This window comes from Pelecanus crispus, chromosome 13 (assembly GCF_030463565.1).
Source record: "Pelecanus crispus isolate bPelCri1 chromosome 13, bPelCri1.pri, whole genome shotgun sequence".
NCBI classification, from domain to species: domain Eukaryota; kingdom Metazoa; phylum Chordata; class Aves; order Pelecaniformes; family Pelecanidae; genus Pelecanus; species Pelecanus crispus.
Window position 1 is genome coordinate 12960264 of NC_134655.1, and position 121896 is coordinate 13082159.

A 121896-nucleotide genomic window follows, 5' to 3' on the forward strand; every position below is an offset into this window, starting at 1 on the left:
GTGGGGCACGAAACAGCAGCAGTTTTGTATTAAGCGTGCTACATTATAGTAGTTATTAAGTAGCAAGCTTCTGTGTGGGTCTCGGAGTCTGTTGGCTGCACTGCTTGTCTCTTTATTTTGCTGAGCTTGGGAACACGTTAGTACAAGCAGTGGCTATGAGCTCCACCCTGGAACTGATGGCCTTGCTGTGCTGGGGGAGCTACCTTGTGGGGAGAATGAGGGAACACATCTCCCTCTTCCTACCCAGGACTGATGTCGGTGGCTTTTTTATGCAGGCTCCTGAAGTCCTTGCTCAGTCCTTACGTGAGCTGTTTAATACTACTAATTAACACTGTTGGCATACTATGGGGTTTGTGGAATCTGGTCTCATCCTGGTGTAAGGGAAGACAACTTTTGGGTGAGGTGATACTGAAATGTGCCCTAAGGCACCTGGTCCCTGGGTAGCAGGGTGTGTGGAAGAATTTGGGCAGGTGCCTAGGGTGGTAATCTCCTCCCATAGCTTGGGACTTTACACCTGAACAGGCAAGCAACCCTGGCAAACTGACATCCCACTTGACAGAAGGGTGCCTTGCCTACCTCAATGAAAACCAACAGCTTCTAGCACTGTACTGGGGCCTGTGCCTACCGAGCCACAGTTCGGTACTCTCACAGGACTGTGGTTAAGGCAGGGACCCAAACCACCTCTGAGAATACCTTGACTGAGACCGGGGTGCAGACTACATCTGAGGACGTGATAGTAGAGATAATGACCCAAACTGCATCTGAGGACACCATGGTTCAGCTAAGGACCCAAACAACAACAACTACAGTAATTGTCCCAGTAGTGAAAAAGAAACAGGGGGTCAATGGGTCCGTATCATTAATTAGTAAGGGAGGAAGAAGAGAAAGGGTTTGATCAAGAAGCTGGTCCTTCAGCAAAGAAACTGGAGGAAGGAGTGAAGGAATTCAGATAAGAAGCAGAAATTACACCATCTCTGACCTCATCAGAACTTCAAGACATGCAGAAAGACTACAGGTGCCACCTAGATGAGTGGATTGCTGCCTGCCTGCTCTGATGCTGGGATAATGGGGCCAACAGTCAGCAGCTGGAAGGTAGGGAAGTCCAACAGCTGGGATCCCTTGCTAGGAACCCAGGAACTGAGAGAGGAATTGGAAAAGAGGCAGCAATTTGCAGTCTCTGGAGACGGCTCCTCTCAAGTGTGAGGGCAAGATATCCATTCAGGGAAGATCTTGTGAACTCCCCGGGAAAGTGGACTACTGCAGACAAAGGCATCCAGTACCTGAGAGAATTAGCAGTGCTGGAAGTCATCTTCAGTGATCTAGACAATGATGAGGTCTCCAAAGATCCAGAGGATATCCTGCGCACATGAGCCATGTGGAGGAAGGTGATTCAAAGTACCCCAGCATCGTATTCTAACAGCTTGGCAGCAAGGTATTCCCTGGATACAGATACACCAACTGTGGAGAGAGCGTCTTCTTGGCTTCAAAACTTTGAAGAAAATCTCTGTCCCTCATCCCTATGCGCCAGCGCCTTGGCTGTCAGGGGCACCCCAAGAAGTCAATCCCCTCCTGCCTGGTCAGAGGGAAAGGGAGCCTCAGGCACACGCCACGTGACGCACTCTGGTTCTTCCTGCATGACCGGGGGAAGACATGAGGAAGTGGGATGGTGGACCCACCTTTAAGCTGGAAGCCTGTGTATGTGAACTGAGAGGGAAGACAGCTGTTAAGAAGGGGCCACCCAAGAAGGCTGTCAGCTTAGTTGTTGCAGAGACACAAGAAGGCAATCAGCAATCTCCCAGACATAGAATGACTGAGATCACCTCCCTTGATCCTGGTGAGGGGACTTCTGGTCTGGCAATGAAAGGGTCAGACAGTGAATACTCTGACTAGGAACAGGAATAGAGGGTCCCTGCCTTCAGCCAGGAGGAGGAAAGGGATGACCACATATACTGGACTGCATGGATTTGATGGCCTGGCATATCAGACCCGTAGAAGTGTAAGACTTTGGTAGACACTGGTGCACAGTGTACACTGGTGCCATCAAGGTATAGGAGCATTGAACTCATCTGGATCTCTGGAGTGACAGGGGGATGCCATGAATTGTCTGTATTGGAGGCTGAGGTGAGCTTAACAGGGGACAAGTGGCAAAAGCACCCCACTGTGACCAGCCCAGAGGCCCCTTGTATACTTCGCATAGACTACATCAGGAGAAGGTACTTCAAGGACCCAAAAGGGTACTGATGGGCTTTTGGTGTAGCCACTGTGAACACAGGGAAGATCAAACAGCTGTCTACCCTGCCTGGCCTCTTGGAAGGGCCCTTTGTTGTGGGATTGCTGAGAGCTGAAGAACAACAGGTGCCAATTGCTACCAGGATGGTGCACTGGCAACAATATTGCATGAACCAAGACTCCCTGGCTCCCATCCATGAGGTGATTCAACAATTGGAAAGCCAAGAAGCGATCAGCAAGACTCACTCACCTTTTAATAGTCCCATATGGCCAGTGCAAAAGTCTGACAGAGGGTGGAGGTTAACAGTAGATTACTGTGGCCTGAACAAGTCATGCCACCACTGAGTGCTGCTGTACTGGACATGTCAGAGCTCCAATGTGTACAGGAGTCAAAGGCAGCCAAGCGGTATGCTACAATTGCCAATGCAGTTTTTTCAATTCCTTTGGCAGCAGAATGCAGGCCACAGTTTGCTTTCATATGGAGAGGTGTCCAATACACCTGGAACCAACTTGCCCAGGGGTGGAAGCACAGACCTACCACTTGTCATGGACTAATCCAAACTGCACTGGAAAAGGGTGATGCCCCTGAACATCTACAACACATCAATGACATCATCATGTGGGGCAACAAGGCAGAAGAAGTGTTTGAGAAGGGAAAAAGAGTAAGTCAGATTCTTCTGAAAGCTGGTTTTGCCATAAAAAGAAACAAGGCCAAGGGACTGCACAGGAGATTCAGTTCTTGGGAATAAAATGGCAGGATGGATGCCATCATGTCCCTATGGATGTGATCAACAAGATAGCAACTATGTCTCCACCAGCTAAGAAGGAAACACAAGCTTTCCTAGGCCTTGTGGGATTCTGAAGAATGCATATTCCAGGTTATAGTCAGTTTGTGAGCCCTCTATCAAGTAACCTGAAAGAAGAACTATTTTGAGTGGGGCCCTGAGTAACAACAATCATTTGAGCATATCAAACAGGAGATAGCTCATGCAGTAGCTCTTGGGCCTGTCTGGACAGAACCAGGTGTGCAAAATGTACTGTACATTGCAGCTGGGGAGCATGGTCTTCCCTGGAGCCTCTGGCAGAAAACATCAGGAGAAACCCAAGGTTGACCATTAGGGTTTTGGAGCCAGGGGTATCGAGGATCAGAAGCCCACTACACCCCGACTGAAAAAGAGATACTAGAAGCATATGAAGGGGTTTGAGCCACTTCAGAAGTTGTTGGTACAGAAGCATATCTCCTTTTGGCACCATGATTTTCCATGCTACACTGGATGTTCAAAGGAAACATCCCCTCTACTCATCACACAACCAGCGCTACATGGCGTAAGTCGGTAATGTTGATCATGCAACAAGCTCAACTGGGTAAACCCAACCACCCAGGAATCCTGGAAGAGATCATGGACTGGCCAGAGGGCAGAGATTTTGGAGCACTGTCTGAGGAGGTGGCTCGTGCCCAAAGCACCACCATATAATGAGTTATCAGAAGATGAAAGGCATTACGCTTTGTTTACTGGTGGGTCCTGTCATGCTGTAGGAAACCATTGGAAGTGGAAAGCTGCTGTGTGGAGTCCCACACAACAAGTCATTGAAGCCACTGAAGGAGAAGGTGAGTCAAATCAGTTTGCAGAAGTGAAAGCCATCCAACTAGCCCTAGAGATTGCTGAACAAGAAAAGTGGCCAGTACTCTATCTTGATACTGGATGGTTTATATACCTATATCTATACTGTACTATATCTCTATACTGGATGGTGGCTAAGGCCCTATGGGGATGGCTACAGCAGTGGAAGAAGACCAGTTGGCAGCGCAGGGGTAAACCTATCTGGGCTGCTGCATTGTGGCAGGACATCACTTCTGAGGTAGAAAACATCTCTCTAAAGGTACGTCATGTAGATGCTCACATGCCCAAAGCCTGTGCCACTGAAGAACGTCAAAATAATGTAGAGAAGGCTGTCAAAATTGAAGTAGCTGAGGTGGACCTGGACTGGGAACATAAGGGTGAACTATTTGTAGTTCAATGGGCCCACGGAACATCGGGACATCTAGGGAGAGATGCAACATACAGATGGGCTCATGACCGAGGGGTGGACCTGACCATGGAGGCCATCACACAGTCACTCACGAATGTGAAACAGGTGCTGCAATCAAGCAAGCCACACAAGTAAAGTCTCCCTGGAACAGAGGGCAGAGGCTGGGTTTTTGATATGGCGAGGTCTGGCAAATTGACTATATTGGACCACTGCCGTGAACACGCCAAGACAAGCGCTACATACTCACCATGGTGGAAGCAACTACCAATTGGCTGGAAACATACCCTGTAAACCACACCACTGCCAAAAACACCATCTTAGGGCTTGAAAGGCAAATTTTGTGGCGACATGGTACCCCAGAAATAATTGAATCAGGCAATGGGACTCATTTCCGAAATAACCTCATAAACTCCTGGGCCAAGAAACATGGCATTGAGCGGGTGCAACCCATCCCCTGTCTCCTGCAAGCCTCTGGAAAGATTGAGAGATAGAATGGACTGTTAAAGACTATGTTGAGAGTGTTAGGCAATGGGGCATGGAAGCACTGGGATACAAATTTAGCAGAAGCCACTTGACTGGTTAACACCAGAGGATCTGTTAATTGTCCTGGTCCTGCCCAAACAAAACCCCTACATACTGTGGGAGGAGATAAGGTCCCTGTAGTGCACATAGGGAAGTGGCTGGGAAAGGCGGTGTGGATTGCTCCTCCCATGGGAAAAGGCAAACCCATTTGTGGGATTGTTTTCACTTAAGGAGCTGGGTGTACTTGGTAGGTAATGTGGAAAGATGGGGAGACCTGGCGTGTGCCTCAAGGAGATTTAACCTTGGGGGAAAAATAATCCGTGATGTGAGTTGTATGTTGTAGGAAGTGATGTAGCAGGAATGACCTGAACCAACAAAGAGTGAGTTTTGCAAGGAACCAGACAAGTGCAACGATGACCCAAACTAAGCCAGTGTTGTCGCCCAACAAGCAAACATACTGCTTCTCCTGTCCTGAGCATCCGTGTTGACAGATGGAGCCCAAGTCATAGCCTGTTCTTATGAACATTTGGAGGAGTGGAGGAAGCCCATGGAATGGGAGAATATCTATCTGTTAAAGGACAGAGGGTAGTAGTTAATGAGAATGTGTAAATCTGTATGTTTGGTATAAAGATGGCTTAAGTATGTAGTTTAAGTTGTAAGTGTTGGTAAAAAGGGATATCAGTAATGAGAGTTAAACACAATAGGATGGTTAGAAGATATATATATGTATTAAATTATGTGGAACTTGAGCATGACGCAAATGGTATGGAATAAGGGGTGGAGGTTGTATTGGGTCTGGCTGAGATGGAGTTAATTTTCCCCCTAGCAGCCCTCACAGTGCTGTGCTTTGTATTGGTAGCTAGAAAGGTGTTGGTAACACACCAGTGTTTTGGCCACTGCTGAGCACTGCTCCCACAGCATCAAGGCTCTCTCCAGCATTCCCCCACCTCATCCCCAAAGGCCAGTAGGCTGGGGGTGGGCAAGATCTTGGGAGGGGACACAGCCAGGACAGCTGACCCAAACTGACCAAAGGGAGATGCCATACCATATGACGTCTGCTCAGCAATAAAAGCTAAGAGAGAGGAGGAGGAGGAGGGGGCATTTGTTATTATGATGTTTGTCTTCCAGAGCAACCGCTACACCTACTGAAGCCCTACGTCCCGGGAAGTGGCCGGACATCACCTGCTGATGGGAAGTACAGAATAAATCTTTTGTTTTCCTTTGCTTCCACGTGCGGCCTTTGCTTTTGCTTTATTAAATTACCTTTATCTTTACCCATGAGTTCTTTTCCGTATTATTTTCTCCCCCCTGCCCCGTCCTGCTGAGGACGGGGAATAATAGAGCAGCTTGGTGGGCACCTGGCATCCAGCCAAGGTCAACCCACTGCAGATGCCAAACAGGTTGTCGCCCTCAGCCAGGCAGCCAAGCTGCACAGCTGCACAGCCGCTGGGAGCCAAACCTGCCCAGGCACATCCCTGCTCAGACGGGCAGGTGACTCTCCAATGGCTCCTGGCGCCCGCGGCTCAGCTCAGGGGAACATGGGGGACCCCTGAGCACCGGCAGAGTCAGCTGGGGCCACTGGCCCTGTGGTGTTCTTGGCCGCACTGTGGGGACGTGCTGCCCTGCAAGCAGCATTCCCTGGAGCTTTGGTGTTTGCCAGCCCTGCCTGGGGTGGTCCAGGGCGTCAGGGCACAGCACAGTGCTGCTGCAGAGCACCATGCCCCTCTTGCCTTAGCAGGATCTGTCTTGCTCAGGAGGTGTCTCGCCGCTCCTGGCCTCAGTATTCTTACACGCTAAATTAGATCCCTAATAAATAAGTAATGATGAATAATGGGATTAAACGGCTGCCAGGCAAAGGGAGCTGGCGGGGGGGGGGGGTGTCTGCTGTGCTCAGAGGCTCGCCCCAGCGGTGCATGGCCCTGGCAAGGCTGATGCAGGGACCCAGACAGGTTTGGCGCAAGCCCCAGCTGGTGGTGCGGGCTGGGTCTGCCACCTGTACCAGCAGCATCCTGCGCTTCTGGCCCTGGCATTGGCACATACATTGGTGCCCCAAATACATATCTGAGGAGCACCATCGTATTCCCGGGCTTCCCTGGTCCCAGACTGCCCATAACCTACGCCCTCAGGCCCTCGCCCTGCCACGCCCTCCTCACCCCCTATGCATCTCTTGTTCTTCATCTCCTGCAGCAGATCACCAAGGCTGGTATTACTATAATCCCTGGCTTAATTTAAATCCTCCTCCCATCTCATGCTTTTCCAGGCAGGAGGAGGGAATCAATGCACTTTCGTGGCACCCACTCATCCCTGGGGCTGGTGCTGGGTTCGGACGGTTAAAAAGCCCTGGGTGTCCACGTGAGGGGTCCCCGCTCTTACCCACCCGGGGAAGGTGCCCGGGGTGTCTTGCAGTGACAGGTGTCCCCAAGTTTTGGAGTTGTCTTTGGATGGGCACCAGGCACTGGCAGGAAGAAGAGCCGACAACGCCCAGGGGCGGCAGGTGGCTCCTGCTCCCCAAACCCCCCCTGCAGCCACCCGGGGGTCTGGTTTCCCCCTCCCTCTTCCCTCTCCGTCTGCCCCAGGCTGGGGTGACCTTGCCGCTATTTTTCCTTTCAGCCACCTGAAATGTTTGTATTTGCTGCTCTTCCCCAGAAACCTCCTTAAGACCTTCTCCCTCCTGGTCCCGCGGGTGATGGTGAGGGCGGGGGGAGTCGCACTCCTTTCGGCAGCTGCTAGCCGTTTGCCTCCCTCAGCGCGAAACGGGGAACCAGGGAGAAGCCATTTGGGGTATTTGTTAATTTATTTCCGTACATCCCCCTTCACGCAGCAGCTGGGCTCCCGCGGGCAGGGCGAGGGACAGCGCCCGGAGCGCGGGAACCGGCGCCGGGGAGCGCTCGGGGCTGGGTCCTGCCGCCGCCGCCGGCCCGCAGCGACACTGGGCACGGGGCTGTGCGGGGCAGGCGGGGGGCTTCTTGCGGCGAGGGTGCCGCGGCCTCACGCAGGCTCCATGGAGGCCCCACCACTGAGTCGGGGCACCCCCCGGTGCTGCTCGCCAGAGCCGGGGCAGGGGTGTCACCGCGCCTGCCCTCCCGGCAGCGGGGCGGCAGCAGGGAGCTGCTGTGGGGAGGGCAGGGTGGCAGGGGCGGGGAATGGAGTGGCAAAAGGGGGAGAGGAGGGACCGTGAGGAGGGCAGCGGGGCGGCAGGAGGGGACAGGAGGGCAGTGACAGGAGCGGGCAGCGAGGGGCCAGGCGGGGCCAGGAGGGGAGTGACAGGAGCGGGCAGCGAGGGGACAGGAGGGGAGTGACAGGAGCGGGCAGCGAGGGGCCAGGAGGGGAGTGACAGGAGCGGGCAGCAGAATGGCAGGAGGGGCAGGAGGGGAGTGACAGGAGCGGGCAGCAGAATGGCAGGAGGGGCAGGAGGGGAGTGACAGGAGCGGGCAGCGAGGGGACAGGAGGGGAGTGACAGGAGCGGGCAGCGAGGGGCCAGGCGGGGCCCAGCGGGCTGACGGCGGGGGGACCCTGCGGGCTCCCTGCTGACGGCGCGGGCGGGGCGCGGGGCGGGGTGAGGCGCGGCCTGGCCCGGCCCCGCCCCGCTGCCTCGCGCGGCCGCCGTCGGCAGGGCGCGTGCGCCGCGCAGGCGCGGTGCGAGCCGGCACCTGCGCCCGGTGGGCGGCGGCGGCGGCGCGGAGGGAGGTAAGGGCGGGCGGGCCCGGCGCCATTTCCCCCGGTCCCCGGGCGCCCCTTGGGGCTGGCGGGCTGCGCCTCTCCCCCGGCCCATTCCGAGGGGCCCCGGCACCCCTCGCGGGGCGCAGCTCTTCGGTCGCGTCTCCCCGCCCCGCGCCCCTCCTGGGCCGCTCCGGCCTGGGGGTCCGGCTGTGGGTCGGGCGAGGGCCGGTCAGCCAGGCGGGGGCCCGCCGGAGGGTCTCGCCTCCTGCCGAGGTGGGAGCCAGGGCCTGGCGTGCAGGGTGGGGCCCGGCCCGGCCCAGCGTGCAGCTCCCACGCACGCACCCCGCTGTTTTTGTCTGCGGACAGGTGCTGGCGTCCTGCGTGAGGGGTGTCCGTCCTGCTGCAAGTCGAGGTTAGCCTCCGAAATAGCTCGCAAGGGGCTACTCGGTGAACGCAGCTTGCAAACACCGTTGCTAACATCGGTGTCATCTGTGTCATGTCTGTCAGTAGTCTGCTGACCTGCCGGGCTCTGGAGTAGCCTAGCATAAGCCATTAGTCATTTTTAAAACGTCTGCTGGTCACTTGCTAGCAAACCATTTCTAAACGGAAACTCTTGTCAGGGCTGATGGCGTGTGTCAGGAAGGGCTTTGGTGACAGGGGGCAGGGACCATCTTAAACTCCCCTCAGCAGGGGTTTGGAAGAGGAAGAGCAAGGCTTTTGAACAGCTCGCCTGCTCAGGGGAGAGTTTCCCAAAGCCATCAACCACAGGGATCTATGCTGCAATTCCTGTTTGTCTCTTGTGACATTTGCATTTTGTTCTTTGCTTTAGAACCACTGGGTTGCACAAATGCTTCTCAAGTATTCCGTGGCCCATCAAGTTAGTTCAGCCACGCTTGATTTGAGGTGTTTCTGTGCAGGGGAAGTGAAATTTGTGAGCCTTTAGTTAGCTTCTGCATTTTCCGCAGAAACAAATGTGAAGCAGAAGTTTCTGATTTTGGCTTTGTGGTACGCACTGAAAGAACTGCAAAAAGAGCAGAAAGTTGAACAGGGCCCCCTATGATTAATGCAGGAAGCGGTTTTTTGGCCTGGAAGTAATAGGAGTGCTGATCTGAGCAGTTTCGAATGCTCCTGTTTCAGTTGGTTGGAGATTGGTCTGGTGGTGTCATCATTAAGCAGGACTACCTGTCCACACCCTTCTCAGGAATGCTGGTAGCAGGTGTAAGCAAGCCAGATCCCATCTCCTTTCATGCCAGGCTCTTGCCAGCTGGCTTACTCTTCTGGTTAGCAGATTCAGGTACATGTTCAATCCTCATATCAGATTCCAGAGTGTGTGGGGAGGCAGGCCAAGCAGGTCAAAGCTGTCGACGTCCCCTGGATTGAGCAGAAACACAGGTTACACAGCCTGTGCACTCATGCCAGAGCTCCTTCAATTTATTCTTTCTTATTTTGGGTCTAGCATCCATAATGTACTAGCTCTGCCCTGGTCAGAAATGGGCTGTGTTCCATTTTACTTAGGGCAAGGGAAACTCTGTCCTCAGCACCTTATAGAATCATAGAATTGTTTAGGTTGGAAAAGACCTTTAAGATCATCCAGTCCAACCATTAACCTACACTACCAAGTCCACACTAAACCAATCAAGGGTAGACTAGACTAAACCATGTCCCGAAGTGCCACATCTAACCATTTTTTGAACACTTCCAGGGATGGTGACTCCACCATGTCTCTGGGCAGCCTGTTCCAATGCTTGACCATTGGAACCTTCTTCTTGCCTGGTTTACTCCAGCCATCAGTACTGCACTTTCAGGTTCCTAGAGCTCTGCTGTTGTTCTTCTGGCCTGGGTCAACATTACACATTGAAAGGCAGCGCACCAAGCACAGGTCTGGCAACCTCACTGACTGACGTTTTTTTTTTTTTTTTTTTAGTGACTGTTATGCTGGAGGAAGGTGTTTCTGGACAGTCCTGGAGACAGACGCGCTGTATTTCTAGAGCAGGTACAGTACAGACAGCAGCCAAACAAACCTCTTATTCCATGCCAGGCCTTTACCTTCGCTTGCAGAATGTCCCTAGAAGGGGGAGGACTGGTTGGCACTTGGCCTTTCTCTTGCGACTGCTGACTAAGGAACCTGTGGTGTTGGGATTGTTGCAATGTGAACTTGCACCCATGCCCTAGCAAACTGGCCTGCAAAGAGCATTGCCAAAAGAGAGCAGCAGAGAAGCTGGGTCTCTGTGCCTGGAAAACCCCTTCTGAGCTGTAGAGATCACAGACAGAAAACAAGCACAGCTCCACGTGTAAGGTGAGTCAGCGTTCTTGGGGTCATTAAGAACTGGTTTGCCAGATGACTTGTATTGGTGTTAGGCCTGTACATCTTTTACATCCTTCCAGTAGAGCAAGTCACATAGGACAAATTATTTAGCTAGTGATTGTACAGTGGAAAGGAAGGCCTGGTGATGGTGATCCCTGGTGATTTTGCTGTTTCTGTGATAGCCTGAGGACACAGGCCAGAAGAGGTGTTTAACTAGTGATGGTATGTTTGGAAAAACTAGACAAGCTTTCACATACAGAGTTTTCACCAAAAGTGGTATAATTGATACTAAACTCTCAATAGTTGTTCTCACCTTGCACTTACAGTGGGTGACCTGCTGCTTCCATTTTGGACCTGGTGGAGGACTTGTGTGCCTGAAAGCTTGTCGCCTCTAATCTCTCTAATAAGAGAGATTACCTCCTATATACAAAACTTGTTCAGGAATGGGGATGGAAGTACCATATTTTGTTCTTCCGTGTGTGTCTTTCTGCAGAATCCACGAGTCAAATAGCTATTTTGTACTATTTCTGAACCCTGCAGATTGCCTTGGTACTGCGCCCCTCCGTCCTGCTGCAATGAGTGGCAAGTCCTTGCTCTTAAAGGTCATTCTCCTTGGGGATGGTGGAGTTGGGAAAAGTTCCCTCATGAACCGGTATGTCACCAACAAGTTTGACTCACAGGCTTTCCACACGATTGGTGTGGAGTTCTTAAACCGGGACCTGGAGGTGGATGGACGTTTTGTGACCCTCCAGATTTGGGACACTGCAGGACAGGAGAGATTCAAGAGCCTGCGAACCCCCTTTTACAGGGGAGCAGACTGCTGCCTGCTGACCTTCAGTGTGGACGACCGACAGAGCTTTGAGAACCTCAGTAACTGGCAGAAGGAGTTTGTCTATTATGCTGATGTGAAGGACCCTGAACACTTCCCGTTTGTAGTCCTGGGCAACAAGATAGACAAACTTGAGAGACAAGTGAGCACAGAGGAGGCCCAGGCCTGGTGCATGGAAAACGGTAACTACCCATACCTGGAGACTAGCGCCAAGGATGACACCAATGTGGCAGTGGCCTTTGAGGAGGCTGTGCGGCAGGTGCTGGCGGTGGAGGAGCAGCTAGAGCACTGCATGCTGGGCCACACCATTGACCTGCACTCCAGCTCCAAATCAGGGTCTTCCTGTTGTTAAAAGTGGCCGTTGCTTCAGGAATGTCGCTCGAGCTGGCGGCTGGATCAGAGTAAGTGCAGGCAGCTCTGGGGCACTCTGAGGAGAGTAGCCACAAGGACAATAGGTGGCTTGCTCGCTGGGGAGTTGCAGCCTCACCATCTGAATTCTGGCTGGAGTTTTCAGGCACAGAGGATGTATCTGCAGGAGGGAGCTGTCAAAAGAGCATGTGAACGTAGTCCTGCTTCCATCTCTGCCTGTTTTAGCAGGTCTGAAGCACTGGGTTAAAGTCCTTTAAATTCACTAAAGACAGCAAATTCTGATCTGTACCAAGAACTGCCTGCGGAACAAAGCTGAGAGCGCTCTAGACACTCTTTGAAGTATTTTAGTCCTGAACTCAAAAAAAATACTACACCCACTAAACTCATGACCTTTTGCCAAAGGAAAGTCTGCTCAGCATACCGAATGAAACCTGTTGTAGAGACTGTAGCCCATGTGACTGTGAGAATGCCAAATACTAGAGTGGCCGAGATGTGCGTATCTGTTGTTTGGAATAAGTGCATTGTGTCCTGAGACCGAATTGTGCTGAGAATTGTTAGAGCTCTGAAGGAACATACAAAGGAGAGATGGACCTATGTTTGAATGTGGCAGCATTGCTTCTTCATAGCAGCCTATTTCTGGTCTGTTTCTCCTCACCTAACTTGTCTTGTGTGAGTGTTATTTTGTGGAGACACTGTCTGCTTCTTATTTAATATATGTTCCCTTGTCTCTTCTGGAGGCTCAACACCAGATCTCTCTTCTCATATCTGGAAGGCCTGGATGAAAAATACTAATGTGGACACTCACCAGGTCATGTCAGAGGGTTTAGAGTTACTCAGGAGTTCAGGAGATTTGGAGTATGACACTTCAGTTGGTTTTTGTCACAAGTAATTGCTGTGTCCAGACGATATGCTCTAGCAGACCAGATGGTAGGTGGGTGGGATGTCTCCTAGGTATGCAGGTGGCTGCGGGGGTCGTGCGTGGTCAGCTGTTAAATCCACTCGCTGTGTGTGGGGCCAGGGACCACTGTGCTTTGTTAACTGGCAGATCAGCATCTTCAGTTGTTTTAGCACAGATGTTCCCATCTGGATGCTGCAACATAGAACCATTCACTTTATTACCTGTTGTGTCAGGTGCAGTGCTGCTGAGCACAGTTAACTCATGCCGTTGTCCTGGCCCTCACTCCTTAGCAGGGAATCCAGTACGTTTTATCTGTAACTCATCTGACAGACTTTACTGGTAGAGGGTGCCCACTCAGTTAACTGGCCTTTGTTATTGGCTGCTGTGTTCAGTCCATTGGGGAGAGAGCTGCACTGGTTCCACCTCTGCTTAAGGTGGCTGAAAAATGGTATGGTGGGGGGCAGAGAACCTTCTAGAAAAGGACGCCAGGCTTTGCTGATCCCAGCTCCTGCCCCCTGCTAGGTGTTAGTCCCAAGCTATCTGTGTAGCAGAGATGAGTGCTTGCTGACTGCTGTCTTTACCATTATAACCTCATGTCTTGCAACTTCCCGTGCAAGTGTTTGTCCAAAACTATGACTTTGCCCATAAGCACATAGGAGCCTGCCACGGGGAGAGCTTCCCCAAGTATGTATCTGCTAGCCATTGAATGTGATTCCCACTGTGATGAGCTACCGGATGGTAAATTTTGTAGCTCAAATCGAGCAGCCTCACTTATGCTGTGCTTTAGAGCAGGGCAAACTCTGCCCTTGTGCTGGCTGGTGGCAGCTAATCCCCATCGCCAAGCAGTCTCTGAGCATGCAGGGAGTCTTCTCTGGGGGAACTCAGGGTGATCCTGCCCTTCTCTCCAGGGCAGCCACATGTGGAAGGGACTGAAGCTTTACTGCAAAGTGCTTTAGAGGGATCTGATTTCTAAACAGAGCTGAACACTCATATTCATGGGGATAGATATGGAGTGCTTGTAGTCTCTAGAAAACCAGGTCCCTTGAGGTATAAGAGAAGGCTCTGCCTCCGTAGGTGCAACAGATTTTTACAGGATATTAAAGTTATTGTTACTGTTTATTTACCAATGTCTGACCTCCCCAGGCCTCTAGATTTTTCTTCAGTTTAACACTGCTTGATATTTCCTTCATGATCCCAGACTCTGTGACCTGTGGTTCTGATTTGCATCTCTGAACAGACACGTTCCCCTGGAGCTGGTTTGCACAGGGGCCCTGGGGTTGGAACACGCTCAGACCCTTGTGCGCTGCCTGGCCCTGCCAGAGGGCTGCTGGGGAAACTCCCTGCAGGTGAAACTGCTGCTTCCCTGGGGTGTTCTGGGGTGTGTTCTGGGGTGTTCATGGGTTCTGTGTGAGGACCGGCACCTCCTGTGGGAGAGGACGGAGACTGACCAAGCCATGGTGTAGGAGGCACGGGTGCAGCATGCTGTTTGCAATACCCTGGGTGTATGTTGGTGCTGGTAGCTTAAGCTCAAGAGCCTCATTGTGCCCAGGCTGTGCAGACGGTATGTATTGCCGGAGCGTGTTACACAGCATCTTTCATTCCTAACAGACGCTGGATCACTGACTTTTAAAAAAAAAAAAAAAACAAAAAAAAACACAACCAAAAAAACCCAACAAAAACACAACAAAAAAACCCACCACTATTTTATTAGGCTTATGTGTTTTTAAAATCCATTAAAAAAGTATAGTATAATATATTTGTTTAATTTATTTTAAATGACATGCACAATTTCCAAAGGAGTTAGGATTTTGAACTCTTTGTTGCAAAGTTCAGTGCCAACAGCCATTCCCTCCCTGTGTCCACTCATGCTGCTGTGGTTGTTGCTATTGCTACAGAACTGGAATTGTAAAACTGAGATTCTACCTTTAAGCAAATAAAACATGGATGTATTCAAGTGAATTCAGGAAGTGGCTGCCTTCTTGGTTTATCAAAGTTGAAGTTGGCTCCTGTTCTCCTGAGGGATGTGGAACTGGGTTGGTTATAGCGTCTGGCAGAGAGAAGTCACTAAGGGATCAAAGGGGTTCGTTATTCCTGAATGTACCTAGCTAGACCGGCAGTTTCATATTTACCAGCCAGTAACTTATTTACCAGCTGAATCCAGTGACCAGTTTTGTCTTTTCAAGAGTGTATCAGAAAACACTTTCATAACAGAAATATTCCGCATTGCTTCCCTCTGTCACTACATTTTAATTTTCAGCCTGGGCTCTCAGCAGCAAGCTGGGTACTTCCCTTTGATTTCTTCCTGCAATCTTGGAACTGGTCCCTTGGGCTCCAGGGGGTTGTAACCAGGCATGATTTCCATAGGATGCTATGACAGAAGTCAGCATATGGGGACTGTTCTGCTGTCCTGCCAGGATGGTCGCTTATTTTGGGAGGCTTTCTCTATGTTTGCAGAGTCTGTGCCTGCTGTTTCTGTTGGCGGAACCTTTTAGGGTTTTTTTTGTCCCATGTCTGCTTGCCTGTCCACGCTTCCAGAGGCAGCATAAGGTTTCAAGTCCTTGGAAATAATTCTGCTTTTTAAATGTGGGCTGGGGTATCGGGGGGGCCTCCAGCATCTTAATTCAGCTGTTTCAAAACACAGCTGAAAACAGGCAGCCAGTGTGACCTGGGGGGAGGTGGTCCCAGCCTTGGAAGAGTCATGGGGGTTGGGTGAGGCTGTCTCACATCAGTGAGGGTCTGTCTAAAACCACCAGAACCACTGACTTCTCTGATGTGAGATGTTTATAAGAAAATGAGGGGCAGAGGCAGGAGTGATAGTGAGGCTGTTCCCTCATTCCCCACTTTGCCACCACAAGCAATAACAGAGGGTTTAGTGCATTTTGTCATAGGCTGGGGAGAGGATGGATCCCTGGAGGGCAAAGGAGTGTCTCCAAAGGAAAGCGGTGAGCTGCTTCTGTGTGGAACAGGTGCTGCAGCGTATCCCTGTGTGCTTGCAAAAGAGGAGTGGTGGGAGTCTCCCGGTGCCATCCTCCCACAGCCTTGAGGATTTTGCTGCTCTGGGCCAGGTAGCACAGCTGTAAGGCTGTGCAGCTGCTTGGTGGGCTGAGGAAACTGAAAGCTCCTCTAGAACTGCTAGCAGAGGAGCCCCAAATGTCTGCAGATGCCCCGGAGTTGCTGTGCTCTCTGGGTGACCCAGGCTGCTCATACACTGTGCATTTCCCGAGTGCAGCTCTGCCCTAGCTCCGGAGGCTGGCTCCTCACAGCAGTACAGCTGTAAGGTTGTTTGCGGGAACATGATCTCTCTGGGGACTGCATTTTCTTAAATGCGTCTGTGGACGAGCAAAAAGATATGATGAGTCTAAAAATGACCTTTCAGGAGCCTCTGAACCCCACTCCAGGCTCCAGTTCTTAGCAGGGAGCTTGCTGCAGCTCTGGCACCAGGGGCATTGGCATGGTCTGCCCTGAAGGAAGGAGCGCTTCCCGCTCTGCTGAGGAGGGATGCGGTGGGAGGCAATGGCAGCTCTGACAGCAGTTGCCCAAAGGCCTCAGGTGAGTCAGAGTCCCCTCGACCGGGAGGCTGGGGACAATCCGTGAAGTCAGTGAAATGTTGGTTTACCTCTCGAGGCGATTGCTTGGGCAAAAGCTATCCGGGATGGACAGAGATACCCCTTGACCCCAGTGCTTGCATGGCTGGTGGAGCAGCTCTTTCCTGGTGCCTTCAAGGGGTCCTTCAGGGCCTGGTGCATGTGGCCACGTGCAGATGCAGGACTCCTGTCTTCATGAGCAGCCAAGTACAGCATCTACCTGTGCTACTGTCAGTCTTAGTCCTTTCTGTGAGGACTTCCCACTTGCTATTCCCTCCACGTCCCTGGGCATCTCCTTAGCAGAGCTGAACTGTGCACAGAAATGGAGAAAAACCAGCTGGGTGCCTGAGAGGTGGCAGGTGAGACCTTCCTCTAGGGCAGATGGGCAGCAGGACCATGCCGTGGCCCTGGCAGATAGGGCTGCTCGCCAGGTCACTGCTCCCCGCTCGCAGCCCTTTCCCTGCCCTAGCTGGATCCAGGACAGGGCTGGGGGGAGCTGCCAGAGGGGAGCGGCATGAGCGTGCCCTGCCATGGCCGGCGTGCCCGCCGTTTGCTCTGCTGAGCGTTAGTGCAGGCAGAGGGATGGAGGGCTGAGCCGAGGCAGCGGGCAGCCCTTGGTTTGCCTCTAGCGCTGCCTCCTTGCCCTGAGCCTTCCTGCTCACCCCACGCAGCCGTACCCCAGGGCTGATCCCGAGCCCTTGCTAAGAGAGCAAGGTGGAGGACTGTGCCTGCCTGTGTGGCTTCAGAGGAATTTGGTGTGTAGTTGGGGGCTCGCAGATGGGCTTTGAATGGCAGCATCTGAACGTTTCGTGTACTTTTTATTTGCTATTCCCTTGACTGGACTGTGCAGGACTGAGCCCAGTGTAAACGAAGGCGCTAGAGGCAGGCGGCAGTTCCTTGTTCCGATGCGTGGCCGGTGGGCTGGCTCTGGTTTGGAGGCTGGCAGGGCACCCTTAGCAGGGGACGTGCCTTTGCAGCGAGGGCTTCCCCGGGGAAGCAGGGGCACGGCGCCCGCCTGGCCCCGCTGCGCCCCGGCAGCGCCAGCCCGGGCAGCGGCCTCTGCGGGCGGCGGCCGCCGGGAGGAGACGGAGGACGGGGGATGCGGGAGCCGGTCCCGCCCCGGCCGAGGGAGGGGGCCGGCAGGAGCATCAGCCCGGCGGAGCTTCGCCCTTGGGGGCCGCCGCGGCGGAGCGCTGGGGACCCGTGGCTGCCCCTACACGAACACCCTTGGGTGCCGCCATCCCCTCCCCTCTCCTCTCCCTGCGCAGGGGAGGTTTCTGTCCTCACTGTCCCAAGGGCTTGCTTGCCCAGTGTCCCTTGCTAGCAGCGGCACGGGGCCGTCTCCTGGAGTGGTTTGGCATGGGATGAAGGGGTGGGAGTCACCTTGCGTGCTCGCCAGCAAGGCAGCCCATGGGACCTGCTCCAGGGTTCTTTTCTCTGGTCCAGCCTTTGTGGGAGCAAAATGCAGTCACGTTTCAGCCACTAGACAGGGGGAAAGTGTTTGATTGCACTGGCTCCCCTCCTTGGAGCTCTCATGATGGGCCAGTTTGCCTCGTACCAAACCACATCTCTGTAGGGTTTATTCCCTACCTTTTCTCAGCCAGTTCCTGGAGGGCACTGGGTGCCCAGGGAAGGAGCTGTGAGGGCAGATCCCATGTCCCAGGTGGGGTGGCAGCAGGACACAGCCAAGGGCACACCTGGCAAGAGGCTACCTGTGTCCTTTGGCCCTCAGACTTGCCAAGCGTCCTGGCCGTGCTGGCCACTTTCACTCGCTACCTTGCGCTGTTGTCCCCAGCCTTCACCCTGGCCGGGGGGCACCAGTCTCTGCCAGGGGAAAGAGATGGTGTTTTGTTCCCCAGCTCGCTCCTGCCCAGTGGCTGATTGCGCACACACAGGGCCCTTTCAGCATGGAGAGAGGAGGGTGATGGCATCTGGGAACACAGGGAACAAAGGGCCCCTTTGATGCTGGCTGCAGCCCCACGGGTTTCTGTGAGCCAGGGCAAGGCTGGGGGTGCAGGCACAGCTGTGCACTGAGCTGGGGCAGCAGTAATGCATGAGCTAAACCTCCCCCAGCCAGGCTGCGTGGGAAGCCTTGCTGCCTGTCTGGAGGAGGCTGAAGCCGGGGGAGAGAGGGGAGAGTGGGATTTGGGCTAGAGTCCCATTTAGGAAGAGCAGCGAGGGTCCTGGCTGTGGGTAGGTAATAGGCTGCTGGCTCTCAGCCCACCCTGCTGCTCCTGCGCACCTAGCCATGCCTGAAAACTGCCTCTCAGGCAGATCTGCTGTGAACGGGAGCGGTGTTGGGTTTGAGGATGGGGCTGGGAGCATCCCTCTGTGGCCTTGCTCCCCAGATGCTCCTGAGCACAGCTCCTGGGGGGAATTTCCAAGGGAAGCAACATTTGAATTGATAATTTTTGAGTAGCTGCTATGGAAACATGCATCTAAGGGCAGTGTTCATCTGATCAGGGGCAGAAAGACACCAGCTATGACCTCCCCACGCACCAGCACTGTGCAAACTGTTAATGACCCTGTGGCAAATGGCACACAGCCACCCACAGAGCACGTGACAGGACATGTAGGGCCCTGCGATAGTCGAGTCCACCCTCGTGCCTAAACAAGACCATCCTATTTCACACAGAGTGCTCTGCAAGTGAGAGAATTGCACATCCTGTGTGGCTCTGGATGTACTCATACCACGTGCATTGCCTGATGCAAGCCGGTGAGCTTTGCTCGAGCTGTGCTGATTAGTTTTGCTGTGGTCATGCTGTAGGTGCTACATTAGGAGACAAGGTAGAGGCTGTCACCATGTGGGCTGAGTATTAAATGGCAGCAGCACATCACCAAACATGAGCAAGTGGCTCCTACAAGACCCCAGCTTTCCTCTGGGTGGCTGGAAGAGAAATAGACGTTTTAAGGGCTTCCCAGATGGGAACAAAGATTTTGAAGTCAGGGTTATGAACTTCATGGTTGGGGTGGGAAGGAGGAGTGGGCAGAGTCCTTCAGGGGCTGCTGGCCCACATGTGAGGCTGGTGAGCGCAGCCCCTCTGGGACCTTCTCCTCTGCGGCCTCCCCTTCCCTGCTTTTTTTGGCTGGGGTGAGGGGTGTGTGTGGGAAAGCCAGCACAACAAATGGACAGTCAGACGTATATCTTGTTCAGAATGTTCTTAATTTTAATTTATTTTCTTTAATTTTTATAAAATACATCTTGTAAGATAAGTCTCTAAAAACTTGCTCCTTTTTATTGCTTGTTAACAAGTTGAAATTCTAGATCAGAAATGAAGGAAACACTTTCAGTTGATTAACTCTCTTTTTGCATGTGTTTGTGTGTGCACGTGTGTGCATGTGTGTGTGTGTGTTTGGGGTCTGGGAACAAAGGTGGGAAGGAGGATCTGGTTATTTTTTGTTAAATGAATACCAAAAAACCCCCAGCAAACCCCCAAGAGATATAGTGTCGATGTGAATTTCCAGATCTTGACTGGTTTCTCCCCACCCTGCTGTCCCTCCTGGCATCTCCCCCCTCCCCAGCCCGTGTGCGTTGGTAGCCTGGCCAACCTATTTCAGCATTCTCAGCAGCAAGGATCCTTCAAACGCTCTGCTCAGCAGATCTGCTCCTTTATCCTTGCCCCTGCTGAAATCGGCACTTTAAAAAAATATAATAATAATACAGACAAAAAAAAAAAATCCATACAAGATGGAGCTACAGTCTGCCACTGAAAGTAGTTTCTCCAATAAATAAACACTAAGATTAGCATTAAGGAGAGGCAAGGAAGAGCAAAACAAAATGCCAGTTGGCGGGGGGGACTGGAAGCAGCATTTTTGTGGGTCTGGCTGGACCTATGCTACCCAGCCAGAGGGCTTTCTTCCAGCTACCGTGGAGAGCGATCATGGGGGAGAGGACGTCTCCACCAAACCCCTTGCCCTGCTGCCCCCCTCCATGCAAAAAGACTGAACTGGCACCAGAAAGGATCTTGTTTGCAGAGATGAGCCATGTTTCTGCCCTGTGACCCCCAAACCGCCGCCTTTCCTTCCCTCCTAAACTCCTTTGTGGGTTTCAGCTGGCGGCGAGATGCTGCCAGTCCCTCCCGCCCTGACAGACACAAGACAGTTGTCCTGACTTGCAGGAAATGTGGGGAAAAAAGTGAGGGGAAGAGGGGGACAGAACAAGGAAAAGTTACGTTTGGTACAGGTGAGAAACAAATCAAGCTCTCCGACGCAGTGGAGGTTAGAGAAGCAGACGTCACCCCAGAGAAGAGCACCATTGTGAAGGGATGAGAGCGTGCAGCGAGCGCGGCGCTTGCAGGGTGGGCGAAGGTGCGCAGTCCAGAGGATCATCCCCTGCCTACAGAGGGATGGCTCTGGCTTTACGCTCCCGGGGCTCGGTGCGGAGATGTCCCCTCTCAGTCAAACCTATCTGCCACCTCTCTGCTGCTTGGAGGGTAAAGCCAAGAGCCCCCCTTGTCTACAGAGACACCAAACTCCTTTAGGCTTTAATAGGGGCAGCTGGGTTAGGGCTTTATCAGCATTGGGGTCAGCACTCTCTTCTCCGCAATGGGAAGATCCTTGCCCTGAACTCCCTTTGCCTTGGCTGCAGCAGGCAATTTGGGTAAATTCATCTTTCTTTGCTAAGGGGAAAAAAAAAATCCTTCTCTTATTCTCCATCCGTGGGTGGTGACAGCAGACAGCTCCAGGAGAGTCTAACAATGGTACCAGGACTGGGCCAACTTCCTTTTCTCTCTAGGTAGCCTCTTGCTACTCATGGAGCAACCTACACAGATTTCCTCCTCCCAGGAGCATGAAGGCCTTTGCTCATCCCTAGGCAACATCAGGACACTGGAGTAAGTCCCTCCTCTTCTCTGGATGGTTTTGATGGGCTTGGCCCTAGAGCAAACCGATTACGGACGAGCAGAGAGAGAAAAGTGCATGAATAGGTGTCCATTGGTGGGAAGCTCTCCTTCCTGGTCATGCTCAGCATGATGGATGCGAGGGTGGAAGAGGAGGGGAGTCAGCGGCGAAGGCAGAGTTAACGCAGGAGATCTGGTGTCGGGTGGCTGCAGTGTTAAAGTCTCGGGGTTAGAGAAAAGAAGGGTGTTTGGTCTGTCTGGGCTCCACCGCAAGGGCTAGAACTTGGTGCCTCGGCCCATCAGCTTGAGGACGGCAAAGTTGTAGGTGGCGGCGATCATGAAGGTGAGCTGTGGGTTGGAAGAGAGTGAGCGAGGCGGGAGGAGGAGAAATGAAGCTCCCTCGGGCAAGGAGGGTAAGCAGGGTGGGACTCCTCACTGGGGTACACCCAAAGTGGCATCCCCCAGCCCAGCACCCCAACAGGGCAGTTGCCCTGCAGAGCCCCATGGCCCCGCTGCACCGGCAGGACACTGTAGTGTCTCACCACTGGTGTAAAGCAAGACGAGATTCGGGGAAAGGCAGGGGACTCAGTGCACGGGCAGCAGGACTCCTAAAGCCTCTCCAGATCCCCTCCAGCAGCCACCTCTACCTTCTTATGGCCTGAATTTGCCATCTGCACTTATGTGCCAGAAAATGACACGAGCATGGTCTCTGTCACATCTATGCCCACCACCTCTGTTGTCCTCTGCCCCCACATCCTCGCTGGGCAGAGGAGAACGGGTGGGCAGGGGGAGCACCGACTCACCAGTGAGACCAGTGTGGCAGCTGCCCCCACAAAGGCTGCGATGAAGAGGTGGAATGTCATCTGGAACTGCAAGGGAAGAGTGGGGTGAGCTCCCAGGGTCCCACATGCTGTCTGGGGAGGCCACTGCCAAGGCCATCCACAGAGGGGAGTGCACGTGGGGTGATGGGAGGTGCTCACCTCACTGGTCTTGCAGATGGAGAGCAGGTTGGAGCCGCACACCTTGCCAGGGAAAGCATTCCAGGGCAGGACACCTGATGAGACACGGGGAGCCGGGTGAGCCAGGTACGGCCACCAACCAGCTGCCTTGCTCAGCCTCCTGCAGCCATGTGTGTCACACATGCCCTCGCATTTCGCAGCTCTTCAGCACTTGCCCCTGCTTTATCCCAGCCTTATCTGCCTGGACCCTCTCCTCCATCCCCTCTCCTCCACCCTGAGACCTGGCTCCTGGGTGGCAAACCTGGCACTCACCGTACATCCTGGCATCCGCACACAGGGTGCCAATGCTGGCTGAGGTCTTGCTGGGGTTGGCAATGGACTGGCAGGTGGTCCAAGTGTTAAAGTAGATGTAGACGGGCACCGCAGAGCAGGCAAAGACCAGGAGCCAGATGATGGTCAGGACGTAGGTAATGCCCACAAACTGCAAGGGGCAGGACAAGCCAGGGCAGAGCCATGGTTACCGAGTGGCCAGGGACATAGACAGGGGAGCGCGAGGGTCCCCAGGCAGGAGAGGGCATGGGGCAGGCAGGGGGCTGAGATGCTACCTGCATCCAGCTGCGTACCACCCACCAAACCCGGCGTTTCCCCAAGCAGCCAGCACAGAGCAGCAGCCCAAGCCGGGCGCCCCTGCGGCTCATGGGGCCAGCATCTGCCCCAGGCTCACGGCCAGCTACACGTGCATGGGGGTGACCAGCGGCAGCAGCAGGATGGCTGCCACATTCCATGTGGGGGGAAAAAAGGTGGCTGTGGCCATGGCCAAGCAGGGTTTGGCCTCTGTGGGAGGGCAGCTGCAAAACCCACCTTGGCATGGAAATGTGGCTTTCTTGCCCTCCCTCCACGGTGCCACCCCGACCGGTGCCCAAGGGAACCGCAGCCGTCCCCACTCCGCTGCCCCAGGCCATGGGCTCCCCTTGCCAGCGCTTTGTCGTGGTCCCCAAGCACAGCAGAGAGGACAATTCCAGGGGGCACTGGGTGCCAGAGAGCCTCAGGCTGCCAGCACCATGGGAATGCTCATGGGTCTCCCCACTGATGCTTAAACATGAAGCAGTTCCATTAAATGTGACCATTTGGGCTGCTTTGGTCCCCAGGGACCACAGCAGGCCTGGGGGAGGGTGGCCAGGCTGCGCTTCCCTTTGGGATACCCCGAAACCCGGACGGCCGCAGTCTCTTGCCCTTTGGCCACGCCAAGCGTGGCGAACCCGCTGCAGGCGCGCGAAGGGGTGCCAAACCCCAGTTAAGATCACCTTGTCAGGATGTCCTAGCCACTTTCCCAAACACTGACACACCCGCTGCAATGAGTGAGCTCGCTGGGGGCCTCGCGCTCCCCTCCCTTTCGGGCCCCCGGTTACCGTTGCGCTGAGGCCCTTGCCGCAGATGGTGGTCTTGTAGTCCCCGAAGATTTGCCGGACGGCACCGGTGGTGTAGAAGCCTTCAGCCAGCAGCAGGGCTCCGTAGAGGAAGAAGAAGGAGGCCGTGCCATAGATGACGTACTGAAAAGCGTGGATGCTGCCAGGGAGAGGAGTGGGCAGGGATGCTCAGGCACCGGGGCACTGCCAGGGAGCTCAGCCCTGCATGCGGCATGGCCGGGGCAGCCTGGCTGTGGCAGCCTGGCCACAGCAACTTGCCCTCCCCGTGCCACCCTGGGGGGACTGAAATGGAGGGTGAAGCTGCAAGAGGAGCGAGCTGGGGCAAAGCTGTGGCGAGCAAGGCTGTCAGCTGCTGCTGGCTCCCCCGCACCCTCCATACCTACCCTGTGCAGAGGTCCAGCACTAGCCAGGCAACCTAGCGAGGGTCATATAAAAACAGTCGTGAAACAGAAACAAGTGGCCACTGGACCCTACCATGCAGCCGTGGCACCGGCACATGGCAAACACAGCCTCGGGTCTCCATGGTGCCCGGGTGACAGCATCACCCCAGCCAGCCCAGCCGGACACCTCCTGGCACAGAGCAAGACAGACACGAGGGGCCCCAGCATGAGGGCGATGCACTGCAGCAGGGTACTTACACGTCAATGAGATATTCATAGTCCTGGTAGTTTTTGGAGAAGTAGGTCTCAATGAGCTGCTCAGTGCCTGTGAGGGCTTCATGCCCACAGCCACAAAACAGTGCTACCCCAAAGAAGCACAAGCCAGTGGCAACCAGCGAAGCGAAGGGTGCCCCGATGAGACATCTGGCACAGCACTCGAGCAAACCTAGGGAGAAGAGAGGTGAGGTGGGATGGGACCGCCGGGACAGGCAGTGCTCAGAGCCTGCAGCTCAGTAGCAGGCAAGCGTGGCAGGGAGGAAGGTGCCTGGCAGGAGGAGGGAAGCAGACTGAAGGAAAAACCCAGAAATGATGTGTCGCGGTGCTGGAAAGCCAAACCCAGCAGCTTCTCTGAGAGCTCTCTAAACAGCCAGGCAGGACAGGGGACAGGGGGTGACAGCAGCATGGAGCACTGGGGCCACAAGGCAGCCCCTGGGTGTGAGGTGGATGGGGAGCGGAGGTGAGCCAGCCATGCCAACCCATGTGAAACAAGATGGAAATACAAGCGATGTAAAGTAATGCCAGCGGGACCTGGCAAACAAGCTGCTAATGGGCTGCAGCAGCCCTGTTACACAGGCAGATATGCTTATGGAGAGGAGCTGTGTTAGTTCCCCAAACATCAGCACTTTTGTAATAGATTTAGTCCTCCAGGACAGATATGTGGCAAGAAGGCACGTGTACCTATGTGTGGGTTGGGAAAGTGAAGGCACGTGCCAGTGTGCTGCTTGGATTGCCTAAATGCTGGATATTTTTCAGCAGTGAGGCCACGGGCACCTGCTCCTTCTGCATGTCAGGGCTCTAAGGTGCAGGATCGTTAACTCAGGCTGGGTTTGGAGGCACTCAGCCAGCTGCCCGCCTGCCTGGTTTGAGGGCAGGCAGCTAGGTGGGTTTGCACCAGATCATCAGTTTAGCTCCAGCTAAGCTGCAGTAACCTGCTACCCTGGCTGTGCAACACCTCTGCGCAGGAAAGCTGCTCCCCTTCCCCAAGATGTGGACTCCAGCACCCCACTGTCCCAGGCACGGCGGCTGCCTGGGCACATCCTGTCTGGGCATATCATTTGTGCCTTGAGTGCCAAAAAGGCACCCGTGGGAAGCGTTCCCAAACCCACGGTCCCTCCACAGATCCCACAGTGCTTATCTCCTCCCTCAAAGGACAAGAAAGCCATGGGGTCCTGGCCAGCAGTGCCCTCCCCTCTGCACTGGGAGCAAGGTCGTGCGGTGGCACCAAGGACAATGGGGGATTGTCCCTGGCACAGCCCTGCGGCTGCCCGTGCCGAGAGCAAACAGGGAACAAAGGCAGTGCTATGGGGGAGAGCTGGGACCCCTCCCGCTTGTTTGCCTTGGACGTGTCAGGTCCAGGGTGGGTCCCGCTCCTCCTGGCCAGTGCTGCTCCCCAAACCTTGCTGGGACCCACAGGGATGGCCCGGCACACCCAGGAGGGTGCTGGGCCAAACCCGCCTTTTTTATTTTTAGTTTTGGTCCCCTGGGCAGTGGTGTGGCAGGTACCCAGGGCTGGGGCATGGTCAGTGGAACAGGGGTTCCCGGTGGGCTGGGGGTCCCGGGATGTGGCAGGGCCTGGCAGGCTCCCTGCCACAGCTCCAGCCCCTCAGGCTTTGGGAAGCTGCGCTGGGGAAGCCTGGGGAGGGGAAGGGAGGAGAGAAAGAGCCCTTGTGCCGCACAATCCCGGGCCTTGTACCCGGGCTCAGCTGCTGCTGGAGCCAAACAATACGCTGCAGACAGGAGGAGGAGGAGGCAGGGTGCCGGCAGCCCATGGCACCCCTGGGAACAAAGCACCCCTGATGCCCTGTGGGGTATGCCGGTAAGTATTAGCTCTGGCGTAGCGATAGGGAAACTGAGGCACAAGGAGCACCTCCGTTCTCCCCAGGCTGCTGGCACACAAGTGGCATGAGCTGTGGCAGGTTTCAGTGCCCTGCCTGGACCGCCCAGCTCCCGCCAGCCCCAGGCAGGAGCTCTCATCTCTGCAGCCTGTGTGGCAAGGGCGCGGGTGGGACCAGCTGTGGAGGTGGCATCTGTCCCCGCAGATGGTGCATGAGCACACAGGGACAGAAAACCACTTTGGGAAAGGAAATACCATCCCCACCGTGCTGAGGCATCCTCCCCAGCAGCTCCCATGGCCGGTATGGCCACACCAGGGCCATTGGGACCTGACCGATGCCAGGGGCAAGTTTCAGGGGGCTCTGCTCTGGAGCACGGTCCCCAGAGCTGTCAGCGACAGCTCTCTGGGTGTCCACCACCCTCACCCCATACTCACCCATGGCGCTGGACTTGGTCAACTCCCCCGAATGCCCGCTCGGCTGCTTTGGTGCTGTCTGTGAGAGCCCTCGCCTGCCTGGCGGTCCCTTGCCCTGTATTTCCCCCTCTGGGTGCCTGTCCCGCTCTCCAGCAAAGAAAAGGGCTCTCTGAGTGACAGCCACCCCCCTTAAAGGGACAGGACCCCGCCCCTCCCCCCCAGCCCCCCCAGCACCCCTTGGCTGCCAGCTCCTGGGTGCCCGGCGGCTGCGTGGGCAGAGCCGCCCCGTGGCCCCACGCAGGGCTTTTGGGGAAAAAGGCTTCTGCAAAAGAAGGGGGTGGAGGGGGGCGTTCATGGGGTGTCCCCTTGTTGGTGGCTCTGGGGACCCCCTCCAAAGCCCAGTCAGGCTGTGTTTGCCCCGGGCTGCTCGCTGTGGCAGTGTGGGAGACCGGCCCCAGGGGACAGCAGTGATGCCCCTCTGTCACCTCCCGGACCCCCCAGCACCCTCCAGCAGGGAACAGGGTTCCCCTGTCCCAGGGACCTGCTTTCAGCCTTGGGGGCTACAAACTGGCATCTTTCCCCCTTTTGATGGGAATCCTGTGGCTGCTTTCCCTGGCCCCGTGGCCCCTATGGTGGGCACAGCCATGGGGTCCCCCAGTGGCAGTTCATGGCTCCAGGGCTGCAGCAGATGGAGCCGGCTCCCTTGGGTGCTCCCGCTCCCATGGGTACCCCAGCTCCCTTGGGTGCCCCATGGGTGACACAGCTCCCATGGGTGCCCCCAGGGAGCAGAGCCAGCACAGGGCCAGGGAAGCCTGCAGAGGGCAACCGGCCCCTTCCCGGCGGGCACGGGGCGGACAAAGCCCCGCTGTGTCCCTCAATGCCCTGCTTTGTGCCAAGCAGCGAGGTGGCAGGGCCTGGCTGTCCCCGGGGCTGGGGGCGCTGGCAGACTGGGGGGTCCATGGGCTGTGGCAGGCCAGGAGCAGGGTGGGCCACGTTGTGGGGACCCCTGCCCCTTCCTTGCCCACCCAAAGAGGCGGCCTTTCATTGCCCACAGACGGGGGCAGGGGGGGGGGAACACCACTTGGGCAGCTGTAGAAATGCTGCCAGGGCTTCATGGTGGCTGCTGCACCCCACATCAGTGGGAGCCAGCTCCTGGCCCCCCAGCACTACTCCCAGCCTCAGTTCCCCACTGCAAGGCAGGGTGGCAGAGGGCTGCCCGGTGTCCCCAGCCAGCTGTAGGATGGGAAGGGCTGGGGAGGGACAACCAAGCGAGAAGACCCTCTGCCACTGCTGTGGGCAGCATCCTTGAGCACCTCCCTTAGCCCCCCAGGTGGCCTGGCAGAGATGTCACCCAGCCACGGTCACCTCATAATGGCCGTGAAAGGGTGACAACCTTGCAACATCCCTTTGGAAATAACCTGTGACTCCTGCAGCCACTGGAAACCAGCAGGGCCCAGCCTGCACCCCAGGGCAGCGCAGGGGGACCCCTGGCCACCAGAAGGAAAAAATATGACATACCCCCCCCCCAAATATAGCATATAAAATATAATATTAACAAATAAAATATTACATTGGGGAAAAAAATATAAGCCCTTCTTTTTCTTTCCGTAGAAATTCCAGTCTTGCTAACTGTGCAATTTCTGAACACCTTGGGGGGGAGCAGGAGCTTTACACCATCAGAGAGAAGATGGGCAACTCAGAGGCACTGTGATTTCTGCACAAAGTGGCTTAAAATTCTTGGTGATTGGGCACTGTTTGTCAGCAAGCGTTTGCCTCCTGGGATGGAAACCCCTCAGTGCTGCCGCTGGCAGTAGGGACCAGCCCATCTCCCAGCAGTGCTCTCGCAGGTGCTCCAGAGCAGAGCTGCAAAACAGGGAGAAAAGTGGGAAATGCCCTCCCTGGACTTCTGAGGCTAGAGGGAGAAGAAAGTGTTCAGGAAAGTGGTTGGGGTTGCCTTTCTTCCACCATCGTGGGGGGTACCCTGCACTGAGCAGCTGGGTGGGCAGCCCAAAGCGCACCATCTGCCTGCACTCGGGGTGACAGAGCCCCAGGGGTACGTGTGGCCAAGGGGATGCTGAAAAGGCTTTCTTGCATCCCTCTCCCTTTGCATTTCAGTTGGAGAGGTTGTGAGAGCCTCTCCTGCAAATCCTGAGTGCGTAACTGCATGCTTACGCACGCTTGGAGCAATCCTGCAGCTCAGCCCCTTCCCAGATGAGGCCCCGAGAGCAGTGTGCGGCTGCAAGGAGCCTGTCAGCCCACATAAAAGTTTCCTTGTCAGATTGTCCCTGCCAGAGAAAATGCTGCTATTTCTCAGGCAGGGAAGGGGAGATGCATCCCTGTTTGTCAGCCAGGAGAGGTCCTTGCCAGGCTGGTAAAAATAAACATGCTTATAAATCAATCTGGATCACCTAGCAATTTGTTCTGACCCTTGAACAGTGGCCAATTATGTCCAAAACCACCCCCCACAGGACAGTGAAGGGCTTAGCTACCTGCACACATTAATAGAGCCCAGGACGGCCGCGATGCCCCTTGCGAGGTGTGCCAGGGGCTAGACATGGAGACAGCTTTCCTTCCCCAGCCACCCGCAATCTGCACCTAGACACTGGAACAGGCTGCAGCAAAATTAAGTATTTGGAGGAAAATGCATGCGTATGTCTCTAAATATACCCCCCCCCCGCATGGTAAGGCCTCTCTGGGATGTTTGTGGGTTTTTCTCTTCCATCCTTGGTACTTCACAGCTGCGGCTCAGACTCAGGCTTTCCCTGACAGGCAGGTGACAGCAATGGCAAAGGGAGAGCCTCGCGGGCACCACCAATCTGCACCTCTCCACCACGTTAGGGTGAAGAAGTGAGATGGGAAAGCAAGCAGGAGCATATGGGGCAGAGAAACAAAGCAGCCTCCCTGTCCCCATCCCCATATGCAGCCACCTCACCCGTAATCGCTGCAGACAGCCTGTCACACTCGTTGCCATCACGCTGATGGCACGGGACAGCCTCCTGCTTGCCCTGGCCCTCGGCACACAGCGGGCACACGGGCAGCCCTCCCTGGGGTGAGCCGGCAGGCAGCGGGGAGGCCAGTCCCAGTGGGGGCCAGCTGTGAGAAGAAGGTTTCCTGCTCGATCCCTGCTGCCGCAGCCCTGCAATTTCAGGGAGGGTTTTCCCCACCACCACCTTATTTGATTTCTTTGCTTACAACCCCACAGGCTCATTTTCTGCACTGCCCTGGGCACGGGGCCGGATTTTCAAAGACACACAGTGGCCAAAATCACATGCTTTAGTGGGTGCCAACCCTGCAAAACACAGAAAGCTCCTCCACCCTGCAGCCCCAAAATGCAGGCACAGCCCTGGTACACCCAAGAGGAGCCAGCAACAGCACGTGCAGCACCCTTATCCATTATATATGGGGCAGCAGGAGAAATCCCGGTGTATCTTGTCACAGCTGAGAACCTTGCTGCTATTTTTAGGCAGCCGCTTCCCCATCCAGGCTGAATTTCTTGTTATCTGCTGCTGATTTTAACTGTCCTTCTTCACCCACCTCACTGCCTCGGTTCATCCATCAGCAGGGTAAAAATACCCCAGCCAGGGAGCCCGAGACCTGTCCTGCTACTGAGTGCCCCAGGACAGCTCTGCAGCCAGGGCGAGCCAGGCGGCTGCCTGCAGCAACCAGAGATGCCCAGGGATTTTTCTGCCATGCAAAATCTCCTGGTCTCCCAGGCAGCCTGATCTAAGAGGAGAAGAGACGGTGACCGCGGGAAGGTTGCAGCGGCACCGACAGCATCTGTCCAGCTGCCTCCTCCTAGCAGTGCCAAGGACGCCAGCCGGAGCCAGCCCCACTCACTGCTGCCCAGGCCTGGCTGCACTCACTGTCCTATTTGTATTCCTGGGTTGCTGCAAAGCTGCAAAATGTGCTAATAAAAATTAAATTAAAAAGAAAAAAAAGAAGCTGGCAGAGGCCGTCAGAGGACAGGAGAGGCATGCTGAAGGACAGACGGACAGGCCAGTGTTGTGGGATGACAGAGGAAGGGCAGGGGATGTGCGGGAGACGAGTGGGCTAAACCCCTCGCTGGGCTCAGCCAAGGGCTGGGCAGTGGGTACCAGCCTTGGCCATGGGGGTCAGCAGCAGCGGCACCCCGCACCCTGAGCCCCCCAGGGATACTCCAAGGCTCTCGCAACTCCCCAGCAAGCAGGAGTGCAGGCAGTGCAACAAAGCCCAGCCAGATAACCCAAAGGCAGAGCCCTCCTCCCTGGCACCAGTGCCTGTATCCTGCCTGCATCAGCTGCTGGACTTTATCTGGGACCACAGCGGCAGCCACGGCGGTGCAGGTCAGCTGAGATTACACCCGAGCTGAGGTCAGGTCCCCACCTGGTCACCCTTTAGAGAACACGAGAGATGCCCGCGCCTCCTTTTTGGTTGTGCCTGCCTGATGTTTTCCCCTGCAGGAGCCTTATTTTTTTAAAATACCAAGTTTTAAAATTTGGAAGGTCTTCTTGTCTAGCCGTGCCTGGGCTCACTGGTGTAGGAGGAGCCACAAGCCTGGGGGATAGAGGGGGCCGCCAGCCCCCGAGCCGTGCTCAGGGCAGGGTGCCTGGCGTCCCAGAGGTGATGCATGCAGGAACCCCGCTGCCGCCCCGCTGTCCCCACGTTTCGCAGGCTGTGAAGCCCAGGGTGGCGGGGCTGTGTGGCACAGGTGTGCAGGCATGGCTGCCTGTGCCTGGAGGGGAATCGAGGCGCAGGCAGCACAACCCAGGGCCCAGCTGATGTGAGAGGCAGCCCAGGCGCCGGAGGGCTTGCTGGCTGCTTGCTGCTCCGTTTACTCACTGAATAGTATTTACTGCGGAAATTGGGGATAATATGCTGGTCCAAATGGCTTTCTTATTCTAGTTTCTAATTTCCCCTCAAAATTCTCACCAAGAGCCTTGCATGGTGCAGCGAGTCCCCTGGGTTAATTACAGGTTTAGGGAGAAGGTGATTTTTTTTTCCCTCTGGCTGATTTTCCAGCAGATTTGCCTTTCATGTCCATTGCCTTTCTCCTTGATTTTCTTCCTAAAGGAAGGTAAACAGATGCCTTACACTGATGTTCTCCAGGCTGTTCATTACTCTCTTGCTCTGCCATTCGTGGGGTCATATTCTTGAACTGTTCTCATTTACCTTTCAGAAAATCCTGTAAGGGAAAAACAAATGTTGTTCTGCCTCCTTGGAGCTGATGGTGTCTGAGAAGAGCAAATACAGCCCAGGATCACCCTGGTTTTATTTGCCCCTGCAAAGCCAGAGCGGGCTCTGTAAAGGGAGGGTGCAGGCAGCGCCGGGGCCAGGCTCAGCTCTGGGGCACCCCCATCTATTTCTTGCTGTCCATGGGATCCATTTTGAAAGGTTCGGGTGAATTCGTGTGCCACCAAACAGCCAAGGAGGTGCTAACTTGTCCCACACTTTCCCTGAGCCCAGTGGAGGGGGAGTGATGCTGAGGGAGGTCCTGGGTTAGCCAGGACAGTCCATGAGCAGCCGAGGTTGTGCCTGTGGTGTTTTGTCTTGGATTTCTACCTGGAGAGGGAGCTTTTCCCTGTATTTCCCTCCAAAGCCCAGGAATATGTTTCTCCTCCTGCCCACCCCCATGCCAGCCCCAGCCTCAGCTCATCCACGAGTGCCAGGGGTGATGCCCCTCTCAGGAATTAGGGGACAGGGCCTGATCCGGCCACTCTGAGCCCTGTCCCCGAGCTGGCAGGACCTTTCCCACAGCCAGTGGGAACAAGGGACAGCCCCGGACGAGCAAGCGGATGCTGGGGAGGTGACGGCTGGGCCAGGTGGCAAAAGGCCAGCAGTGAGAGCCCCCGGGGTGGCATTATGTCCTGGTTTTGGCTGGGATAGAGTTAATTTTCTTCCTAGTAGCTGGGATAGCGCTGTGTTTTGGATTTAGTAGGAGAAGAATGTTGATAACACACTGATGGTTTAGTTGTTGCTGAGTACTGCTTATGCTAGTCAAGGACTTTTCAGCTTCCCATGCTCTGCCAGGGGCACAAGAAACTGGGAGGGGGCACAGCCAGAATAGTTGATCCAAACTGCCCAAAGGGCTATTCCATACCATATGATGCCATGCTCAGTATAGAAACTGGGGGGAATTGGCCAGGGAGCAGCGATCGCTGCTCAGGAACTGTCTGGGTATCGGTTGGTGGGTGGTGAGCAATTGCATCATGCACCACTTGCTAAGTATATTATTATTATTGTTGTTGTTGTTGCTATATTGTTATTATTATCATTACTATTTTACTTTATTTCAATTATTAAACTGTTCTTATCTCAACCCAGGAGTGTTTCTTTTACTCCTCCGATTCTCTCCCCATCCCACCGGGGCAGGGGGAGTGAGCGAGCGGCTGCGTGGTGCTTAGTTGCTGGCTGGGGCTAAACCACGAGATGTTACTGTCACAGTACCTTGCACCCAAGCCACAGAGAGCACGCTATGGCATTTCCTGGAGAGCAAACTCAATGGTAGGATCGAGAGGTGGGTGTGAGAGGTGCAGACATTTCCTGCCCGGCACCCACTGCCTCTCCCCGGAGTCGCGGACGCAGGCAGCTCTCAGAGAGTGGGCTGGAGAGCAGCAGCCACGCAACTCTCCTGTGTCCCCCACTGCAGCTGAGCCAGGCAGAAACAACCCACAAACGCCACGCAGGCTCCTCTCCCGGAGTGGCTCTGCGGAAGGGGTACTCATTTGCTGCTCCAGTTGCTACATTTACTCAGGTGATGCTGCTGTGAAGCGCCTCTGTGCTGGCAGCTGCACAGGGAGAATCAGCCTCGCTCCCCGGGGATGGCAAGGTGATGAGATATGGGGATGGGTGAGATGCCTTTGCCAGGATGCAACTTGCAGCAGGGACCCCAGGACAGCCACCTCAGAGCCCGTAACAGCGTGGGAGGCAGAGGACAGAGTGGGGAAGCAAACCTGAGGTCACACTAGGCTCCTCACAGCACCATTCTCTGCAGCCACATGACCACCACCACTGGGGTGGCACCCAGCATGCTGCGTCCCCCCCAGCGACAGCTTCATTGGCACCATGACACCCACCAGCTCCGTGGCATGCAGGTGGCATCATGGCGGCCCCACACCTCAACTCCCACAGCCAAGATTCCCCTGAGAAGCAGCCGCAGCCTGAGCCGCTGCTGTTTGCATCTGTGCAGCAGCACAAGGATTTGCCGTCTAATTAAACAAATCCTTCATCTCCACCACAGCAGCTCTGCCAGGGGGGAAGCGGCGGGGGGGGTGTGGGGCTGGGGGGGGCTGGTTTTTTATTCCTTCTCCCCCCTGCTTGCTGCCTGATGCCGCAGATGTGTAATGCTTCGTTTTCCAAACTTGTCCCTCCCGGGGGTCTCTAGTGTAAAAAAAAAAAAAAATCCCATCCAATTAGGCCAAGGTGGGTGGCCTGCGGTTAGTGCCACACAAGACTACCGCACGTTTTTTCTTGCGGTGATCTCCGTCAGCTTTTGTGCTTGGAGACTGCCAGGGCCGAGGGCAGGAGTGCCACAGAGGCAAGAACAGCAAACGGAGCTCTTCAAACCCCGCAAGCGCTCCTGCCGCAGCGAGGGATGCACATCGCCATGGCAACCGTGGCCAAGGATGCACAGAGCTGGGTACCCCAAAGCAAGGAGGAGACTGGGGGACTACACTGACCCTGCCCCACATCCCCCCCCACCTTTGCTGATACAACACCCCTTAGCCCGGCACTGGCCGAGGCATTGATTTTGCACAGCAGCAACTCTCCTTCCCAGGCTCAGGCAGGGCGAGGAGCTGCGGGGAGTGGGGCTAGGGGAGGCAGAGGTTAGGGGCTGGGGTGTCTTCAGTGTCAAAATCCAGTAGATTTTCCCCAGAGTAATTGGAAATGCTGGAGGCAACTGGAGCAGGGGTCAGGCCAGCACTGTCAGCCCCAGCACTGCGCCCCGCAGCCCATCAGCAGATCCCAACAACATCTGATCTCTGTCCTCGCCAAGCAGGGCCGTTTCTGGGAGCAGAGATGGGAGCGTCCTCAGCTGAGAGAGCTCTGCTCCAGTCCAAGCTTCTTCCCTGTAATTCCCCTCCTGCACCCCCAGCATCAGGAGGCAACCAGAGCACACCATGGGGTGATTTGGGGACAATGCAGGCAGCAAAGGGGTGACCCATGGGAAAAGAGAAGGGACGTGAAGATGGGAAAGGGCCAGGTCACCCTAGGGGAGCGAGGCACCCACTGAGGGTTTTGGCATCTGCGCCAGACCTTGCTGCTGGCCGCAAGAGTCTTGCTTGACACTTATCTAAATTAAATCTCCCTGTTCAGCATGCCCAGCTTGCCAAGGTCACAGGATCAGCCGGTACTGTTGCTCTAGCATTCCCTCTGCCTGCAGTTCCCTCTGTGCTTGCTCTATCTGCAAATATGATCCACATAGTTTACCCAAAGCAGAGCAACATCAGTGCCAGGAGGCACAAGGTCCACAGCCCATGGATGGGAAAAGGCAAGTTAGGACCATCTAGGCCATGTCTTCAGGCCAGGGTAGGAGTGCCCTGCTCGTATATGAAATATTTCCTTGAGAACCTGACATAAAATATCAGCAATATGTTAGACACGTGTGGATAAGCACCTGTTAGATGAGGGGTTGGTTTTGAAGAACAAGCATTGGACTCTTTTCTTTGATAGCTTTCAGGAGAGCAACATCCGAAACACCCCCCCAACCTGCATGAAGGAAGCCTAAGGGCTGCAGGATGCTGGGCAGAACTCGGGCAGCCTTTGTGCGATGACCAGCTCAATGGAGCACAGAAGAGGTCCCCAAGGCAGCACTGAGCTGCACGGCCACCAGCGGCATGGCTGCTACAACATGCCCCGGCCCTCCCTCAGCTGCCCGGCCGGCTCCCATCCGGCCCCAATGGCAGCTGCACTCTGCCCATGTGGCCTCTGTCACAGCAGTCCCCAGCATGGCATGGCATACCCTGAGGCTGCACGATGGCACAGGGGACTGAATCCCTATGGATCACCCTGAAAGGTCCTGTCACGGACGCAGACGTGGGCCCAGGGCCAGATCCTGCATTTCTCATTGCCCGGCTCTGAGCGATCTGCTTGCAACTGCAGAGTGGTGCAGGGCTGAGCTGCCCCCATGGCGAGGAGGGTGGTGAAGGCGGATGGGGCTGGCCCAGCTGAATCCTGCCGTGCTGGAACTGACTCCAAGCCTGGGAGAGGCTTGCCAACCCTGTCCCCTCCAGGCACCCACTCATGTGTCCCAAACTCAGCTCCCCAGCAGCTCGGGCACACAGGGACAGGTGAAGTCCCTTGGCCAAATGCCACCCCCCCCCAGCTGTACGGAGGGGCTGGGGGCACATTTCCTTAGTACATGCAGCAACCCCACAGCCACAGTGATGGGCTGAGCTCTTCAGGCCTCGCTGGCCCTCACTGGGGAAATGAGCCCTGCTACAGCATCCTGCCCCCAGGCTGGTCTCCAAATGGACCAAACTCATCCTGAGGAGCACCCAGAGAAACTGGTGTGTCCTAACCGCAGCTCCTGAGGAGAATCCAGATGAGCCAGTGTGACCTCCTGGGATCAGCAAAGGACCCAGTGCTGGGCTGAAACACAGCTCAGAGAGGTCACTGAGGATGCTCTCCCACACACACAGTATTTTGGGGACGGCTAGCTGAGCGGTTGCATCTGGCACAGGCCTGGAGAGAGGTGCCAGGTCACCTCAGAGCAGGAGGAGAGAAGAGGTGACCTCTGCACCCGGCTGCTTGGGGAGTGGGAGGGCCAGCCCCATGGCTGCTGTGGGGCCACCCCAGTCCAGCCCCACTGGCCAGCTGCCCTTGGCCAATCCCGCAGCACGGAGCACCCCTCCGCAGCCACTGCACACAGCGCCCACCCCACGCTGCACCAACAGCAGGGGTATTTTTAGCTTGGAAAAGCGCCACAAAATCATAGAGTGACATTAGCTGGAGTTGGGACCAATGTCTCGGTTCACTTTCCAGTCTCCTCTGGGTCATGCTGCCTGGCTCAGTGAGGCACTGGGTCCCGCTGGCACAGCCACATAAGCACCAAGCACCCACTGGGCTCCCCAGCACCACCGTCATCCTGTTGCCTCCTCCCATGCCACAGTGCCACCTTCCCCTAGGAGAAGCCCCAAATCCCCCCAGCACCCAATGACTTTCCTGGGCCACTGGAGGGGAGGTCCTGCCTTGTCCCACTGGCAGCTACACCTGGACCTAGTGCCCGCTTGCCCTGCTGAGACATGGGGGGGGGGTGTCGGGCTCTCTGCCCGTTCTCTGGTGCCAGCGGGGCCACAGTCTCCCCACCAAAGCACCACCACAGTTATTCATCCCTTAGCCATGCATTTATTGCCCTGAGATTATTTTTGCTCCTGCTGGGAAAGGAAAGCACCCGCAATCCATTATACAGCTTCTCCGGGGAAAGACGGGGACCAGCATGACACTGGGGAACCAGATGAATGTGCCATTAAATGAGAACAAAGCGCCCAATAAGGGCACATGCCAGGCAGCCAGGGAGAGCCACAGGCTGGCAGCAATGCACAGTCACCCTCAAGAATGTGTTTTCCCCAGCATTAATTTCACACCCAATGGGACACCTCAAAATGTTTGCCTTGGAGGAGCCTGCCACCGTGTCCACCCCAGGGCACAGGGGCTGTCCTCTGCCCGAATGCAGGCATGCGGCATTTTCCTATTTGTGTTGCTGCTTTCCTTAGAAACAGCCGTGAGACTGTGTCTGCTTTCCCTTGCTTTCACTGGTTGGAGGATTAAAAAACATAAAGGGGAGCTGGCATAGCCCTAAACTGAAGGCACACAGGCCTTGAATCTTTCACAAGGAGCACTTTGCTCCCCAGTGCTCATTAAGCATTTAAGCAATTGGTACAGAGCAGAAGTGCACAGCCGTGCTTGCATGCTGGCTGGCTGGCAGAGCCCTCTGCACTCAGTGTCTGTTTCACGCCTTCATTTCTGCAAAAAAATCCCAGCCCTAGGGCAAAAGAGAGAGGAGGATGTCCAGGGCCAGCTGGGTTAGCTGGGAGCCTTGGGAGGGGGGAAGAAAGGCAAGAGGGAATTAGGAGACAGGAGATGGAGGTGCCTGCTGTGTGGTGCTCTCTAATTGAAATAAGCAGAGTCTCCTAGAGCATCTGCCTCTGCCCCTGATTAATCGCAGAGTCATTATCCTGTCTTTGGCCTGTGTACTGGCCCTCACTGGGGCCGGGGCTCCAAGTTGCAGAGCACATGACACCCCCCAAAATGGGAGCTGCCTCTAAGCTGCTATCAACCCCACCCTGGAGCCCCCCACCCTCCAAGCCTGCCGTAGGGGAGCTGGAGCAGGTTGCTTAAAGCCCACCACAAACGTGCCCACCTGAAGCTTCTGCCCCTCCTGGTGCTGCAGGTTCTCCTGGCTCCGGGGCAAAAGTGAAGCTCTGAGCTGACTCCAAAGGACTGAGGAGCAGCAGGGGCAGCAGCATCCTGGCCCCTGGCCCCTCGAGCGGGGCTGCTGGTGGGGGAGCCCAGGGGGGCTTCGCGGCCCTACACGAAGAGCAAAGCACAGTCCTTTGCCCGCTGCCTTCCCTTCCACTCCCCCCCAACACAAACAGCACAAAATTGATCTTACAGGCAACTGTTCATCCTGAAATCAAGCTTAAGCACCTCTCAACCTTTCCTCCGGAAAAAAATCCCAAACCTGTTTTCAAGGGGTTGAATCACTCAGCCACTCGGAATTGTGTTGTCTGCAAATGCACTACAGGGTTTATCAGCGGGGATTAAATATATAGATGTGGCAATGAAGGGGCTGAGCAGCAGACAGGGGTCAGGATCCAGGCGGTGTGGATTGGCACAGCCCTCCTCCAGGCTCTGGATCCAGGCAGATTTGCAGCGGGTAAGAGTCCGGCCCCAGGGAACAGTTTCACGCGGGCTCAGAGATAGCAGAGGGAAAAGGAAAAAGGTATCACACTTTCCTCCCTGTCTTAGCAACCCCAGCCTCTACTGCATGCATCTCTGCTATTAGCAGAGCCTGGCAACTTGACAGGCACGGCTTCAGGGCAGGGACAGGGGGATCCCCAGAGAGGGCCATGCCACTGCCAGCCCTGGGGACTGCACCAGGCTGGCAGCCACTGCTAACACCCCAGGTCATAGTGCAGTCCTTGCCCCCCTGGCCTTGCTGCCCCTGCGGAGAGCAGCTGCAAGGCAGCCTGGCAGCGGATGCCTGTCTGCAGGAGCCCATCACCGGCAGCTGCCTGCTGGCTGGCATCTTTGCTGTTTACAGAAAAACCACCTCACACACTGATTTGAGGAACATGGGGAGAAGCCTGTTCTTGTCACTCCCAAAAATCCCCTGGCCGGGGTGCCCCAGGCATGGCTGGGCTCTGCTTTTGCAGCTCCTGCTCCATCCCCCTGACCTGGCTGGCAACAAATCAGCACTGCCTTCACCCTTCCAGTGGGATGCTCGCTGCCTTCATTTTCTCAGAGCTTATTTTCAGCACCGCTTTGCTCCTCACAGCACTGGCTGCCTGCAGAGCTGCAAGGCAGGCAGGAGGGCTGTGGCTGCACCATCCCCTGCAGCCCTGTCCATCAGGGAGCCACGGCGCTACATTGGCTTCGCCAACCTCTCCAAGGGCCTCATTAGCTCGGCCCTGGTGCCCTGCTGACCACAGCATGTGCAGCCGAGGCTTGTAGCTGGTTATCTTGAGAGCCCGTGCTCATGGCTACCTGCAGAACAGGCTCCATGGCCACTCCAACCATCCCCAGCCTCCTTGGCAGATGCAGGCATGGATGCAGGCATGCTGCACGGGTGCCTCATTTTCCCCGGAGGGCAGAGAGGATGCGGCTGGCTCTCCTCCTCCCAACAGTGTCAGGTCCACTTAGCTCGGACAGTCTCTGGAAGAGGAGCTGTTGTGCAGTTTGCGTTTGCTCCACACCCTGGGGCTCCAGATACTGCCTTGTGCCTCCCAGCACCATGGCCCTGTAAATGTTAATGGCAATAGTAATCGGAGGAGACTTCTCCCAGCTCCTGGTGCTGGGAGAGCCAATGAGTGGGGATGAGGACTCCTGAAAGCTGACTTGCAGCTAAGTGCCCACTGCCTACAGCACCCTGTCCTCTCCCCTGTGCTGGACAAGGTGCCCCAGGGTCAGCTTCACACAGCCAGCCCTCACTCACGCTGTGTCCCTACAGCAAACTCAGTGGGGAGCTCTTGAAATCCTGCGCTGGCTTTCCACCGAGGAGAAACCGGCGCAGACCTGAGCCCTTCGCTTGCTCTGGGGAGAGCAGGAGTGGGGGGTACCACACTCTTCTTCTCCGCTGAGATCCTCCTCTGCAGACCCCTGCAGCAATGGCTTCGTACAGCGGCTCCTAGCCATTACCAAACTGTAATTAATACAAATAAACAAGATGAGCCAGCTACAGTAGGGTGAACGGAAACCTGAATGACATATCCGCTGGGAATCATTTATTCTGTGCTTTTCTCTTATTTTAACGCTATTTGCTTCCTCACAAATTAATCACAGATTGCCCAGGACCAGAGGCGTCTCTACGGCTCAGCCGGGTGGCCCCAGGAGACAGGGCAGAGGCAGCCAAGCAGCCAGAGCCCCAGCACTGCCTATGCTACCCCGGTTAACAAGCAGCTCCTCTGCCTCGGTTTCCCTCTCGCTGTCAGCCGCTGCAGTTCCCGGCGTCATGCAGACATGACTGTCCATCTTGCCTTCTCCAAGGAGCTCACCTGCCCCTACCAAGGGACTGGATTGCCCGTCCACTGAGCCCCTGGGAAAGGCACGCACAGGGGTCCCAGCAGCAGTGCTGAGCCCCCCGGGGTCTGTGCCCCAGCCTGCCTGCGGGCCGGCCCTGAGCTGCGGCCCCGGGGCAGGCACCGCCGGGCCGGGCAGAGGGAGGAAGGAGCCCGGCTGTTCCCAGCCGCTCCCTCCCTCTCAGACGGGCAGTACCTCCAGGGCTTCCCTCAGCCCCCGCACATCCCTCGATCCCAGCACCCTTGTCCCCGGCGCATCCCTCAGCCCTGCACATCCTTTGATCCCAGCACAGCCGTCGGCCCTGCCACATCCCCCAGCTCGGGCGCATCCCTCGATCCCAGCGCATCCCCCAGCCCCGGCCCGCCCCCGACCTCGGTGCGCCCCCGGACCCTCGCAAACCCCGCAGGGAGCTGCCGCCCTCCCCAGCACCGGGGCACGGCCCTGCCGCCCCGCGCCGAGGAGCCCCCACGGGGGACGTGGGCTCCAGGACAGCCCCGACGGGGCGGCGAGGTCCCCGGGGCGGCGGGGAGGAGGCGGGCGCGGCGGCGGGGAGCCCCCCGCCGCCGCGCCCGCCTCCTCCCCGCCGCGGCGGGCGAGGCTCCGCCCGGCTCCCGGGGCCCGCAGCCGGCCGGCGCCCACCCCGCGGCGGGCTCCCGCTCGCCCGGACTATGAGGAGCGGGACCGGGCGGGGGGCGGCGGCAGCGGCGGCGGCAGCGGCCCCGGTGCGGCGGGAGCGGGAGCGGAGGCGCCGCCGCCGCCGGCCGGGTCATGCCCGTGCGCCCGGGGCGGCGGTGCTGCGGGCTGCGGCGGGATGGGCGCGCTCCGGGCCGGCGCCCTCGCCTTCCTCCTCCTCCTCCTCCTCCTCGGCTGCCTCCTGCCCCGGCGTGGCCCGCTCAGGTGAGCGCACGGCGCGGGTGCTCGGCGCTGCGCATCCGGCGGGGCGGCCCCCACTCGCGGGCCGTGGGGCTGTGGGGGCCGCTGCCCTCCGCATCAGTCCCCCGGAACCCCCTCCTCCGGCACGCGGACCCCCATCCCCCAGGAGCCACATTTCGCCACTGGCACCCGGGCATCCCCCGCTCTCCTAGATGGATCTCCCAGACCCGGAGGAGCCCCGGGACCCACGCGCCCACCCCCAATCCGGGCCTCTCTCCAGAGGCTGCTCCCCCCAGCCAGAATCCTCCCAGCCCTGATCTGGACCTCCCCGCAGGCTGCCGGAGCTCCCCCAAACCTGGCCTTGCCCCCCCATTCCCCCAGACCCTGACCCAGCACCCCGGGGACCCACCAGACCTTCCCCCTCCAGCCCCAGCTGCACACAGCCGGGCTCTGCCCCAGTGCTGGGTCCCTGATGGTCCCCCTGGCCCCAGGCCAGCTGGGGACCCTTGCCACGATGGGAGAAGGGGCAAGTGGAGCCAGGTGATGATGGCCCGGGCAGCTCCTTCTCCAGTGTTGCAAAGCCCCTGTGATGCCCAGACCCCCTCCTGCCTCAGGGTGTTGGGGGGGGGGGGGGGGGCTCAAGACAGTCCCTGACCCAGCCCCTGGGTCACCCAGGCCAGTGGGCACCCCAGGTCCCATGGGTGCAGGAACAACTCTTGGCCCACTTGGGTGGAAAACCCAAAGCCCCCGGGTCCACTTTTTCCTCTCTGGCCACCTTGGGTGCTATGTGGGACAGGAGGGATGCAGGGGAGAGTGGGCCAGGCACGGAGGGTTTGGGGGGCTGCAATGACCCTTGGGCTGAGCCCGCTCCCTGCCCCCGCTCCCCCTCCCACCACTTGGCCAGTACTGCTGGAGCAGCGCGGGGTGGGGAACCGCAGTATTTGTGGCAGGGAGGGGGGAAATCATGTCAAAATGTCATCGCTTCACATGCGGAAACTGCTTGTCTTGGGGTGGCACTTTTAGGCGGACATGAGCGTTTTCCAGCCCCGCCACCCCCTTGCTCCACAGAGGTGCTGAGCTCCAGGGCCCTGCAGTGCCGGGGCCAGGTTAGTGGCAGAGTCCCCCGGGGCAGGCAGTGCCTGAACTGGGGAGCTGCAGCCAAACCTTGAGAAGAGCCAGGACCCAGGGGCTGTGCCCAGGGGCTGCGCGCCAGCACGGCCCTGCCAGTGATGCTGCTGGAGGTGGCTGCGCCTGGGGCGTTTCTGCACGCCCTGCAGTCCCCAAGGTCGGAGCATCACTGGGGCTGCAGATCTGCTGCTGCTTGGCCAGTTAGCTGAGCGTCTTCGAGGAATTAGCTGCTGTGGTGCCAAGGGAGCCTTCCTCCCACATGCTCCAGGGGAGAACCCTCATCCTCCTCTCCAGTGGAGGAGGACATGGTTCACAACTATGTGGCAGGCAGAGGCCTGACTTAACTCCTTGTTACCCTGGCCTCTCGCAGCCCTCCTCCCAAAGGTGCACCTCTCTAATGCAGCTCCTGGAGGGGGAATTTCCCCCAGCCTTTTGCTCTTGGCCAGGACCAGTCTTGGGTACTCTCTGCTGCCTGTCTCCAATTAAGGGAAAACCTGCCTGGCTGGATCATTTTGGGGTGGCCATTCTGGCCATTTCTAGCTGGCAAGAATGTGCATAAGCCCCTCCAGGATGAATCCCGCTCCCCTGAGAGGAGGTAGGAACAAGGTGTGTTGGTAGGAACAAGGAGGTAGGAACAAAGACCCCAAGGGGGTCCCAGCTCCCAGCGTCATCCTCTGCTTTTGATAACGGGGTTGTAGCTCCAAGCAGGAGTGGGACCCACCTGGGCATGGACCTGGCAGTTATGAAGCAGCGTGCAGCAGCACCAGCAGTGTGCTCAAAGCTCCCTTTGTGTCCAGATGTCTCTGGCTAATTCCTCTCCATCACAGCCACATGCCTGGCAATGTGGTGAGCGAATGTCTCTCGCATTGTTCCTTGAAATGATCATTATAGACTGACAGAAGGAGAGAAACTGGCAGGCTAAGATGCATTCACAAAAATATCCCCTCCAAGGTCAGTTTAAATAAGTCTCCATCATCACTGGGAGCGCTGCATGGGAGAGCTCATGTCAGCTCCGTGCCACGGCCAGTGTGGAGGTGGGCTTTGCTGCTCCTCTCCTGCCACGTTGTCTTGGTCCCTGGCAAGGTGTAACAACCCCAGCTGTGCTCCTGGGCACCTCCTTGCTCACACCGGGCCAGCCCACAGCTCGGAGGGGGGTGTTGTGTCCCCCAAGCCATGAGTCTGTGCCAGGCAGGGTACAGACGTTTGTTCAGCAGCTCAAGCAGGGGCTGGCAATTGAACGCAGCAGGGACCCTCCCCACCTTCCTCCTCCAGCACCGGCACAGAGCCCAGCTGCCATGCACGAGGCCATTGCCTGCTGCACCCCATCCCCACTGCAGCCCTGGAGCCAGGAGGCGCCCAGCCCTGAATGCCATGCCAGGGGACATGATAGGCAGGGGCTTTGCTGGCAGGGGGACAGGAAAAACATGGGCATGCAGCACTCAGGCTGTGGCAGGCGAGGCGGGAAGTCACTGGGATCACAGCAGAAGGAGGAAGGGGTCCCAGGGTCAGCGTGCTGACTCGGTGCTGGAGTGGATGCAGAGCGGGCACAGCCACTTCCCTTGGCAGCTGACAATCGACACGGGGTGCTGAACTGTGCCTGCAGACCCCTGGTACCGGCAGGCAGCTACCCTGCTACGTCTGCCCCACAGGCTGGTCTTAGGGCGGGAGGAGATTAAAGCTGCTTCCCGAAGCTCACCCCAGCCCATGTCACCCTCTGATTTCCTGGACAAGCTTATGGGACGAACGTCAAGGTATGATGCCCGGATCCGACCCAACTTCAAAGGTAAGTGGAGGACATGAGGCTCCCAAACCTGGCAGCGACCCACGCTTATGGCTGCCCAAAACCAGGGAATGGGCAGGTATGGGTTTGGGGGCAGGACCCTGACCCGCATCCCTCTGTCCCAACACCCTCCCCAGAGTCCCGGCTGCTCCTGCAATCACAGCCGCCCTGCGTGTGCCTGCTTCGCCTGACAGCATGGGTGGCTGCAGTCCTTGCAGGGTGTGCTGGGGCTCACCTCAGCACACTACGGGGGTGACCCCAGCGGGCAGGGGGATGCTTGTGTGCATTCATCCGCACAGCGCGTGCAGGAGGCAGTGTCCCCACGTGTGCCTGTGCGGTGCATGTGTCTCTCCGGCCAGCGGCGAGAGGAGGCTTCATGCTGTTTTCCAGGTCCACCTGTCAACGTGACGTGCAACATCTTCATCAACAGCTTCGGCTCCGTCACCGAGACCACCATGGTGAGGGTTTCACCAGCATGATGGGCTCCTTTCCCAGCTCCTCGGGGCTGGCGGTGGCTCTGCTGAGGAGTGTGTGGGTCCCGGTGCCCAAGCCCATGGCCATGCTTACAGGGGTCCTGTGAGCCCTTCTCCAGAGCTGGCCCTGGCACCACAGTGGGGACATGCAGAGCCATAGCAAATGGCTGTGGCTTTTCTGGGGTCAGTTAACCAGAGCTTGGCTGTGTGGGCCACAATCCCCGTGCCTGAGCTGGGAGAAACACCCCAAAGGGTCGGAGCAAGGCAGCTGGCAGTAGCTCCCTGTAGCTGTTCGCAGGCTCGGCAAGCGAGCTCTGTGTCTCCACCATCCCCAGCCTCCTCGGGTGCATAAGGAACTCCTCTAAGGAAGCCTCAGGGCTAAAAATTCCCTATTTGTGCTGCTGCAAAGCCTTAATACCATCAACCATCACATCAACCCCCCACAAGGCCACAGAGCCCTTTGAGGAATGCTGCAGGCAGCAGCTCCTGGTCCTCCTTCTCCTTCTGCTCCACTCAGCTGCTGTGGCTTTGGCTTTTTAATTTCCCCTGGCTGCTGACACCGTGGGAAAGCTCCTAAGCTGCCCCTGCCCTGTGCATGGTTAGTGTCAGGCAGGCAGCACCTGCAGGGCTGAGCTTTGACTGAGACCCCCTTCCACCTCCTCCTCCTCCATCTCTTCTTCCTCCTCCATCTCTTCCTCCTCCTCCTTCTCCTCCCTGGGCACCATGGGGTGCTCCTGGCTGATGTGGTGCCCTCTGCCCTAGGACTACCGGGTGAACGTCTTCCTGCGGCAGCAGTGGAACGACCCCCGCCTGGCTTACCGTGAGTACCCCGATGACTCCCTCGACCTCGACCCCTCCATGCTCGACTCTATCTGGAAGCCAGACTTGTTCTTCGCCAATGAGAAAGGGGCCAATTTCCACGAGGTCACCACTGACAACAAGTTGCTGCGCATCTTCAAGAATGGCAATGTGCTCTACAGCATTAGGTAGAACCCTTCTCCTCTGGTGCAGTGCCCGAGTGGGGAGGTGAAGCTTTCCTCTTGCCTCCCATGGGGCAGATTTTCCAACCCCCTCCTTTCCTCTGCCTCCTCCAGGCTGACACTGATCCTGTCCTGCCCCATGGACCTCAAGAACTTCCCCATGGACATCCAGACTTGCACCATGCAGCTGGAGAGCTGTGAGTACCTAGGGGGGTTCAAGCTGTGCTTTGTCCCCCCCATCCCATCCCATCCCATCCCATCCCATCCCGTCCCATCCGATCCCAAAGGCTGGCATCTCCCTGCTTCTGAGAGAGGTGAGCAGGAAGGAGCAGTCATTCAGGGTGGGGATGAATGGGGCACATGTCCTGCCCTGTCTCATGGTTCCCTCCATCCTCTCCAGTTGGCTACACCATGAATGACCTCATCTTCAAGTGGCTGGAGGAGCAGGAGGCTGTGCAGGTGGCAGAGGGCTTGACGCTCCCACAGTTCATCCTCAGGGATGAGAAGGACCTGGGCTATTGCACCAAGTACTACAACACAGGTGAGCACCCCAGGGACCCGCTGCCAGCCCCCCTCCATGGCCCAGGGGTCCCTCTCACCCATCAGGGCCATCTTTCCCTGCAGGCAAGTTCACCTGTATCGAGGTGAAGTTCCACCTGGAGAGGCAGATGGGTTACTACCTGATCCAGATGTACATCCCCAGCCTGCTCATCGTCATCCTTTCCTGGGTCTCCTTCTGGATCAACATGGATGCGGCGCCAGCCCGGGTGGGCTTGGGCATCACCACCGTGCTCACCATGACCACGCAGAGTGCCGGCTCCCGTGCCTCCCTGCCCAAGGTCAGTGCCAGCCCTGTGCTGAGCTCCCACCCTGCAGCCTGTCTGCGGTACCCTGGGTGCCCGCTGCTGCCCCCCAATGCCCCAGGGGCAGGGGTAGCCTTCCCTTGGGAATGACTGGCTCCATACCCTTGCTGGCTGGGGCACCGCGTGTGCTGAGGGGAGGGCACAGCGCTGTTCGGCTGGGCACACCCTGGCCTGTGTGTCCCACTGAGAGGGCTCCTGTGCCCCTTGGCAGTGGGGCGAAGCTGGCAGTGGGGCGGATGAGGAAGGCAGGGGGCAGTGGGTCCCTGAGCCCCCTCTCGCCCTCACAGGTCTCCTATGTGAAGGCCATCGACATCTGGATGGCCGTGTGCCTGCTCTTTGTCTTTGCCGCCTTGTTGGAGTATGCAGCCGTCAACTTTGTCTCCCGCCAGCACAAGGAGTTCATGCGCCTGCGCCGGCGCCAGCGGCGGCAGAGGATGGTGAGTCCCTCCTGCCACCGCTGCCACGATGTCTGCCCGTCCTTAGCTGCCAAGGGGACACCGCAGGGCTGCAGGGCCAGTTTCTCAGCAGCTGCTGGGGCAGGGCTCGGCGCTGGGCTGTGTCCCGCTGCCCAGAGCTTGTGGCTGGCCCCTCCAGCACGTCAGGGACGCAGGGGCATCATGGCCCTTCTGCCTGCCTGAGCAGCACAGTGCGCAACACCCATGGTTGCCCCAGGCCCTGCCAGCACAAACATGCCCAGGGTGCTGTCCTCCTCCTGCTGGGACATCCCTGCGCTCTGCTTCCTCTAAAAAAGCAGAAAAATAAACGATGAGGGTGGCAGAAATAGCCTTTCCCCTTGCCTGCAGCCCCAAACCTGGGCTCCTCGCTGTGCTGCAGCGGTGACAGTGGCTCGCTGCTGCGTCAGGGCAGTGAAGCACCAAGGGGACCTAGAGCACAGACTTGCAGTGCTCTGTGCAGCCAAATCCCTTTGGCATGTGCTGAAGATGGATCCCGGTGTCTGGGCACTGCTGGGTGGGCTTTTCCCCTCGACATGGAGCCCCTGTCCCGCCACTGTCCCCATCCCAGCACCCAGAGCCACTGTCCCCGGGGCCGGGGCAGAGCCGTCGGTCACCCACTGTCCTGTTTCTGTTTGGTGCACACTGTCGGATGCCAAAAGGGCCTGAGCAGCGGGACAGCCAGCCTGGAGTCCCTGCAGCAGCTGAGTGGCCGGCACAGCGGCGAGCACACCTACGCGACGCTCTCACAGCTCTCCAGCTCCCGGGTAAAGCACGACCCTCTGGCAGCCCCCCATGAAGTGCAGCACACCCCCAGCCAGCCTCCCCCCCCACCCCCCCAAAACAAGCACCCCAGCAGCCGGCCCCAGGGGCCAGCAAGGGACTGTGGAAGAAGCAGGGCAGTGATTTGCACAGAGCATGTGCCCATAGGATGGAGCTGCCACTCCCTGGGCTGAAAAGGGATTTGAGAGAGGGGTGGGAATGGAGCAGATTTCCCTGGAGACAACCCCGCTCCGTGCCTCGGTTTCCCCTTCTGTAAAGCAGGAGCAGCACAGCCCCCTTTGCCAAGGGATGAGTGATGCTGGGGCAGACCGATGTCCACTTCTGGGCTGCTGCCCAGCTTCCCAGGCCATGCCCACACCTCTGGCAGGATGAGGGCTCTGCCTTCCCAGCTTTCCTGGTGCAGGCAGGTTTGAGACACTCGTGGCTGCCTGCAGTAACTCCAGCGCAGCCAGTTGCCTAGGGCACATGGGCACTTTGCAGCTCCAGCTGTAGAGAGGAGCAGTGGGGCAGGGCAGGCTCCCAGGCTGGCGGGGAGATGCTGGGGGACCACAGCTTCAGGGTGGAGATCAGGCCTCGTACATCCTCGCCTGCCTGCCCATCTGAGCTGCCCAGAGCCTCCCCTCTGCCATCATCAGCCCTTGGACACTGGGAGAGGCTTCCCAGCTCCCTACAGCACACTACCTTCCTCCCTGCCTTTCACAGCCCCTGAGCCCTGACCCCTCGAGATGAACACCCACCCAACTGGGGCAGGGAGAGGGAGGCTCTGCTGAACCCAGGAACCATCTGCCAGCTTAAAACAGACCAAAGTGCAGCCACCCTGAGGTGGAGGCTGCAGAGCCACCCTGGGGTGCCGCTGGCAAGGCACTGGGTGCAGCCAGGACCACCCTGGGTTGCTGCTCGGTCAGAGACCAGAGCAGAGCCTTGCTGCTCACAGCTCCTGTGCCGGCACTGCCTGACGCAGCACAGGCTGGGTGCCGCAGCCCAATGGCAAATCCCTCCCACAGACCCTGCAAAGCTGGACCCAGGGAGCTCCCTGCACCCAGCCTCAGTCCCCAGTAAGCACCCCAGGGCTGCCCCAGCCCAGAGGGACCCAGCAGGGAGGACCAGCACTCCCAGTCTGCCATCTCCTCCCCCAAATGCCCTGGCTGGGCCCGCTGGCTCCCTGGGCTGGGGGGAATAGCTGCTGCCCCAGGCCACACAGGGCACTCCAGCTGGGGTGGCTGCAAGCACTCACCCTGGGGCAGAGGAATAAAACTCTGCTGCAAACGAGAACTAATCTCAGCAATTTGAGCCGCTGCTGCTCTTCCCACTGGGAAATCTTGCTTAGCCGGCGGATTGCTGAGTTAAATAAAGATACCAGGGCGCAAGCTCTCCGCATGAGAGCCCCCTTGCCGGCTGAGCGCCTGTGCAGGCTGACCTCAGCGAGGATACTGCTCTCCGTGGTTTGGAGGGCAGTGCCGGTCAGAGATGGCGTTTGGGATCCGGCACCCAGGCTGTGTGTGGGCATGGTGCAAGGTGAGGCGCTGGCCTGCAGCATGCCGTGGGAGAAGAGCCCCACCGCAGCTAGATATGGCACCAGCGGGCAGAAGGCAATGAGCCACAGAGACCAAATGAGCGGCCCAGGGGCTCAGCAAGAAGCCAGATGTGCAGCCTGGGCTTGAACGTGCCGGTTCCTCGCCAAATCTTTGCACACGCTTCCCCCTTGCCCCCTGCCAAGGATAAAAGAGCAGGATGAAGTGAATCGGTGAAGATGTGCAGCTGTCGTTGGGGAGGAGCACAGGCACCACTGGCTGACGTGGCGAGCAGGGCTGTGCCATGAACGACGGCTGTGGGCTGCAACCCGAGGGTGAGGGCAGATGCCTGGCTCTCACCATGGCACTTTTGCAGTCTTGATCATGGACACGCTGCCTTCCCTGCAGCCCCCTGCCAGCATGGTGGGAAATGAGGTGAATAAGGGCAGAGAGACCAGCAAGGAGTCCAGCACTCTCAGCCTCCCTCCTCTGCTGCACGGGGCAGCCCCTGCCAAGCAGCCGTCTGGGCCCTTGGAGGGACTGGGACGCCCTGCAAACCCTGATGGTAGCCAAGCTCCTGCATCCCTGCCCAGTTCTGCTCCAGGAAGCTGCCTACCCTGCTATTCACCGGCACGGGTGCACTTCCACCCTGCAGCAAAAATGGCTGCCACAGCAGTGCCTGCACCCCCAATCTCCCTGCACTCCAATGCACCCTGCATCCCTATATGCTCTGCACCCCAGTGCGCCCCGCACCCCTGTCCCCTGCACCCACATGTGCCCACCTCCCCCTCTCTCAGTTCACCCCCATCCCTGTGGCTGCCAGAGAGCCGGGCTTCCCAAGCCCCCAAGCCAGAGCTGAGAGGAGGTCCGGGGGGATCAGTGTCGGGCTGCCAGGGTCAGGGTTGCCCTTGGATGCACCCTTAAAACACATGCCAGCTGACAAGGCAGTCGGTCAGTGCTCATCCCCACACCACGTGTACACCGCTGCCTGCCTCTGCCCACAGCCTGACAGCCCCATGCTTTTGCCTGCACGCTTCAGGCTTTCTGAAAAAGCACCTAACCTTGCGCCAGGAACGTACATGGCTGTATCGCCCAGCGGCAGGGGTGTATAGGACATGCCGCCACAAGCGCCTGCTCGCCCTGCAGTACCGGTGCCCACAGGGTGCCCTGGCTGACAGCCTTTCCCTTTGCCAGGAGGAAGAGCTCATCCGTGAGAGCCGCTTCTACTTGCGAGGCTACGGGCTGGGCCACTGCCTGCAGCCGAAGGATGGGGCTGGGGAGGGCCCCAGCATCTACAGCCCCCCCGCCGCCGGTATGCTGCTGCAGGAGGGGGAGAGCCTCCGCAGGCACTACATCGACCAGGCCAAGCGCATCGACACCATCTCCCGAGCCGTCTTCCCCTTCACCTTCCTGGTCTTCAATATCTTCTACTGGGTCGTCTACAAAGTGCTGCGCTCAGAGGACATCCACTCGGTGCCCTGAGGCCCGGAAAAGCATGACTGCCTCTCGGTCTGACCCTCCCAGTGCACCCGGGTGCCATGAGCTCAGCCAGAACCACATTTCCCTCTGTCCCGGAGCAGCAGTGCAGCGGGGCTGGGCCTTGGAGCCTGGACATGGTGGCAGCTCCCACGTCCCTTTGGATGCCAGGGCACCAAGGGGATGGTTCAGCAACCCCAGGTCCCCATGGTCAGCTGGAGAGAAGGACCCATCCTGCATGGTATAACCCCCAGGTACCCGGGGATGCTGCACTGCTGTGGCACAGGGGAGCCCCCGCTGCTTTGGGACGCTGCACAGCTGGTGGGTAGGGAACACCACCTTCCAGCCAAACACCCTCCACCTCTCCGCACCTTCCATGTCAGGCTGCTGCTTCTCCAGGCTGCATCACTGAGCCATGGGCCACGAGCAGCCAGGCGAGAGGCTGCAGTCCTCTCTCCTCCCCTGGCCTGGACCTTGGTTGCAGGAAAGAGCAGACGGCACCCCTGCCTGTGCCTGGACTGTGTGGGTGCTGGCTATGGCCCCATAGCCCCCAGCCCAGCAATGGACAGGCCCCCTTCGGCCCCCAGCCAGCTCCAACACACAGCAAAGCAGTGGGTCGGGGATGCTTCCTTCCCCGCAGAGCCCAGACCTGTCCGTGATGCCCATGGCTGCAGGCAAGACTGTCACAGGGACATTGGGCAGGAGGCTCCATTTCCTCCAAGGAAACGCCAGCCCTGGGGCAGGCAGCAGGCGAGCCCTGTCCTGCTGATGGTGAAGGGGCACAGATGGCCATTGCAGCCGCAGACGGGAGCTGCTTGGCACCGGGGAGCCAACACTGCGCTACCTGCAGGGTAGGGCCCACAGCCTGTTTTCCAAGGGAGATTTTTCAGGATGAAAGTAGTGGGGGCAGCTTGGCCAATCCCTTTGGAGGAGTTGAGTGGTGGCTTCCCCAGACTGCTGCATTCCCGCAGCACTACAGTGCCAACAGAGAGCCGGAGGTGAAAACCATCCCGTTCCCCAGCTTTGTCCCCACCCCAGCACCCAGGTGCAGCGTCCCCCAGGTGGGTTCACCCCCACTGCTCCTCCACTGGAGAGGAGAGCATCCTAATCCTGGACAGGACAAGCTCAGCAAGGCTTCCAGCCCTCCAGACCTGGATATCCTCTGTGCTTAGCAGGAAATAAAAGCAGTAGGTGATGTTTATGTAGGTCCTACAGAGAGAAATGTGTTGATGCTCTCCTTTCCCCCTGCTCACAGTCAGCCTGGGGGGGCTCACAGCCCAACGGGGTCCATCCCCCCATGGCCCCGGGTGCAGGAGAGGGCCCAGGGTCTTCCAGGCAGGGCAGGATGGAAATGCGATTCACCCCTTTCCTTGGAGTCTGTGGTGCCACCACGGCACAGCAAGGGCCCCGGTGACCAGCCTGTCATGGCAAAAGGGACCCTGCAGGGCAGGGGGACATGGGCGGGAGGTCAGCACTGCCTGCTGAAACCAGACCTGGCCAGAAACCCCCACCACCAGCCATGGCCCCGCTCCTCGGGCAGGCATCACCCTCTCCCTCATACAACTCACTGGCAGCAAAGCCCTGCACCCGCTGCCCCATGCCCAGCCCCCAAACCCCACAGAGCACTCAGCCGCGCACACACCCATTTCACAGACAGGGCAAGAGGAGGAGAACCTGCCCCAGGCCATGCCTGGGACCCACCAGGACGGGCCAAGCCAGCTCCATCCCACCACCACTGCTATGCATGCCTTCCCCACGGTGGGTGTCCCTGTGGGGCCCCACCATGTGTTCAGGCCCAGCTTTCGAGACTTGTTTTTGGGGAGGGCCTGCTCTGAGGTGGAAGGAGTGCACCTCATCTCCTCGGCTAGCCCAGCACCCGGCCCCCTGAGGCAGCCCCGAACAGGGAGGTGCCAGCATCCAGGCAGCACCTGCAGGCGCTGGGCAGCCAAGCCACCCTCTAGCAGCAGTGGGTTTTTAAACAGCATCAGTCTTCCTATGCAAATAAAGCCTTTCTGGGATTTTCAGCAGTGTGGTGGGGGTTTGTCTCTGCCGAGAAGCCTGCAGCCAACCCCTGCTCCAGCTGCCGGCAGGGCCCCCCGTGTGTGGGAAGAACGTGGGGACAAGGGCACAACAGCCCTGTGCGGACAGGAGCCCAGACCTTCCATTACACCCAGATATCGTTACCTCTATGCATGATTTTTCTGACATAATTGGTGGTGACTGTTGAGTTTTCTCTCCTGCGTGGGAGATGCCAGCAGGGCCAGGCAGGAGCCCCCTGCAAGCTCCCAGCCCCAAATCCCATCACTCCCCTCCCCAGCTCCGTGGGGTGCTCCCTGTGGTCACCCCAGCTACTTTCCATCCCCTCCAGGCTTGGCCAAAGGACTTGACCCAAGATGGGGCAGATGTGGGGCTCCGGCTCTGCAGCAAAGCTCAGACACCCAAACATGGGCGAGCATCCGAACGGGTGAGCCTCCCCGCACGGCCCCTTCGCACCAGCTTGCTGGGCAGGCGCCAGCCTTACAGAGCTGCCAGCTGTCCTGGGGGGCTTACGCCAGCCCTGCCGTGCCATCCGGGGCTGGCGCTTTTGTCCCCAGCTGGCGCGGGGGCAGGCAGAGCCCGCAGCTGAGGGCCAAGCGCCCAAGCAGACATCAATCTCCCTCTGTCCTCCCGGCCAAGTTTCACAGACCAGCTCTGTTGGTACCTCGCAGCCCCGTCGCCTGCCCGGCCCCATCAGGATCTTCTGTGGCAGGGAGAAGAGAAAGCAAGGTGCACCCATGCCGGTTTGGTGCCGGGGTTGTTCTTTAGATGGGACAAACGAAACCCCCCTGAGGTCTCACTCGTGCCCCCACCCCAAACCTAGAGAGGACAGGGCCAAGGGGAGATCTGGGAGCCATTTCACGCCAGCACAGCGCACACGGTTTGTTCACTCCCTGCTCTCCTTTATCTACCTTGCCAAACGTCAGGTCTGGGCACCCAGCACCTGTTTGGAGATAAATGCTGCGGTCAGCCCTAAGCCACCTGGCTCTGGGAACTGGCACGTCCTGGAAAAGTGAAAATGGTAAAAACCCCACATGTCCTTCCTAAGCTAAAGCCCCCAAGTCCCACGTGCTGGTCACGGCAAGGTGGGGGGGGCCTCACTGCTGGCACCGCAATAGCAAAGGCATGCCCCATGGCCCCGCAGACCCTTGTGGTTTCAGTGTCCCCGGCAGCAGTTTTGGGGCCAGGAGCAGCATTCAGCCCCCGCCCCTGCTCCTCCCAGCAGCCCAGTTTGGACTGGAGCTGCTGGGACACCCACACAGCTGCAGGGCTGTCACTGCCCTCCAGCATACAGCTCCAGCAGGTCCCTTACATCTTGGGGACAGTGGCAGCACCCAGGCTGGGGGTGCTAAGTCCTGCGCCCTCCCACAGGTCACAGCATGGCCAGGGGCCAGCCCTGGTGGCTCTGTCCCCCAGCAAAGCCCATGGCCTTTGGACGGAGTCGGTTTTCCATTTCCCACCCAAGGCTGTGCATTGGGGGACGCACCCCAGCCACCACAGGAAGCAGCAGTGGGCATGGGACCACCAGCCATGGCCAAGTTAATTGCTGGTTTAAATGGAAGTTAATGGAGTTACACCAGGTTAACGGGACTCCCAGACAGTAACATGAGCATCACTGGCACTGGCAGCTTCCTGAGAGCCTGCCAACAGCACACCCAGGGCAGGGTGGCCGCAGGCACACGCAAGTTTGGGGCAGCACAGCCCCTCAGCAGCCCCAAGGGCTCCCTGGGACGCCTGCATGGGGCTGAGGAAACGTGCCCTTGGCCGGTCACTGTGATGGCACACCAGCCAGGCCCCCACTCTGCCAACCACAGAGGGCCTGATCCTGCTGGAGCCAAGCTCTGCTGCTGCGCATGGCAGCATCAGAGTGCCAAACCTTCCCTTCCACCCCCCCTCCCTCACCAGGGCCTCCTGCCTGTACCCACAGCCCGGAGTTGCCTTGGGGCAACAACAACTGCCAGAACTTTAGCAAACTACCCTGTCCGGATGGACTGATGCCCGCAGGACAGCATGTCCCACACTGTTCGGGACACTGGGTTCGGAGCCAGGCAAGTTCAATACAGCAAGAACAGGCAACAGCCCTGCTGGGGCTCTAAGCACTCAGTGCCAGTGCCCTTCGCATGTTGCCTGGACGTGGATTTTTTTTTTTTTTTTAAATATCAAGCTCCAAAGTCAGCCAGCCAGTCCTGAGTGGACCAGGGCTGCTCCTTAAAGACAGGGAGACTGAGGCACGAGGAAAGCACGTGGAGCTGGGCTGTCAGCATGCCCTGCTGGGATCCGGCCATGCTATGGTGCACGGGGCCCTCGCAGGACCGCAGACCCACTGTGGCTGGCCCTGTGGAGGCAGGATCCTTCCACCACAGGGAAGGTCCATGTGCAGGGTGCTCAGGCAGCGTTGCTGTGCTGGCACTCCAGCCCTCAGCACAGCTCTGCCAGCGCTGCCCCCGGGACAGAGGAGCCCCAGAAGCCAAGGGGCACTTTGGCCCCCAGCATGCCCCTGCCATTTAAGCTGCAGCATCATACCACAGCCCGCCACCTCCGCCCGCTCACAGGGGCTTCACCAGTGCCCGGCCAAACCCCACACCTGCACGGCCACATCCAGCCACCAGGCATCACTTTGGGACCAGCCTGCACCACTCAAGGGAGACCAGCCAGCGCATGCAGGCCACGGGGCACCCCACATGTTCCCCAGCTCAAGGGGTGTGGGTGTGCCAGGTACTCCCAGGGGCAGGCAGGACACCTGGGAGGGGGCAGCAAGGGAGGGCTGGAGCCTGAAGACAAGCAGGACCAGCCCTGCAGCGCTCCCAAGCCCTGGGAATACGGGATAACTGCCCAGCTCAGGGCTGTGGTTTTACACAAGAAAAAACAAAGCGATGAGGTTTTCCAGCCCCCAAAGTGGCTTGTTTTGTCTGACTTTGAGAAGCCTCTGCGCTTCAGCCCCTCAAGGGGCAGGGGGAGGACCCCTGCACTGAAACAAGGAGCAATTATCAAACCACGGGCTCTGAAGAGCTTTTGTTTCCTGGATGCGCCAGAGCAGGGATCGGAGGACACCTAGCGAGATGCCTCAACGGCCCTGCGCACCAGTGGCACCCAGAGCCCAATGCCATGGCGGCCTCAGCCCTGCAGCAGCCACATCCTGCTCCCCTCCTCCTGCTGTGGCAGGGCCCAGGACAAGAGCTCCAGTGAGGCTGCAGGGACCGGTCCAGCCCTGGGGGAGATACGCAGGCTGAAACAATCAGCTCATTTCCCACTGCCGTCTCTGCTGCCTTGGCAGTGAAAGCCTCCATGCCTCCCACACATGCTGCCAATGCTGACACCTCCAGCAGGATTAGGCCCAGCTGTGCTCACAGCTGTGTGACTCCTGCAAAAACAGGGGTTAAACCTGGGGCTCATCTCAGAGACACTGGCTGGGATGCAGGTGCCCCTTACAGCTGTCTGGATCCTGCTGACACCAGCATTGCCCCTTCGCAGAGGTTCTCATCTCATCCCCCAGTCAAGCTGATTTTACTGGTGCAAACAGGGCAATGCCCATGACTATGACTTACTCTCTTAGCTGAGCTTGTTTGAAGAGAGACCACATTCTTTGAGTGCAAAGATCTGGCACAGGTACCCTAGGCAGAGACACGCTGGATCCAGCCGCCCAGAGATCCCCGCAAGCAAGCAGAGCGGCAGCAAACAGCCTGGCCGTGCCCCACGCTCTGTATCAGCCTCTTGCCAGTGCTCGATCCAGCCCTGGGCTTCTCTCTGATCCTTGGATCCCTGCAAGAGGGGAACCAGGCTCTGCAGAGACCCCGTTCCCCTTCCTTACCCCCCAGCCTACGGTACCATAAAACACCCCGAGCTCATGACAGAGACCCTGCCAGCTCCTCAACACGGCCGAGGCATCCAAGAGCCCTGTGCTCCAAGCACCCCACACAGCCAGGACAGGCAGGCCGCAAGGTGCTGTCTGGAGAAACAGTGTAACACCAAAGCCCTCCTCCTCCGCTGATGTTGGACAAGCTGCCACGGTCAAGGAGCGGGAGTGCTCAAGCAAAAGGCAAAGCAAGGAAGATGAACCAGTGGTGCGTCTCGGAGGGGTGAAGGACCCCAGGCGTGTTAGGAGGGTAGCGGTGGCAGAGGAGGCAAGAGAACGGGGGCGAAGGCGGTGCTCTGAGGAGGAAGGTGCTGTTGGAGGGTTCATTCAGGAGCGGCTTGCAGGACGCTTTAAGGGAGGGCTGAGGACCAGAGCCAAAACCAAGTCCCGGGCCCGTGGGGGACAAACCCCTCCTTCCACAGAGCACCTGTCCTCACACGGTCAGCACTGACACCACGGAACATGCACAAACCCACCGCCGCCATGCTCACAGCAGGCCGTAAGCGCCCCCAGGCCCCCTCGGGCAGCTCCGGTACGCCCGGGCACGCTGCTGCACGACCGGGCCTGCAGGGAGGCGGTGCATGCACAGGCTCCCGCCCCGGGCGCAGCCCCCCGGGCACCTCACGGTGGGCCGGGAGGGGAGGGGAGGGGAGCGGAGGAGGCCCGCCCACGGCGAGCCCCGCACTGAGCGCCGGCCCCGCCCTCATGGGCCCCCTCCGCCGCCCACGTGACCGCCTCCCACGTGACCACTCGGAGAGAGGGCGGGCCGCAGTGCGTACCGCTACCCGGGATTGGCGAAGCGTGGCGAGCGCCGAGAGGCGATTGGTCGGCCGGACCGCCCATTGTCGCGGAGGCTTGTCGGCGAGCATGGCGGCGGCGCGGAGGGCGCTGCGCTGGGCGCTGGCGGCGGCGGCGCTGGCGGCGGCGCTGGCACTGGACAACGGGCTGGCGCGGACGCCGCCGATGGGCTGGCTGCACTGGGAGCGCTTCCTCTGCGGCACCGACTGCACCACCGATCCGCGTCGCTGTGTCAGGTACCGCCGGCGGCGGGCGGGGGTGCTTCGGGGCCCGGCCCCGGGAGCGGGGTGGGGGGTACCGGCCCCGGGGGTCCCGGTGCGATGCTCTGGGGCCCCGTCCCTGGCACCCAGTGTGCGTCCCCGCGCCGGGGCCGAGAGCCAGGCTCGCCCCGGGGCCGGGCCCTTCCCCTGCCGGCTGTGCGCCCGCAGCCCGCCCTGCATCTCGGCGCAAGGGCGGCGCGGTTGCCGTGTCGGGGCTGGAAACCGGGCTGCCACGCTCTCCGCTTTCTTCCCTGGTCGTGCTGCCTCCCCGTGCCCAGCGAGCGACTCTTCGTGGAGATGGCCGACGTGATGGCTGCCGAGGGCTGGAGGGATGCAGGCTACGAGTTCGTCTGCATTGACGACTGCTGGATGGCCCCGACACGGGATGAACACGGCAGGCTCCAGGCTGACCCAAAACGGTTCCCCAGCGGGATCCGCAAGCTAGCTGACTACGTGAGTGCCACCCGCCGCAGCGCAGGGCAGTGACGGCAGTGGGGGACCTGACCTGCAGCCACACTGGGAGCAGGGGAGGAGAGGGAAGGCCGGATGGGGAAGAGCTGCATAGCTGCTGAGCTAAGGCCCTGCCTGACAGAGTGAGGTTTTGCTTCCCTTGCCAGCCCAGCTCCACTCCTTCCTGCCTTGCGGCTGCCCCATCCCCATTCCTCTCTCTGTCTTGCGAGCGCAGGTCCACTCCAAGGGGCTGAAGCTGGGAATCTACAGCGATGTCGGGAACAAGACATGCGCTGGCTTCCCTGGCAGTTACAACCACTATGACCTGGACGCCCAAACGTTTGCTTCCTGGGGCGTGGACCTGTTGAAGTTTGACGGCTGCAACTCTGACACACTGGAGCTGCTGGCAGAAGGTAGGTGTGGGTGGTGCCATGGGGTGGGAATATTCTGCAGGCAGCAGCAATTCTAGGCCCAGGGTAGGCTCCAGGGAGTTGCTTTTCCCCGAGTATACTCATTTAAGGGATTTGCTTACAAAAGCAGGTACGAGACTCTGTTCTCAAGCCCAAGGTAGTGAGTGTTGCTGGCCCAAGTGTTTTTTACCTGTTCAGCCTCCTGGAGCTCTCACTGGTGAGCACAGCTTAAAAAAGCAGCTTTTTCACACCAGAGACTGCATCATGCCGAGCACGGAAACATCGACTGCATACTCTAGGGGCTGTCTGTGCAGACTGCTGCCTCAGCTCTTAAAGCAGCAGAGGCTTTGCACTTCTGCAGTGCCTTTACTGGAGAGCTCAAAGCATTTCACACACTTAATCGCTTTGGTGATGCCATGTCAACACAGATCAGCTTGAAGCTAGAACAGCTTGTGTCAGCTGTAAAAGGGGCAGTTATCAGGGCTTTTAGGAGAAAAAAATTAAGGGAATTCTGGCATGAAAATTCTACTGGGGTCTTCATTTTAAAGCACATCAGCATAAACCCCAGTTCAGAAGTTATTTACATGCAGGCTGGCAAGTCAGCAGCTGAAAGCTCAGTAGCTCACTGCTGAGGTGGCTTGGCTACAGACTCTCTGCAAGCGCAAGCAAATCCCACTGCCACGGGAGCAGATTTGTGGGAAGAAGGAGGGTTTTCTCTTGACTGGGCTCTTGCCGCTGGCACAGTCAGCACCACGGTGTTTGGCAGCAGGAATCCTGCATGCAGTCCTGGCTCTGTCTGGCAGGGAGAACCTGCCCAAGTGACAATCCCATCGAAGCCAGCTGGTGCAGCCAGGAGCACAGGTCACCACTCTAAGTGACAGCTGAGCCAAAAGCTCTTGTTGGATCATATGTGTAACACAGATACAATCCAGTTGTATTGAAGCAGTTCCAGGGGAGAGAACAGAATTTTCGTTCCCTCTCTGCTGATTAAAAGGGGCTTAACAGGGCTGTCAGGGGACAAGGACAGGAAGAAGCTAGTGCTTTTGCATTCCTGCCCAGTCCATATGGCACAAATGCCTCATAAGAACATACTCCTGCAACGTTACTCTGCAAAGCTGTACCCAGCAGCTTGATAGATACCAACTTGTATTTCCTAGGTATCTAGAGGAAAAAATGCCACACAGCAACACCACAGCCTCTTCCCACAGCTGTGTGTACAGAGATCAGCAGTCTCGAAGCAGTTAAGTCTGCCCATGACCTGTAGCAAAGCTGTTAAGCAGCTCAACTGTCCTTGGGAGGCAGGAGACTGGCTACAGACTATAAACTCCCCTGTCTTCCCTGTGGTGTTTCAGCCATGAGCATGTGTTCAGCTTACAAGAGTTGAACTGAAACCTGAACCTCTGACATTGGATTAGTTCCTCTGTTTGACCAAGGAGATTGTGTAACCTCTGTCTGTCCTCTTCCTTTAGGTTACAGGCGCATGTCTCTGGCCCTGAACAAGACTGGAAGGAGCATTGTGTACTCCTGTGAGTGGCCTTTCTACTTGAGGCCTGTGCAGCAGGTGAGGAGTGTTTCTCAAGGCTTATCCTGGGGCTGAAAGTGGGAAGAACAGAAAAGCATTAAGACTGCAAAACAGCCTCCCGAGAAACTTGACGCTCTGGTCTGACAACTGTAAGGTGGAGGAAAACCCACTTTTTCCTCTAGAGCCGTGAAGTATACCTTAGGCGAGTCATTACTCTGCTGAAAAGAATTTAGTAGGATCCTGCAGCATGAAGGCACAGCCCAGCTGGAGCATGCCAAAGAACACAGTAGCATCCATCTGCTTTCTGTCTCCAAGGAACCAAGCAACAAAACATTGGCAATGCAGACACACAGCTAGCGGATAGTTCAGTGTTACTCCTCCTGGATTCAGAGTGCTGCAGACTCAGCCTTACAGTCACCTTTAGGGACCAGGAGAGAGACTTAGGGCAGCCTACTTAATAGGAATTCTCCACATTGCTTACTGACAGATTTCTGCCAGCCAGGTCCATGACCAACATGTTGCTCTCCATTCATAGCTGGCTTCCCCTGTACCATCATGACAGGATGCTGCCATTCCCTCCCACTGGGAATTAAATGCATTAGTCACTGAAGGGTATAAACCCAAGAAATGGCAGTAATTACTGGGATGTCACAGTTTAATCCCACTGGCCCTGTCACACCTTCGGTAAAATAGCACTCAAAAGAATTTTCTAACAGAGCTAGGTGGCCACAACTATTCTCCCAAGGGAAGCAATAGTGGTGTCTGGAGTACAGCAGACTGGAGTTACTGGGCACAAGGTATCCTAGGGAACCAACGTGCTGGTGATGAAAGGCGTTATCATAGTTCTCCCCCAAATTATCCCTGATCCAGTCTAGCCTTGTGTGCGGTCTTGTTCTCATACAGCCAGGCTCTCTGGCTAATCACACTCATTGTTCTGGCAGCCCAATTACACGGAGATCAAACAGTACTGCAATCACTGGAGGAACTTTTTTGATGTCTATGATTCCTGGAGCAGCATCAAGAGTATCTTGGACTGGACAGCACGTCACCAGGACAGCATTGTGAAGATAGCTGGGCCAGGGGGCTGGAATGATCCTGACATGGCAAGTAGAGCAATGCCCACCTCTCTTGCAGCACCAGCAAAAAATCCTTTCCTCGGCTGTAGGCTGAGAAGGATGGGGAGGGAGAGAATCGGGGGAGAAACATTGAGGGGAGGGGCTCTGACAGGGCCCTAGGATCAGGAACTTGATGAGAGGGTCCCTGGCTGGAAAAGGAAAGAGAACTACAGCTATCAAAGCGCTGTCTCTGTAACACAGCTTCTACAAGCAGTGCCAGTTCAGAACACAGGCATGGCAGTGGGAGACAGTCTCCAAAGTGCTGATCTCCCACCAGAGGGAAAACCTTTGGGTGCCAGCATTGTGAGAAAGGAACACCTGCATCCAAAAACAGATTCTTAAATGCTGCCTAGCCAGTTTAGGATCCTTCTTTACCTCCACTAGTGGTCATCCTAAATTGCCACATTAGTCATGCCTTGCCTTTCCCAACCTGCTCCTGGCACTCAGCCTATCTAACTAGTCCCCAAATAGGGGTCACACCCTCAGCATCCTGTCATTTGCCGGTGCTTGGGTTGGTGGCCCAGTTTCTCCTCAGCAGGCAGCATTACCGGGCGTTTTTGTTTTCTTGTTACAGCTGGTGATTGGAAACTTTGGGTTGAGCTGGGACCAGGCAGTGACTCAGATGGCAATGTGGGCTATTATGGCAGCTCCCCTCTTCATGTCCAATGACCTGCGGCACATTAGTCCTGAGGCCAAGTGGCTGCTCCAGAACAAAGAGGTGATCGCCATCAACCAGGATCTGCTGGGCAAGCAGGGATACCAAATCCTCAAGGTACAGCAGGACTGGGCTGGGGGTGTGGTGTGGGGCACAGGCAGGCAGCCTCCTCAGAAAGGGAACACTGGGGACACAGGAGATACAGAGGAGTGCTCAGGGTTTGGGAACAGGACCCCAGTGAGCCCACTTGTTCCTGAAGCCTGCTTAAACAGACAGGCATGAAGACCACCAGTTCTGCCTCCCCTAACTTACATAAGTCCCGGGTTTATTTTCTCTTTGGCAGGACAGGAACTTCGAGCTGTGGGAGCGGCCCTTGTCTGGCCAAGCCTATGCCCTGGCAGTGCTGAACCAGCAGGAGATTGGGGGACCCCAAAACTTCACCTTCCCCCTCACCTTCCTTGGCAATGGGCTGGCCTGCAACCCAGCGTGCTCTGTCCAGCAGGTCCTGCCAGCCAGCAGGGACTGGGGGGTTCACAGCTGGGTCTCCTCCCTAAGTGTGGAGGTGAACCCAACAGGCACCGTGCTGCTGAAAGTAGTGGCAGTATAGGAGGCACAAAGACAATCTTTTCGTAAGCCTCAGACTGTCTAAACTTCTTGTCACAAGAAGCCTGTCTCCTTCCTCCAAGGAGGGTGCCTTTGTTCTCTCCTCAGGCATTCACTACTCAAGGGCTTCTGTGTGGACTTTGAACCTTCAGCCTAATGTGACAAATACCCATCACTCCATCACCAAGAGATAACAGAGAAAGGGGTGCTGCTTCTCTTCTGTCTACCTTTCTCTGGCATCTCACCTAACTCCTTCTCCAAGGGGCTCTAAGGGCCGCAGCAGGGCAGCAACTCCTGTTAATGCCCACTGCTGCTACCAGCCAAAGAAACGCAAAAGATACATGCAGCATCTTACAGCTCTCCTTGAGCATTGCAGGGACAACAGGGAAACGTACCCTGGCTGCCTTGCCAGGCTGGGGCACACAGTCCAAGAACAAGAAAAGCTGCTCCTACCCCCACTGAAGAAACCCAACACCCTTCTCGGAGCATGGACATCCACTACCTTCTGACAACTCAGGGACTGGCCTACATCACTGCACTTGTTAGCAGCTGCTTTCTTGACAGCTGCCTGCTTAGTATAAATGTGATTAAGTATCATGCCTTAGGACTCAACTTTTGAGGGTTTCTCCTTACCCCAGGGGTCTTCCTCTCACCAGTGGCTGTCACTTCCCTTTAGATGACAATTCCCTCTCCACCCTTCATGGGGCCTCTGAGGACCCCTTCTTCAGTGAGCTGCCTTCCAAAATTACCCATGTGCTTGCTTTCCACTGCTGGCAGTAGCCTTTAAGTTGAATAACACAGGTCCTTCTGAGACAGGAGAGGATACTTAATCACCTATGCAACATCACATGCAAGTATGTTCTCTTCTGACTGCTACACAATCGGGATATCTTAATTTGTTCTTATTTCTGTGATTAAGTACTTTGATTAAAATGTCCCTTAAAAAGGCTAAGCTTTTTCTTAGTTCCACTGTACAGGAGTACAGCACGGTATCTTGAAATTAAATCAGGTTTTAGAAAACAGGCCAGTTTGTTCCAGTTACTAAGTTCTTGGTTCTTGTGAAATTTGTCATGATTACTACAAACAGCGCTCAGTAAAGCTGACATGATGCAGCCATACAGTCCATCTCACAGGCAGAGGCCAAAGCCACTGCTGCTAACAGCTTAAGCAGCAGGAGTTTAAAAAAACCAATCACATCAGCCAGTACTAAATAAGCAAAAATACGAATGCTGTTGCCATTTGGTAACTGAGAACTCTCAGTCCCTATGAAGACATGAAGAGGCATTTCTCCATCCTCCAGCTCTATTTCCAGTACAAGGAAGTTACTCCGAAGAGAGGGCTCTGCATTGCGTTCCCAGCACCTGCTGACAGTGGACTTCCTACGCACAGGTAGCATACTGCTGCCTCAAGTGGATGAGCCCATCAAAGCCCAGGGTAGGCTGTCCTGTAATGCACCACACTCTTGGTACTTGCCATCTGTCACTGCTCATTTGAAACTTCAGTGCTATGCTTTTTCTTTTAATGAAAATTCTAAGAGGTGCCTACAGCAGTCAGACACAGAGTGCAGGCAGCTGAGGCCTCTCACACCATTGCTTTCAGTGGGACAACACACAGCTGGGGGAACCATGGGGATGAAGCTGTCCCTTTCCTGTCTCTGAGCTACCATAACACTCACAGCCACTGCACACAGGTCATAGCTGAGCTGCAGCACATAACTACCACCTAATGGTGCGGGTCACAGTTCATCAGATGAAGCCCCTCATACTAAACCCACTAGCTGCTCCAGGGCCTTCGCTCATGCGTTGCCCCTTAGAGCAGTACAACTGTTCCCTGTTCGTGAAGAGGGGCCTACCACCAAGTGCAGGGGCTGTTCAGGGGAGTTTGGATTACTCTGGCCCCTACTGTGCTGAAACCATTGCTGGGTGCAAAGAATCTTACCTGCCTCTCCTCTCGGGCAAGGGCTTGGAGAGGAAAAAGGCCTACTTGGGCAGCTCTCCTGTTTTTTTGCAGTCACTACTTCATCTACCAACAATTCAAATTCACCATAGCATTCCTGAAATGGAACCACTACCATAGAGACATGAACTGTTTTAAAAGAAACAAGCTGCAGAAGTTTAGAGGAGGCCCTTTTGAAGACAGCCTTCTACCACAGAAGCTCATAAATAGGCCTGAAGAAAAGCAGCAGCACAATGCTCATGCAGAGTAGCTACTGGTGCAAAAATCAATCAGAGCCTCATGCTCCACATATATTCCAAAACACCTCTTGGCAACACAGTAAGGACATCCCAGCCATCAGCAGATTTGTTTTTGTTTGCTCCCCCCCTGCCCCCCAAAGCCTTCAGACTACAAAGAGGTTGTTTACTAAGCAGCTTCACACACACCACCTTGATGTACCTGCAAGTCCCACCCCACCAACAAGAGAAGATACACAAAAACAAGCAATGGTCACTTCTAAATACTTTAATATGGTCCACAACAAGTAGGATGTAACTTAGAACTGGATCACCTGGCCCTGTAAGAAGGAAGAGACAGAGCGAGTTTATTCACCACTGAATGTCACCACTCTTTCTCAGCCACTCTCAGTACACAAACATACCTTTCTCTTCTTGTCTCCTCCCAGTTCAAAGTGCTTGCACCTCTTAATGGCCAGCATCCTCTTGGACCTGCAGTTGGGCTCCACACACTCCAGCCTCAGCACAATCTTCTTTGTGGTCTTAGCCTGGGAGGAGAGGAGCAGAGCGTATCAACGAACAAAATATCCACAAGCGGACAAATTGCTGCTCTCAGGAAAAGCTTGTTATCTGCACTCCTGAATATTCAGCAGCTTGCTCTCAAAGTGTAAAGAGAAAGACTACACACACAGTTAGGCTCCCTCCATTGAAAACCAGAAGGCACCTTAAGGACCAGTACAGGAGTACAGTGGACCTGTACCTTCACAATAAAGGACACTGGCAAAACCACTCAGTGGGGCAGGGCTGGTCCCCTGCAGAGATCAGCCATGCTGGAAGAAAGTCTGTGCCAGTGAACACACCAAGGAACAGGCACTTCTGCAGCACGGGAGAACAGACTGACCCTGTTCAGGAAAAGTTCAGCAGAGAGCCAGGCAGAAGGAACACCTGAAAGCAGCACCACTGACAAACCTTCCCCAGAAGGAGCAGCGGGTGCTCAGTGCAGACCCACAGCTGCTGAGAAGTCAGATGAAACCCAAAAGACTACAGAAGGAAGAATTCAAAGCTGAAAGGCTACCGTAGCAGCTGTCCAGAGCTGTAACCGCCAGTTATAAACTTCTGCCAATCATCCATATAATGCTGACGGGGAAGAAACAGAAATGGGGATGGCAACATACAGGTGGAGAGTGCCAAACTGCAAGAGCAGTATGGCTGCTTTGTGTACCCTGCTTGAGGAAGCATTTTCTGCAAGGTCTCCCCATTTCCTGGCAGAAAGTCAACTTGAAAAACACCAGTCTCATTTTTTTCTTCTTGCTGGAAGACTTCCTGAACATCTCCAGCAGAACACCAGGGCTTTCCAGCAGCGAGCCAAGTAGCTCGATAAGCATAACTAAACAGTTCACACAAAAACTGTAACAAATCAGCCCATCATATAAACACCACAGATTTTGCACTGCCCCTCCCAAACTCCTTGGCAGGAGGTACGCAAAGGCAGAGGGAAAACATGCTGCAAGACTACAGTTCTAGGTACCCACACTGAAGAGGAAGGATGAAAGCAGCAGGTTTCTGCAACTCATCTGTAACACAACGCACTGCTGCCCTCCCACTGCTGCTTTGAGACTCTGAGGAAAGGCCTAACGCAGCAGGTCTCATTTACTGGCTCAGCAATATGGATTTACCTGGAGACAGTGGACTGCAAGAAAATTATGTCATGTTCTGCAGTACCCCCAGGAGTTTGGCACACAGTCTGCTTCTATCATACCCTTGTCAGTGAAGGCAGCCTCGCTATGCAGACCCTCACAAACCCAGCAAAAAGTTTCGGTGATAAAACTACTGACACTTCAAGAACAGAAGAAAAACAAGCAGCAGGTTCCATTTCCCATACTGTTTCTCTTTAGCAAGCACCGAGGCAAACACTCTTTTCATTAAAGCATCACTTCCAATAAGACCCTGCTCCCCTACAGCACCAAGGCTCCCTACAGAACCTGCTCTGCAAACACATGCTACATCACTCCTGCAAAAAAAAGGACCATCTACATGAGATAGGAGCAGCAGAGAAGATGAGCAGGTGCGGATGGGGAACTTACACTCCCCGGACAGCACTACCAGCACAGAGCTGCCATAACACGGCTCAAGCACAGGACTGTACAAGGCTGCAGTATCCCTCTTCAGCTGGGCATGTGGATTGCCAAGGAAGTTTCAGGTCCTCCTTCCAGGAGCAGCACTCACCTTCTTACGGAAGATGGGCTTTGTCTGGCCCCCATAGCCGCTTTGTTTCCTATCATAGCGTCTTTTTCCTACAGGAAGAAATGGCTAGGTTTAGGCAACAACTCAAAACATGCTACAAGGGCAACTGGCACTCTTACCAAACCCTAACAGACCTCAGTCTGCAGCTGCACAACTGATCAGAAGCAATCCTCCCTTCTCCGACAGCCGCGTGCTCAGCCCACAACCACCACCCGGGCCCCACGCAACGTCCCCCGGGCCATGCCCCAGAGCCCCCGGAGCGCACCCGTCCCTACCCTGGGCGTAAAGCGAGTCTTTCCCCTTCTTGTACTGGGTGACTTTGTGCGGCTGATGCTTGCCGCATTTCTTGCAATAGGTCCGGCGGGTTTTCGGGACGTTCACCTGGAGAAGCAGGGAGAAACCGGTCAGCACGGCCAGCAGCCGCGCAGGGAGCTGGAAAGACGCCACGCCGCGCTCCGGGGGCCCCCTCGCCCCGGCGCTGCCGAGCGCAGTCCGGCCGCCCCTCCCTTCGGGGAGGCCCTGCGCCGCCATCCCGGGCCTACGGGCTCCCCGCGCCGCCTCAACCCGGCTTAGCCGCCTGGCCAAGCACCCACCGCAGCGGCCGGCGCCTCGGGCGGGCGGAGCGAGCCGCCACCGGGGCGGATGGCAGCAGATAGCGGCGAGCCCGCAGCCCACTACCGCCAGCACTCACCATCTTGTCGGCTGCGGCCCGAAGAGAACGAGCGCCCCGGAAGCGGAAGCAGATGGGAGCGGGGGACGCGCGCAGGGAGGGCGAGCGGCCCGTCAGGCCCTGAGCTTGCAGCGCCCCCTGTCGGTGGGAGGAGAGCGGGGCGGCGGCCGCGGGCGGGGGATGGAGGGGGCTGGGGTGCGGGGCGCAGGGGTGGGGGTGCGTGGCCGTGACCGGGGTAGGGGGGGTCTGTGGGATGCGCAGCGTGTGGGACGCGGGAAGCAGGGGCAGCAGCCAGCAGGAACGTGGCGCTGGCCCCCCACGCCCGCCCCGCAGCCCGGCCCCGCAGCCCGGCCCCGCAGCCCTGGCGCCATGTCCGGGCCCCGCGTCCCCTCCGTGCGGGGCAGGCCCTGGCTGCCGCCGGAGCTCCGGCAGCCCTACGGCGGTGGCCTGGCTGTCTCCAGGAGGAAACACAGCTGCTGCTTTTGAGTCAGAAACCCAAAAAGGGGAACCGAAAGGGTGGGGTTGGCCGGCCCCGTCCTTCCTCCCTGCGCGGCCGACCCCACCGTGCCTCCCCGCTTGCCCGCCGCCACAGCCACCCCGACCCGCCGGGCTGGGCCGCTCGGGGCGGGCGCGGGGCAGCGCGTGCAGCAGGACCGCGGCCGGCCAGAGCAGGGGCAGGAGGGCGGTGAGTGTGCCGGGGCGCGGCGGGCCCAGCGGAGCCCCGTCCCGGCACCGCGTGGCGCAGGGAGAGGCGCGGCGGGGAGCACGAGGGTGCCGGCACAGCCCCGTTAACGGCGCCGGGCGGGGAGCCACGGCAGCGGGAGGCTGGAGCCGCCGTGCGGCGCCTGCTCGTGGCCTCGCACCTCTGCTCGCCTCCACGGCAGTGCCGGGGGCCACGGCGCCTGCCGGGGCCGGGAGAGGCACCCCGGGCCCGGGCCGCGTGCTGCCAAGCTGCGGGTGAGCCGAGCGGGGAAGGCTGGGCTTTGTCCCGCAGCCTGGCCGGCTCCGAGCGGGCAGCATCTGACCGGGCGTGGGACAGCTGCCACGGGGCCTCAGTGCCAGGGGCCGTGGGGGAGCGGCAGAGCAGGGTGGTGGGGTGGGGTGTGAGCGCCAGGGGCTGCAGGGGTGCACTGGAGCAGGGGGTCAGGGTGGTGCATGGGTGCCAGGGACCCCTGGGCTGCACGGGAGCGGGAGGGCTGGGTGGTGTGTGGGTGCCAGGGGCTCTGGGGCTGCGGCAGAGCACGGGATCAGGGTGGCGTGTGGGTGCCAGGAACCCCAGGGGTGCTCCAGAGCAGGGGGTTGGCATGCTGACGGTGCTTTTGACCACTCCTTGCTCGTGGTTTTTGCATTGGGCGCTGCTGGGGTGCAGCTCTGCGTTTCTTCCTGAGTCTCTCCCATGCAGGAGATTCCCTCCTCTGCCCCTTGCACCCTTAATTTTTGTCACGCTCCAGGCTGCACCTGAAACATGGGGGCTGTGGAGTTTGTCATTCCCAGACACCCTGTTGCCCTTCCCAATTGCGCTGAGCATGCCCGCCCCCCCGCCAGCACCCCATCAACCAGCCGTGGCAGGCAGGCTCGGCTTCTCAGCAGGATGCGGGCAGGGACAGGGAGCCTGCCTGCGGGGGGGTGGCCCCGGGACCATGGTGGAGCACAGCGTCCGGTAGCACGGGGCCAGCGGTGTGCGCTGGGCCCGGTGGTGGTGTCAGAGCACGCTTGGCCGAGGTGTGACAGTGGCAGGAAGTCACATTAGCTTGGGGGGGGACACACAGGACGTGCTTCCACCCACCCACTCACCACCTCCGCTGTCACAGCGTGGCAGCGATGGCTGGCTGCAGGGGTGAGTCCCATGGGGCACCCACCACCCCAAAGGACAGGCAGGGACAGAGCGGGGCTGGTGGCAGTGCCAGGGAGAGGGAGGCTGTGCCATGCTAGGACAGAACAGCCCTCTGAGATACTCATCGTCCTTTCCTCTCTGGTGGCACTGTCCCAGAGGACACAGCTAGGACGTGTCCCCTCTGCTGGCACTTCTGGCGGAGATCTAGCTGCTGCGACTCAAGGTAAAGCTTCTGGGGACCTGACGCTGCAGTCAGAATGGGCTGGAGCCCAGGGCCGCTCTGCTCAGCCCGTGTGTCTGTGCCGGGGGCGGGCAATGGGAGCCCTCCTGCTCTTGGGACGCAGGACCAGCAGCCACATTTTATAGCTAGGGAAACTGAGGCATGGGGCTACAGGGGGATGGTGGGGTCACTCTGGGCTCGCCTGCCACCCTGCCAGCAGTCTGGGGTCAGTGGCCACCCCAGCCACCTGCCCTGTCCCTAGCAGGGACCCCAGTTCCCTCCTCCCCAGGCCTGGATCAGCCAGCAGAGGCTGCTGTTTTTTCTAAACGACTGTGACAACTCATTTTTTAAGTTTGGTTTGGTTTTTTTTTAAAACCACCCAAACAAGCCGGAAAGGCCTGAGCCACAAAGGGAGGGAAGGGGGGACCCTGCTTGTCCCCAGCCTCTCTGGCTATAGCCACCGCAGTGGGGCAGAGTCAGAATTGTAGCAGCAGGATCTGTGCTGGGAGTGTCTGGGCATCACCAGCAGATGGGGTGACGCCCCTGCTCCTGCCTCTGGGCTGGGGCACGCCCTGGAGAAAGGCATAGCCTCCTGGCATCTTTGGTCCCCACCTAGTCCCTGTCACGAGTGAGCCAATGCAGGCCTCCTGGAGTGGATGGGCTGCCTGGCCAGGTAGCCAGAGGCTCAACCCTTGACTGCCCACCTCTGAGCCTCCCCTGGAGGAGAAAGGCTGTAGGCGTCAGGGGAGGGAAACAGCTTCTCCCAGGTTGCCCGCCAAAGCTGTGTTTGTAGGAGAAAAAAGGGAACAAGGTGGAGGTGAAGCCGGAGCAGGGTATGTAGGTGGTCAGGGCAGGAGACATGGAGGAGGGCTCCAGGAGATCACAGTTCAGCAGTGCCTTCATCAGCTCCCCGTTAGGTCCAGGCTGGGAGTCAGGTGTTGGTTACAGCCCTCAGAGGAGAAGCAGCCCATGGCTCCAGCTGTGTGGCTCTGTGGGGTGCTGGAACTGTCTGGGTGTTGCAGTGCCTGGTACAGCATGGAGGGGCACAGGGCAAGATGGACAGGCTACTCCAAGAGATGGGCCAGGGTAGATTTCCAGCCCCCTGAAGGCAGGTCAGCAGTGGGACATGGGGCTCTCATCTGAGCCCTTTCCTGCCCAGACCATCCCTGGAGAGGCTCAGGAGGAGACCTTTGCAGAGCAGGGCTGGTTGCTGGCTGGAGGCAGCCCTTTGAGCCTGGCCTCTGGTGAGCACGGCTCACAGGGGAGGAAAGGGGGTTGAGCGTCATCCCTGTGCTCCTGCACGCTCCATGGATGCAGCAGGGAAGGAGCTTCAGAGCTACTCCATGCTCTCAGCAGCATGGCACTGCACCTATTTGGGGACAGGACCTACCCACAACTTTTTAGGGATTGGCCTCCCACAGCTGTCCCTTGCATACTGCCAAGTCAGCACGTCCCTGGCACGAAGCGCCTGCGGTGTGGCAGGAGGAAACGGCCCACACAGACACACACACACACAATGTTGGAGGGGAGGAGGGAGCCTGCTGGGTGTTGCTGCTCAGGCTCTGTGCTCCTCCCCGGGGCTACGCTTCTCGCAGCCTCCCCGGCTCCCTCCTTCTCCAGCCATCTGTGTCTGTCTGTCCATCTGCACACCCGGGGGGTCCTTCCAGCATCCAGCAGGAGCCGCAGCTGGCTGGGTGGTGGCTTGGTTTGCAGCCTGACGTCAGAGAGGGGACAGAAGAGGCACGTTGCAAAAACCCCACACTGACCTGCCCGCACACCTCTGCAGCTGATTGCCCCCGTGGGGGTCCCAGCACCCCTTGGCTGCCCCTCAGGCAGGGGGGAGAGTGCACCTGAGAGAGGTCCAGCGGTGGGCAGGTTTTCAGCTGAACCAGCACCGTGTCGGTGTTGTCCTGCCCACAGCGACCCGGCAAGCACGGTGTGGAGGAGGCTGGGGGGGCTGACATGGCCAGCATCATCTTGGAGAGCATCTTCTTGAAGCGCTCGCAACAGAAGAAGAAAACATCTCCCCTCAACTTCAAGAAGCGCCTGTTCCTGTTGACAGAGAGCAAGCTGTCCTACTACGAGTATGACTTTGAGCGGGGGGTGAGTTGGCAGCCACAGGGGCTGTGCCATGGCAGTACTGACCCATGGGTCACCAGTTGTCCCTCGCCAGCACCCAGCCCAAGCAGTGGTTGGACAGGGACAGTGGTTGGCTTGAGTCTACCCGGGTCTTCCCCTTGGTGACTGTTCGAACCAACCCCATCTCTTGCAGCGCCGGGGCAGTAAGAAGGGCTCAGTGGACATTGAGAAGATCACCTGTGTGGAGACGGTGGTGCCTGAAAACAACCCTCCCCCTGAGCGGCAGGTCCCGGTGAGGAAGGCCCCCGGGGTCCCTGCTTGTGTCCCCCTCTCCCCTTGCTGGGGAAGTAGGGAGAGTTACCCTGCCCTGGGGTGGTGGGAATGGGACAGCCCTGCATGGCATGGGGTGCTCTGCACCCACAGCCTGTACCATACCAGGGGTCCAGCTTGAGGCAGGGCAGGGTGAGCAGGGGGGACGCCAAAGGCTGTGGGTCCCAGGGGAGATGCCAGCAGCTGAGCAGCAGGATGCCAGCATCTGTCTCTGCCTCTCTCTTCTAGAGGAAAGGAGAGGATTACAACAACATGGAGCAGATCTCAATCATCGAACGGTTCCCCTACCCCTTCCAGGTGAGTCCTCACTGCACGCCCTTTGCCAGTCCGCTCTGCCCGGCTGCAGGGTGCTGGGGCAAGGACCCCAGAGGGACATGGGGCCAAACACAGCATCACTGCCCCGGTGCCAGGTGTCACTCAGCCAGTGGGGACACCCTGCTGCTGTCCGCACTGTGTGGGGCAGGCAGGTAAACCTCTGCAAGCCCTGAGGAATTAGGCAGCTCTATTTAAGGGGTCTGCTTAGGTGGAAACCTGCTTCTGAGCTCTGTCCTGCCCCTTTCGGTCCCCTGGCCAATGCTGGAAGGATGCTGTCTGCTGGCTGCCCGCTCAGCCCCCAACCCAGCTGCCTGCCCCTGCTGGCACCCAGCACGGCCCCCGACACACCGAAAGTCAGAGAAGGAAGTGGAAAGTCTCGGGGGAGGGGGCTTATTTATAACCTTTCTGTCACGGTCCCGCGAGCACCGTGCAGGGCCAGCACATACTGGCACGGCTTGTGTGCTGCACCAGCTGCTCGGGGTGCTTGGCTCCCCCAGTCCTCCCTGGGAGACCCCCGGCCAGGGTGGTGAGGCATGTGGTCCTGCAGGTGGTATATGATGAGGGGCCCCTCTACGTCTTCTCCCCGACGGAGGAGCTGCGCAAACGCTGGATCCATCAGCTGAAGAGCGGTGAGTTTTGGGGCTCTGCGGCTCCCTCAGAAAGCAAACTCAAGCAATCGGCTGTGTGTGCGGCACGACCCAGTGCTCTGGGTTTCCGTGGGCTCACTATCTTGTGGTTGCGTTATCCCACGTCTACGGAAGAGTGAGCGCTGATCAGAAACTTCTGCTGTGATGCGTGCACTCGTAAAGCCATGCCCTCACATGCATGCTCCCTAACAGCCCCAAGCTGACACCAGCTGCTCCTGCCACAGGGAGGTGGACCCTCACCTCTGTTACCCTCTCACTTCTGCAGCACCACAGCCCCCTTGACTGAGGCTTCTTGCCCTCTCACAAGACTGCTCCAAATTAGCTCAAGCAGGCTCAGAAGTTGTTGAGGGGAAGAGGAAATAGCAGATATGGCCACGCAGCTGTACTGGCATGCAAGGTGAGGGCAGAGCCCCTAGTACTTTTGGAAATGCAGACAAAAAGCCTGCTGGAAGCCAGGGAGCATCTCTCCCAGCCCACCCCGAGCCTTGCTCGGTGCTGCTGAGCTAATGCTCAGCTGCATCGGTGCTACCTCCTCGAGCTGAGAGCATGTTGCAGCAGCACTGCACAGAGGGACTCGGGTGCTTGCAGTTGGCCAAAATTTGCTGGAGCTGCCCATATGTGTCTCTTCGTGCATGTGTATCTTTCTGTGGCTTTGTGCTGGTGGGGTGAGATTAGCTGCTCAAATTGACACAGGGAAGTTTGCCCAAGCAAGGCGGAAGCAGAGCAGGCTGATAACAAGGAAGTTGGTTATTTCACGAGACCCCTGCTGCCCTGCCCTGGCAAGCAGCCAGCCCTCTCCCCACTTCCCTGCTATGGGAGGCAGGTTGCTGTGTCAGCTGAAGCCAGTGTAAAATCCACAGGGAAAAGGGAGAGAAAATGCTGGCCTTTTGCTGCTGGGATGCCCTCATCCTGCTCCACCAGAGAAGGGGCTCTCTGCACCCTGTAGAGCTGCTGTGGGGCAGTGCTGTGCTGCAGTGGTGTTTAGGCACATCTGGTTGTCCCTCTAGCCTGGGGAGAAGTATGAGGAAGCCGGTCAGCGCCTGCCTGGCAAGGGAGAAGTCTCCCAGCAAGTGAAGTCTCTGAGCAGGCAGCGGATGGTGGCAGTGCCCTGCTTTTCCCATGGACTAGCCAGACACAGCACTAGCTGCCTCTCCACTTCTGAAAAAAGGTTCAAAAGAGCTGTGAACCTCGGGTCTCCGCAGCCCAGGGAATGCTGGACATTTTGGCTGGTGTGAGGGCTGGTCATAGTAGGACCTGGCAATCCAAGCATGCTTGTGTCCCTTTGCAGAGCTGCTGAAGAGCTTTGATCAAATCTGAGAGGAAAGGCCTGGCCCTCTTTGAGCATGGCACAGGGTTTGCACAGCCGCAGCACCAAAACACGAGTGATGAGCTGAGGGAAACACAAGCAGCAGGGGCACGTGTGACTGTGTATCAGTAACACAGCAGAGGGTGAAATGATTTAATGGGCTGATCATCTGTATTCAGGGAGCAGAGAGCTCTCCGCAGCAGGCTGGGGACACAGCCCCAAGTCACACACATCTCCCCTCCTCTGCCACAGTGATCCGGTACAACAGTGACCTGGTACAGAAGTATCACCCCTGCTTCTGGATTGACGGCCAGTACCTGTGCTGTTCGCAGACAGCCAAGAATGCCATGGGCTGCCAGATCCTGGAGAGCAGGAATGGCAGTAAGACACTGGGCCCCCTCCCCTTGCCCCATCCCCAGCCCCTGGGGACCGCCACAGCACAACACCAGGGATCTCTTCTCACCTTAGTCCCTTTTCTGTTCTGAAGGTTTAAAAGTTGGGCGGTCACATCGGAAGACAAAGAAACCTCTTCCCCCGACTCCTGAGGAGGACCAGGTAGGGGCCAGCATCAGCATGTGGGCTTGCTCCAAGGTGTTTAAGGAAAGGTTTACCTGGGAAAAGCCAAGACATTCAATGACTGACAAGGCATTGCTCAGAGATGTACAGGCCAGGGCTCTGCTCTGGAGAGGGATGTCAAGATGGTGCCCTAAGGGAGAAGGAGCTTGAACCAGGGGATGGAGCCCAAAGGCCTGGAGGAAAGTCAAATGATCTCACCCCTGAGGTTATCCAGGGGGAGCTGGGAGGATAGAGAAGCCCTGATATAGGGTGGAGGAGTCATGGGTTAAGCCAAAAGGTAGAGAGAAAACACTTATCTTTTGTGAGGATGGGTCTCCAAGGAGGAAATGTTGCAATAAAAAGTGCTGGGGGTGGGCAGAATTGGTCTCCTGGTGGAGATACATGTGGGAGCTGAGATGAACGCTGTGCTGACCTGGCCTGAGCCCACTGCCCTGCCAGGCCTGGGCAGGGTCTTGCCTGGGAAACTGTGTGTCTGCCAGCCTCACTACTTAACCACGTTCTCCCTCACTCTGGGGAAGATGGTGATGAAGCCCCTGCCCCCCGAGCCGTCTCCCAGCACAGCAGGTGAGATGAAGAAGGTGGTGGCCCTCTACAACTACCTGCCGATGAATGCACAGGACCTGCAACTGCAGAAGGGCGAGGAGTACTTCATCCTGGAGGAAAGCCACCTGCCCTGGTGGAAAGCCCGTGACAAGAACGGGTAAGAGCGCCCGCTGCCCGCAGCACTCGCCCCGCAGCGGTGCCCGCCCCTGGTGCCAAGGCACTGGTGGGCAAACACACCTCTTCAGCATCACGGGGGTTAGGACAGGCTGCCTGCTTGCCTGCCTGTGGGCTCCCACATGGGATGGTACACGAGGAAGGTGAGGGAGACTGAAGCAGGCTGTGTTATCAGCCATCCCCAAGCATGAACCCAAATGGGTTTGTGCCAAGGTTTTTGAGCCCATTTCTACTCAGCGTACTGGGACAGGAACCTGCTTTCCCCCTGGCCTCCTCCCATCAGTGTGTGACCAGCCCCTTTTCTCCTGCAGGAGGGAAGGATACATCCCCAGCAACTATGTCACTGAAACCAGCAATTCCCTGGAGATCTTTGAGTGAGTAAGAGAAGGCTCAGGGACGTGGCAAGTTGCACTTGGTCAGAGACTTTTTACATTCAGTTCTGTTAACCTATGCAGCCTGTGAGCCCAGCCTGGCTGGGTCGCTCTCCCTCTTGAGAGCCTCTGGCCCCATGACAGCCACCCCTGCCCGACTCCCTGCACCACCTGTCCTGGCTGGGCCAGGGTCAGACCAGGCTGGGGACAGTGGTGGCTACGGTGATCTCCCTGACAACTGTGTCCCTGTTCTAGGTGGTACTCAAAGAATATCACTCGGAGCCAAGCGGAGCAACTGTTGAAACAGGAGGTAAGTGTTGACTCTCGAGGCTGGGTCTTTTCTACACACCAGCCCTCTGTGGGCTGCTGCCACATTGTGGCCAGCCTGTGGGACCAACCCTGGCTTGTGCTGGGAGGGGAGTGTCACCCCAACAGCCCCAGGAACCATCTCTACCCCAACGTGACCTCCTCCTGGCAGGCACTTCAGGAGGTGGCTCCCCCCGGCAGGGACTGGAAGTAGGATTCTTCTGACTTACCGCACCTTCTCCAGCCATGCTGTGGTCTTCACTCACTTTAAGTCTTGCCTGTTAACAGTCACGCCTCCCCACAACCACCCCGTCCCCTCTCCCCTTTCTGTTTTAGGGTAAGGAAGGGGGCTTCATTGTCCGAGATTCCACCAGCAAGACAGGGAAATACACTGTCTCCGTCTATGCCAAGTCTGCTGCGTAAGTGGATCTACGAACAGCTTGTTCCTACCTCAGAGGGCCCCTCCAGGCATCCCTCACCCTCTGCCTGTCCTCCCCATGCCACTGACTCCATGTACTGTCTCTCCAGAGACCCCCAAGGCACAATCCGCCATTATGTTGTATGCTGCACCCCCCAGAATCAGTATTACCTGGCAGAAAAGCACCTGTTCAACACCATCCCAGAGCTCATCATGTACCATCAGCACAACTCTGCTGGTCAGTGTTTGGGGGGCAGAGTGAGGCCAGCAGTGTATTTGCTGACACAACAGTATCCTCACCTTCTGAGGCTTGCGTTCCCTGCTGGAACGTGGCGGGTAAGTGTGGTGTGGCAATCTACCTTTCTGTGTTTCAGGGCTCATATCCAGACTGAAGTACCCCGTGTCTCAACACCAGAAAAGTGCTCCTTCCACAGCTGGCCTTGGCTATGGTAAGCTGGCCTGGGCTACCTCACAGTTCCCTAGTTGCAGGGCCCATCTCTACTGGCAGTAACTTTCCAGGATCCTGGCTGTCCCATGGCAGCAGGGCTCACAGCCTTGCCAGGAATCACTTCCCAACACTCACTGGCTCTCTGGTGACAGTGCTGACCAAGAGATGCCACAAGCTACTTTGCTCCCCATCCCCTAGAGCAACAGGTCTCAGATTTCATGGATTTTTTGGGATGGTTTTTCAGGCAGCACATGCTTGTGAGCTCTTCTTGGGCTTGCTAGATCAAATGATTTGGAGCACCCTGCAGGGAGCAAACCTGCACCCACATTATGCTCACACTCTGTCCTAGGGTCGTGGGAGATTGACCCGAAGGATTTGACCTTCCTGAAGGAACTGGGGACGGGGCAGTTTGGTGTGGTGAAGTACGGGAAATGGAGAGGCCAGTACAACGTTGCTATCAAGATGATCAGGGAGGGCTCCATGTCAGAGGATGAGTTTATCGACGAAGCCAAAGTCATGATGTAAGTGGTGAGCAGCCTGCAGGTCAGTGCTGGATATGCGTTGCCAGAAAGGCTGTGCTCCTTGGTGGTGTGGAGGGACAGTCTCAGGCAGCCTCACACTCTGCAAAATGCATCGAGAACCTACTGCCTTTGTGCTCATTCCCCGGTGAGCTTTTCCACCATTGGCTGGGCCAGGAGCACCTTCCCTTCCCAAACTCTCTTTATTCACACAGGCTGCTTTTGCTGCTTGGCCTTCTAGATGCTCAGAACTGCCCTTTTCCCCCCCAACACAGGAACCTGTCTCATGAGAAGCTGGTGCAGCTCTATGGGGTCTGCACCAAGCAGCGTCCCATCTTTATCATCACCGAGTACATGGCTAACGGCTGTCTCCTGAACTTCCTGAGGGAAACTCGACGGCGGTTCCAGCCTGCTGAGCTGCTGGAGATGTGCAAGGATGTCTGTGAAGCTATGGAGTACCTGGAATCCAAGCAGTTCCTGCACCGAGACCTGGTAGGGCTGTGGCTGAAGGACGCATCTCCAGCTCAGTGACAGATACAGCATGTCCTAGACAGGGTCCAGGTAGTTCATCAACATGAGGAGAGGCAGCTCTACAGTGTTCTCTGCAGAACATCCCTCTAAGCTTCCCTGCCCACCTGAGCATGGGCGGGATGCTCTGAAGTCACTGCTCTGCAGCAAGTTAGCAGAGATTGTGGAGAGGGCAGGACAAGGTAGTTTTCCAGGCGATGGGAAATGCATTTGTGCCTAGGATTTGTGTTAGGCAGCACAGGCAGCATCGCTAGCTCAGACATGAAAAGGGACCTCTCAACCCCCATGAAAAGCTGAGCCTTCAGTTTGTCAGGCCTTGGGCTGGCATTGCCAGCTTGCAGTCCTGCTAGGTGCCGTACCTATCAGGTACAGCTCCTCCTGGTGCTGTTTTGTTTGGGCAAAATCCAGCCAGGGAAGTCGCCCCTCCCTAGATAAACAAGATGCCTGGATGCCTCTCTTGCTATCTTTGCTGAGGACTCTGTAGCTTGCCCTAATCCAGGTGAACCAGGACAAAGTGAGGCAAAGTGTTAAGTGGATGGGGGTGAGATGAAGTTCCAGGTGGTACAGTGGGATGGGAGAGGCAGGAGCAGGTATGAGTGACTGCCTCCATCTCTCCATCCACAGGCTGCTCGCAACTGTTTGGTGAATGACCAAGGAATTGTGAAAGTATCAGATTTTGGCCTTTCCAGGTCTGGTAGATATGTCTGTGTCACCTTCCTGCCTCAATCCCCCATCTCCTTCAGTCTCTTCTGCACTTCAGTCTTTCTCCCCACCATCCTCCAGCTCTACTTTTCCTTCGTCTTCTCCTGTCTTTCTGCTCCATCTATCTGGCTCAACCTTCTGCCTCTCCACTTTGCACCATCCTTTTCTTATTTCCTCTTCTCTTTGCTTCTTCTTTTCCTCACTTCTAGTCTCCTGGCTGCAGCTTTCTCTCCACATTGCCTTTTTGCTATGCTTCTGTCACCTTATCCCTTCCCCGGTCTTGACTAACATATTTGTTTGCAAAGGAACATTTCTGCCTGTTGAAACCCATGCAGAGTGCAACCTCTGGTCACTCTGAGAGCTGTCAATTCCTTTTGGGCTTGGTCGGTTGCATGGAGGAGTGAAACATGAAATCCAAGATAGGCACCCTAATCCATTTATCTGCTGCAGGTACGTTCTAGATGATGAGTATACAAGCTCCATGGGGTCAAAGTTTCCAGTGCGGTGGTCTCCCCCTGAAGTGCTCCTGTACAGCAAGTTCAGCAGCAAGTCTGACGTCTGGGCTTTTGGTAAGAGCACGGCATTAATGACTCTGAGGTCAGGAAGAGAGGGTGCCCCAACAACAGTGAGCTCCTCTGCAGACCAGCTTCAGGCACAGGCGCTCCCATGCCATGAACTGTCCCTGCCATTTCCTGTAACAGGCGTTCTGATGTGGGAAATTTACTCTCTGGGAAAAATGCCTTATGAGAGGTTTAATAACAGCGAGACAACAGAGCATGTCATCCAAGGCCTGCGTCTCTACCGGCCGCAGCAGGCCTCAGAGCGGGTCTATGCCATCATGTACAGCTGCTGGCATGAGGTAAGTTGCTCTCACCCTTGGTGATCACCACCAACTGCCCTGGGGCGGCTGACACGGCTCTGCGGCTCCCCCGGGGCGCGGGGAGTGGTGGGGTGGCCGGCAGGCTCCAGCATGGCTCCCCACTCTTGCACGGTAGAAGGCTGAGGAGCGCCCCACCTTCACCACGCTGCTGGGCAGCATCCTGGACATCACGGATGAAGAGCCCTGATCCCAGGCTGGGCTGGCCCGGACCGCTGACCCCTGCCTGGTGCTGGTGGCTGGTACTACTGGGCTGGTGCTGCCCCACCACCCGCCGGGACGGACCTGCACACTGGACGGTACCTCAGCACCGCTGTCAGAGACATGACACTGGCCGTCCTGGGGCAAGCAGGGGCCTGAGGGGCCCTCATGGCCACCACCACAGCCCCCGTCACCGGCAGGGCCCCTCACAGCCAAGGACAGAGGCGGGGTCGCTGGCAGCCCCACCGGGCTCGGCCGGCGGCGACGGCCCGGGCCTGTGCACAATAAACAGTTCACCCACGCCGATGCATCGCTGGCTCTGCCACGCGCCTGCTCCGCCCCGCCGCCAGGGGGCGCCCGGCGGGAGGGCGAGCATGCGCAGTGCGCGCGGAAGGGGCGGGCGCTGCGCTTGCGCGCTGCGAGCGGGGCGCATGCGCGGCGGCGGCGCGGCGCGGCACGTGAAGGTCGCGGCGCGGCGGCACCGGTAATACCGGCGGTACCGGTGGCAGGATGGACGCGCCGTCCGCCGCCGGGCTGGGCGGCGCCGACCCCCAGCTTCAGCGCTTCATCGAGGTGGAGACGCAGAAGCAGCGCTTCCAGCAGCTGGTGCATCAGATGACCGAGCTCTGCTGGGTACGGGCGGCCCGCGAGCTGCGGGCGGGGCCGCCGGCTCCGGTGACCGGGGCGGCGGGGGGCGGGTCGCGGTGGCGGGGCAGGCGGGCTGGGACGCCGCGCTGACCCTTGCCCCCAGGGGGAGGAGGGAGATGGGGACAAAATGGCGCCGCTGTGTGAGCGGTCCCAGCCCCGGTGAGCCCGGGGGGGGGGGGGGGGCTCTCGGGAAGGGTGGCTCCGGGGGGGACGGGCCAGGAAGAGCCCCGGGCGGAGGGGCTAGATGCGCCCGAGAGGATGAGGTTCTTGAGGGGGGGGTGACGCCGGTGTGCCCGTGGGCTGGAGAAGCACGGGAGGCACAGCCCCGGTGTGCAGGGGGGGTCGGGCCTTGGTGCCCCCGGGACCAACGGGCCCCCCGCTGTGTGCAGGAGAAGTGCATGGACAAGCCGGGTCCGAAGCTGGACAGCCGGGCCGAGACGTGCTTCGTGAACTGCGTGGAACGCTTCATTGACACCAGCCAGTTCATCCTGAACCGGCTGGAGCAGACGCAGAAGTCTAAGTCAGCCTTCTCGGAGAGCCTGTCCGACTGAGTGGGACCTGTGCCCTGGGGGACGCTGGCCAGCCCCCCACGAGGCTGAGCCCTCCGCCGTGCCAGCTCCCGGTCACTCTGCCGCCTGAATGAGCCAGGATCAGCTCTGGGGTTTACGATTTAATTAAATGCCAGTCTCGGGGAAAGTTGCAGCCAGATGAGAGCCCACGACAGAGGCACAGTTGCTCCTCCTCGGGGCGACGTGCTGCTCCCGGCACCACGGGCCAGCAGCCATCGTTGTGCTGGGACTCCAGGGCTACTTGATGCTATGCAGGGAGCGTTTAGAATGCACCCGCTCAACTGAACGGAGGGGTGGTGATGCTTGCATCAGGGGGTGCTCCCAGTGCTGATGTGAATCTCGGCTCTGGGTGAGGCCAGCTTGTGACCGCTGCCTTAAACAGTGCTGCCCCAAATGAACGCTCCTGGGTAGATGCTAACAAGTCCTGCAGGTGCCACTGCTGTGCAGTCTGGTACAGCTGCCCTTAGTGAGAAAAGCTTGTTGGGCACAGTGATCATCCCAGGCAGTGTCGCTACTGGAAAATACTTTCAGGCTTCCATAGGTAAATTATTCACGTGGCCAAGTGACAAACTTTCAAATTGCAGCACAACTCTGTCGATACTGACTTGCTCCATTAACTGCTTTCCCCTCGACAATGTAATAAATATGAACTGGGTCAATTTTTAACACGAGATTCTCCTTTGTTCAGGTAGATGACCACTGACAATTGAAAATCTGGCTGCCTTGTCACTCTCCCTCCTTCCCAGTGATCCTGTTTATTGCAAAATTAGTAGGGAGGAGACATAATTGTCTTCTGGCTAGAAGGTCTGCTCTGAATTCTGATTTGTTGCTCAATTAATTTGGTCCCATGAATCAAACTTGTTTCTGGGAGAGGCTGTGGCCTTTCTTCCTCTTCCCCAAAGGGTTAACAGCTCTTGCTGTCCTGTAGAGGAGTAGTTTCTTTACAGAGACTAAATGCATGAAATAAATAACCGGTTACTTTATAACCTTGTGCACCTTCACCTGTGGAGATCACTGGAGAGAGGCTTATGGCTGTGTCTTCTGGACATCTGCCCCCAGGACACAGAGAGGAGCTTCTAACTGTAAAAAACAACAAAAATACTGATCTGCCCTCTGGAAAGGCAGCAGAGCATTTCAGCAGTGCTTATGTGCAGCATGGCTCTGGGAAGCCTGGAGTGACCCACTGGCAGTGGCTTGAAGCTCTGCACAGGACCCTGGTAAAGCAGTTGTGCACACATCCATTTGCTGTGGGTGGCTGGACAGGGTGTGTGAGTTCCTAACACGGGTGGCTTGTAGCCAGCAGCCTTTCTGGTCACAAATTCAGCATGTGTTAAACGGAGCTATGCAGATGTAAACCCACATAAGTGAGGACATAGCTGTCTAGTTATCTTTCAGAAACTTACCTCAATAGCTAAGGACTCTTAGGTCACTCCTGTTCCCACAGTAAGCGACTCCCTCCCCTATCCCTATCTTGAGTTTCTCTTGAGCATCCGCACCATTCTTCCTACCCCTGTAATACTTCACGCCTTTCAGCACTGTCCCACCTCGGTACAAATGTATCACTAGCCACTCATTAACTGAACAAATCAGTCTTTAATAGAATACAGTAAGCAGGTGCTTCATCAACCTGCACAGCAGATGTGAAGAGGTTGGTCCCTCCATAAGAGCCACAGCAGCACGTGGCAGCACCACTGAAGTTTTCTAGTTTTGGCTGTATTCTGTTCTTGGATGTGAATCTGTAAATAAATTCTAGCAGAGTAAGCAAAACAAGTACTTGACAGAGGAATTTTTGAATTAATATTCTGGGTATGTCATCTTTAAAGCCAGACATCCATCTTCTCTCCATGTAATCTTAGCACCATGTTAGATTACTTTGTAACTGTTAATCTTCTAAGTATGTTTTTAAAAAATGCTGCAAGGCCTCCCCAAATGCGTGGTCTTTGCATTCAGTAAGGGTTAGCACTGTATTAGTGCAGCAGGCCTCTGTGCAGACGAAGCCTGTGTCCTGATGAGGGTGGATCAATTCTTCATGTAAAAGAACAGTGAAGAGGCACCAGATCCCAGGAACTGGGCAGTTCCCAGGACTCCTGTCTGTAGCCACAGGAGGCTGCTGTCCCTGTCAGCCTCCTGGCAGTGGCAGGTCACCCACCTGGTGCCTGGGGCAGGTAGACAGTAATTGCCAACTCCTGCTAGCGCAGCGGTAGCTAGCAGCAGCTAAGGCAGCATGTTCAGCCTTGCAGTGGAGCTGCTCAGCAGTGGGAGCAGAAAGCTAGCAGTTCAGAGGCTTCCTCACACGCTTTCGCCTTCCTCCTCTGCACTCTGAGAGCCTTTGTCCTCTGAGGGCAGAAGAGGCTGGTGCTGACATGACTGATGCCTGTCTGCACTCCTCCACGAGGCATGAAGGTCTGCCCTGCCTTGCTGCAGGAAGAGGGGCAGGAGGTCAGGGGTGAAGGGCATGTCCCTGAAGGCATGCAGGAGGAAAATGCCAGACACGATGGTGAGGAAGCCGCTGATGGTACCGATGATGTTGTCTAGCACCATGTGTTGCCACTCCTTGAAGAGAATGGCAGAGCACATCATGACTGCTGTGGTGAACAGCACGTAGTAGACAGGTGTGACCACAGATGTGTTGAAGATGTCCAGGGCTTTGTTCAGATAGTTGATCTGGACGCTGATGCAGATCACCAAGCATACCAGGAGCACCCAGCCCAGTGGTTCTTTCAGGACTGGCTTCCCAGAAAACAGTTCTTTCAGGGCAATCCCCAAGCCTTTGACACAGGACACAGAAAGCGAGCCAATGGCAGAGCAGACCAAAACATAAACCAGGACGTTGCTCTGTCCGTAACGGGGTCCAGCCACAAAGATAAGCAGAAGGGAGCTCACCAGGACACACACAGCAAATACAATGAATCCTTGGGGAAAGAAGAATTAAAGAGCTCTATCAGAGAACAGTAAGCACCAGTGACAGATGTAACTGAACAGCAAGTACAGATGGAGGACAGGTGGGTAACTGCCCCATCAGTCTGTCTTTTTAGCCTCCACCTGTAGGGACCAGGTTTGGGAAGCAGAGTTGGTCTCCAGCCTGAGCAAAGTTGCAGAGACAACAGCTCTTTACAGTGCTGATCATAGCACAGCCCCACAAGTCAGCCTGTCAGGGCATACAGCCGCCCATGCTGGAAGGGGTAGAGGCACAGCCAGGCTCTGTGGCACTAGCAGAGGTGGGGGCTTGTTGGCCAGGAAAAAAAGGGGGCACAGCTCTGCAGGAGGCCCAGGAGGGTGGCGGAAGGCTTGGGAAATCCTAGCTGAACTCGGTGGGCTGTGGTGGGATAAAGAGGAAAGCACCACATCACAGGAGTGCGAGGCCCTGCCAGAGTGCTCTCTCTAATGAGCAGCAGCATCTACTTGTTACTCTGCTTTTCTCTTCTCCCTGTGCTTCCTTCCTCCATCTCTGGTGGCTTATTCTACCATTCATACTATTGCCCAAATCATATTCTTGCACCTTGATTCATCCTCTAACATAAATACTAGGACTACTCTATCTTGGGCATAACTCCTTGAATCAGTCATTCATCTTTGCCTGAAGTTCCTCCTCTGTCTTCCCTCAGCCATACCACTGCCACTCTCCTGTACAGGAATTCCCTCTCCTATCCCAGCACTGCCACAGGCCAACTCAGGACAAGGGAGGTGATTCAAGACAGCCAGCACGGAGTCACCAAGGGCAAGTCCTGCCTGACCAACCTAATGGCTTTCTATGAAGGAGTGACAGCATCAGTGGACAAGGGAAAAGCAACGGATGTCATCTATCTGGACTTCTGTAAAGCCTTTGACATGGTCTCCCACAACATCCTTCTCTCTAAATTGGGGAGATACAGATTTGATGGGTGGACTGTTCAGTGGATAAGGAAGTGGCTGGATGGTTGCATCCGGAGGGTAGTGATCAACGGCTTGATGTCCAGATGGAGACCAGTGACAACTGGTGTCCCTCAGGGGTCCATACTGGGACCAGTGCTGTTTAACATCTTCATCAATGACATAAACAGGGGGATTGAGTGCACCCTCAGCAAGTTTTCAGATGACACCAAGCTGAGTGGTGCAGCTGACATGCCAGAAGGACAAGATGTCATCGAGAGGGACCTGGACAAGCTGGAGAACCTGGACAACCTCATGAAATTCAACAAGGCCAAGTGCAAGGTCCTGCACCTGGGATGGGGCAACCCCCAATATCAATACAGGCTGGGGGATGAAGGGATTGAGAGCAGCCCTGCGGAGAAGGACTTGGGGGTACTGCTGGATGAAAAGCTGGACATGAGCCAGCAATGTGCACTTGCAGCCCAGAAAGCCAACCGTATCCTGGGCTGCATCAAAAGCAGCGTGGCCAGCAGGTCGAGGGAGGTGATTCTGCCCCAGTGAGACCTCACCTAGAGCACTGCGTCCAGCTCTGGAGCCCTCAACATAAGAAGGACATGGACCTGTTGGAGTGGGTCCAGAGGAGGGCCACAAAAATGATCCAAGGGCTGGAGCCCCTCTCCTACAAGGACAGGCTGAGAGAGTTGGGGTTGTTCAGCCTCGAGAAGAGAAGGCTGCGGGGAGACCTCATTGTGGCCTTCCAGTACTTAAAGGGGGCCTACAGGAAAGATGGGAACAATCTTTTTAGCAAGGCCTGTTGTGACAGGACAAGGAGTAATGGTTTTAAACTAAAGAAGAATAGATTTAGACTGGATATAAGGAAGCAATTTTTTACAATGAGAGTGGTGAAGCACTGGAACAGGTTGCCCAGAGAGGTAGTGGAGGCCCCATCCCTAGAAACATTGAAGGTCAGGTTGGATGGGGCTCTGAGCAACCTGATCTAGTTAAAGATGTCCCTGCTCACTGCAGGGGGGTTGGGCTACATGATCTCTAAAGGTCTCTTCCAACCAAAGCATTCATGAACTCCTTCTGCTGACAGCTGCAGCTAATTCCCATGATCTTCAATTTTTGCGCCTATACCTTACAGATAGTACAAAAAAAGCACACTTGGTAACTGTTAATGACCCAAGTTCTCATCCTTGCTTTGGCACAGACCCAGTGACTTGGGAGCATCACCCAGACTCTGCAAAGTGGGATTCCCATCTGCTTCCTTCATCTGGGGTGAAGAGGACTTGACAGTCCTAAAAAGCCATTCTGAAGCTGACATGTCTCCCTATGTTTTGAGCTAGTTAATAAGATGTAAATCCTCTGAGCACGTGCATTAAATGCTGTTTGACTGTCACCAATCTTTCATATTAGAGTGTGGAGACCCCAGTCTTTTCCCACCACAGAAGACAACCCACAAGCTATCCTGGACACAGGGGAATGTTTCCTCCACTGGTGCACAGAACAAGAAACAGCTCAATTACCATTTCGTTCAGTCCTTCCCAATCTAGCCAAGTTGTATCCTACCTTCTACTGTCATTTCCAAGCCTGAAGTTGACAGGACCCCTTTTATTTAAGCACCTGGATCTTTCAGCTTCTCTGCCATTGACTCCAGGCTGGAAACCTCTTCTTCCTGCGGAGCATGGATCACCATCACCGTGGAGCCCAGGATACTCAGGATGCAGCCAATCTTCCCATGAACATTCAGCTGCTCATTCAGGAAGGTGGAAGACAGAACTGCACTGAAAGACAGCAAAAAAACCCCAAACCAATTATGCCAAGGGATGGAGTACCTGAGGGAAGAGACAGAGGAAAGCAGAGGAATTGCTTTCCCTGCTAAGGGGTGTTAGGTGAAGTAAGGGTGTTTCTGAGGCTGCTTACCTAACAAGGACACTTAGAGCACCCAGTGGAGTTACCAGCGTTGCAGGGGCAAAGGCATAGGCAGCAAAATTTGCTGCTTCTCCAACACCCACTGCAAGACAAACTCTGTCAGGCGAGTATCAAAGTAGGAGCAATTCAGCATAATACAAGTTTGAGTGCAGTCAGAAGAGAGCCTCAGTTTCCACCCGAGCATCCCATGTTTCTCTGAGGTATGTTGTGCAACCGGGAAGGAACAGCACCAGAAAGAACAAGCAGAAGCTGATATAGGTTCTCTTGGGAAGAGAAGGTTCATGGTTACACATGGTGATCTTTAAGTCATACGTGGCTATGCAGCTGAGCAGTAACCACAGAAAAATATTTCCATAATGTCCTCAAAGCTTAATGGAGTTTTGACCCATTTCGTATTTCTAAGTCATGTTCTTCTCCTGGAGCAGATTTTACAGCTTTTTAAAGGGTAAATCAAGTACAATTGGTTATTAACATCAAAGAGTGTAAAACAGAGCTGCTTAAATTGCTGTAGCACTGAACCCATGGTGCTGGATGTGCTGTTTTAACTACATTGTCTGGGCAGGCTGTTTCAGAAGCACTTAACCCAACCCAGTTAGACAGCTCCTCAACTCCTATTTAGCAGAGGAAGATGGTAATGCATGAGACTTTAGAATATTTTAGAGTTATAATTAGATTAACAACATCCTCAGACACTGAGATAAAAATCAAGCAGTCAAACAACCATCATAATAATAAAACACAAAAGCAACTGGAAACAATGACACACTCTTAAGTGTGTCTTGCTAGGGTTTCAGAGCGGGTACTTACTGCACAGCAGCCCTGCCCACCAAAGCCATTCTTGCAGGTAGGCGTGACCTCCTTGCCCTAAGTAAGGAAGAAAGAGTAACAAGAAACCTCAGAGGAAGCTACACAAAAGGCTCACTGTCTTGCCAGAACTGCCTCAGAGAAGCAAGCAGGAGCGGTCCGATCTCCTCTACGCACAAGGCTGCCTTGGGTCTGCCTGCCCCGTCACATATTGGCCTGACCCAGACATGGGCAAGCACTGATTCTTTTACCCTAAAAGCAAAGATTTTATCCCCTGGTTCTCCCGCGTTTAAAAGGCAGCAGTTCCAAGAACGCGTGAGTGGTTACAGAAACGTGTCTTTGTGGGCTGTGGCTGCCCCCCCACCCCGGGAACAAAGTCTCCTTTTAGACAAAAAAGCTCCACAAGCAAGGAGCGGGGCGGCCAAGGCCCAGCGCTGGCCGGACTGTCGGGGCGGAGGCTGACGCGGCCTGCAGCGCCCGGGGAGCGCGCCGCGGGGGAGCAGCGGCGGCCCGGGGGGTGTCGGCCCGGGGGGAGGCACCGGGGCGCTCTGCCCCCCCCCCCGCCCCTCCCGGCCCGGGGCCGGCGGTACCTGCCCTGGCGCGGCCGCGGCGGCACAGCCGGAGCAGTCCCTTCTTCTTGAGGATGAAGCTGCCGCCGATGAAGGCGCTGGAGGCCAGGGCCAGGCCCAGCCCCACGTAGAAGCTGGGCCGCCCGTCGGCGCCCCCCATGGCGGCGCCGCCGCCGTTTCCGGTGCGCCGCCGCCGTTTCCGGTGCGCCGCCAACAGCCTTCCCCGGCGCCGGGCGGAGCGGAACGGGCGGCGCGGGCGGGGGGAGCCGACGCCGGCGCACTGGGCCTGGCTTCCGCCGCGGGGCGCGGGTGAGCAGGGCCGGAGGCGGCTCCGGCAGCGCGGCGAGGGGTTGGGGCGCCCGTGAGCGCTGGACAGGCCCTGCCGGGGGTGTCACCCCGACAGCAGCGCAGCCCCGGGCCACGGAAAGGCCCCAGCTCCCCCCGCCCGCCGCCCCTGTGCGGGACGCCCGTGGGCGAGAGCCTGGGCGTGCTGGGCTGGCGTTACCTTGTAGGAGCGTTCTTGGCGACGAGGTAATCGCATCTCGTTGTCTCAGGTGAAGAAGAAGGGATGAGTAAGAGCAAGGACGATGCTCCGCATGAGCTGGAGAGCCAGTTCGTGCTGCGGCTGCCGCCGGTAAGAGCCCGTTCGGTCTGCTGCAGCCGAAGGGGCCACCATCCCGTTTTACACGCAGCTCAGTCCGGTTTGCTTGGCGAGCACGGGGGTTGGGAGAGGGATTAGCAAGGCCGGTGAAGTCAGTGGGAAATCTGCAGACCTGGCAAGGGATGTGGAAGGGGCAGGACGCTTTTGCTCTTGGGTAGCCCATTCCTACTCATTTGAACAGATTTTCCACGGCTTCCTCTCAAGAGGTGCTCCTGTGACACGGAATAGGAGGCTCGGAAGACAACTTAAGAGTATTAGGGAGAAAACTTCTGTAAGAGTAGAGCTGTAGCAAGTGCTTGGTCTTCAGTTGCTATGGCTGTCAGTATACTTGACTTGTCAGATAGCTTAAAGCTGAGGCTGTGTCCTGCTGAGACCACAAGAGCTTGGTGAGGGGAGCTGTAACTTCCCCCAGAGCAGTGGTCCTCTGGCAGGGTGTCTCTGTCAGGCGCATCGCACCACTGTCACAGCTGTATCGTGTTGGGTGGTGTGAAGGGCATTTGGAATAGCAGAGCCACAGGGTTAACTTGTGGTATTGGGAGGAGGGTGCAATTTTTGTTGTGGCTCTTGCAGCTGTTTTTTTGCATTGGGATGGCAGGGGTGTTTAAAGCTGGGTAGGTTGGACAGAAGCCTTCGGTGATTCTTGGAGGAAGCACGCTCAGTCCTGACGTAAGTCTGTCCAACTTTCCCAGGAATATGCCTCCACTGTGCGGCGAGCGGTACAGTCCGGGAACGTCAACTTGAAGGACAGGCTCACCATTGAGCTACACGGTGAGTGAGCAGGATCAGAGCATCTTAAAACTCCTCTGACTGTCCACAACTGAAGCTGTGCAACTTGCATGTGTTTTCCTGTGAAATTTCTGCTGCCCAGGAACCTGTTGCTCAGTTTACTTGTTTAGTGACAACACTAACCTGTCCTGTGGCTTTCCACAGCGGATGGGCGCCACGGGATTGTCCGCGTAGACCGGGTGCCACTGGCGGCCAAGCTGGTGGATCTGCCCTGCATCATTGAGAGCTTAAAAACCATTGACAAGAAAACCTTCTATAAGACAGCGGATATTTGCCAGGTATGGGCTGTCCTTCTTGCCTGCCCCAACAGCTTAATTCCTTGCTCCCCTCTTGTACACTTTGGCAGCTGGACGCCCAGTATAACATGGCCAATTTCTGTATTCTCACAATTTCCCACTCCGCTTGGTGTTTAGAAGTCCCATTTCTGAAGCATGAAATGTGATTGTCCTTGTAACAGCTTAACTGCTGCTGGTTTAGGTATGAACTGAGCTGGGTGTGAAACATTGTGTTTGTTGTACCCCATGCCTGTGAATCCCTTTGGCTCACAACATGCAGCAGGCAGTCACTGTTCATTTTCCAGAAAAGCTTCCACATCCGTTTGTCCTTACAATTATGATAAACACCCTTTGTGTTTATGCGGGGATTCCAGATGCTTGTTTGCACTGTGGATGGTGATCTATACCCTCCTTTGGAAGAGCAAACTGTGACCACTGACCCCAAGGCAAACAAGAAGAAGGACAAGGACAGAGAGAAGAAATTCATCTGGAACCATGGCAGTGAGTAGAGGCTGTGCCAAACCCCTCCATCCCACCACCCCAGTGTCCCCACAGATGTGCAGGGCACTCACCACTGCCGTGTCCTGGCTGTGCTGCTGCTCCATTTTCAATGGTCTCTCTGTTCTTGAAGGGGTCTTCTCCCTTTTGGCACACAGCTTTCCCATTAGGCCATCTGCCTGACACATGCAATCTGTTTCCTCTGTCACAGTCACTCTTCCTCTGAAAAATGTACGGAAGAGACGATTCCGGAAGACAGCTAAGAAGAAGGTGAGTTGCTTCTCACACAGATGCAGATGTCATGTTACACAGACACACAGACTGCAGATGCAGTTACACAGAGCTGTAACTGTCTATTAGTCCAGAAAACATGTAATTTCTTAACATTGCTTCATGTGTTTCCTTGCCCAAGATGAGGGTGAAGGGAGGGTAGTAGATTTAAACACTTCTTTGAGTGCTTTCTCCATGTTTTCCAAGATGCTCCTTGAGGGTAAAAATCCTCTGTGCAGAGAACTGCTGGGCTCCATTCCTGCAGCTACCTTGCCATAGCACATCTCTTTCTGCTCATAGAGAAGAAGGGAAGACTCACATGGAAGCGAGGCTTCACTCATTCCTGCTTTCCCAGCTGAAATCTCTCTGTGCATGGCCCGTTCACTTCCCCAACAAGCAACACTACAAATAGAATAACTGTCGTGTCAGCTGGGGAAGTGACAACAGATGGAGCTCAGAGACTGTCTCCGTGCATATGCACAAGCCAGGCAAGGTGTTGGGGAGATGCAGCACTGTGAGGCTGGGAAGACTTGTTCTTCTCCGCTTTGCAGTTTCTGAGAACAGGAAGGAGTGCTATTTTGCATGACATTTGGGTAACAAATTACTTGAGACTTTCTTATAGCCCACAGGAGAGGTTTACTGTCACTGCATTAAGATTCCTGGCTAATTTAAAAGTGAAAAATGAAACCTTCTTTTGAGTGAGATGGGAAGGAGTTGAGTTGACCATCCATTAGGAGGCAATACCTCAAGGACTTTCTACATACACACGGAAAGTCTTATTTCATAAGTAGAAAAGCGAGAGTATACAACTCACCAAGGAGCTCTGTACAAAAAAGATGGATTACTTTCTGGAGGTGCATAAATTACTTCCAGGGTGAGCATGAGCAAAGGCTGAGCGGAAAGCGTAACAGAAGAAAGGCTTGAAATAGGGATCTGTCCAGAGGTGGAAGAAGTTGACCAGCACCAGCAGCCTGCACAAGGCATTTAACAGTGTCTCTGTTCTCTTTCCTCTTTCTGGCCCAGTATATTGAGTCTCCTGATGTGGAAAAAGAGGTGAAGCGTCTCTTGAGCACAGATGCTGAAGCTGTCAGTGTCCGTATCCTTTCAGGAGAAAAAAAGCTCAAGTGGGGGACAGGACGCTATGTGTGACCTGGGGGCTGTGGAAAGGAGAGACAAGTTCAGCTTTGTGTGGGTGTGAGAAACTGGGAGATAAGCCCGCAAGAGGCACTGAAGTTTTGGAGTTTCATCTTTGCCTTGTTCAAAGCTCATTGTTTCTTTATGGTGACCTTCCTCACGGGCTGTACCATTGTACTGAGCAGAAACTTAAGTAACAGCAGAGGAGAAGTCATCAAAAAAGGGAGCTGGGGTGGTTCATCCTGGATATCCATAGCTACAAGGCCAGACTTGTGGGAAGTGCAGTGATCTGCAGTTTTTAGCATTCTTTTGTCATACTGCATCTCTCATTTTCCTCTTTTTCCTTTGACTCATCTGTTCCTGCTGTCAGGCTGGGAAGTGATTGCTGAAGATGAAACAAAAGAAGTAGACAACCATGGTTCGCTCACCAGCCTGGACATCTCCTCCCCGGGGATGTCGGGACATAAGCAAGGCCATGGCTCAGGTGCAGTGGGGAAGGCTGTTATTTTCTTTCTAGCCACTAAGTAATCAGTTGGGCCCATTCTCACTGGCATAAGCCCTAACCAGGGCGAAGGAGAGAGGGCGTTGAGACAGACACCCTGTACTGACGTGGTCCCTGGCAGGCAAAGGGTGCTGGAAGGTCATCAGCTGTGTTTTTTCCTCTTCCCTTTTGCGCCCCCCTAGAACATGATGAACTGCGGGAGATATTTAATGACATCAGCAGCAGCAGCGAAGATGAAGATGAGAGGGATCATCATGATGACGAAGACCTGAACATCATGGACACTGAGGAGGACTTGGAGAGGCAGCTGCAGGACAAGCTGAATGAGTCTGATGGGCAGCAACAGGAGAGCGAGGGGTCCAACCAGATAGGTGAGTGGGTGGCAGAGCACAGCAGAAACACCGGGGTCAGGCAGACTGCGCTGCCCAGCTCTGCTACTGCTCTGGGTCTGAGCTCACTCTCTCTTCCAGTCATGGGGATCCAGAAACAGATTGACAGCCTGAAAAGTAAACTCCAGGAGACCCAGGACAGGAGGAAGCGCCAGGAAGATCTCATCATGAAAGTGGAGAACCTAGCCCTCAAGGTGAGAGCTCTCCTGGGGTCTCTTCAAGCCTTCTGCTTAGCACTGGCTTGCCATTAGATCCAGCAGACTTATTCAAGCTGCTGTCCTGGAAAAGCTAGGGGCCTTTGCCTGCTGGGTTAAAAATAATTGTGGTGTGACTATACACGCTCCAACACTGCCCCATGGAGGCAAAGCAATCCATGAAACTGCAGGAGATCAGGCTGGTTGTCAGTGTAGCTTGGGGCTTGCTGCACCATTTGCCGTGTTGCACCAGCACCCATTCAGCTGGGAACACGTTGGTAACTGTGGTCTGGCATGTTTGTCTCTGCAGACCCGTCTCCAGGCTGTGCTGGATGAGTTCAAGCAGCAGGAAGAGCGAGAGAAGCAGCAGGTGAGGAAACTCCCACAGTGGAGTGGGAAGGACTGGGGCATGACATGGTTCTAGGCTTGGCCTCTGACAAAGTTTCCTGAATCTTGTACCACACCAGCTGCTTTGAACTCCAGTGTTACAGGTCAGGTGTGGTTGCACCTCATCTATACTTGCATGGAGCTTCCTAAGGCACAAGAAGGTATAGGAAATGGGGTTGATTGCAGCCTTCCTTCTGGAGGAGCAGTGAGCCAAAACATGCCTAGTCAGCAGTCCAAGGCTGCTAGGGTTGCTGCTTGAGGTAAAACATGACACAAACCATGCTAGCACCCATGTACAAGAAAGGCAGTAGCTGTAGGGTCTTGGCAGATTTCCTGCCTGGGCAGCTCTGCTGAGTTTCAGCCAGGTACCAAGACAGGAGGTTCCCACTCCCAGGTTCCTGGTGTGTGGCTCCATGTTGTGGGTAGTGCTGAGTTCTGCCCCAGAGGTGCCCAGGCACAGCTCCCTGTGATGTACAGGCAGGGCTGCCGCTGGCGTGGGTGGAAGATCCACAGAAACAATGAAGTGCTTGGGCTGGAGCTGCCAGGAGTCCCAGCCATGCTTTACTGTAATGCCTCACTCCCTTTTCCCAGATGACATCCCTGCAGGAGCAGCTGGAGTCCCTCATGGAGAAGTGAGGAGCGGGCCTGGGTCTTGGTACCTGCAAGCAGAGCTGAAAGTGGTGTTCATCTGCCATGCTGAAGTATGCTCTAGTCATATACCTCTGCTGCCAGATGTGCTGCTGGGCAGTGCTAGAGGCTCTGTGTCCAGCGCTGCTCTCACATACATTGTGCTGGGCTTGGCTGAGTGGAGCTAAAGAATTGGACTGTGCTTGTGAGAGCAGCCAAAACACTGGATTTACTGTAAATATTCAGCACTGTTCTCCCAGAGGGGTTTAGTTCTCCCTGGGACAGTGCGGTGCAGCTATCTGCATCTTACTGAGTCTTTGGACTTGATGGGCTGCGGCCTGGTCTCTTTTTTTCTGTGGCTTGTTCTTGCATTTGGGGGATGCTTGTTTACTGCAAACCAGACTCAATAAAGTACCATTTCCAACCCTGATCTGTTCCTCCATAGTCTCCAGAGCACAGGCTAGCACCGCCTCTTGCCCCTGGCTAGTGCTCACACCAGCTTTGCTGGGCTCCTTTGCTGAGATGCTCCTTGTGTGGCTGGGTCAAAGGGAGACTGCATGCAAAGGAGACCCTGTGAGCTGTCACTCTATGGGAGGAATGAGGCCCTCCTGATCAGGGAGTTTCTTTAATTCCTTACAGACTAGGCAGGCAAATCCCAGATTAACCTGGCAGGGTAGGAAGAGGATTAGAAAGGCGGTTCCAGAACGCAGCAGAGGGCACCACGGGCTTCAGCAAGGGTGTGCCACAGTGGGAACACCCCCCCACCCTTGCAACCCGAAGGGCAGGGGAAGGGGAGAAGGCTTCCAAGCTCTGCCTCCAGCACAGAAAGCAAAAGGCCAGCAGCAGCCCTCAGAGGTGACATGTGTGTCCAGAAAGTCAAGAAAGGGAGCTACCCCGAGGAAGACGCAGAGCTCGGGAAGGGCCAGAGTGCGCCTGTGTGCATGTGCCTGTGACCTGCTCCTGGGGGCCAGCAGGAGTGGCCATGGAGGAAACCTACCTGCTGAATGTGGAAGGGGTCAAAAAGAAGATTCTGCATGGAGGCCAAGGGGAGCTGCCGAAGTTGCAGGATGGGAGCAAGGTAAGTCATCTTGGTTGTTACCCCAAAGCCCTAGGAGAGGGGAGCTGGGTCTGACACGGCCATCCCTGCCCTTTATGGGTAGATTCCCTGCTCACAAGCTGAGTTCCAGGTCTGTGGTATGGAGATAGATCCCATCTTCAAGAGAGCCATCGCAAGGGGTGGGTGCAGGAAGGGCTGTTTTGAGCACAGGCAGCCACATTGTCCTCATAGTGACAGCTGACATCACCCACTGCCTTCACCTTGCATTGGTGCTGTTACCCACCTCCTTCCTCTGTCCTGGGGCTGCCAGAGCTCAACAGCCACGATGGGTTGCTGGAAATCCTTTCCTGATGCATGTCAAACAGGAGTGAAGTATGCCAATGCAGAACTCTTGGGGTATTCCCCAAGCCCGTGGGTATGGGCAGATCAGTGTGGGTTCTGCCAGGTCCTGGTGTGTGGAAGCATTTGCTGTACTGGCTTATAAAGGGGAATCCAAAGAGCACAGCAAGATACAGCACCAATGGGTGTTAAGACACTCCACCATCTGCTTGCTGTCTGAGTGGGTATGAGGGACAATCTCCTTCTGTGGATAGAGAGCTGCCAATCAAACTAGCACCTCACTGGGAGCTGGCTTGGCCCCATGTCCTGGCCCCGTGGCAGACGGATCAGGGCTGGTGAGGGGCAGAGGGCTCTTACTGTGGTCCTCGACCTGGCTCAACACTGAGCTTTCTGTGGGGCAGATCACCTTCCACTTCCAGACACTGAAGGATAACTTTGAGCGGACAGTGATCGATGACAGCCGGGAAGCTGGCATCCCCATGGAGATCATCGTGGGCAAGATGTTCAAGCTGGAGATCTGGGAGACACTACTCAGCTCCATGAGAGCAGGGGAGGTGGCCGAGTTCTGGTGTGATGCCATTGTGAGTGAGGGGCCCACAGGTGCCCACACCCCTCTTTCCTGCAGAGCCAGGGCACAGGACCATGCACCCCAGCGATGCTCCAGCCTTGCCTGGTGCAAGCACAGGGGGCACAGGTGTCACTTAGCCACAACACGAGGGGGGGTGGGGCTGCCCCAGAGGAAGGGGGTGGGGTGGAGGCTGGCCCCATGCAGCTGAGCGGGGTGCTCCCCCTCCTTGCAGCACACAGGCATGTACGCCCTGGTCTCCAGGGGCATGCGGAGGATTGCGGAGGGCCGGGACCCCCTGGAAGGGCAGAAGCACCGCTGTGGCATGGGCAACATGTTTGACTACCACAGCACGGGCTATGATGACCTGGACGAGCTGCAGCGGACGCCGCAGCCCCTCATCTTCATCATGGAGTTGTTCCGGGTAAGGGGGATGGTGGGGATGGCTGCCAGTGCAGGAACAGCCAGGGCAGGTAGCTCAGCTCCTGCTTCCTGTGCAGGTGGAGGAGCCCTCGGCATACAAGCGTGACACCTGGGCCATGAGCAAGGAGGAGAAACTGGCAGCAGTGCCTGTACTGCACAGCGAGGGCAACCGCCTTGTCCTCCGCAAAGAGTTTGGGCAGGCAGCAGCGAAGTACCAGGAGGCTGTCATCTGCCTGAGGAACCTCCAGGCCAAGGTGAGCAGGACCTGGCCACCTCCTGTTATCCCTGCCTGGGTTTCCTCAGCAAAGCACTCCCCTGTGGACCCTGGGTGCCCAGGAGGGGATGGCCACAGCTGTGAACCACCCACTGTGGCTCCCTGGGGCAGGAGAAGCCATGGGAGGATGGCTGGCTAAAGCTGGAGAGCCTGGTCACACCGCTGGTGCTCAACTACTGCCAGTGTCAGCTGGAGCTGGGCGAGTACTATGAGGTGCTGGAGCACACGACAGAGCTCCTCCAGAAACACAACGGTACCCATGTCCTGCATATCCACCCCTCCCCCATCCTCTGGATCCCCCATCCATGACAATGCTCATCCCACATCCCTCTGCCTGTGATGGTGCTTGCGTCATCTGCATGCCCATGTCTACTGCAGAAACCATGGTCCTAGGTCCCCTTGCCCATGATGGCACCTGCACCCCATGTCCTCTAGGTGTCCCTGCCCATGATGTTGTCCAACATCATCCATATTCCCCCCTGCCCATGATGATCCCTGCACCCCAATGTCCCTGGTGCCCATGGTGGTACATGCATGGCCCAGGTTCCCCTGCCCATGATGGTATCCCTACCTACAAGTGTGCCCACCCCATGTTCCCCTGCCTATGATGGTACCTGTGCTCTGTGTCCCCTGGGTTCCCAGGGTCTCCAGCTTCTGTAGATGTTGACTCTGAGCTGCATAACCCCCGCCGGGGGCTCTCCTCTCCCAGCAGACAATGCTAAGGCCTATTTCAAGCGAGCAAAGGCCCATGCTGCTGTCTGGAATGAGCGGGAGGCGCGGGAGGACTTCCTACGGGTGGCTCACCTCGACCCCTCCATGGCGGCTGCCGTGAAGAAGGAGCTGAAGGAGCTGGGGGAGAGGATGAGGAAGAAGCATGTGGAGGATCGGAAGCGCTACCAGGGGCTCTTCCAGCCACCCCAGGGGCTGCAGGCCAGCAAGAGGCAGGAGAGTGGGGGGGTGGGCAACAGGGCGATGCTGCAGGAAGAGGTGTGCCAGGGTGAAGTTGGGGTCCTGGACACCACTGGCCAGGCGGAGCAGGGTGCAGGGACCAAAGAAGCAGAACAACCAGGGGCTGACCAAGCAGAACAAGGGACCCTCGGAGCTGGGTGTGAAGAGGCAGCACCAGGAGAAGCAGCCCAGGGTCAGTCTGTGGGGGTGGAGGTGGAAGCAAGGGATGGGACTGGACTTGGGGAAGAAGCAAACCTGGGTACCTGTGGGGCAGAGCCAGAGAGCTGGGGAGCAGAGAAGGAAGATGAGAAAGAAGAGGAGGGGGGAGGAAAAGAGGAGAGGGAGGAGGAGGAGAAGGTAGAGGAGGAGAAAGTGGAGGAGTACAAAGAGGAAGAGAGCCCAGCAGCAGAGATGGAAAACCTGGCTGTAGGGCAACGTGAGACAGCAGGGGGGACAGAGGCAGAAGGGCTCGGGCAGGGGCTGGAGCAGGGAGCCAGCAGGTCAGAGGGAGCTGGCACAGGGAGTGTGGCCAGGGCTGCGCCAGGCAGAGCCCCAGAGCCAGGGCCCCCCAGTGAGAGGCTGGGGCCAGCAGAGGAGCACCTGGAGCTGGAGGATGAAACACCCAGAGAGGCCCTGGAAGAGGAGAGCTGTGGTGAGCAGCGAGCAGGCAGTGGACGAGGAAATGCTGGGGAAGGCAACACCCCTCTAGTCAGCTTCACCCCTGGGGCAGCGCTCCAGGCTGGGCACTCAGGGGCAGACGAAGAGCTGGGCAGAGGGACAGAAGAACCCCCCTGCCCCATAATGGCCAGGGAAGGGGGTAATACACCCCCAGGGCAGTGCAGCGAGAGAAGAGAGCTTGGGGCCACAACCCTGGGGCAGAGCCAGCCTCAGGGCTGGTTACCCCCCGATGGGGGGAAAGCTGCCGGACCACTGACGAGGGGGCACCGCACAGGCAGTGGGGCTGCTGCACCCTGAGAGGGAGTCCCAGGGCTGGGGACTGGCTCTGCTGTGACATGGGAACAATGCCGTCCTCACCCTGCCGCTGCTGGGACCACCAGCCCCACTGTTCAGCAGTGCCTGCTGCCTCCCTGCCCCAACTCATCAGCTCCAGCACCTTTCAGCTGGGCCCCACTGAGCTTTGCTGGCTGAGAAATAAAAGCTTTTCCCTGGCACCATGTGCTGGATTTGTTCCTGGACGTGACTGGCTTCCCTGATGACAGCCCATGCCTCCTGCCTTGCCCTGCAGCCTGTGGCACAGGGATAGGGATGGGGCATTTTTCTCTACCCTTGAGAGGGGGAGTTAGAGAGGCTGTATTTCACCCCCCTTTTAAGCTCCTGAATCTCTCCTGTATGAAACCTGTCCCCGTACTTCCCTGCAGTAGCACCATGTCAGGCTTTTGCTCAGCACCACCAGCCCTTCCAGGCAGGGTGAGAGCAGGTCCAGCCCTACAAGTATCAGTCCTGGGCAGGCTTCACTGTCAGCCAGGGCTGGACTGCACCCTGTGCGGTGGGGAGGGCCTGAGAGCCCCAAGCCTTGTCCTGGGCTAGTCCTCAGCTGAGCCCCTCACTGTACCATGGAGACACAGGGAACATGGGCAGCACATGGGGCAGAGGCACCTGGACACCTCTGGGCACTGGAGACCTAAGGGGGCTCCAGGGAGAAGGCACGTGGGGAGAGGACTGCCTGGCCAGCATCCCACTGCTGCCTACATCCTTCCTGGGGCTGAAGGGTTTCCTACAGCAGAAGTTCCCAGGCAAGGAAGAGGCACTGTCCCCATACTGCGGGGGACACGTGGCCCTGAGCAGACCTTGCTGGAAGAGGACAAAAGAAGATGGTGGTCGGGGGACACACCTATGTCTGGGGAGCCCAGAGCTCTGCTCACAGCTTCTGCTCTGCCTCTAATGGTGACACACTCAGTGAGGGTGACACAGGGCACAGGGACATTCATGTCGCAGCAGCCCTACAGGAGCAGTGCCTGGATGGCACAGCACCAGGAGCTGCCCTGACTCAGCCGAGGTGCACGGATAGAAGAGGCCAGAGCACCGATCCAGGTCTCAGTATAAATACAAATTTATTCTCTTTCCAGAGCAGAGATGGCACGAAGCAGCAAGGACAGCAGCACCACAGTACATGGTTACCAGAGCGTTAGCCAGCCTGCTCCCCTCCCTGCTGCATCCCAGCTCCCAAACACAACCCGAGCACCCAGCCTGGCCACCACCACTCCCCGCACCTGGCACCAGTGCCAGCAGCTCCACCCTCATCCTGCCTTTTCCATCCTCCAGCTCCCCCCAGGCTGGGTACTCCTGACCTCACCCTCAGGCCAAAAACTCTCTCCTCCCCCTGCTCGCCCCATCCTGCCACTGGGATGACAGAGGGGTCCAGCCAGGTCTTGCAGGCTGGCATGTGGTCCCTCACCACAGTCAAACAAGCAGCCTGACACACAGCATGCTTACAGCCAGCCTAACACCAATGTCACCACTACTGCACTCCTGCTGCTCACCCAGGTGTGAGAGGGGGCAGCAAGGACAGCAACCTGCACCACTGCTGGCAGACACTGTAGCACAAGATACCAAACACCTGGCTGTAAGGCTTGCACCCCCTGGTCCCCAGTGTGGGCACTGCTTTGCACCTCTGCCAGCACGCTGAAGCCAACCACCCACACAGCCCTGTGCCCCAACACGCTGCCTTGGTCCGAACCTCCCCGAACAGCTCACCACCACATCCTGTCCCAGCCAGCACTAAGAGCCCCATCCCTGTCCTTACAGCAAGCCCTGTTTCGGGTAGGGTGCTTCACGCCGGCATGCAGCCCTGCCTGCACCCTGCCCTGTCCCGAGGGCCCAGGCATCTCATCCCTCCGCAGCCTGTGGCCCCAGAGCACCAGGGCCATCTCAGCCTCTGCTCTGGGGCACCCCACAGCACCTGACTCTACCTCTTTCTCGACGTAACACAGCATGAGACAGCCATACTGAGGGAGCCTTTGGGACCAGGAGTCACCACCACCGAGCTACCTTACCAGCTTGCAGAACAGCCTCCTCCACTGCCTGGCGGGACTCGCCTGTTTTGAACAAGTGCCTCTGGCCGCTCAGCCCAGCTCAAATTGGGGGACAGCAGCAGGGCAGCTGCTCCTTGGGGGCAGCAAGGAGGTGCCCTGCTGCCTGCCTGCACCGCTATGCTCCTGCATCACAGCCCAACATCCTGGTGGCCCCAGGGCTGGAGCTATGGCTGGAGAAACCCCTTCCCGCAGCACCGTGGGGATGGACGGCTGCAGGAGCCGAGGCTCCCCAGGGATGGAGCCAGGCCTGGGCAGGACAGGCTCTCTGTGCCATGGCAAAGGCACAGGTCCCCAGGAAACCAGGCTGGACAGAGTACCTGCTGCTGGTCCAGCCTTCCGCTGAGCTCCCCTCGCAGCAGCCCTGCTCCAGGGCAGCACCAGCAACAGGGGAGGTGCTGGTCTCCATGGGAGCAGATGTTGGGCTGGACTGAAAGCAAAGGGCAGCTGCACTTACAGTATTAGAATGTAACAGAATGAGTCCACGAGAGTATTTAAGTACAGAATATATATATATAATATATAGAAATATATGCAAATTAAATGATAAGGCTCTGTTATAAAGACCTTCTCAAGATAAGGCTACTAGCTGGGCTGAAGCTCTAGCATGGACTCAACCCTACCCCATAAACCTCACACACTCTCCCCACCAGACAGTATGTGCCTGGCTGGCTGTGGAGCCCTGGGTTGGCAGAGAGAGTTCAATCTGTAAGGCTGGCAGCTGGATGCTATTAGAAAGTGTTCTTTTAAAAACTGGGTGGCTCCAGGAGTGTTTTGGTGCCCATAAACCTGGAGGCCCCTGGGCACAACTGAAGAGGAGTGGGATGCTGAGCTGTGCATCCCCCGAGGGCTGCAGTCAAAGGCAGCAGCCCACGAGTGCCGGGGGAGACAGGCAGCTGTCATGGCTTCTGTTCTTTCTTCTGAACATGTCTACCCAGGCTTGGACACTGTGGCTGAGTGACCAAGCCAGCCTCCTGGGGAGCCCACAGTCCTGCTCCTGCATGACCTATGTTCCCCTGAGATCTTCTGGAGCTGGCAAGCATCCTGCACAACCAGCTCGGAGGGAGTCTGTGTGAGGTCTGCCGCAGCACAGGGAGCATGGCAGGGAGAGGAGGGGGAGGAAAGCAGCCAGGTAGCTGGTTAGGAAAAGCCTCTGGCTCACAGGAGGTGTTAGATAAGGGAGGTCATACCTGAAAGAGAAATGAAGAGGTCAGGAAAATAGGACCCAGAGCCACCTGGTTAGAACAGGGCTGCTGCACAGCCAGGAGGAAGGAGCCTGCTCAGGGATGACAGAAAGTGGGCAAGGGTCTGCATGGGCAGAGAGGGAAGCTCTCCCCCACCTCATGTTATTGCTGGCACCAAGCAATGTTGCTCCCCAGCACAAGCATGGGCAGTGTGGGTGAGGGACCAAGTGCTGCTCCTGGGCTGGAACACAGATGGTCAGCAGAAAGACCAACACCAAACCCCACTGGGTGAGTGGAGCACCATCCACACATGCATCCCCTGGTCCCCATCCCTGCTGGGAAGAGCCATCCATGAGCAGCTAGGAGAGCTTGCACCATTGCTTCCATCTCGCCAGGTAATTGGGGCCTTGACCTCCCCTTGGAGAGGGGTCTGGACAGGGACGAAACGAGGAGGTGGCTCAAGGTGATTGCTGCAAACTCGATGCTAGCAGGTCTGTCCATCTTTGCAGTGGGGAGCCCCGTGCGATTCAGGGTCGCAAGCAGGGCAGGAGGCTGCCTTGCAGCTCATCTGGGGGGGATCTAGTTGGTCCATATTCTTGGCAGCTGATTGCCTTTCCTTGCAGGTGTGAAACCTCCTCCTCATCCTCTCTGCGCCCAGGTCACACACCAGTCCCAGCAGCACCACAGCAGCATAGCTCTTGGCTGTAGGCACTGCGGAGGATCAGCCATCGCAGGGAAGCTGGGATCGGGGCAGGTGTCCGTGGGGAAAACCTCATCTGAGGGAGCAGTAAGAGGCCAGAGAGGGGGATTTCACTCGAGTACCTCGAGAGTTGGGGAAGGCGCTCCGCAGCTTCTCCATGATGTCTTCCAAGCACATGCTGACTTCCTGGGTTTTGGCTTCCACCTCATCTGCAGTGGGAAAGAGGGCAGGGGTGGTGAGCCGGCTCCCTGGGTATCTGCCTCGCCAGCCAGCATCTTGGCAGGATGGCAGGCAGCTTCCTGCAGCATTGAACCAAGGGAGCAGGGCCAAGAGTTCAGCCCAACACCAATCCTCACCTGCAGCTTCAGTGTCAGGGGTGTTGTGCTCTTTCTCCTTTGCCTGGCTGCCTTCAGACTGATGTGGAGATGAAGCTAAGGAAGAGGCTGCTGAACCATTGCCATCTGACTCTGCTGGAGGCTGGAGAGAGAAGGAGACCTGTCACAATCCTCTGTCCTTGTCTTCCCCACTTTCTGACCATCCCTTTCTGCCACTGCCGCAGCTCTCTTATGGCAAAGCCCACCCCAAGATGGGCTTCCCCAGATCCTTGCTCTGAGAGTACCTGCAGCAGCAGCTCCCTCAGTCGGTGCAGCTGGGACTCCAGCTGCTTGTTGTGGTCCTCCAGGATCTGCATGCGGGTCTCCAGGCGGCTCTTGTGCTGCCGGAGGATTCGTGCTTCTGCCAGGAGCTCATCATTATGTGGGTCTTGCACTGATTCAGGGGGACCTGTAGCCAAGGATGGAGACTCCACCGCCTCATCATGCTGCCATTTCAAACGTCTTAGCTCTCCCTGGAGAATCCTGCAAGATAGCCTAGGTCAGCATCACTGCTCTCCTTTCTAGAGACTGCTGGGAAACACCCGACAGCTGCGAACTGGGGATGGCCCATAACTCAGAGACAAAACACCCGTGGAGGTTTTGCCACATGTGAAGCTTGAGAACCAGCATGCTCCTGGACTTTGTCCCTGCACTACAGGGTGGCCTGCCTGCAGCTCTACCCTACTCATGTGGTTTACAAAAAGACATGCAACTGCTTCCCAAGAGGCTGAGAACAAGGGCAGGGAAAGCATCACCTCCTCCTGAGCTGAGCTGCCCTGCCTAGAGCCTCACCTCATGTGGTCCAGAGCAGCACCACTACTGTTTGCAAGGGGCTCAGGGACAAGAGAGACAGCAGTGCCCTGGGCTCACTTCAACCAGTTTGGGGTTCAGGAGAGGAAGAGGTTCTAGGGATGGGGGCAGGAACATTTTGGGGAACAGTCTTCTCCCTTCCTTGGAGAGCACACACTCACCGAGTGCTCCCATGAAGGTTTTAGGGCTCAGCCTAGACACCCTGCAAATCAGCCCACTCAGCTCCTCCAATCCCTACCTCCAGCCCCAGCAGCTATCTCCTGGCTCCGCTCCAAGCTCTGCCAGGCTTCTCTAGCCCTTTTCCCTTAGGCTATAAGGGGTGACTTTCAGAGTCACCCATGCCCCTACCTGTTTTCATCCTCTAAGTGGGCCAGGATTCGCTCCAGCTCTCCCTTGTCATCCATGTGGAGGCTTCCCAGAACCTGCTGGCTGCCCACAGGCTCTCTGTCAGTGACGGGGCTGGAATGGCGCAGCAGATACTGGTCCTCGTCCCTGTTGCAGCAGGTGGAGAAACACCTTAGTGAGGAACATCAATCTCAAGGGATTTGTGTGCCCTTGGGGAAGGTGCCTGGAGGGAGGTGGTATTGTATGGGAGCTTGTTCTGGCTGCTTCAGGTCTAGAGCTCAAAAGTGGCTCAGCACCCCTGGGTAGCTGGGGGTGCCCAAGAGCCTCAGACTCAAAGGAGCTGGGAAGGAAAGCATTTCTGTGCCCTGGCTAGGCAGGGATGGAGCCACAGGAGCCCTGACTCAGCAGGAGGGAAAGGATGCAGAACTCACAGGCTATCATCAGGTGACAGGCTGTCATTGAAGAAGGAACAGTTCTGACTTTCCATCTCTGCAAGCCTGGAGGAAAGAGAAACAGGTTGAGATATGGTCAGACACACCCTGAATGCCTGCTCAATGCACCCTACTTACCGCAGCCCCTGCAAGACCCCTCTCTGGCAGGGTCTCCCAGCTGGCCTGCACCAGTCTGCCCCTCTTTGCATGCTCTATAGAGTTTTGCCTTTTTAGAAAACAAAAGGCCCTGCTGCTCTGGACTGACAGGCTCTGGAATAAAGGGCTGCTGCCATGCAGCCAGCTCAGCCTTCTCTCACATAAGCAAAGGAAAGGGGTGAAAGTGTACCAGCTCCAGCCTAGGGCCTGAGCTACAGGCTCCCTGTGCTCCTCAGGTCCCTACTCTGCCTGGACCTGTGGTGAGGGCAGAGGCATTACAAACAACAAGGCAGCAGCAATGGGAAGCATGCAAAGCAGCACTGGTGAGTGCACAGGCAGAGCGAGACATTGAGGGCTCTGCCTGGTGAGAATCCAACCAGCAGCTCATACTGGGGGGTACATGGAGGCTGCTTCATCACTAAGACATCTGCTGTCAAATGCAGGGGTTTTGCCACCGATTTGCATGGCATCAGCCACGTTCCATGCAGGTGCAAAGTGGTGCAGGCAGGTTTGCCTGGTCCTGCAGCTGCCTCTTCTCAATGGCACCGCAGCGTGAGCTGCCACAGCCAGCCTCTGCCTGCCACACTGCATGCTGGGAGGCATGGAGGGGGCTGTGGGCAGCAGAGGCTCACCACACATCTGTCCTGAAACCCTTCCGCACCCACTGGAGTCATGCTCCATGCCCCGGCGTGACAGCAGTGCCCAGTGGTGATACCTGCTGGCAAAGTGCTCAATCCGGGAGTGGGTGTCGGCGTGTGGTAACATCGGGGAGGAGGCTGGTCTGGAAGAGATGCACACTGGTCAGCAAGGCTTTGCAGTCCTCGCTCAAAGCTAGGGCTTGGAGAGACTGCCCTGGTCTCACCTGGGCTGAGAAGAGCCAGGAACAGGCTGGAGGGGGTGACTGAAATCTCTGCTCCTCCAAGAACTAGGTGCTGTATCACCCCCAGAGCAAGTGCCTCCTCCAGCCCTCCCACAGGAGCCCTGTGTTGCAGCTGAGATGCTGCTTCCATCTGTGGAGCCTACATACCAGGCAGGGTCGAAAGGCACAGCCTGGGACCCAGCCAACTCACGTCTCGGAGAAGTCAGCCTCGAGTACAGACTGGACGGGCAGGTAACCTCTCTGTGGGTGCTTGCTGAAGTACTGCTTGGACCGAAACTTGTTCTTCAGTGTTGTAGCAAAGTCTCTCATGTTCTCACTGGACGTGGTCTGCAGACACACAAACATTACCAAGGTGCTGCTTAATGAAAAGTGGGGGACCACAGGTCAGGATCTGCAGGAAAGTCGTCCCTTCAGGCTGGGCACAAGCTCCATGGAGGAAGAGGCAGACAACTGAGGAAACAAGGAGGGCACACAGCAGTTCTGTCAGCCTGTTGTGGGGCCTGGCACAAGCCAAGCTGGGCACTGGTGGATGCCATGCATCCTGCTCACCACGAGCCCCAGAATAGCAGGGACACAGGCAACTTCCAGCATGCAGAGGGGAACAAAAACATACAAGGGATCCACTTCTGGGGCTGCACCAGCTTAAACATCACAAGGCTGCTGTCATCGATGGGGACCTGCGCTGAGCCAAGACCCTCCCAGCCCAGCCCAGCCCAGCTCCGTACCGGGGTGTAGTACTCCATGATGGGGTAGTGCAGCTTGTTGCCCTTGCTGGCTCGCCCAGTGAGGAAGCAAGTCTGGCAGATATCCACATTGAACTGCTTCAGGCTCCGATACCTGAAGAGATCAAGAGGCCATAGGGAGGCAGTGAGATTCAGCAAAAACACATCATTTTGGAGCCCAAGGAGAGCTCAGCAGGGGACAGAGATGGTCTGTGTTGCTCTCACACCCCACTGAACCCACATTGCTGATGGCTGAAGTCCCCAGAAAAGAATCCTGCTCCTTCCCCTCTGCTTGCACCTGGTCTGATCTGCTGCTGCAGAGCTCTAGGTTCCCCCAACAGCACAGAGCAAATTCAGCTCCCTCCTGCAGGTCACCATGCACTTCCCTTGGAGGCCAAGGTCCCGTATCACAACCCCTACCTGAAGCCCTTGATAGGGCACTGCCGGCAGACGGAGCATTTGGTCTGGTGCTTCACCTGCTCAGCCATGGTCACCCGGTGCAGCACAGCCAGCCACACCATGGACTGTGGCTCCAGGTTGGCCCACTCCAGGAACTGGGATGCCTCAATGGTGGGCTTCCCGTTGCTCTGGGGAGGAGAGAGGAAGGGGCTGCTCAGAGCTGGGACCCAGCTGTGATGGTGTGCAAGCTCCTCGCCAACTCCGGGAGCCTGCCCCTGGCACGGCTGCTGCAGAAGGGGCAGCACGGGCCACGGCACCCTACTCACAAAGCGGAAGCAGCTGCGGATGCTGGGCTCCACATTGCTGCCCCCAAATGCTGCCACCTCCCCCAGCTGGCGTGGGACCTGGATGGCCTCGTGGAGCAGGACGCCAAGGTGCCGCTGGTCACACAGTCCCCCGGCGTTCGCCACTTGGCTGAAGAGATCTGCCCACGGGAGAGACACACAGCCCTGTTAGAGACACGGCTGATGCCCCAACACACAGGGCAGGACACAGGCACTGGGGAGCGGTGTGTGGATCAGACCAGGGGCCCCGCCACACATCTCCGGCAGGGAGCTCGAATAAGAGGGAACAATTGAGCTATGATTAAATGACCTTTACCAGTATCCTTGCAGCTCCCAATAACCAGGAGTTTAGAGTCTCCTTGAGACAGAGGTTACATACATCACTTCTTTAACAGCCACAGCTGGCCTGTCCTCTGTGAATCTGCCCAATCCCTTTATTTAACCCCTTGGTACTTCCTATGCTAATCCCTCCGCAGTATCCCATGGCAGAGAGTACCATGGTTAAAACACAGTGAGGAAAGGGGCTTCATTTAATTTGTCTGGAACCTACTTCCCAGCCATGAACCCTCAGGTTTTTTCCTTCTGGGAATCCCTGGATAACCATTGCCTCTTTGCCTTCTCTGCACTGTTCCTTATAGTACCATGCAAGCAAGATCACCGCAGCACCAGTCAGTCTGCAAAAATGCATCCTAATTTAGGCAGTGTAGGCTTGGGGAGGGAGAGAAGGAGGCACGGCAATGCAAGTAGATTAGTCACTGCAGGAAAGCTGTTTCTCTGCTCTTTCTGGGCATAGAAGGGCTAGGCCATGAAACAAAAGCACTCCCACTTTCCCCAGGTTACTCCACACCAGGCCCTGGGGGAGGGAGATGGGTGACTCACACTGAAACTTCTCCTTGACCTCTGTCCCGCACAGACATGCAATGCCCGTCTTGAAGGAGAGAGCCCTCATCTTCCCGCTGCGGCCACTGCAAGGCAAGATATTGCACAGGTTTGCAAATATTTTGGAGCTTTTCTTTATGCAGGGGGGTCAGCAAGACAAGCCTGTGCCGGGAAGCCCCCTCACTAGTGGCCAGGGCCTTTTTGCAGCGCTGCCACCTGGAAGAGCAGCACAGAGGTTTCCTTCCAAGCATAGCAGCCCCACAGCTCAGGGGCACACCAAGGGACCTGTACCTGTCAAAGACATTCAGCAGCCAGTTGAGGCTCATGTCCACACAGAGCGGCACATTCACCAGGATGCCCCGCTCCTCCTCCAGCCTCTCGTAGAGGGCAGTCAGGCAGTGGATGACCTCCACCACATCCATTGCCCGGTCACTGGGCTGCAGGTCATGCTCGTTGAAGATTTCCAAGGCTGTGGCCAGGGTCACCATGTCCACTGTGCAGAAAGCACAGGAGGAATCAGAGGCAGAGAGGAAAATGGGAGAGGTGAGAACCAAGAGGAGGGAGACACAGCCCTGCCCTGGGGCAGATTCTGCAGTGCAGAAGGTGCTGGCAGGATGGGCACAGCTCCCAGAATTGATCTCCCACCCATAAACCCCTTCCAAAATACCCGCATCACCACTTGAGCCACCATTCTGTGTGACCTTCCTTCCCTGTTGCTGTGGCCAGCCATGGCCACAAAAACGCTACCCATGACAGACTCTTGTGCAGAGCCGCAGGTACCCAGAGCTGGCCTCTGTATGTGCTGTGTCCCTGCGAGGCTGGTGTGGGGAGATGAGGGAGCATAGAGCCACACAGACCCTACGAGCAGCTGCCCAGAGGTGGAACAGTCCTGTCTCCAGATCTGACCAGCAGCAGGTGTTGAGGTACAAACATACAATGGAGCTAGGACAGCGTGAGCTACCCTGGCTACCCTGCTTTCAGATTCCTATGGCTGCAGGTTGTATGTGCTACTGTGTTTAGCAGCCAGCAATCTTTCTCTCCTGAAAGTCTTCCCATTTCTGAGACCATTTATGTTCTCAGTACCCAGTAATCATGTGCCATTTCAACACTGTGACTTCACTCTGTGGAAAAGTCCTCCTTTCTCCTGTCAAAGCTGCTGACAGTTGCACTGGGGACTCCCAATTCACATGCCAGTGAGTATCACTCCTGCCCACCCTCACGTCCACACTACCCACGACTGCACATGGCTCTGACATGTCCCACGCTGCCTCTTTCCTACACGGCCACTCACTCCACCAAACCTCTCATTATGGGGAAGCCGCTTTGGCAGCCTTCTTGCCCTTCTCAAGTACATATTGAGTAAGAAGCACTCATTCACATTCTTCCACATCATTTCTGGGCTGGGAAGAAGATGCCAGCACAGGATGTGAGATGCAAGAGACAGGTAACCAAAGATTCACAAGCAGCACACGGAAGAGCTTTACTTTGCTCTCTGCCCTCTTCCTCACCATGCCTGGTGTTTCTGCAGCCACTGCTGCATGGACATCTTTGCAGGCTGGAGAAAGCTAACTGCTTCTTTCACCTATTTGCACTACATCATCCCTGAATGTCCCCAGGTGTGGGACAGCCTGGTCACTACAGTGTCATGAAACTACTCTGCAGCCAGGGTTCAACTCCCCCAAGTACCAAACCTCCTCTGGCCCTCACTCATTGCCTTCTTCCAGGCCTTTCACAAGATGTCAAGGAGCACAGGTCTGTCTGGGACCCTGGGACCCCACTGCTGCCTGGCTGTGTCTCCTCGCTGTTGGGAACAATTAATTCAGGAGGAGATTTTCCCTCATCCTCCTGCTGTTTCATTTTGACAGAGCCTCAGGCGAGAGGCCTTGCCATAAGCTCTCCAGCAACCAAGGATGCTGCATCTATCAGATTCCCATCCACCTGCTCGCCGATTCCCCTGGAAACTCCTCAGCAGTTTCTGAGGAGCAGCTGCCCCTCAGAGAGCCATGCATCATGTTGAACTCCTATGGCATCACATTCACCTGGCTATTAATCCTCATTTTAACTGGAGTTTTACCAACAGTGCAGAAGTCAGGTTTATTGGCTCCCTTCCTTCTCTTTAAGTAGTGGAGCCCTCACTGCCCCTGCTAGCAAGGCTGGTTTCTGCTCTCAGTTACATCCATAGCTTCTCTGGGTTCCCTTAGAGCTCCTGGGTGAATCCCTGCCTGATCCCACAAGCTTTGTAACTCTGAGCTGGACCACTTCTTTCTCAAATCCCTTTGACTAACACCTGCCCTTGAGGCATTTCCACCCTAAGCCTGCAAAGAAAGGTGCTGACACAGACACCTTGCCCGTGGATTTGTTCAGCTTTCCAGCCACAGGCTCATCTTCCTAGAGCTTCATGCCTCAGCTACCTGTCTCCTGGTGGGCTCCTGCCTTTGATGTGCTGATAAAAGCTTGTGTTAGTTTAATGCCTTTATTGAGGGAGACCCAGCAGGAGGCAAATACTTCCCACACTCACATCGAAGGGCTTTTTGCACCCGTCGTAGTTTCATAGCCGTCCGATACGCTGAGAACTTGATGTTGTTCAAATCCGCTGCAACAACACAGGAAAAGAAGAATAAAACTACAGTTTGGCATCCTTATCTCCAGGGCAGGAAGCAGAGTTGCAGTTCCCAGACACCAGCCCCACCAGCAGAAGCAGAGTGTGTGTGGGAGGAGGAGGGGCAGAGCCTGGCAGGGGGGTTACACTCCATTGCTTTGGGGGGTCCTGTGCCACAGAGGGGAGCAGGTTGGGGGGGGGGGGGGGGGGATCTCACAGCATGCCACGCTGCAAAAAGGCAGATGCTACTCGAATGGTTTTGTGGCAGCCTCCTTACCCAGCGTCTGGTACAACTCTGTCATCTTTGGGTGGTCCCAGCATGTCGTCTGGGCCTGGTGGCTGGAAGAAAAATAGAAGGAAACCAAGAGTCAAGCCGGGAATTAAGCAGCTGCCATGAGAGATTAAAAAAAAAAGAACCCAAGTGGCCCTGAGAGCGAGTCCCCCAGTGCCTGCAGACGCTAGGGCTGCTGCACCACAGTGAGCACACTCCCCAGCCACAGCAGCATGGAGTATGCCCACAGGAGGATACCCCCACTTGCTGCCAGCCCTCCTTCCAGCCAGCAGCACCTCAGCAGGCTGGGAAAGCCTGGCTCTGCCAGGTTGGGGATGACACGCTTCACTGGAGGTCAGTGCTCAGACCAGTCAACTTACTGCCCCCACTCCTAATTGGTCCCCAATTCCTCTTCCCACTGGGCCAGAGAAGACCATGTGCTGTGGTTTGGCACACACTCACTTGATGTAGTACGGCACTTTGTTGGGGGAAATGGCTCGCTCCCAGGGGACTTGGACAGAGGCTGCAAGGAGAGAGACATAGATGTCAGATCAACACCAAATGCTCCTTTAGGTTGATGATGTTTCTGATGAGAGCCCAGTGGGACTGTGCCAGCAGGTGGGTGCCTCTGAAGAGGCTGTGCCTTCCCAAATCACCAACTGGGGTTGTCGCAGCAGGCAAGTGGATGCTGCCTTTAAGAGAGGCACAAGACTGCTGGTTTTGTCAGAGGCATCTTGCCTTTCTTGAGACAGGGGCTCAATCTTGCTGAGCTCAGAACTCAGGAAGAGACACTTCTTGGTGCTTTTGATGATGCCCAAGGCAACGTTGTGGTCACCAGTGGGCAGGGCTCATAGCAGCTGGGATTCAGGCACACACACAGTGCTGCCTGTTAATGGCCAGGCTTGGGCACCCACAGCATCTGCTGTTCCCATTACTCATGCTCTGTGTGTCAGGTGCAGTATCTTGGGAAGATGAGGATGCATCCCCATACCAGTTGCCTACTACCCTATGTTTGTTATCTAGAGGACAAAAGCCCTTTTATGACCCTCAGCTATTTTCCCTTGTCACCGGCAGCTTATCAATTCCAACAGCTGGAAAAGTTGTTCTTCCATTCAGATAGGAGGACATGATCTACAGAGAAACACAAGCCAACAAACCCCATTGACATCTGGAGACCCTGCAGAGCTCAGCATTTCCAAGGACAGACCCCAGACTCCGGAGCACAACCTGCTGCCCATCTTTTGCAGGTCTGAGAGCCAGCAGCAGCTCAGCTCTGTAGGAACAGCATCCCTCTGCCTCGCCACGTGAATGAAAACCTTCTTAACGTGCACATTTTTGGCCTCTGAACGACTAACATGGGATATGGGGGACTGCCTTTTTCTGCCATCTGTTGTCTTGCCCATCCAGTCTCTGAGGCTGGCACAGTCCCAGTATCACTTGGGAGCTGCTGCTGCAAGTGTCACAGTTTGGCACTCTGAAGGGGGAACCACAATCATGTCCCACCCTTGGTCCCACAAGGTGAGGTAGCACAACACTAACTTTAGGACATGCCTCCTGCTCTGGTTCCTATGCACCAGGCATTGGCCTGGGCCCTTTTGTAGCTGCGTGCACGGCTCTGGGCCCAGAAACAGGACTCTGCACCCCATTCTCCCGTGCCACAGCTCATGCTAAGCCACTCTGCAGGGGCAGCCTCATGGCAGGAAGCCAGGAGGATCCGCTCACGTACAGGAGAGGAAGTGCTGGGAGCCTGGTCCGAAGTCCCGGTGGGCATCTTGGAGCTGCTTCAGGCGTTCATTTACAGAGGCCTGGAGAATGGGACAGAAGAATTCAAATGGCAGCCCATCAGGCATTTCAGATTGAAGCCCCATTCAGGAAGGCCTGTGGATGGACTCAGACATGCCCTAGCACGCAGGTCCTCTTCCTTCCTCACCTGCCTTGGTATTTGCATTGCCCACTCCGCTCAGCCTCCTCCCACAGGCTGAGGCAGCACAGGCTACATCACCAGCTCACCTGTATCCATATTTTCACAGACATCAACAAAGCCACATCTGGTACTGACTCCCCCCATCAGATCTTGATTCCCCTCAGACAGCATCCTTTGTTCCTCCCATTGCCTTTTCCTGCTCAAGACCTCTACAGATTTACCAGCCACGTTCCTCACACTGAACTGATGTTCTCCTCCTCCAGGAACACCAACTATACCATCCCTGCTATGCCAAGCCTTACTTTATCATCCTTGAAGCTCAGCAGTGACAGCCCTTCCCCAGTGTCCTCCCACCTATAGTTTATTTACAGTGCTTGGTCCTGACTCCATCCCACCTGCAGTTGCTTCCAGCGCATGTTGATCTGCTCCAGGGTACGGGAGTTCTCCATGGACAGGTGGACATCTGAGATGGCAAGCTGGTGCGCAAGATCATTGACCACTTTCACCCCATCCTTCATGGGGGAGAGCTCCTCTTCGAACAGCTGGAGTCCCATGCCCAGGGGAACAGACACAGGGCAGGGGAAGAAGGAAAAGAAGCAGGCAAGCGGTCAGGACTTGGATCTGATTCCTCTGCTACAAGCTAGAGTGGGCTAGTGGCTGGCAAGATGCTGCTGACTAACCCTCCCACAGGACACCTTAGTGGAGGAAAAAAAACCCAAAAAAACACAAAACAAACCAGCCAGGCTGGAGATTACTCAAATCTCCCGAGAAGTGGAACATGGACAATGGCTCATTTATGCTGAGCCACTGTACCTGTGTAAGGTCTGTACCATGACAAGGTGCTCAGCACAGCCAATTGCTCAGGACACTGCAGGCCAAATCCACCCTCACAAAGCTAGGGGGCTGTCGGAGGGAGGACCTGGCCCCTGAGACCCCCAGTAACAAGGCTGCATTGGACTGAGCAGTCAGGAGGAGGAGCACTTCCCTCCTGGGAAGCAGCATCTCATCAGCTCTGGGGCCAAGGCTGGAGTCTTCTCAGAGCCAGAAGTACCTTGGTCGACTGGATGTGATCCAGTAAGGAGTCAATGAAGAGGTCCCCAATGGGTTCCCAGGTTCCGCGTATGCTTTCAGCCTGGTCCAGTGTCATGCTGAGCTCCTCCATGGCCCCTTTAATCTCTAGCAGCTGCTCCAGCGTCCGTTCAATGTGACGGTGCTGGTCCACGCACCGGGCCGTGAGCTTCTCCCACAGCTCACTGGCCACATTTGCCTGCTTCCAGACAAAGCGGCTGATGTTTTGGATCCGGTGCCGGGGAGAGACATCTGTGAAGGCAAAGCAGAAGGGGAATAGAGATCAAAAATGAGAGTCCAGCCCATAGGAGAGTGGGCAAGAGATGGGGCGATGACAGGGAAAAGGGAGATAAAAATCTAGGGAAAACTGGAAAGAAGGAGGGAAGCCCAGTGATAATAGTATCCACCTCTGCACCAGCTCCTCTAGGTATCCAGCCTGCCCACACACCTTTGTCTGTCCTCACAGGCAGAAGCCCTGCTGTCCTTTAAAAACCTACCCCCGAGCACATCTGATACTGTCTCATGAGATGCACCCCATCATGGGCTGCACTAGCAGCCTCTGCCTTCACCCAGGACAGAAGCACTGCTCTGCACTGGTCTGACCTTTGGCCAAAGGACTGGAAACAGCCTGGTGCATGATGGCACAAAGCAGAGCACTGACGTGCTGCTTTGAGCCACACCAACCACCTCTGCTCCATCCTCTCAGGTCCAACCCAGGAGAAGCTGTGCTGTGGGAGAACAAGGAAGGGGAAGCTCCACGGACCTTTGCTTTCTGCAGTTGGTTCTTCTAATTCCTCAAATGGATGCTGGGAAAGGAAAGCCTGTGCTGACTCCAGGACAGAGTAAATGTATGGTCCCCGAGACTTCACTTCTTCCATGAAAGCCTGGAGAGCAGAGCACAGAGATGAGACAGCAGGCTGAGCTGGAGAATCATGCCCCTGCTGCCTCCTTGCCAAGGGCTGCAGTGATTTATTCACTCCAGGGCCCAAACCTCACTGGAGACACAGAGAGAAGTTAACATAGAAATATTTTTGCAGTTTGGGGAAGGAATGACCACCTGGTGGTGGTCATGAAAGGTGGCTTCTGCAGAGGACTGGACTGCAGCTTTGCTGCAGGAGGGAGGCGGAACAGCAAGCCCAGAAGGGTGTGTTGAGGCAGGACTATGCAAGAGGAAATGCTTTATTGATGATGCTTTCGCAGGCACTGCTTGGAGATGCTCCTCACTCATGCAGCAAGAGCACGGGCATGCGAACAGTCTTTCCAGCAGCTGTTCAGCAACAGGTTCAGCTGCTGGAGGAGCAAGGAGGGGAACAGCCGGATGTCCCAAAGGAGCATATCCATCAGGGCAGACTTTGGAGGCAGGCTGGTTAGGATGTCCTTTCCTCCCCTCCAACTGCAGCCCCCGACTTGTGCTGTCTGCTGGATCAGCTATTTGTGCACTGGGGAAATAGCTAGCTCCAGCAAGGATGAGGGATAGCAGCAGTAAAAAAACAACTAAAGGCCAACAGCCATGGGCAGCAAGAAGGAAATGCTCTGATCAGGGAACCAGGAAACTCTGATCTGCCTGGGTTTACCCCAGTTTCAGATATGATTATAATGTGCTACTGCAGGAATCACTCATGTCCCAACCACTGGGTTGCCTTTAGACCAACTGACCTCCTCAGGCCCCCAAAAAGCAGAGGCTGGTGAGAAGCAATTCCCTCTGTTGCAGAGGTAGGACTTAAGGAGGAAACTAGGAGAGAAGCGATGGGGCCCACTACTGGCTGCAGCACCTGCAAATGACTTGAGGCTGTAATACAGATTTTTTTTTCTAAAACCAGATGGGCTCCGCCTGTCATGTGCCATGGGCATTTGCTACGGGATTGGGGCTCTGCCTTTCCAATGGAAGCAGAGATGGAGATGGGCAAGGATTGGTGCACTCATAGGCTGTGGGCATGGGCAGTGACACAAGGTGGGGGGTCCCAGGCAGGGCTGCCCACCTGCAGCTCATCTTTGTAGTGAATGGTGGCAGGGGAGGCGCAAGGGAACATACCGCGTGCATCTCCTTTTCCTGCTGCACCAGGAGGACGTCACCCCGCAGGGGCAGCTGTGCTGAGAGCTCCTCATCCTTCTGCCCAAGCCAGTCTATGATCTCCTGGAGAGGCACCTGCAGCTTCCCACTGTGGTCAGAAAAGGCCTCCAGCCGAGCCCTGGCGGGAGAGCGAGGACGGCAGGACGGTGGTCAGACAGACAGGAGAGGAGCAGGTTCCCTGGGGAGGGGAGGCACAGCACCGTGGCTGGGGTGGTGACCCCGGGGGCACCCACAGGACCCCGCCAGTGACTGGCAGCACACCTCAGCATGGGCTGTGCACAACCCTCAGCCCACACAGATGCTGCACCGCCAGCTGTGGTGAAGCACAGAGGCACTGGGGAGAGGAAGCTCTGAGGTTAGTCATCACCCTGGAGCACGGAGCAGAGGACAGAGCTGCTCCACATCTGCCTGTGGGCTGGGGCTGTGCTCTGGCTAGCATGGGGCGCTTGGCTTGGCATTTATGTGACTGGGCAGCTTCCAGGAGCCTTGCATTAAGGCAGGAGACAATTAACATGCCCCAGTTAAGCTCTCCGTCATGCTGGCTGTGGAGCTGCAACCTCCGATGGTCTGGAAGCTGTGTTCCGCCTTCACAGTGGAGAGGGCTCCCAGCAAAGGGACAAGCACAGAGGAGGTGGCAGCAAAGCTGTGGGGCAAAAAGAGACAAGCCACAGAGACAGCAGCGGCAGAGGATGGAGAAAGCAGCAGAAAGCAAGCAGGAGTGAAGGAAGGGAGGGAGAGAAGGATGGGATAGGTGGAAATGGAGGGGATGCTTTTCAGTGTAGGGAGAAAGACTCAGAGGTATGTGGACAAGAAGGGAAACAGAGCCAAGGTCACCGTGAATTCACGTGGCTCATCAATTGAACAAGTTCAAAAACCTCCTGACAAGCACATGCAGCAGGCAAGGCTGGAAGACCAGGCCAGCCCTGGAGCTTGCTCCAGGCAGAGACTCTTACCGAAGGCTGTGGGATTTCTTTTTGATCTCATTCCAGCAAAGATTCATCTCCAGAGGGGCCTGAGGCCCAGAGGCACCGCTCGGAGCCCAGGGGGTTACACACGAAGGTCCTGCACCATCCTGCGAGGCCTCAACCTGGGCAGAAACAGAACCACACTGCATCCAGAGACTGCTGCCTGGTGCTTACAGCACTTGCCTGGGGACACCTACCCACCTCTGTCCTGACCCTGCCTGGCTTTTCAACTCACAAGGGGGCTGCCCTGCTCCCAGAGGGGTCTTTTAGCAGCTTGAGGGAAGCTCATGACTGTGCCTGGAGGAAGGATACAGTGCCAGCTCCAGCAGCACTAAGAGGAAAGGTTGAAGGAAGGGCTTAGCGCACATCTCCTGTTCTGCAGGATCTCTGTGCTCCTCAGTTACCCAGCAATGAACTTACCTCCCTGCTAGGTATTAAATCAGAGCTGGCCGTTGTGTGTCACAGTCTCTGCAGGGCTAACAGCAATTTCTTTCCATGCACAGGGCTGCTGTGTTTCAAGAAGCAGCAAGCACTGTGTGTCCTGTTGTTCCTAGGGACCAAGGAGACCTGCCAATCTCCTTTACACCATCCCCAGTACTGTGAGCTTCCACCTGCTCCTCTACAGAAGCACAAGGATATTCCCTGCCTGCACAGCCAATCTGAGATGCCACTTCTCCACAGATGCTTCTCCTCTGCACGTCTCCAGAACGAGCGGTGGTGGGAAGGATGTGCTGAGAGGCCATGGGGCAAATGACAGCAAATCCTAACCCAGTCACACAAAGGAAGCACACTTTGCACCATGCCACTTAGCCTGGAAAAACAGGTGCTGATCCCTGGACAAATCCTCTGTGGATGGAGGAAGGAATCCTCTCGTAAGCCTTTAGCACTGTATCATGCTCCTGCTTATGATGGCAGCAAAGACATCATTGCACATGCTGGCAACAGCAACACACACCAGCAGGTCTGGAAGCATCTCACATAGGACTCAGTGAGAGGGGATTTCCTCTCCAAAAAACATTGTTGTGCAAAACACACAGACACATTGCGTTTCCACAAGTGAGACATTGATGTACTTTGTGGGGAAATGGCAGCATTTCCATCTAATGCTACTTTGATATTAGAGCTCGTTTGTGATAATTATCCCCAGGTGATTAATCAACCATAATTAACTGCATTAGCACTTTCTAAACAGTGCATACAATGGGCACCCCTTTGCCAGAGAAGGGCAGCTACCTCTCGGGGAAAGCAGCAGCTTTTCCAAGGGGAACATGCAGGTACTTGTCACTTGTCCTGTCCAAGGGCTCCCAGAAGCGTCCAGGGGACAGATCCAGCTGAGCCAAGGAGAGCAACAGGCAGAAGGAAACCACCAGACAAGGAATTTGGCTGCACAGCTAAAACAATACACCCTTCATGCCAGTTCTCAGAGACAAATCAAATGATCGCCAAGACTGGTGATAAGTTTGTTTCATCTAAAAACATCTAACACCAGGCTGTTCTCTGCCTCCCAATCCTGCCACTCCAGGAGCAACAAGAAAACAGAGGAAACCATCACCCACAGACTTCAGAGGAATCTTGGGGCCATGAATAATAAGCCACTCAAGCTAAAACTGCTGCTTGCACATAGAAAAATCAATACTCTGCATGTGCACATCCTCATGACACTGAAGTAGGTTAGCCCCACAGCACTTCCAGGGAACACTCCAGCCCTCCCCTCTATCCCAGGGGATACCAAAGAAGGGGATCAGCTCTACCTGGGTGCAAGTGCAACTTCAGGACAGCTCAGCAGACAACACAGTCCTCCCAACCTTGTTGAAGAAGTTAAAAGCCCACCAAGCCTGCAACTCACAGACCATGCCCAGTAGACTAGCCAGTGACAGTGGCTAAGCAGGGGCCAGGTGTTGAACATCTGCTCCCCTGGGACAAAACCTATGCAAGCGAGCAGAGGGAAAATGCAGTGCTTTCCCTCTGAACATCCCCTAAGCATCCCTTCCACAGAGCCCCAGCAGTGGCAGCCTGGACCTGCATTCCCCCTCCACCCTTGAACAGCTTTATTTTCAGGCGCAGAACACTCACGCAGGCTCTGGCGAGCGCATCTACCTGTGCTTAGCCACAGATCCACCGCAGCGCCGCTCAGCTTCACCGGAGGAGCGGGCATCACCTCCCACCCCTCCGGGTGCCGCCAGGCAGCACCCGGCAGGGAAGCAGGCAAGAGAGCCGTGTGCTTAGCAGAGCGGGGCACCCTGAGCACTGACCCCCCAGGAATCTGGAGGGGGGCGGCAATGCCTCGCAGCCAGCCTCAATCCCAGCTTTGTCTGGTGGCATTCCAGCAGCCTCCAACCTGCCTTAACCCTGGTGGTGCCATCATGGCTGCCTGCAAAGCACAAAGGGGCCAGAGATCTGCCCTCTGCAGGGCACCCCAGCATGGGAAAGCTCCTTGTGGGAAGTTGGCCATGCACAGAAGGATTGCTCCAGCCACTGGAGAGCACCTATCTCTGCAAGGGCATGGTAAAGGTGATGGTGGGCTGGGATGGGGTGACCAGCAGAGACCTTGCCCTCAGATGCTGGAGCACATGCAGGACAGACAGGGGTGTTTGCGAGGGAAGAGATTTACCCAGGGAATGGTCCCAGCAAGCTTTGGCTACCCAGAAGGTAAACAGTCAGGTCCTTGAGACCTAACACCCAAGAAGCCAAAGATGCTCTCCTTGCCCCCCACGTGCCCCAGCCCAGTGCTGGGTGCCAGCACAGATGTTCCTGCCCGCCAGGACTGGGTGCAAATAGCTTGTTTTTGCCAGAAAGCTCTGGGCTGGCTCCTTGTGCCCCCCCCCAGTCCTGCCGCCCAGCATTGTTTCCATGCTCTCCTCCACCTACAGGGAGGGAATGAAAAGCTCCCTGTATCTCTCTCTCTCTTCCCCTCCTTCCCTGCCTGCACATCTGACTGCTGCTGTCTCTCCCTCTGGGACCAGCATGGCCAGCCTCCTCTCCCCACCACCTCCTAGGCCTGACAGATGCAAGACCAGCTCCCAGACTGCGGGAAGGGGTCTTCAGCAAGGCCAGGGCACAACTGTCTGCAGCCTGCCAGGAGCTTTCAGGACAAGCAAGGCCAAGAGAGGAAGGCTGTTTCCTGGGTGGCAACACCTACACCTGCGAGGAGGGCATGGCCAGGCCATTTGAATGAGGCAGGCTGTCATTAACTTTGCAGGAGCCAGCAGGTGCATGGCACCCAACACACTGATGCCCACACAGCAGAAAGCCAGGCTCAGGCAGGGACTGGGGGAAACCTGTGGTGGATATAACCTGAGCTGAGGATGTCTGCACGCTCCCCATGTACTGTCTTGCAGCTTAGTGATGGTGGGTCCCACAGGGCACCTTGCCTCAGCTCCCCTCCCCTCTCCCAGCAAACCCCACAGGGCTCTGACCCCCTTGTAGATGCTTGGATGGCTCAGGCAGCTCAGGAGGGCATCTGCCTGCTCATCTTGTTCTAACCCTCTCCCTCCTTGCTTCATCTGCTGGGCTGTTCATTAACAACCCATGCGCTGGCCCAGTAGCAGCTACCTAACAGCCACCCCAGGGCCAATAAGCCCTGATTCAGCTACCAAGAGCCTGCCCCAGCCACAGGCCTCATTCTTGCATGCTGGAGCTGCTCCAGAGACAGCTTTGCCTTCCTCCTGCAGACCCCGGCTCTCTGGGGCAAGATGGGTCCAGGCTCCTGGCAAGCCATGGCAGGGAGGAACCCCAGGCTCAGCCTTTGCTCTTCTTGTTTGAAGCATGATGAAAAAAAGAAAAGGTAGAGCCAGGGACCTCATTTGTCCTGGGAACAACACTGCCAGCGCCCAAGGGAAACACCGTCCATCAGGTGAGAGGTACCCTGGGGACAACAGCTGCAGGCAGCAAAGGGGAAGCCATGTTCTAGCAGAGCCGAGGCAGCATTTCCCCAGTCTTGCTGTCCTGGCTGACCCAGGACAAGGTGCTAAACCAGCTTGTGACAGCTCGGTGCAGAGCACAGGCAGCTTTGCAGACAGTCACGAGCACAACTTTCTGTTCACCTCCACTCTGCCCTGCCATTTACCCAGGGATCCTGGAGACCTTCACCTCTCTGCCTGTCCTTGGTGAGGAGCTGGCCTGCCAGCTCAGAGACCATGGGGGGAGGAGGAGGGAGACTGGCAGTGTGAGCACCCACTCTCTGTTCCTCAAGATAGCTAGACTAGAAAGAGGTCAGACTCCTCCTCTGCCTTACAGCATTCACCAGGGGCTTACTTCCAAGCTCTTCTCTGCAAGCAGGAAGATTAGAAGCCTACATTTTCAGCAAAAGCTGATGTTCTTCCAAATTTCCAGGAAAAAAGTAAACCCAACCAAATACAGAAGAGCTGTTAACGGTGGCCTCTTGCTCTTTATTTTGAAGGAAGCTTGAAATCCAGCTCTGCAGGTTGTCTCTCTTGCTCTACTTTGGGAAACACTTTACAGCCAAAACGCTTGAGGAGAGCTAACACTCTCATTAAGTGCAAGCCAGTGGGGGGCTGGAGCTAACAGCTTTCACTGCCACCAGGAACAGAGGTCTTGGTTTGCTCCACAGACATTTGCAACCATTGCAAAAAGCTTCCATGAGAAAGGCTGCCAGACCCAGCTCTTACCTGAGACAGTGGGTGGGCAGTGCTGCTGTGCTGCACCTGGTCTGTGATGCGCCACTCAGGACATCGTGGGAGGACATAGGGCCATTCCTGCATCACCAGGGGCTGCATCAGAATCAGTGGTCATGGGGATGGAGACAACTGGGGGCACGAGCACCTGAAAAGCAGCATAAGAGTCCCTGGGTCAGCTTGCACCTTCTCATGGAGCTGACGCCCTTCCCAGCTGCCTAGTGTGCTGCCTTCACAAAGGCTGAAGATGAAAAGGATGCATTTGGTTAATATATTTGTATTAATGTTGCAATCCTTTTTCATCTAAACGTCCAACTTTTTTGCATCTAGTTATACAATTTGCTGTAATGATATCCTGTGAGTCCCACAGATTATGTTGCATTTTTTAAAAGGGTTGGGTTTCTTGAACTACAGGTGATGCCCAGGGTTTAAAGGAAGAGGGGAGAGAGGATCTCACTGCCATGACTGCTTGTATTTAGACATAATAGACATATCCCCACAGCAGACAGTATTTTCAAAATTATTTTTTCCTTTTACGTTCAGAAGGAAAATTGCCTAGAGCCTCAGTCCCCCATACATGCATCTCACACTATCAGCTACTTTTTAATGAGTTTTT

General features: G+C 56.6%; 11 protein-coding genes across 16 annotated transcripts; 7 read left to right on the forward strand and 4 right to left on the reverse strand.

Annotated features, from left to right (window-relative positions):
- Positions 1 to 8443: 8443 nt before the first annotated feature.
- Positions 8444 to 14361, forward strand: RAB9B (RAB9B, member RAS oncogene family). Of its 3 annotated transcripts, XM_075720488.1 has the most exons (4): positions 8444 to 8469; positions 10367 to 10435; positions 11288 to 11349; positions 11428 to 14361. In XM_075720488.1, exons 2-4 carry the CDS (start codon positions 10375 to 10377, stop codon positions 11926 to 11928), a joined length of 624 nt encoding a protein of 207 aa, XP_075576603.1. In that variant the 5' UTR covers positions 8444 to 8469; positions 10367 to 10374; the 3' UTR covers positions 11929 to 14361. The 3 variants fall into 3 exon arrangements, with proteins under 3 accessions (XP_075576603.1, XP_075576602.1, XP_075576604.1); XM_075720487.1 differs by having other exon boundaries at positions 11288 to 14361; XM_075720489.1 differs by lacking the exon at positions 8444 to 8469 and having other exon boundaries at positions 10394 to 10738; positions 11288 to 14361.
- Positions 14362 to 21541: 7180 nt separating this feature from the next.
- On the reverse strand, positions 21542 to 26583 carry PLP1 (proteolipid protein 1). The gene is made up of 7 exons (XM_075720783.1): positions 26409 to 26583; positions 24290 to 24533; positions 23634 to 23790; positions 22537 to 22705; positions 22246 to 22319; positions 22069 to 22134; positions 21542 to 21613 (listed from the first exon to the last, which is right to left on the reverse strand). The coding sequence occupies exons 1-7, from the start codon at positions 26581 to 26583 to the stop codon at positions 21542 to 21544; spliced, it is 957 nt and encodes a 318-aa protein (XP_075576898.1).
- A 17360-nt stretch (positions 26584 to 43943) lies between these two features.
- On the forward strand, positions 43944 to 50599 carry LOC104031337 (glycine receptor subunit alpha-4). Its single transcript, XM_075720853.1, has 8 exons — positions 43944 to 44058; positions 44446 to 44513; positions 45291 to 45514; positions 45623 to 45705; positions 45909 to 46049; positions 46133 to 46347; positions 46659 to 46808; positions 50312 to 50599. Exons 1-8 carry the CDS (start codon positions 43980 to 43982, stop codon positions 50597 to 50599), a joined length of 1248 nt encoding a protein of 415 aa, XP_075576968.1. The 5' UTR covers positions 43944 to 43979.
- Positions 50600 to 57350: 6751 nt separating this feature from the next.
- GLA (galactosidase alpha) lies at positions 57351 to 62669 on the forward strand. Its single transcript, XM_075720582.1, has 7 exons — positions 57351 to 57517; positions 57820 to 57994; positions 58227 to 58404; positions 59871 to 59962; positions 60865 to 61026; positions 61613 to 61810; positions 62037 to 62669. The coding sequence occupies exons 1-7, from the start codon at positions 57351 to 57353 to the stop codon at positions 62298 to 62300; spliced, it is 1236 nt and encodes a 411-aa protein (XP_075576697.1). The 3' UTR covers positions 62301 to 62669.
- A 2072-nt stretch (positions 62670 to 64741) lies between these two features.
- RPL36A (ribosomal protein L36a) lies at positions 64742 to 67455 on the reverse strand. The gene is made up of 5 exons (XM_075720586.1): positions 67403 to 67455; positions 66987 to 67092; positions 66694 to 66761; positions 64893 to 65015; positions 64742 to 64808 (listed from the first exon to the last, which is right to left on the reverse strand). The coding sequence occupies exons 1-5, from the start codon at positions 67403 to 67405 to the stop codon at positions 64788 to 64790; spliced, it is 321 nt and encodes a 106-aa protein (XP_075576701.1). The 5' UTR covers positions 67406 to 67455; the 3' UTR covers positions 64742 to 64787.
- Positions 67456 to 69394: 1939 nt separating this feature from the next.
- On the forward strand, positions 69395 to 79791 carry BTK (Bruton tyrosine kinase). Of its 2 annotated transcripts, XM_075720363.1 has the most exons (19): positions 69395 to 69438; positions 71356 to 71538; positions 71708 to 71806; positions 72073 to 72141; positions 72707 to 72788; positions 74365 to 74493; positions 74600 to 74667; positions 75207 to 75388; positions 75717 to 75779; positions 76032 to 76086; positions 76419 to 76501; positions 76611 to 76738; positions 76875 to 76949; positions 77298 to 77469; positions 77742 to 77958; positions 78619 to 78683; positions 79147 to 79265; positions 79398 to 79555; positions 79692 to 79791. In XM_075720363.1, exons 2-19 carry the CDS (start codon positions 71398 to 71400, stop codon positions 79761 to 79763), a joined length of 1977 nt encoding a protein of 658 aa, XP_075576478.1. In that variant the 5' UTR covers positions 69395 to 69438; positions 71356 to 71397; the 3' UTR covers positions 79764 to 79791. The 2 variants fall into 2 exon arrangements, with proteins under 2 accessions (XP_075576478.1, XP_075576480.1); XM_075720365.1 differs by lacking the exon at positions 69395 to 69438 and having other exon boundaries at positions 71339 to 71538.
- A 493-nt stretch (positions 79792 to 80284) lies between these two features.
- TIMM8A (translocase of inner mitochondrial membrane 8A) lies at positions 80285 to 80973 on the forward strand. The gene is made up of 2 exons (XM_075720767.1): positions 80285 to 80407; positions 80812 to 80973. Exons 1-2 carry the CDS (start codon positions 80285 to 80287, stop codon positions 80971 to 80973), a joined length of 285 nt encoding a protein of 94 aa, XP_075576882.1.
- A 1591-nt stretch (positions 80974 to 82564) lies between these two features.
- LOC104024727 (magnesium transporter NIPA2) lies at positions 82565 to 88305 on the reverse strand. The gene is made up of 5 exons (XM_075720569.1): positions 88167 to 88305; positions 87580 to 87636; positions 86764 to 86854; positions 86464 to 86624; positions 82565 to 83903 (listed from the first exon to the last, which is right to left on the reverse strand). Exons 1-5 carry the CDS (start codon positions 88303 to 88305, stop codon positions 83281 to 83283), a joined length of 1071 nt encoding a protein of 356 aa, XP_075576684.1. The 3' UTR covers positions 82565 to 83280.
- A 341-nt stretch (positions 88306 to 88646) lies between these two features.
- On the forward strand, positions 88647 to 94446 carry TAF7L (TATA-box binding protein associated factor 7 like). 2 transcript variants are annotated; one of them, XM_075720558.1, is made up of 11 exons: positions 88647 to 88779; positions 89496 to 89574; positions 89737 to 89870; positions 90242 to 90368; positions 90577 to 90635; positions 91659 to 91731; positions 92140 to 92253; positions 92454 to 92642; positions 92742 to 92854; positions 93165 to 93224; positions 93833 to 94446. In XM_075720558.1, the coding sequence occupies exons 1-11, from the start codon at positions 88714 to 88716 to the stop codon at positions 93875 to 93877; spliced, it is 1059 nt and encodes a 352-aa protein (XP_075576673.1). In that variant the 5' UTR covers positions 88647 to 88713; the 3' UTR covers positions 93878 to 94446. The 2 variants fall into 2 exon arrangements, with proteins under 2 accessions (XP_075576673.1, XP_075576672.1); XM_075720557.1 differs by having other exon boundaries at positions 92454 to 92854.
- A 375-nt stretch (positions 94447 to 94821) lies between these two features.
- LOC104026153 (aryl-hydrocarbon-interacting protein-like 1) lies at positions 94822 to 99624 on the forward strand. Its single transcript, XM_009490447.2, has 7 exons — positions 94822 to 94946; positions 95666 to 95845; positions 96065 to 96253; positions 96330 to 96506; positions 96638 to 96779; positions 97239 to 97693; positions 99562 to 99624. The coding sequence occupies exons 1-7, from the start codon at positions 94851 to 94853 to the stop codon at positions 99622 to 99624; spliced, it is 1302 nt and encodes a 433-aa protein (XP_009488722.2). The 5' UTR covers positions 94822 to 94850.
- A 2070-nt stretch (positions 99625 to 101694) lies between these two features.
- Positions 101695 to 121382, reverse strand: DRP2 (dystrophin related protein 2). 2 transcript variants are annotated; one of them, XM_075720460.1, is made up of 23 exons: positions 121275 to 121382; positions 116635 to 116768; positions 115643 to 115799; positions 114374 to 114494; positions 113594 to 113862; positions 112938 to 113084; positions 112345 to 112423; positions 111081 to 111141; positions 110625 to 110686; positions 110267 to 110341; positions 108040 to 108241; positions 107749 to 107834; positions 106852 to 107009; positions 106547 to 106713; positions 106130 to 106241; positions 105595 to 105731; positions 105240 to 105305; positions 104369 to 104434; positions 103941 to 104084; positions 103028 to 103265; positions 102765 to 102885; positions 102531 to 102617; positions 101695 to 101714 (listed from the first exon to the last, which is right to left on the reverse strand). In XM_075720460.1, exons 1-23 carry the CDS (start codon positions 121380 to 121382, stop codon positions 101695 to 101697), a joined length of 2817 nt encoding a protein of 938 aa, XP_075576575.1. The 2 variants fall into 2 exon arrangements, with proteins under 2 accessions (XP_075576575.1, XP_075576574.1); XM_075720459.1 differs by lacking the exon at positions 101695 to 101714 and having other exon boundaries at positions 102481 to 102617.
- Between the last annotated feature and the right edge of the window lie 514 nt (positions 121383 to 121896).

What these genes read in the sequence shown, in the direction of transcription:
- LOC104024727 (XM_075720569.1), bottom strand. Translation starts at nt 88,305, where the DNA reads ATGGGGGGCGCCGACGGGCGGCCCAGCTTCTACGTGGGGCTGGGCCTG. An exon ending in GTGGGCAGGGCTGCTGTGCA is followed by an intron (nt 86,855 to 87,579) that starts GTAAGTACCCGC and finishes TTTGTCTTGCAG; the next exon opens with TGGGTGTTGGAGAAGCAGCA. An exon ending in AGAGAAGCTGAAAGATCCAG is followed by an intron (nt 83,904 to 86,463) that starts GTGCTTAAATAA and finishes TCTTTCCCCAAG; the next exon opens with GATTCATTGTATTTGCTGTG.
- TAF7L (XM_075720557.1), top strand. Translation starts at nt 88,714, where the DNA reads ATGAGTAAGAGCAAGGACGATGCTCCGCATGAGCTGGAGAGCCAGTTC. An exon ending in TCGTGCTGCGGCTGCCGCCG is followed by an intron (nt 88,780 to 89,495) that starts GTAAGAGCCCGT and finishes CAACTTTCCCAG; the next exon opens with GAATATGCCTCCACTGTGCG. An exon ending in TGGAGAACCTAGCCCTCAAG is followed by an intron (nt 92,855 to 93,164) that starts GTGAGAGCTCTC and finishes TTGTCTCTGCAG; the next exon opens with ACCCGTCTCCAGGCTGTGCT.
- DRP2 (XM_075720459.1), bottom strand. Translation starts at nt 121,382, where the DNA reads ATGCAGCCCCTGGTGATGCAGGAATGGCCCTATGTCCTCCCACGATGT. An exon ending in ACCAACTGCAGAAAGCAAAG is followed by an intron (nt 113,863 to 114,373) that starts GTCCGTGGAGCT and finishes TTGCCTTCACAG; the next exon opens with ATGTCTCTCCCCGGCACCGG. An exon ending in ATCACATCCAGTCGACCAAG is followed by an intron (nt 113,085 to 113,593) that starts GTACTTCTGGCT and finishes ATGGGACTCCAG; the next exon opens with CTGTTCGAAGAGGAGCTCTC.
- RPL36A (XM_075720586.1), bottom strand. An exon ending in AGCCCATCTTCCGTAAGAAG is followed by an intron (nt 65,016 to 66,693) that starts GTGAGTGCTGCT and finishes CTCTCCTCCCAG; the next exon opens with GCTAAGACCACAAAGAAGAT. An exon ending in GAGGAGACAAGAAGAGAAAG is followed by an intron (nt 64,809 to 64,892) that starts GTATGTTTGTGT and finishes TCCTTCTTACAG; the next exon opens with GGCCAGGTGATCCAGTTCTA.
- TIMM8A (XM_075720767.1), top strand. Translation starts at nt 80,285, where the DNA reads ATGGACGCGCCGTCCGCCGCCGGGCTGGGCGGCGCCGACCCCCAGCTT. An exon ending in AGATGACCGAGCTCTGCTGG is followed by an intron (nt 80,408 to 80,811) that starts GTACGGGCGGCC and finishes CGCTGTGTGCAG; the next exon opens with GAGAAGTGCATGGACAAGCC.
- GLA (XM_075720582.1), top strand. Translation starts at nt 57,351, where the DNA reads ATGGCGGCGGCGCGGAGGGCGCTGCGCTGGGCGCTGGCGGCGGCGGCG. An exon ending in TCCGCAAGCTAGCTGACTAC is followed by an intron (nt 57,995 to 58,226) that starts GTGAGTGCCACC and finishes TTGCGAGCGCAG; the next exon opens with GTCCACTCCAAGGGGCTGAA. An exon ending in ACTGGAGCTGCTGGCAGAAG is followed by an intron (nt 58,405 to 59,870) that starts GTAGGTGTGGGT and finishes CTCTTCCTTTAG; the next exon opens with GTTACAGGCGCATGTCTCTG.
- PLP1 (XM_075720783.1), bottom strand. Translation starts at nt 26,583, where the DNA reads ATGGGTGAGTATGGGGTGAGGGTGGTGGACACCCAGAGAGCTGTCGCT. An exon ending in TATGAATATCTCATTGACGT is followed by an intron (nt 23,791 to 24,289) that starts GTAAGTACCCTG and finishes TCTCCCTGGCAG; the next exon opens with CATCCACGCTTTTCAGTACG. An exon ending in TGCGGATGCCAGGATGTACG is followed by an intron (nt 22,320 to 22,536) that starts GTGAGTGCCAGG and finishes GTGTCTCATCAG; the next exon opens with GTGTCCTGCCCTGGAATGCT.
- LOC104031337 (XM_075720853.1), top strand. Translation starts at nt 43,980, where the DNA reads ATGTCACCCTCTGATTTCCTGGACAAGCTTATGGGACGAACGTCAAGG. An exon ending in CCGTCACCGAGACCACCATG is followed by an intron (nt 44,514 to 45,290) that starts GTGAGGGTTTCA and finishes CCTCTGCCCTAG; the next exon opens with GACTACCGGGTGAACGTCTT. An exon ending in AATGTGCTCTACAGCATTAG is followed by an intron (nt 45,515 to 45,622) that starts GTAGAACCCTTC and finishes TGCCTCCTCCAG; the next exon opens with GCTGACACTGATCCTGTCCT.
- LOC104026153 (XM_009490447.2), top strand. Translation starts at nt 94,851, where the DNA reads ATGGAGGAAACCTACCTGCTGAATGTGGAAGGGGTCAAAAAGAAGATT. An exon ending in GCTCCTCCAGAAACACAACG is followed by an intron (nt 96,780 to 97,238) that starts GTACCCATGTCC and finishes CTCTCCCAGCAG; the next exon opens with ACAATGCTAAGGCCTATTTC. An exon ending in CTGTGGGGGTGGAGGTGGAA is followed by an intron (nt 97,694 to 99,561) that starts GCAAGGGATGGG and finishes TTCTCTTTCCAG; the next exon opens with AGCAGAGATGGCACGAAGCA.
- BTK (XM_075720363.1), top strand. Translation starts at nt 71,398, where the DNA reads ATGGCCAGCATCATCTTGGAGAGCATCTTCTTGAAGCGCTCGCAACAG. An exon ending in CGACTCCTGAGGAGGACCAG is followed by an intron (nt 74,668 to 75,206) that starts GTAGGGGCCAGC and finishes ACTCTGGGGAAG; the next exon opens with ATGGTGATGAAGCCCCTGCC. An exon ending in TCAGATTTTGGCCTTTCCAG is followed by an intron (nt 78,684 to 79,146) that starts GTCTGGTAGATA and finishes TATCTGCTGCAG; the next exon opens with GTACGTTCTAGATGATGAGT.
- RAB9B (XM_075720487.1), top strand. Translation starts at nt 10,375, where the DNA reads ATGCTGGAGGAAGGTGTTTCTGGACAGTCCTGGAGACAGACGCGCTGT. An exon ending in GCGCTGTATTTCTAGAGCAG is followed by an intron (nt 10,436 to 11,287) that starts GTACAGTACAGA and finishes TGAACCCTGCAG; the next exon opens with ATTGCCTTGGTACTGCGCCC.